The sequence below is a fragment of the Populus alba genome, chromosome 1, assembly GCF_005239225.2.
Source record: "Populus alba chromosome 1, ASM523922v2, whole genome shotgun sequence".
In the NCBI taxonomy this organism is placed as follows: domain Eukaryota; kingdom Viridiplantae; phylum Streptophyta; class Magnoliopsida; order Malpighiales; family Salicaceae; genus Populus; species Populus alba.
In genome coordinates, this window is record NC_133284.1 from 38,606,558 (window position 1) to 38,747,573 (window position 141,016).

General features: G+C 32.8%; 14 protein-coding genes across 26 annotated transcripts in view; 8 read left to right on the forward strand and 6 right to left on the reverse strand.

Moving 5' to 3' along the window:
• LOC118036889 (DNA (cytosine-5)-methyltransferase DRM2) overlaps window positions 1-7,343 on the forward strand; it is a 9,240-nt gene extending 1,897 nt beyond the window's left edge. The window contains exons 2-13 of one of the 5 annotated variants that reach the window (XM_035042738.2): window positions 1,376-1,462; window positions 1,688-1,731; window positions 1,935-2,072; window positions 2,994-3,102; window positions 3,222-3,268; window positions 3,419-3,518; window positions 3,599-3,645; window positions 4,327-4,440; window positions 4,855-4,954; window positions 5,465-5,553; window positions 5,747-6,469; window positions 6,679-7,343. In XM_035042738.2, coding sequence (XP_034898629.1) covers window positions 1,729-1,731; window positions 1,935-2,072; window positions 2,994-3,102; window positions 3,222-3,268; window positions 3,419-3,518; window positions 3,599-3,645; window positions 4,327-4,440; window positions 4,855-4,954; window positions 5,465-5,553; window positions 5,747-6,469; window positions 6,679-7,113 — 1,905 coding nt within the window. In that variant the 5' untranslated portion in view covers window positions 1,376-1,462; window positions 1,688-1,728 and the 3' untranslated portion in view covers window positions 7,114-7,343. Of the gene's footprint in view, window positions 1-1,375; window positions 1,463-1,687; window positions 1,732-1,934; window positions 2,073-2,993; window positions 3,138-3,221; window positions 3,269-3,418; window positions 3,519-3,598; window positions 3,646-4,326; window positions 4,441-4,854; window positions 4,955-5,464; window positions 5,554-5,746; window positions 6,470-6,678 lie in introns of those variants that run through there. The other 4 variants (XM_035042737.2, XM_035042741.2, XM_035042742.2 and 1 more) reach the window with 4 other exon arrangements.
• Window positions 7,344-12,554: 5,211 nt separating this feature from the next.
• On the forward strand, window positions 12,555-18,823 carry LOC118036947 (DEAD-box ATP-dependent RNA helicase 14). Its single transcript, XM_035042821.2, has 9 exons — window positions 12,555-12,694; window positions 12,948-13,284; window positions 13,456-13,599; window positions 14,190-14,258; window positions 14,791-15,060; window positions 15,249-15,599; window positions 15,776-16,053; window positions 17,130-17,510; window positions 17,928-18,823. Exons 2-9 carry the CDS (start codon window positions 12,961-12,963, stop codon window positions 18,502-18,504), a joined length of 2,394 nt encoding a protein of 797 aa, XP_034898712.1. The 5' UTR covers window positions 12,555-12,694; window positions 12,948-12,960; the 3' UTR covers window positions 18,505-18,823.
• A 2,297-nt stretch (window positions 18,824-21,120) lies between these two features.
• On the forward strand, window positions 21,121-23,707 carry LOC118036933 (transcription factor MYB98). Its single transcript, XM_035042799.2, has 3 exons — window positions 21,121-21,625; window positions 21,760-21,886; window positions 23,012-23,707. The coding sequence occupies exons 1-3, from the start codon at window positions 21,408-21,410 to the stop codon at window positions 23,573-23,575; spliced, it is 909 nt and encodes a 302-aa protein (XP_034898690.1). The 5' UTR covers window positions 21,121-21,407; the 3' UTR covers window positions 23,576-23,707.
• A 10,590-nt stretch (window positions 23,708-34,297) lies between these two features.
• On the reverse strand, window positions 34,298-37,902 carry LOC118036935 (phosphoenolpyruvate/phosphate translocator 2, chloroplastic). Its single transcript, XM_035042802.2, has 9 exons — window positions 37,137-37,902; window positions 36,582-36,704; window positions 36,355-36,507; window positions 35,836-35,921; window positions 35,621-35,705; window positions 35,358-35,477; window positions 35,169-35,246; window positions 34,744-34,873; window positions 34,298-34,580 (listed from the first exon to the last, which is right to left on the reverse strand). The coding sequence occupies exons 1-9, from the start codon at window positions 37,623-37,625 to the stop codon at window positions 34,498-34,500; spliced, it is 1,347 nt and encodes a 448-aa protein (XP_034898693.1). The 5' UTR covers window positions 37,626-37,902; the 3' UTR covers window positions 34,298-34,497.
• Window positions 37,903-41,522: 3,620 nt separating this feature from the next.
• Window positions 41,523-46,457, forward strand: LOC118036882 (uncharacterized). 7 transcript variants are annotated; one of them, XR_012171293.1, is made up of 10 exons: window positions 41,523-41,660; window positions 42,138-42,467; window positions 42,647-42,680; window positions 42,810-43,031; window positions 43,681-43,770; window positions 44,798-44,863; window positions 44,953-45,044; window positions 45,127-45,174; window positions 45,733-45,984; window positions 46,111-46,457. XR_012171293.1 is itself a non-coding variant. In XM_073412795.1 (9 exons), exons 2-8 carry the CDS (start codon window positions 42,139-42,141, stop codon window positions 45,145-45,147), a joined length of 876 nt encoding a protein of 291 aa, XP_073268896.1. In that variant the 5' UTR covers window positions 41,523-41,660; window position 42,138; the 3' UTR covers window positions 45,148-45,174; window positions 45,733-46,457. The 7 variants fall into 7 exon arrangements, 6 of the variants coding, with proteins under 6 accessions (XP_073268896.1, XP_034898614.1, XP_073268895.1 ...); XM_073412795.1 differs by having other exon boundaries at window positions 44,776-44,863; window positions 45,733-46,457; XM_035042723.2 differs by having other exon boundaries at window positions 45,733-46,457.
• Window positions 46,458-47,446: 989 nt separating this feature from the next.
• LOC118036883 (chaperone protein dnaJ C76, chloroplastic) lies at window positions 47,447-49,588 on the reverse strand. Of its 2 annotated transcripts, none has more exons than XM_035042727.2 (6): window positions 49,335-49,588; window positions 48,879-49,056; window positions 48,576-48,774; window positions 48,327-48,433; window positions 47,982-48,186; window positions 47,447-47,860 (listed from the first exon to the last, which is right to left on the reverse strand). In XM_035042727.2, the coding sequence occupies exons 1-6, from the start codon at window positions 49,427-49,429 to the stop codon at window positions 47,739-47,741; spliced, it is 906 nt and encodes a 301-aa protein (XP_034898618.1). In that variant the 5' UTR covers window positions 49,430-49,588; the 3' UTR covers window positions 47,447-47,738. The 2 variants fall into 2 exon arrangements, with proteins under 2 accessions (XP_034898618.1, XP_034898619.1); XM_035042728.2 differs by having other exon boundaries at window positions 48,879-49,050; window positions 49,335-49,583.
• A 2,638-nt stretch (window positions 49,589-52,226) lies between these two features.
• LOC118036884 (glutaredoxin) lies at window positions 52,227-53,646 on the reverse strand. Its single transcript, XM_035042729.2, has 4 exons — window positions 53,486-53,646; window positions 53,298-53,386; window positions 52,643-52,741; window positions 52,227-52,558 (listed from the first exon to the last, which is right to left on the reverse strand). The coding sequence occupies exons 1-4, from the start codon at window positions 53,539-53,541 to the stop codon at window positions 52,443-52,445; spliced, it is 360 nt and encodes a 119-aa protein (XP_034898620.1). The 5' UTR covers window positions 53,542-53,646; the 3' UTR covers window positions 52,227-52,442.
• A 2,317-nt stretch (window positions 53,647-55,963) lies between these two features.
• LOC118036894 (isocitrate dehydrogenase [NADP]) lies at window positions 55,964-62,331 on the reverse strand. The gene is given in 16 exon segments (XM_035042750.2): window positions 55,964-56,201; window positions 56,944-57,066; window positions 57,392-57,534; window positions 57,622-57,656; window positions 58,163-58,278; window positions 58,371-58,439; window positions 58,596-58,699; window positions 58,781-58,869; window positions 58,980-59,081; window positions 59,167-59,220; window positions 60,233-60,310; window positions 60,531-60,568; window positions 61,282-61,391; window positions 61,545-61,588; window positions 61,980-62,040; window positions 62,042-62,331. Coding segments are annotated over 16 exon segments (1,506 nt in total). The 5' UTR covers window positions 62,288-62,331; the 3' UTR covers window positions 55,964-56,107.
• Window positions 62,332-64,840: 2,509 nt separating this feature from the next.
• Window positions 64,841-75,887, forward strand: LOC118036891 (polyribonucleotide nucleotidyltransferase 2, mitochondrial). 2 transcript variants are annotated; one of them, XR_012168705.1, is made up of 17 exons: window positions 64,841-65,294; window positions 65,568-65,723; window positions 65,821-65,991; window positions 66,618-66,743; window positions 66,823-66,984; window positions 67,168-67,287; window positions 67,633-67,770; window positions 67,915-68,077; window positions 69,701-69,826; window positions 70,100-70,230; window positions 70,548-70,767; window positions 70,860-70,943; window positions 71,721-71,800; window positions 72,328-72,471; window positions 73,731-74,360; window positions 74,814-75,211; window positions 75,586-75,887. XR_012168705.1 is itself a non-coding variant. In XM_035042745.2 (16 exons), exons 1-16 carry the CDS (start codon window positions 64,953-64,955, stop codon window positions 74,916-74,918), a joined length of 2,898 nt encoding a protein of 965 aa, XP_034898636.1. In that variant the 5' UTR covers window positions 64,841-64,952; the 3' UTR covers window positions 74,919-75,529. The 2 variants fall into 2 exon arrangements, 1 of the variants encoding a protein (XP_034898636.1); XM_035042745.2 differs by lacking the exon at window positions 75,586-75,887 and having other exon boundaries at window positions 74,814-75,529.
• An 11,251-nt stretch (window positions 75,888-87,138) lies between these two features.
• LOC118036930 (cysteine-rich receptor-like protein kinase 42) lies at window positions 87,139-90,661 on the forward strand. The gene is made up of 6 exons (XM_035042794.2): window positions 87,139-88,153; window positions 88,602-88,715; window positions 88,848-89,198; window positions 89,401-89,635; window positions 89,723-89,867; window positions 90,029-90,661. The coding sequence occupies exons 1-6, from the start codon at window positions 87,367-87,369 to the stop codon at window positions 90,377-90,379; spliced, it is 1,983 nt and encodes a 660-aa protein (XP_034898685.1). The 5' UTR covers window positions 87,139-87,366; the 3' UTR covers window positions 90,380-90,661.
• Window positions 90,662-93,514: 2,853 nt separating this feature from the next.
• On the reverse strand, window positions 93,515-95,217 carry LOC118036934 (UDP-glycosyltransferase 90A1). The gene has a single exon (XM_035042800.2). It carries the CDS (start codon window positions 95,077-95,079, stop codon window positions 93,664-93,666), a length of 1,416 nt encoding a protein of 471 aa, XP_034898691.1. The 5' UTR covers window positions 95,080-95,217; the 3' UTR covers window positions 93,515-93,663.
• A 13,907-nt stretch (window positions 95,218-109,124) lies between these two features.
• Window positions 109,125-117,940, reverse strand: LOC118036931 (DExH-box ATP-dependent RNA helicase DExH17). Its single transcript, XM_035042795.2, has 28 exons — window positions 117,800-117,940; window positions 117,323-117,428; window positions 116,857-117,037; window positions 116,324-116,485; window positions 115,635-115,872; window positions 115,464-115,500; window positions 115,334-115,380; window positions 115,067-115,104; window positions 114,897-114,918; window positions 114,579-114,791; window positions 114,321-114,477; window positions 114,155-114,206; window positions 113,618-113,689; window positions 113,440-113,489; window positions 113,210-113,327; window positions 113,063-113,126; window positions 112,915-112,998; window positions 112,711-112,836; window positions 112,424-112,620; window positions 112,141-112,329; window positions 111,751-112,002; window positions 111,522-111,571; window positions 111,244-111,261; window positions 110,799-110,881; window positions 110,514-110,712; window positions 110,350-110,393; window positions 109,885-110,250; window positions 109,125-109,786 (listed from the first exon to the last, which is right to left on the reverse strand). The coding sequence occupies exons 2-28, from the start codon at window positions 117,388-117,390 to the stop codon at window positions 109,194-109,196; spliced, it is 3,720 nt and encodes a 1,239-aa protein (XP_034898686.1). The 5' UTR covers window positions 117,391-117,428; window positions 117,800-117,940; the 3' UTR covers window positions 109,125-109,193.
• A 3,139-nt stretch (window positions 117,941-121,079) lies between these two features.
• Window positions 121,080-127,254, forward strand: LOC118036893 (glycosyltransferase BC10). Its single transcript, XM_035042749.2, has 11 exons — window positions 121,080-121,553; window positions 121,644-121,757; window positions 122,055-122,155; window positions 122,361-122,432; window positions 123,730-123,811; window positions 123,952-124,032; window positions 124,482-124,520; window positions 124,638-124,703; window positions 125,439-125,588; window positions 126,756-126,884; window positions 126,979-127,254. The coding sequence occupies exons 1-11, from the start codon at window positions 121,281-121,283 to the stop codon at window positions 127,018-127,020; spliced, it is 1,149 nt and encodes a 382-aa protein (XP_034898640.1). The 5' UTR covers window positions 121,080-121,280; the 3' UTR covers window positions 127,021-127,254.
• Window positions 127,255-132,196: 4,942 nt separating this feature from the next.
• On the forward strand, window positions 132,197-137,538 carry LOC118036945 (uncharacterized). The gene is made up of 3 exons (XM_035042817.2): window positions 132,197-132,681; window positions 132,851-133,132; window positions 136,174-137,538. The coding sequence occupies exons 1-3, from the start codon at window positions 132,367-132,369 to the stop codon at window positions 137,227-137,229; spliced, it is 1,653 nt and encodes a 550-aa protein (XP_034898708.1). The 5' UTR covers window positions 132,197-132,366; the 3' UTR covers window positions 137,230-137,538.
• The last annotated feature ends 3,478 nt before the right edge of the window (window positions 137,539-141,016 follow it).

Here is a 141,016-nt window from a genome sequence, read left to right on the forward strand (position 1 = left end):
GCAGGGCAGATTTGAGTTTCTTTCCAGCAAGTGTTTTATGGTGATTGCTGCTTTCTTTTGTAAAATCTTGTTTTCATGCCACTATTCATCAATGGATGATAGTGCTTTAAAGTGCTTACATCTTTTCTTTTGCATTCTTTCATCACTAACCATGAAGGTTAGTTTAATGACTTGAAGTCTCGTACTGTATTCTGAAATCACCGGAGCATATAAATTACACATGATAGATCAATGGGGGAGGTGTTAGATTCCTTGATGATAACATGCCTAGGTGGAACCAGGAAACTGGTTGAATCTGGAGAGGTATGAGTTTATGCTCATTAACTAAATTTTGGTGTCATAGGGCCTGGAAAAATCAGCGATTTTAGGGTTTAAATAAAAGAAAAATGCATTTATGGTTTGTGAATTGAACTAGGGACAAATTTATGGATGTTTGAGGGATTAATCAGGATGCTGGAACAGTCAGTTGAATTCTGGGACAGCAACTTAGGATTGAAGATATAAAGAAGGGTGTCTGAGAAATACAGAGAGAAGAAAACCCAAACAATTAAGCTTTACTTAGGACTTACATCTGAGATGGATTCCATCACATACTCACAAATTCAATTGGTGAAATAACGCATTCTAGTTGATTGAAGGCTGTATAACATATTGATTTTCTAGTATTCCTAGTGCAATAGTTTCTTACATTCCTGCACAAGTAAACACTACTATTCTTATTCAGTGTGTGTTTTATGTGGTGCAAGGTGCTTTTCAATTGAAAATGCATCAAAATGAATTTTTTTCAGTTTTTTATTTTTATTTTTGATATAAACACATCAAAACCATCAAAAAGCATTAATTTGATTTTTTTAGGTGAAAACAAATTTGAAAAGCAGGTCCCCCCACAAAAACAAACACCCCCTTAGAAAATGGAAAGAATCTAAACTTCCAGCCATTTATCCAAGGGCTACCAAAATATACAAGAACTATAAATTTCTAGCAAATCTAGAAATCATGGAAATACCCTGTAAATCTGAAATTAAAAATTACCTTTGAGTTGTAGTTATTTGCATAACTGAATAAAAAATAAAAAAATCTACTCTGGTTTGGCTACATGATGTAGTTTGGCCTATTTTTTCTTTTTCCCTTAGTTGTTTGCACAATAGTTATTATTAATGGGTGCTGTTAATTCTTCGTTGGCGATCATACTTTCAATTCCTCTGTGCAAGTTTTAGGGTTCTTCAAATCTAGCAATGGCCTTTGATATATATATATATATATATATATATATTATCATTGCTTTGTTATTTATGTTTTGCTTGGTCCAATGAATGGTATAAAGGTACAAATCTTGTACTTCCAATCTTAAGGTTGTGTGTTTGATTCTTGGAAGCAGGCACTTCATGCAAAAACTGCTGAATGGTAGGACAATCTATAGATTCTCCTTTCCAGAACTCCACTTTGGTGGGACAATAATTTGGTAATGGCTTTTTGTAGTAATGCTTTGGATTAGGTATTTTACTCCTGTTTTAGTGCCCTCACTCACATAAAGTGGGAGCCACCATACTAACAGCCACCATAATAACCTATCCATGGGTCCCTCTTTTATCTGAGTAAGGGAGCAATACAATGGGAGTATGTTATGATTTCTCTTGCATTAATGGCTTGCATTCGTCTATAACTTTCGCGGTTATTTCTTTTACAGCTTAAAATCTTTGAATTGGGCCCAATTGTAGCTGTCAAAGAATGGTACCTTTTCTTTCCACATTCTATTTTTCATGTTAATATGTTTTATATTTTTCCTTTTCCTTGAATTGCTGATAATTTGTATTTCTTGATAACCCTTGTGTGTTTGACTAACGAATTTAAAAGTAAACAATAAATGTTTTCTCACCTAATCGAGTTTCATTTATGTTGGTTTTGTGCATGTATTTATTTATAAATTTGTGCAGGATGGTGATTCTTTATGTGGAGATAATGATGATTTCGACTGGGACAGCGAAGATGAAAAGGAAATTGAGAATTTTGCTTCATCTTCATCATCAAGTCTGAGACTTCCTCAAGTGGAAACTAGGTCGAGCTCTGCAGAGGTGAGTGGTTTTTATTTTTTGTTGGGATTTTTATTGTCATTTTCTGTTTTGTGTGAGTCAAAGGGGAAAATTACAATGAAGTTATAGCAATATAGAGAATTTTATTGTTGATTTCGAAAAATTGGTGCCATATGGGTAACAATATGTTTTTTTGCCATTGAAGAATTATTTGATGAGGCCACTGTTTCATTTATTGAATGTTCTTATGGATTGAATCTTGCTGGGATTAATTGTATAGTTGGTCCATGTACCCTTGACATTCCTTTAATGTGGCCTGCCTGTCTTCTCTTCTTATTTAGTTGGGCCCTCTACTCAAGAAAATTTCTTAATGTGGTCCCTTTGTCCAACTTCCATCCTATTTACCTTAATTCTTGACAAGTGTTCACTTTTATGACATGTTATTAAGAATTTTAGGTAAATTGGGAGGGCCCATATTCAAAAAATTTCTAGAGTAGGGGGACCACTTTCAGAATTTTTCTAGAGTTGAGGGACCAACTAAATAAAAATGGAGTAGCGGTGCCACATTAAGAAAATGTACAGTGACCAGATGTAAGATTAATCCTTAGCTGAATACTGGTTGAATGTTTAATGTTGCTTACATTTTTCATTTGCATGTATGGATTTCACACTCGTGCATGTTATAAGGAGATATAATCTGTTTTTTTTTTTTTTTTTTTTACATATATCTTACAAAATCTCAATTCCTACAAATTTCTGTTTTGTGTGGAGGATATGCTCTCTAAAAGTCATGCACCCGCTTTTTTATATATCTAGTTAGCCTCTCAGGTTTGCAATGATGTTACATGGAAATTGCTTGTGATTTTGAGGAACATTTGTATTTGTGTAAGAGTTTATTTGGTTTATATAGACAATATAGGTGCTCATTGCATAACTAACATGTAATTCCTTTGTTGCCTCAAGGCAAGCTCATCTGTAGGTTCAACTTCTGGTTCCAAAATGATCAATCATTTTGTAAAAATGGGGTTTCCTGAAAAAATGGTTGCCGAAGCAATTCAGGAAAACTGTAAAGGTTCTCTGCTGTTTCAATCTGAAATAAATATGCATGTTAGTATTATGTGTACACCTACATGTATACACACTTCTTTCCATCAAAGGCTTCTTTGTAATTCTGGTTAGTTACTTATTCAGGAGAGGAAGATGAAGATTCAATACTCGAAACTCTTCTTAAGTACTCGGTGACGCTCATCTTGAATTCTCAAAATTTCTTATCATTTATTCTAAATATATGCTGATTGCGAGTAGATCAGAAAGTGGGCATTTATTGCAGGCCGATACATTTTTTTTTTTGTTGATACTGACAATTGATTTCCATTTTCCTCTTGAAGACAAGTTCATCTGCAAGCTCGTCTGGCTCCAAATTATTTGATCGTTTTGTAGGGATGGGGTTTGCAGAGAAAATGGTTGCCAAAGCAATTCAGGAAAATGGTAAAGGTTTTTGACTTGCTTTGTCTACCCTTCAAATTTACCATTAAAAATCCAACAATATCTCGTTGCTATATTTTCAGGAGAGGGGGATGCAGATTCAGTTTTGGAAACTCTCCTCACATACGCAGTAAGATACTGTCAACCTATTCCAATAGCCAATTACCATGTTAACTCCACTTCAATTTTGTATTTTGGTTGAGATGACCCTGGCATTCACTTTACAATTGTCTTGTTGATGAGTTAAACTACAATGTCATGTTCCCAATATCTAGTACAAGCAAATCACAAGGGTGTTTTTTTCCTTGGACTCGAGAAATCACATTGTCACAAGGTGTATGTTATTAATTCTGTAGGCTATAGCTATATAAAAAATCAGTGCCTTTCAGCTATTTCTATTAAGATTTATTCAATGCTAACTATCTACCATGTGAATTTTATCTATACCCTGGCTTAAAAGTTTAAGAATCCCATGTGGCTGCCCTGTCAGTATATCAAAGCAGTGCTGTCTTAGGCATCAAGCTAGTATCCTCTACATATAATGAGCAAAGCAGTAATGGAATTATAAATATGTCAAGTTCACAGGTATCTCCAACTTTTGAGGAAGTGGTCTTATTAATGTGATTTGCTATTAGACCATTTACACGAACTTGATGGTCTCAATCAATGGTCTGTCACTCTCTACATGAGAGATATCACTAAGCAAATCTATGAACTATATGTGTTGATCACTCGAATCAACCCTGCCTCTTTTTGGCTGCTACCCTCTGTCATTTTGATCTTTGAATTTTTGGTTATCTATTTCATGCAGGCCATTGGAAAATCTCCTCAAGAACAGCCCAACAATGATTCTGATCATTGCTCCTCAGGACATGAAGGGAGCTTTCTGGATGATTTTTCAGATGTAGATAGTGCTGATGATGAGGTAGCTAATCTCTTTGGCTATGTAGAGTACTTTATTGATTATGATATATGGTTTTGATTTATATGCCATGTGTTATCATTTCCTAGCACTGCTTGTGTCTTTGCTGCAGAGATACGTGCAATCTGCAAATTTCTGAAGTTTTTTGGCTACAGATACATGCCTCTGTTACTCTGTATATATAATAGAATATTGAAATCTTGGTTATTGAAATTGTATGCTTGCATGCCCTTATGAACTCACATACACGACTGTGTATAAGTTTCTTTCAGGCTTATGAATAAATATTGTATTTTCTTTTTCTGTCAGACTTGTACACGACTGTGTATAAGTTTCTTTCAGGCTTATGAATAAACATTGTATTTTCTTTTTCTGTCAGACTTGTACTAGTTTGTGTTCTGATTGATTTATCTGCAGGTAATTACAAAGACTGTTTCTGACGAGGATAATAAATTAGCCTTTTTAAGAAGGATGGGTTACAAAGAGGCAGATGCTTCAATAGCCATAACTAGATGTGGTATGCTCTGTAAATTGTAGCAAATTTGTAATGGTTTGGCATGGTTCGCTGCATGACATATGGAAGTAATTGCTTTTGCTTCAAATTATTGTCAACGATAATGTTATGCTCCATGAAGAGCTTGCTGCATGACATATCGAAGTAATTGCTTTTGCTTCAAATCTTATTGTCAATGATAATTTTATGCTCCATGAAGAGCCACACTATGATCCTACATGCAGATTTTTCATATCTAGCTTGCTTATCCACCTTTTTTTTTTTTAATGTTACTTGATGCATCGGGTGGACAAGGTTTGAGTTTCTGTGGTCTACATCTAAGGATCTGATATTTTGATTTCTGTGTCATCTCAGTCTTTTTTTTCGGTTTGATCAGTACTTGTTGATGAGAGTATATGTGTGCTGCTTCTGTTTCTAGTTTTCTGCTATGGAACTTTTGGAGAACAGATGAATTTATGTCATGTTGTAAAATACCTGGGCCTAGTTGATGTGTGCCTCCGTCATATGTTGTAGGAACGGAAGCCACAATTTCAGAGCTGGCAGATTTCATTTGTGCAGCTCAAATTGCAAAGGCAGAGGATGCTTTCTTTGCTGAAGATGAGGTAGTTTTTTGCTCTTGTTGCAAAATTAAATACATTGTTCTTTAAATTATTGATATAGGTGTACTTTTTATGTATTTGTCCAATATGCATTTGTGGTTCATAAAAAACATCTAACATGCATTTTGTGTTCATTTTTATAATACTATGTTTACAAGGTCCATAATATCTCATTTTTTACCTCTTATTTTTGCAGAAAAAGCCTAAGCATTTGGACAAACAGAAGAAGAGGAGTTTTTTGGAGTCTGACATGTTGGAAAAGAAAAGGCAGAAGGGGTTGGAGAATGGAGATGATGAGGGAGTTCGGCTCCCAAATCCAATGGTTGGGTTTGGGGTGCCTACAGAACCAGGAATTGTTACTTGTAGAACACTTTCAGAGGCTGCCATTGGGCCCCCGTTCTTTTATTATGAAAATGTAGCACTGGCTCCAAAAGGGGTTTGGCAGACAATTTCAAGGTTTTTGTACGATGTGGAGCCAGAATTTGTGGATTCCAAGCACTTTTGTGCTGCTGCAAGGAAAAGGGGGTACGTTCACAATCTTCCCATTCATAACAGATTTCCTCTTCTTCCGCTTCCTCCACACACCATACATGAAGCTCTGCCCTTAACAAGGAAATGGTGGCCTGCATGGGATGAGAGAACAAAACTGAATTGCTTACAGACTTGCATTGCTAGTGCAAAGCTGACAGAGAAGATACGGAAGGCCCTTGAAGCCTATGAAGGGGAGCCCCCTTTGCATGTCCAGAAGTTTATATTGGATGAATGCCGGAAATGGAACCTGGTTTGGGTCGGAAGGAATAAGGTTGCTCCTCTTGAGGCTGATGAAGTTGAAATGCTTTTGGGATTTCCAAGGAACCACACCAGGGGAGGCGGTATAAGTAGGACTGACAGATACAAGTCACTAGGTAACTCATTCCAGGTGAGTTTCATGGCATTAATTGCATAATCCATGGCTGTGCATCAAATCATTTCTGACCTGTGATTCAATATTTGCATGAATTAATATTCTGCCACCAATTTCCTTCAGAAAGCTCATGTTTTTTCCTCTATATATTTCCTAAAATTTCATTTTAACTTTGCTTTTCTAGCTTTATGTTGCATTTTGCTCTCATGTTTTTACTCTTTCAGGTTGATACTGTTGCTTATCATCTGTCAAGTTTGAAAGACTTGTTCCCAAGAGGGATCAATGTTCTGTCTCTTTTCTCTGGAATTGGTGGTGCCGAAGTAGCTCTTCATCGGCTTGGTATTCGTTTGAAGAATGTGGTGTCGGTTGAGATCTCAAATGTGAATAGGAGTATCATGAGTTGCTGGTGGGAGCAAACAAATCAGACTGGGAATTTGATCCACATTGAAGATGTGCAACACCTAACTGCTGATAGGTTGGAGCATTTGATGACCATGTATGGCAGTTTTGATCTTGTTGTGGGGGGGAGTCCATGCAACAATCTGGCAGGTAGCAATCGCCATCACCGTGATGGACTTGAGGGCAAAGAATCTTCCCTCTTCTTTGATTACTGTCGTATCCTAGATGTGGTTAAGAGTTTAACATCTAGATACAGTTGAATTTCTGTAATAGAGCTATTTTTTCAGAATTTTTTTCCCATTTCCATTTTTATGTCAGTTTAATAATGATAGACCGCCTAACAATTTGTCAAAATTTATGTGCTTACAATGAGAAGAATATTAAAATTAGGAGCTTAAAGTTGTTCAGTGGGCCTCGTCTGACGAAGGTGCTGCCGGAATTCCTCTCATGCTGAGATTAATGAATCAGTCTTGATGGAAGGTTGCTCTTTTATCTCGAGGATAATGGTTGCTGGTAACTTTAGACCTACTTTAGTTGACTTGGTAGATCATGATTTCCAAATCAATAATGGAAGGTTGCTCTTCTGAACACTTTGCAGATGAGTCGCTGTAAGCAGTCAGCACATGATCTCTGGTGGAAAACTGTATCTTCATTGATTATGGTGGAATTAGACATTTCACGGCCACGTGCTGTGCTGCACGTTGTAGTAAGATTTTTCATCAAATATTTTAGAAACTTAAAAAAAAAGTTGTCCTGGCCGTGAGAAGTTTTAGTAGTGCTGTTAAATTTGAATGATTGTGAATATTTGAGATTATATATAATAATAATAATAATAATAATAATATAATATTAGTAAATACTTTTTTAAAATTTGATGTCTTGCCGGTGTCTAGGTGTTTTTTTTTTTTTTAATATATGAAAATAAAATTTATCAAAACAAATAAAATAAAGGTCATTAGAAAATTTTAAGTTTAACAGAAAAAAAAATGCCATTAAAAAATCTTAAAATTGAAATACAAAAAAACATTTGGGAAAACGCGACTTGTGATCTAGAAGCTAAGGCTCACGGGCTTCCCTTTTCCTTATTTTATTTTGTTTTTGTTAACATATAAAATAAACATCAAGATATCAATCATAAAAGAATACTAATTATTCACAACAAAACAAATAAAAAAAATTAAAATGCGATCGAGTGCCTAGTGAAATTAATCACATTGTAAAAAACATAATTATCCAAGAAAATTAAAAAGCAGTCGACCAATTAGGATTCCCAACCCATTAAGGAATCAATTAAGAGTATTTGATATTGAATACTCAATATCTCATTTCTCTAAATTAACAGTATAATTGTCTAGTGAAATTATATTATTAATTATGAATAAAGCTGAAATTTAGCCCAAATAATAATTCATTGAAAATCAACTATGAAAAAAAAAAAAAAAAAGGTTTGAAACATACATTGTTTCCTTTTTCACAATAGCAAGGCCTAACCTTACGAGGAAAGTACTAAAAAGAGAAATCTGCAATAGAAATAGAAAATTAAAACAGGCTAGAAAATTGAATTCAATACTTTGAATCTCTCATTTTAATGATCTCTATAACCAAAGCAATAATTATTGGTTATGTATTATATAAGGTAAAATGCTTACTGCTAGATAAAAACATTAACAATGTAGAAACTTTAGTATTTATCCTAGTATATACTAATGTACTAAAAATAAAAAGAAGGAAAGGCTGACATGTTGAAAATACCAAATGGTTGCAAGACTCACTGAAAACATCAACTTCAATAATTGGTTTCCTTTTGCACCATTTTGTTGGTTTGAAGTGGTAAGATAATTTATTTTGATCTTTTTTAGCTAGGGATCTATACACGAACAAAATTAAGTTTTAGATCAAAATGTATAATTTCAAACCAAATAGATCAAAATAGGATTTGAGAAAAAACTTAAGGTATCACGCCCTAAAAAAAGGATGAATGAATAATGATGGGTATAAAAAAAAGATATATTTTTCACCCACTTTCAATTCTACTCACCTTATTTTCATTTTTATAAACAATATAATCAAATCTTTTTCTTGTAAAGTCAAGCATCAATCCAATGTTGAATATTTTTAGCCCACGATAACCTATTAAGAACCACAGAGAAATAAATCATCAAGCTCAATTGTACGTGGAGGGATGAAATAAAAAAAACAAGGTTAGATAACTAGAATAGAAAAAAAAATTAAAGAAACAAAAAAAAAAAAGAATTACTGCTGCAATCCACAATTAACTATCTATGCTCCATCGTGGGTTTCCTAACCCATTGTGGCCTTGTTAAAAAAAAAAAAAAACAATGTTTCTAGATTAAAAAATATTTTTCAGGTAAAAATAATTTTTTCAAAGGAAAAACAGAGCTATCACAATTAAGTTTCCTATCAAAAATTGGCCAAAACCATCATTTTATAGTCAAAACCAAGTTTTTTGCATCAAAATTAGATTATTGAGGTCAAATATGTTATTTTACAATGAAAATCAGGTTTCTCATTAAAATTGGCCAATTTTATCATTTTATGATCAAAATCAAGTTTACCACGTCAAAATTGGTTTATTGATGTCAAACTTGTCTTTTTACAGTCACATCGGGTTTCCCATCAAAATTACCCAAAACCATTGTTTTGCAATCAAAATTGAATTTGCCACGTCTAAATTAGTAAAAAATTATTTATTAATGTCAATTTCATCATTTCAAGGTTAAAGTATTTTTTCTTAGAGTCAAAAAATATTTTTCGATGGTTAAGATTGTTTTCCCACTTATTTGAACTTTATCAAAATATATATGCTAAGTAAAAAATAGCTAGTGCACTAGATATAAATAATAATTACAACCCACGTGATGAGCTAGTGCGATAGGATATGATTAATCATGGTGCACTAGATATAAATAGCTAGTGCACCATTTGAGAGAGCTCATTTATTTTAGGTTTTAAAAGATTAGAGAAAATCTTGTAGAATTAATTCACCCTCCCCCTTTTTATGCTTTTTCTTCACTAAATTTAGGCTTTCAACAAAAGAGATTTGGGCCATTGAAAAAAAAGAAACAAAAAAAGGAAAGAGATCTGGTCATTTGATCTAAACATCTACTAAAACTCATGTTAATTCAGAAGCCTGATCTAAGCTTACGTATACCTAATAAAAACCCAAACAAATCATAGATCTCCATTCTAAATACCCACTAAATCTCAATTGTTGGTTCATAAACTTGATCCAAGCTCACCACATATCATGACCCAAACAAATCATAACTATAGATTCAATTTAAAACCATTGAGACATGGATTGTTAGATCAAATCAAAAAATATTTGAACCATCAAACCAAACAAGCTCATAAACGAACAACGACCCACACCACACCTGAGCTTAGCCCATGCCTCTTTCTTTCTTTTCACCAGTAGTGAAACAAGACACCATTTCTTCATTGTCCAACCACTATTCTCCTCACAACCACCTAAGAAAGAAACACCACCCCTCCCCAATCAAAACTTGCGGTGTCCCAGTCACCAATTCCACCATTAGTATCAAAAAAAGCCAAACAATTAAAGGGTATAGCCAAACTTTGTCATCACTGATTTCCCTCGTTGGTTGGCAATGAGATACATGATCACCATTGATGGACGAATAAGACTGAAGGCTTCTTATTGGACTGGTTAACACACCACCATCTTGTGGTTCATTATTGATAACCACCTGAAAACATATCTTTTCCTTATTGTATTTTTCTATATGCAATTTCTTTTATGCGATAATGTGTTACATGCTAGACACACATGCACACACATGTAAATAAAAACCATGAAGGAATGGTTGGTCGAGGATGATGATATTTTATGTGTAGTCAGGGTCTAATTCCACCAAGTTTGTCATTTAGCCTTGCAATAGGGTAAAAATAGAGAATTCCATCATTTATGTTTGATAATTGGAATCTTATATGCTTCTATCCAACACAATTCGCAAAAGCACTTAAGAAATGGAGTTAAGTCATAACTAGCGACAATAAGTCGAATCAAAAGTTAATATCTAATGCAAAAGTAAAAGTCTTACTGGGTTTGGCCATGCTTAATTTGAGTTTTAAACTATACTAGGTTGGAGTCAATTTTATATGACCCGATCGACTAAGCAAGTCAAAGTACGGCTCACTTAACTGAGCAAAAACCCGATTTTACTTCATTTTTTTCTTTAAGGCAACAACATTGTAACATTGATTCTTAAATACTGAGGTGATAACGTTTTTGGATCAACTCAAGTTAACTCGCCAAATACATAACTTGGTCGAGTCTAACAATTTTATTTTTTAAAATCATTTATTTATTTAACTACACAATAATAAAAATAGGTATACATAAGTAATCAAATGAATTTTTATTAAAAACACGTTGTAAAGGGTTGTTAAAAAAACACTTACAAATATAAAAATAAAGGCTATGATCTTAATAAAGAAAAAAAAAGTAAAACTTTTATGGCTGTAGACAAGCTAACATGTTTGGCCCAAAAAATAGGAGGCCATGTCTATTTCTTCTTCTTTTCTTTCTTTTTTTTTTTCCCTAACTTTTTTCTTTGTTTTTTGTTTTGTTTTTAAAAAAATAGACGATGTGTCATCTTCATTTTCAAATTTCAACCATCATATATTTGGTAAAAAAATTTAGTTGTGAGGTTTTCAATTCGGAAAACCATTTCCCAACCTATTTTGACCAAAAAAACCCAAAACACACCCTTTATACCTTAATAAACTAATATCTCAACCTAAAACACTTCTAAATTGGTCCAAAAATATAAAATTAAATCATTTTTTTTCTTTCTCAACTCTAATCTAATTTTTCTAACAAGATCAACATAAAAAACACCTTAATAGAACTTTTTTCATCGAATGAAACTAATCGACATCAAGAACTAGTTTTTTTTTGCTAGAATATGGATGACCAATGACTTTCTCTTACCTCTTTTGTTTTATGACAACTTCCTCTCTCATCTTCTAAAATAGGGACCTAAACTTTGAACAAACAAAGTTTTGGATTTGTTTTGGATCAAAATGTATAATTTTTTATTCAAAAAAATTAAAATGAAATTTAAGAAAAATTTCAAGACACATTTTGTAAAAAATGCATTGGATGAATAGTAAATGGGAAAAAAGGGCTGCATTTCTCAACCATTTTCAATTTTGGTCTCTCTGTGCCCTAATTTTTTATAAATAATAAAATCAAACTTTTTTATGCAAAATCAAGCATTAACTTAATGCCAACATGTTTTTTTTTTGTTTGGACACAATGACAACAAAATAAAATGAAAATAGAAATAAATCACTAAGTTTAAATTCTAAAAAGTAAAATATTGAAGGATGAAATATAAAAAAAAAACAAAAAAAAAAGAGTTAAAATTACAATCCATGATATTTACTCTATAATAAAGATTTCAGGAACAGTGGTTCATCAACACTGTATTTTTTTCTTAAAAGTTTAGTTTAATTTAATGTTTATTTTAATTAATTCACTCGTTTATTTATTTCATTAGTTTAGGAAAAAAGGAGAACAAAGGGACTAATGTCAAGGGTTCCAATCAAGAAGGACTAAGTTATAATGGTTTGAAAACTTAGAGACCAAGAATAATAATTTACTCCAAAATAAGTAATAATATCTGCTCCGCTTTGCTGCCATATTCTATAAATACACGCTCCGTGGTAGGCGCCTCCCTCTTTCCTCTCTCAACACTCCTCTCTCTAAAAAGCATCTAAAAACATTCAGAGAGGGTGGGAGAGAGAAAGAACCACAGCATTCCTCTTTTCTCTTTGCAACGACGCCGTTAGGTACTATTTTCTCTTCTATGGTCCAAAATTATTATTGTTTTTTTTTTTTTTTTTCTAATATCAGATCTGAATCTGTTTGATCTTAGAAAGTATAGAATCAAGAGTCTGTGTAACCTGTTTGATCGTTGAGAAAATACTTGTATTAATTAATTAGATCTGCCTTTTCATTTCTTTCTTTTTTCTGATTAATTTTTAAATTTTTTTTTAATTTATTTGTTTTACTCATTTAAGCTTATTGGGGTAATTATTTTAGGGTTTTGATTAAAATGGCCGCTACAGTGACTGCATCTTCCGCGGGTCCGCGGTATGCACCGGAGGACCCGACTCTCCCGAAACCATGGAGAGGTTTAGTTGATGGTAAAACCGGTTACCTTTATTTTTGGAATCCAGAGACCAATGTTACTCAGTATGAGAGGCCTACTCTGCCGAAGTCTGTTTCGTCACTACCCGTTACTTCATCTGTTCAAGTTCACCAGTCTTCTCATCGGGGGTACAGTCCCTCCGTTAAGGAAGATGATAGGTATGGAAGAGCCAACAATGCTGGATCAAAACCAGATGCTGTAACCAGGAGTATTAGCAGTAGTAGTCAGGTATGGTTGCCATCAAAGTTACGACAGGGTTGATATATGATTTCAAACAATAAAGAATGTGAATGTGTGGTAATATTGAATTGTCTGTTTAAGCTTTCCTGCATATAGATCCTCACCAAGATGTAATTTTGTTTTGCGGTTATCTGATGCGATGTCCTTAATTTTTCTTAGAGTGCAAGAGGTGCAGCAATTCAATCTGAGAATGTCCCAAATGGAACAGCCAATGGACTCTCTGCTCGGGTATATGGATCATCAGCTGGAGGAAGTGGTATGTCTGGAGAGGCTTATCGCCGCCGCCATGAAATAACTGTCACTGTGAGTTCATGGATTTCCTTGAATGAGTTTTGTTTTGGTGCTTCTTACACGTGGTGTGCTGTTTATGCATGGCATTTTTACCTGTCCATCTTATGAGACAGATTGTGAATCTTTGTTACTTTTTCTCGGAAATTTACGAATAAGTATGTTCTGAAGCACATTTGGAACTTCTTTTTATGCTAATATCTCTGATCAAGCAGCTTGTTAAATCTGAACATTGAGTTAATTTCAGATATTCTCCGTAGAACATTGCTGTGAGAATTTTGGATCAGAATTGTCATACTAATCGATTACCAGTAATGTTAGGGACCAGAACTTGCTGAATATTCCCTTTATTTGCTTAATCTATCTCTTTCTTCCCTGCTTCACTCCCCTATCACCGGACATGATTTTTTTTTGTGGACATTCTTATAGGAATGTTTGATGTTTGCATTTAAAATAGATTAGCCTATTTGCTACATAATTATTTTTGTGAAATTAATCTGTGAGAGCATGAGTGGTTTAGAACCTGCATGCAGTCCTTGTTTATATTAACTTTGTAGTGGATCATTAGATAAGATGTTAAAATTTTCCCTGATAACTATTCACAGGGTGATGAAGTGCCCCCACCTCTAACATCATTTGAAGCTACTGGCTTTCCTTCCGAGATTTTAAAAGAGGTATGCATTTCTAGTTCCTTATTCTCTCTGTGTGTAGAGAACCTGTGGCGTGGAGCTCTTGTAAGTTAGAAAAACCATGAAAAGTGTTTCTCATGCTAAGTTATGTGATTGATGGAGGTCCAATGTTGAGTTTCAGACTCGTTAATGCTTTTGCCCTCTGTACTTTTTGTCGCAGGTGCGATATTTGCTCCTGCGAGGAGCTAATGTCGTACGCTGTGCTGTCCTCCCTTTGGGGCCTTGCATATAATTTGGAGCGCCCTTATATGGTGGACCATTTTTTTGGGAGGGTTTTCTGAATCGCCCAAGTTCGTGGCTGGGACTGTCATTGGTGATGTTATAGTCTACCACTTGGTCCGAACGGAAGAAGAGGCCTCCTCCTGCTCCAGCTTGCATCAGCAAGCATTTGCCGACTGCATATGGGGGATGATGCTTCTTCTGCCATTCGCCACTCTATAAGTCCAAAGAAAATCGACCAGAATCTTGAAGCCAGTACCTCAGCTTATGGTCCTTGCTGGGTTTTTGCTTTTTCCAGGTACTCAATGCAGGGTTCTCTGCCCCAACTCCAATTCAGGCACAATCATGGCCGATCGCATTGCAAAGTAGAGATATAGTGGCCGTTGCCAAGACTGGTTCGGGTAAAACACTAGGTTACCTAATACCAGGCTTTATCCATCTCAAGCGCAGCTGTAATGACCCTCGACTGGGTCCAACAGTGCTGGTACTGTCACCAACAAGAGAACTGGCTACACAGATACAAGTTGAAGCTGTGAAGTTTGGAAAGTCATCAAGATTTTCCTGCACGGTATGCTATTCATGGTTTAATATGCATGTGTTATGTAGATCTGTTCACATGTATGTGTATTTTCTGGTCCAAAATTATTTGTTAATCTATTTATTAATATATTCTGAGCTTTTTTATTTATTTATTTATTTATTATTAATGCCTTTTTGTGATATTACTCATGTTTTCTATGATATGTTGTGTTTCAGTGCTTGTATGGAGGAGCGCCAAAGGGTCCCCAGTTAAAAGAACTAGACAGAGGAGCAGATATTGTGGTTGCCACTCCTGGTCGCTTGAATGACATTCTTGAAATGAGGAGAATTAGCCTCAGTCAAGTTTCTTACCTTGTACTAGATGAGGCTGATCGCATGTTGGACATGGGTTTTGAACCCCAGATACGAAAGATTGTAAAGGAAGTGCCTGCTCGTCGCCAGACCCTCATGTACACAGCAACTTGGCCAAAGGAAGTTAGAAAAATTGCAGCAGATCTTCTTGTCAATCCTGTTCAGGTTAATATCGGCAACGTAGATGAGCTTGTGGCAAACAAGTCAATCACACAGGTCTGAACTCTACTTTTTCTGTTCTGATGTAGCCCAAAGTAAATTTGGACTTTTAACAAATAGATTAGATGTTTTGTCCTTTTAAACTTCCTTGCATTTCAGTGTAACTTAAGAGCAAGAGTATATTCATAAGCATTTGTTTGGTTGAATAAACTGTATGTGTTATGCTCTTTCAGTATGTTGAATTATTGGCACCATTGGAAAAACATAGACGGTTAGAGCAGATATTGCGGTCACAAGAATCTGGATCAAAGATTATTATTTTTTGCTCAACCAAGAAGATGTGTGATCAACTTGCTCGCAACCTAACCCGCCAATTTGGAGCTGCTGCTATTCATGGTGACAAATCTCAGAGTGAGAGGGATTATGTTCTGAGTCAGTTCCGAACTGGGAGGTCTCCAATACTTGTAGCTACTGATGTAGCTGCTCGAGGACTAGACATTAAAGATATCAGGTTAGGGACTGTCCCTATATATATATATATAGCTAGAATGTTTGTATTGATTACACACTGTGGTCTTATTAATTGTTAAGTTATTTAGCTTCAGGGAAATTGTATACAATACAGTTATAATATCTTGATTCCTGAGCCTGGCTGCATGCTGTATTTCTTTGGGATGTCAGCAAATTTTGAAAAATTTACCTTTTCTTCTCTTAGGCTATGTTTATTTGAAAAACATTTTTAGTTTTCCATGTTTGGTGCAACTTAGGAAAACCAGTCAAAGGAATGTTTTCCAGAAATTGAAAAATTATGCTTTGTTTGGGGGAATTTGATTTCCCCTCTCCACAAAGGGAAAGTGTATCCTAAAGATTCAATAGCTTGAAGAACCTGCAAACAAATTGTATTAAAGTTATTATCATTAAAAAAGATAGTTTGTTATACCAATTTTATTATTCAAAAAAGGTAATATGAAGTTGATTTCCGGTTCATGCCAAATACTGGAAAACATTGTTTTCCCATAACATAGCCAAACATCATGGATGTTTTGTTTTCTCAGAATAATTTCCATGGAATTTGTTTCCAAAATCAGTTGGTTTTCTGGCAAACAAACTGAGCCTTAGTATTCCTGCATTGAATTAATCAGAAAGCAATGTAAGTTTTAATCAATATAACTGATAAATTTATGCAAAGATTTGTAGAACTTTCTGAAAGAAGTGTTTGGAAAGATTTTCATTAGACAAAGCTTTGGACATCTTTATTTGCATCGCTTACACTAACTAAATGAGAATTCTAGGAGTTTCAAGTCTTTATTTGGAAGCACATGTGTCTTCTGCATCCCATTGTGTGCCCTTTTGTGCAATGGCTGCCAGTTTTTTGCTCATGCAGAAGCTTTTTATATCTTGATTCCATCATTCTGTCATTTGGATTTTCAATGCCAACTAATGTTTGGATGATGAACTTAGAGGAATATGTTATGAGTTGTCCACACTTCATTGATACCATACATGCTTTTTCACATTTCCTGATTTTCTTGTCTGAGTTGACAAGATAAATTACTGTGGTAATAATTAGTTTTGAATTTGTTTCAGAGTGGTTATCAATTATGACTTCCCTACTGGAGTAGAAGATTATGTTCATAGGATTGGGAGAACTGGGAGGGCAGGGGCCACTGGAGTGGCCTACACATTCTTTGGTGACCAGGATGCAAAGCATGCTTCAGATCTCATCAAAGTTCTGGAAGGAGCAAATCAGCAGGTCCCTCCAGAGATACGAGATATGGCTTCACGTGGTGGTGGGGGGATGGGAAGGTTTAGACGTTGGGGCTCTGGCTCTGGTGGTCATGATGGGGGGCGTGGTGGACGCAGTGATTTTGGTTTTGGTGGAAGGGGTAGTTGGGGAATGTCCAACTCTGGTTCTAGCAGACCAGAAAGAGGTGGAGGCCGTGGAAATGACCATGAGTTGCGGGACAGGTACATTGGCTAATTTGAATTATTCATAACTTTAAATATCTTATTTTCATTTGGGCTACCTTGGAAGTATGAAGTGATTTTACAGAAATGGGAGCTTGTTGCATCCAGCACAGCATCTCTTTTATTTAAGTTATTCCATTGTACTAATAATGATTGTAACATTGTTTTTTTTTTTTTTTTGTTTCTTTTGCAGTAGCCTTATTTTTTTGTTTTATTTCAACTCCATGGCAATCTGTTTTTTGCATTTAGGTTCTTCATGGTTTTAATAAATGACCTTTGCGTTTTGCTATCATAAGAACTGTTTTATGTGCTTTATTTGGGTTAAAGTTGAATTTGTGAAGATGCAAATGAATTCTTGCTATTACTGCTGTTCCTAGTGTTGTAACGGTAGGAAATGCCTCTGATACTTGTGGACAGGTATGATCGGGGATACGGTGACGGGCATGATAAAGGCCACAATCACAATCGGAGCCCTGACAAGGGATCAGGTTGGGGTGATCGCAGTAAAAGTTGGAACCGTGATAAAAGCCGTAGTCGGAGCCCGGACAGGCATGATAGGGCTCCACCAGTGCGCAGTTTTCACCAGGCAATGATGGAAAAGGGTCGGGCATCCATCCCTGTTCAAACCCAGCACGAGAGGTCTCGGTCACCTATTGCTGGTGGTGGTGGTAGCAGTTTTCACAAGGCAATAATGGAAAGGGGTCGGGCATCGCCACCACGTCAAGTCCACCGTGAGAGGTCTCGATCCCCTTATCATGGTAGTGGTGGGAGTTTCCACAAGGAAATGATCGAACAAAGTCGGTCATCCTCTTACCATGCCCAGCAGGAGCGGGGGAGATCGCCAAGCAGTGGACATGATAGAGGATTTAATGCTGGGCCTCGTTCTTATGTTGGAGAAGAAGAGGAGGAGGGAATGATTCCAGCCGATGAAGATGGCATGATACCTCCGGATGATAATGGCATGTTTCGAGGAGCAGTGGAAAAACGCCACTGATCTCCTTGATGATGGTTTTGCTGATAGTAGATGCGGTCTGTTTTTTTTTGTACGGTTCCTTTTGGTGCAGCCTCCGAGGGCAGGGGAGTCGTAGCCATGACAAGGGGAATAAAGGTGGGTAGTTGATTTTTGGTGGATGTGCCCCTTAATTCTGAACAATGAAAAACTTTAACCGGAAGTCCCTTTCTCAGAGATTCTGCTTAAATGTATGTAACATAACAAGCTATGAATTTTATAACGTATTTTCTGTATAACTCTGCAACCACAATCCTTTTAGTTAATCTTCCTGAGCGTTTGGTGGAAGCTATTTGAACAGTAATCCTTGATTTATGTGTTTCAGTGCTCGTAATTTCGTTTATGTGCCTGGCTGGGAATGATCAGAATCATTATTAATTGCTGGGTTTCGAAAATGAAACTCATTTGAGAAAATCATCTCAGATCATGCTCGTGGATGTCCATTACATGAATTGTGTGTAAATTAGATGAATTGTGCATAAGTGGATGTTTATTAGTTGAGTTGTATGTAAGTTGATTCGGATATTTTATATAAATAAAAAAAACTATCTAGGTTTATGCTCGTGGATGTTTATTAGATCAGGTGTGTGGTGGGTGTAGGCTAATTAAAACACTTAATGTAAATAATAATAATAAAAAATTATCTTAGTTCATGCTTGCAGATGTTCATTAGTTGAGGTGGTGAGACGTGTGTAAGTGAATATTTATTAGTTCAGGTGTATTTAAGCTGATTTGGATATTTTATTTAAATAAAAAAAAAAATCTCTTAACTCACTTAGATGTGTCCAACGAAAAAAAAAATCATAATTGTATTTGTTCATTGAAAAAAAATCATAGTTCTTTCAAGGGCCGAGATTGGTTTATCTCAACGGATCCTTTTTCAAACAAATTTAAGAAGAGCACAAGGCATTGAAAGCTAAACTTAAATGCCTTTGAAGGGCTAGAGGTAATAAAAATGTTAATTAACAGTTGCAAGATTACTAGTCTTCTTGAGCAGGAGTCAACATAGAGTGATAAATTAAGCTAAAACTTAGGGCATTAACCACAGAAAACTAAAATAGTTATATGCTTTTACATGACCAAAGATTAGGCTCACCTTTAATAAGACAATTAATGGAGAGTGATTCCAATAGAAGCTAACTAGGAAAGGCATTAATAAGTATTCGGTTACAGAAGGAGGGAGGTGCTTTTTGTTCTCGCCTCCCAACAAAATAGTTTTTTCATTCAATTAATTTTTTAAAAATATATTAAAATAATATTTATTTTTTATTTTTTAAAAATTATATTTTAATTACACTAATATATTAAAACGATTGGAAAACATAAAATAAAATTTAACTTACAATAAAAAAAAATTCAATTTTTTTTAAATACAAATACAAAATGACTTACCAACGTATCAAAAGATTATATATGAGATGTAACTAATCATGTAAAGAAAGGTCGAGTAAACTCAGTCCCTTCTTCGCCCAGCAACTCTAAGCAGCAAAATATCAAGTAATATTAAAAAATACAATGCCTCTAACTTGATCATTTCCAATTAGCAATTATTAACTCTCTTTTTTAATTACTAAGATAATATCCATTATTATTTGTAAAGAATACAACTCAATTGATTAAACTTTAGATTTGTTTCTTAGAAGTCACCAGTTTGAGTTTCACAAACCTCAAGACTACTAGAGGCTTACATGATCATTAACTTCAGGATTCGTGGAATTAGTCGAGATACATACAAGCTGACTTGAATACTCATATTAATAATAATAATAAAAAAAAATAGCATTTAAGGCAAGAATTGTTAGCGAAAAATAAAATAAATAAAATTAATGGCCAAAGGATCGTCCACGCCAAATAGATGGCAAGTGCACTCACTAACTTACCATCAGGGCAAGGCCTTAAACCTCATACCAAATTGTAAGCTAATGAAATCATACATGCATGCATGCATACATACATACGTGTGTGTTCAGACAATTGATGAATTGAACTATGATTTATTTACTTGTAAAATTATATAAACTATATTTTAAAAGAAACGAAAAGGCCTTACATGGATGCCACGTGTCCTTCAAAGGATTTTCCTAGAGATACAAACCTTATCAAGACATGGTGATTATCAATATTGCAAAACAAAATAAAACAACAAATAATTTCACAAAATAAAATAAATAAAATGATAAATTTCACCGATTGCAATAGAAAAAGAGAGAGCTAAACAGTCACTAACAAGAAGCAATATTAACCCTTGAATGTAGTATCATCAAAGGCTAGAAATCAGCCAAGTGTACACCAACCCTCTCTCAGCTCACCAATAAAGCCCCTAGAAATCAACAGTAAACCAGCCTCCCTTCCTAGCTACTGCTCCCTCCCTCTCTCTCTCTCTCTCTCTCTCTCTCTCTCTCTCTCTCTCGTTTATATTCTCTCTGAGCCCTGGCTACCCTCTCTACTGCGTGGAGCTTAATACAATGCTGAGAGATGAATTTCCTTTCCTTTCAAGCCTTCTCTCTGAATACAACTTGAATCCAGAGGGAACTAATGACTTTTCCCTTGAAGAGGCTCTCTCTTCCATGGGCCTTTTTTACAATTTTCACCATCTTGGTTATGGCCACCCCACCAATATCACTCCCCCCTATCTTGATCTTGATCATTTTACCATTGAAGGCTCCTCGCAGAATCCGTTTTCTGGAATTTCAGGAACATACATCGACCCGGCTCGCCTTGATTCCTTGGCAAGTGGCTTCTCTAGTCATGATCTCAATGCTTATGCACCCACAGTACCTTTGTTGCCTGCAGGTTGTGGAGATAGGCTATTGCATGGCTTACAAAGAGGACCAGTTCGGGATCATGATTATCAGAAAATATCTGGAGCTCGCTCGAATCAAAAGGAGATGAAGGAGCAACGCGGGTTTGAAGAAATCGGACGGACGAGGATCGCTAACAATGGGGTATCCACAGATGAGGCATCATGTGTGAGCACTGAAGATTCTAAGCATCACAAGCAAGTTAATCATCATAGGAAGGCCAAGAAGTTGCTACCGGAAAAGGACTCCAAGGTTCATAAGAAATCTCAAGTTATCAAAGGCCAATGGACTCCTCAAGAAGACAGGTAGATAGGATTCTCACTTTCTCTTGCTGTTTCTTTTCATTGCTTATGAATTAGGGTTCTTGCACATGCATGTCTGCTACGTGTTATCAGTACTTGAGCTAGAAGGAACTGACTTTGTGAATCTCTAATGGTAGACTATTAGTGCAATCGGTGAAGCAGTATGGAATAAAGAAATGGTCTCAGATTGCAAAGATGCTGGAGGGCAGAGTAGGGAAGCAGTGTAGAGAGAGATGGCATAACCATTTGAGGCCAGACATCAAGGTTTCTCCTCCCTTTCCATCCATTTTCTCCTCTCTTATCTCTTGGTAGTTATAGATATAAATATATTACCTTCCTTATACATGGCCAATTAATAGCAATATAAATACATTTATGCACATACTAAATTCACATAGTATATAAATACTTTTCTTATAGATAAAACGCTGAATTTACCTTCGATTTTATAGAATTATAGAGAAAAAAGTTGTTATATTAATAAAATACAATCTCTCCATCTTGCTTTAAGGTCCTTGTTGATATAGCATACAATTTCAAATTTGGTTCGCTATTAAAGTTGTGAGTCTTGTGACAACGCATTGACATGCATAGTAACTGAGTGTCATGAGTTGTCACACATAATAACTCGTCGAGGCAAATCTTACATCAAGGATAATGAGTAATGCTACTGTTACTTTTTTTTTTTTTTTAAAAATGTTGAAATTACCTTCCATTTTTGGAGAAATAATGAGAAAAAAGGTGGTATATTTATGAAAGACAATTCTAACGTTTTGTTTTAAGTATCTTGCCACCGACATCCCACGAGAATAAATCATAAAATCTCATTTTTGGTCTACTAAGGAAGTAGAGACAACGCATCGACATGCATGATGACTGAGCGTCAAGCTGGATTAGAACTTACTGTAACAAATCTTATCTGGAGGATAACGAGTGATGCTCTTGCCACCCTTAAAAAAAAACATATATGTTAAAACCATCTTAAATTCTAAAGAATTACATAAAAAAAAAAGTGGTATATTAATAGAGAAATGATGCGTGATATAGCTCCGGTTTTAGTCTTCAAAAAATAGAACATATCTGTAATTAAGAAAATTATTATGAAATCTCAACTTTAGATGACTACCATCACATGCATGGTACTTGCTTTGATTTCTCCATTTGAATATATGTTTGTAGCTATAACCCTAGCTTGGTTCTGTGCATTTGGTCGATTACATGTATGTGGTCATGCTTGTGCTTGAATGAAGCTCTATGATTTTAATTGCTATCTGGACAGAAAGGCATAAACATTCCTTCAAATACTTGGCATTGCTTTGTCTTCCTTCTAAGCACCACAATATGCATAATAGTAATATCATATCAATATATCATTCATCCAACATGCAGAAAGATGCATGGAGTGAGGAAGAGGATGAGCTACTAATCAATGCCCACAAAGAGATTGGAAATAGATGGGCCGAGATTGCCAAGAGATTACCTGGAAGGACAGAGAACACCATAAAGAATCACTGGAATGCGACCAAGAGAAGGCAATTTTCAAGGCGTGAATCTGGAAAGGACCTGGATTCTAAAAGCACCCTCTTGCAAAGCTACATTATGATGGTGACTTCATCCTCATCAACTCAAGAAAATAACGAGGAAGAGAAAACTGAGGACGTTAATTCCAATTCACCTAACCAAAACGAGAGCCCAGGTTCATCCTCGACAGATTTGGAAATCCCAGATGGACATGGCCATAACAACGAGGCATCCCAGTTATCTTTTGACACAAACTTGTTTAATGATAGTTACGGGTTTATGTCCTTCCTGGAAGAGATGCCTTGCAGCTGCGTGGTTGATGAGAGCAATATGGAGTTTGAGATGTCGGGATTGCATAGTTTGATGAAGGGTGCTGAGGTGAAGAAGGAGATGGATTTGCTAGAGATGATCACCCAAGGAATTAGTCACTAAGCTTTTCTTCCAATTGCTGTCAGCTGCATGCAGAGAGACTCTTCTTCATGGTCATGAGGGTGTAATTAAGTAGTGGGCTTCATTTCTTTTTTCCAGTGGAATGCTTTCAATGTTTGTTTTCTTCCTTGCACCAGCAATGCTTTTCCCCAACTTTTTTGGAATTAGGAAAGTCCATGGACTAATTTGTAGTGGATATATGTGTTCTTATAGATATATATTTCCTTTAGGTCATTTCAGAAAGTTAACAAGCTTCAAATTCGTGGAATATACATGCTAAAAGTCTAGAAAGAATAAGAGAATATTGTAGAAGAATGGCTCAACCTTTAACAGTTGATTCTATGTATTTATAGCTATTATACAAAGCCCTGTAAATCTGCAATTAGTTATACATAACATATCACTTGTCTACTTTACAGCCTAAACGTTAGCTAACAAATATATTCAAAAGCCTTGATTGTAGCTATGCAATCTGTTACAATAGCTGTTGATATCTTGTATTGTATCATGCCCCCGCAAGTTGATGGGGAGGATGCCACAACAACTTGTCACGAAAGAAACAAAATGTAGCCGAGGTTAATCCTTTGGTAAAGAGATCAGCAAGTTGATTCGTTGAGCGAACAAAGGAGACTTGAAGGAAACCATTTGAGATAAGTTCACGTATAAAATGATAAGAAAGCTCAACGTGTTTTGTGCGGGCATGGAAAACAAGATTGTGAGCCAATTGAGTAGCACCCATGTTGTCGGAGTAGAGATTGCAAGGCAGGGAAGTGGGAAAACCAATGTCACGAAGAACATAAGAAATCCACAAGAGATCTGCAGAAGCATGAGTAAGAGCTTTATATTCGGATTCGGTACTAGAGAGGGCAACTGTTAATTGTTTCTTGGCACTTCAGGAGATTAAATGAGAGCCAAGAAAAACACAATGGCCCATGGTTGAGCGACGAGTATCAGGACACCCCGCCCAATCAGCATCGACAAAGCAGGATAAAGTGGGAGACGAGGTGGCAGAGAAGCAGATACCAGAACCAATTGTACCCTTCAGGTATCTTAAAATTCGTTTAACAGCTTGGAGATGAGCATCACGTGGAGAGTGCATGAATTGGCAGACTTGTTGAACAGAATAAGATATATCCGGTCGTGTAAACGTGAGGTATTGTAGAGCTCCCACAAGACGACGATATTCATGAGGATCAGATAATAAAAGGCCATCAGACATGGAAAGTTTGCGTCCAGAGACGACAGGAGTAGATTGAGGCTTACAATCAAGCATGCTGGCAGACTTAAGTATAGACAACAGATACTTAGTTTGCGTGAGTCGAAGATGAGTGAGAGCACGATGGACTTCAAGACCAAGGAAATAATGAAGGTCACTAAGATCTTTCATATGGAAGCGTTGAGAGAGCTTAGTGACAAAGCGATCAATAAGAAAATCTGTTGAACCCATAATAATAATATCGTCAATGTATACAAGCAGCAGCATGGTACCAGTAGATGCATGATACATAAAAAGAGAATGATCAGCTTTGCTAGATTTAAAGCCAAGAGAAAGTAAGGCAGTACTAAAACTTTGGAACCACACACGCGGTGCTTGACGTAAACCATAAATGGAACGGTGAAGTTTGCAGACATGGTTAGGAAAAGAAAAGTGAATAAAACCAGGAGGTTGAGACATAAAAACCTCTTCAGTCAAAGCACCATGCAGAAAAGCCTTTTTAACGTCAAGTTGCCGAATACGCTAGTGACGAGAGAGACCAATTGACAGAAGAAGACGAACTGTTGTAGCTTTAGCAACTGGACTGAAAGTGTTTGTAAAATCAACACCCTGCTCTTGATTGAAGCCTTTAGCGACTAGACGCGCTTTATAGCGTTCAATGGAACCATTAGCACGCTCTTTGATTTTGTAAACCCAACGACAGCCCACAACGTTCATAGAGGATGTACGAGGCACTAAGGACCATGTCTGATTATCAAGGAGTGCACGATACTCATCTGTTATGGCAGATATCCAATGTGAATCAAGGCTGGCAGTTTTGAAAGATGAAGGTTCGCGAGGGATGGAGGAGGTAAGAGGGTGTTTGGGAGTGTGGTTGCTGTTGCTTTTCAAAGTGCTTTTCACTTAGAAAAGCATGCCAATAATATTTTTTTATTTTTTAAAAATCATTTTTGAGATCAGCACATCAAAATGATTTGAAAACATCAAAAACATATTACTTCCAAGCTAAAAAAAAAAAAAAAATTCAAATTTTATGAAAAGCGCTTTTCAAACGCAATCCCAAACAGCCCCTAAGTAGTGCAACATACTTTTGAGGTAGTGGATAGTTACTGGCACAAAGAGCACGAGGCTTACTGATGCCAGACTTTGCACAAGTAATCATAGGATGGTCGTTGGAAATCAGCGGAGCTGAGGCAGATGCAAGCAATGGGATTGCAGACTGATCGAGTGTAGCACAAATGGTGGAAGTAGTGAGTGGCAAACTAACAGTAGGTGAGGAAGATTGAGTTGCAGGAGATGAAGAGTGTGCTCGTGTGGCCGTAAGGGATGCATCAGGATGATGAGTTGGTGACGAGGAGTGACTGAGTAAGGCTGGTTCAAAGGCTACAGCCAAAGGTAGTAGTGGGGCAGTAATAGGAGAAGAGACATTAGTGGGAGTAGCAGAAGGCAGTCCATAAGGAAATTCATTTTCATTGAATACTACATGTCGAGAGATGAATATACGACCAGTGGAAGAGTCTAAGCAGCGATAACCTTTATGAATATTGCTATACCCAATGAAAACACAACGACGTGTTTTAGGGGTAAGCTTGTCTTGACCATAGTCACCAAGAAAAGGGTAACAAGAACAACCAAAAGTGCGGAGTAAACTGTAGTCTGGACGAGTACCGAATAGAGCCTTATAAGGTGATCGTCTAGAAAGAACTGGAGTTGGCAGTCTATTAATGAGGAATACAGCAATAGAGAAAGCTTCAAGCCAAAGATGGCGTGGTAATAATGCCTGATGTAGAAGAGACAAACCAATCTCACGAATATGACGATGCTTTCGTTCAGCGATACCGTTTTGTTGAGAAGTATGAGTGCAAGAAACGCGTAGAGAAATGCCATTGGCATCCAGAAATGAACGAAAAGCTCCTTCAACTAGTTCTTTAGCACCATCACACTGAAATAGTTTTAAACGATGATTAAATCGATTTTCACCCATGTTTTTAAAATTGGTGAAACAGGCAAGACTATCGGAGCGACGCTTCATAGGATAAAGCCAACAGTATCTGCTATAATCATCAATAAAAATAATGTAATATCAATAGCCAGATGTAGTAACCGTAGGAGAAGGACCCCAAATATCACAATGAACCAATTCCAAGACATGAGTAGAAATTCTGCTGGATAAATGAAATGGTAAATGTTTGCTTTTCCCAGCTTGACAAGCATCACAAAATATCATAGAAGAAAGTTTATCAGAATTACAAATTAATTTATCTGTAAGTAATTGTTGTAGAATTTGTGAACCAGGATGTCCAAGCCGGCGGTGCCATGTGGAACAGGAAGCAACCTTAGCCGTGTGAGCAACAAAGGTTGCATTATTGCAGGAAAAGTTGCGAAGAGAAGCTGAAAGTGCATGAGCTGGAATTGGATAGAGATTGTCTTTAATTGGCCCCTTCAAAAGTATCACCCCGGTTGCCAAATCCTTTATAACATATCCCCATGGAAAACAAGCAAACACACAGTTGTTATCTTTGGTGAGTTTAGCGATGGAGACAAGATTTTCCTTTAATTGTGGAACCACTAGAATATCATTCAAAGAAAGTGAATTGTTGCCCAGATTGATTGAAGAGTTACCAATATGTGAAATACGGAGAGAGTCACCATTACCAACATACACACCTGAAGAGCCATTGAAAGGAAGAGGCTGTTGCACTAAGTCAGCATGAGATGCCATATGACTTGTGGCTCCTGTATCGCCAAGCCAGAGAGGCAATACACAATCAGGAGAAGGCTCTGCTGGTGATGGAGAATCAGAGATATGAATACCAGCAAATGGAGTAGATAAATTGTCAGTGTTTGAATCAGGACGAATATAACGATAATTGCAATTGGATGTAGAATGACCCTCCTGTTTGCATATTTGACAGCGACCACGATAACGTGATTTGCCAAATTGAGAACGATTCCCAGCATTGTTTCCAGTATTGAATCGAGGTTTACCATGATACAGATTGTTACTGAAAGACTTGTTAGAGAAATCAGCAGAGGGTGGAGAGGGATGAGTAGGATACTGACCAAGTATGCTCGCAGATGAATTACCAAAATGCTGTGAAAAAGGACCTTGTTTTGGTCAATGTGGACGACGAAAATTACCATGATTATTGCGGAAGGATTGATGATGTTGCTGGGCAGTCAAAGCATGATGATCAAGTGAAGCCAACGGTGGAGTTGCACGTCCACGAATACGTTCAAGTTCTTGTTCATGAACAAGAAGTCGTGCACGAAGCTCTGTGAAGGAGATTGGAGTATGACGATTGGCTATGCCTTGAGCAAAGGGTTGATACTCTAGTGTATGAGGAAGACCACGCAGGGTTCTTTTAACTAGTTCACTGTCTGGAATAGATTGATTGATAGCAGCAAGTTGATCTGCTATACCTTTAATTTTGGCAAGATAAGCTTCAATGGACAGATCATTTTTGTATGTATCAAGAAGAGTGTCATGCAAAATATCAGCACGAGATAGAGTCTGTTGATGAAAGAGAGTTTCAAGGGTGTCCCAAACATCTTTGGCGACATTTTTACTTAGGACCTCCGCACAAGCGGTTGAAGACAGCGTATTCTTAATGCCTCCTACAACAAGCTGATCTATCTTGAACCAGCGAGCATATTCTGGATTTGGAGAGGAAGTGCCATCAATAAGGATGGTCTTTGAAGGAGACGGCTCAGTGCCATCAATATGACCATAAAGGTCATTGCAGATGAGGAGAGGAGTGATTTGGTCACGCCAAAGTAAATAGTTATCAGCATTGAGATGAGTAGAAAAATTGTTTGTTAACTCAGCAAGAGAAATAGGAAGACTGGAGGAGACAACAGAGACAGAGGAAGAAGATGTAGGAGTCATTGTTTGAGAAGAAAATTTGAATACGCAGCCGCTCTGATACCAAGAAAGAATAAGAGAATATTGTAGAAGAATGGCTCAACCTTTAACAGTTGATTCTATGTATTTATAGCTATTATACAAAGCCCTGTAAATATGCAATTAGTTATAGATAACATATCACTTGTCTACTTTATAGCCTAAACGTTAGCTAACAAATATATTCAAAAGCCTTGATTGTAGCTATGCAATCTGTTATAATAGTTGTTGATATCTTGTATTGTATCAAGTCTAAAAACCATCAGTGTAAAAAGAAGCATTCTCTCTTCACATGCATGGATAAGGATAGAGAACAAGTATGCGAATTGATTCATGTCAAGACATTTCATTTTATTTGGACACTTCAAGAAGGCGGCCATACATTATACCATGGAGGTAATGGCTGACAGTTTAACAAATCCCTCATGAAATCTAAATTTCTCAAGTTATGCGACTAGGGGAGCCAGCCCTCCTAACTAAAAAAAATAGTAGGTTTGGCCCCAGAGATATTGTTTGTTATTTGTCTCTATATAACTACAAGCTATATAACTAAAAGATTTTACACGAGGGACCTCTTAAGAAATTCCATATATCCAATAATCTTATTTTTAGATATGTTTAAAATATTAATACTAGATATGATTTACAAATATAAAACCATGTTATTAAACATCATTAGCATGCAAGGTGAATTCCATGACATTCTCTCTTCTTCTCCGCGTGCAGGTATAGCTTCTCCTCTCTTCTTCTTTTCTCTTCTCATTTTTTTTAATTAATATATTTTATAAATTTGTTTTTTCTTTTCTCTTCTCAACTTTACTCCAATTATATTAAGATAAGATTTTTATTTTTATTTTTTTTGTGTTGCATTGAAGAGTTACTAGTGACATCGAGATATAATTTAATTTTGTGTTTCTAGAACCTTAAGATTTATATTTTAATTTGGAATTCGCCTAATGGTCTTAAATATATAGGAGCATCCATATTCTGATGACTTTATTCAAACATAAGATAGGTTTAACCTACAATTTTTAGATTTATTATAATCAACAAGGTTTTCAAAACCTACCTAGTCATCCAATCAAAAAAGAAAGAGGGTCAAGGGTTACACATTCTATTAGAGCAAAGCATGGCTTCAATCCAAATAAAATAAGTGAATAGTTTAATATTTCAAATACATGAAAAAAAAAAAAACATAATATACACACACTAACAGACTTAAGATGGTAGTCACTATTCATTTTCTTTTTAATGAATTACGAGAGTTTTATAAATTAGCTGTTATAGCCAATAAAAAACATGACTTGTTTAACATAGAACAAAAAATAAATTATGAAATTAATAAAAAAAACATACTTACAAAGAAATATCTTTAATCATAATCATACTTTTAAAGTCTCTAAATAAAGGTTATAACCATGCAACTAAATTAGCTTATTTAAGAACTCCTTGGCTAAATGATCCGCAACATGACTTTTGTCTCTATGAACATACTTAAAAATCACAAAAGGAGAAAAATGCATGTAGTGAGAATATCATGGAATTCGCCTTGCATGCACCATGACCTCATGATGTTTTCTCCTTTAATCTAAGTAATACTATTATAAGGATTAAACTCCATATAGTCCATTAATCTGAAAAAACATAGATGCAATCAGTACTCAAAAGCAGTGCCTTATGAATTGTCATGATCTCATTTTCACTAGAGTTCATATTACTTGTAGAGCAAGAAGAAATACAAAGAAATTATCTTCATGATCTCTTAAAACTCTTAGAATTGATCCACCAATTCTTGATGGTCCTAGATTGCCATTTGCAGACGCATCATCATTCCATTTCAGCATACTTGTAAAAGAAGGTATCCAAGATGAGTTGCTTCTTATTTTGTCTAATAATATAAGAAGACCATTTGATGAATATAGTAAATCTAACCCACTATAGCAGAAACTCCCATAATTATATTTCACTCAAATTATAACCCGATGGAAAAAAAAAGGAAATAATACAAATCATCTCAATCTCTTTCTTTCTCATTAAAAATAGGATTATTTTGAGCATTCTAGACTAACCAAACTATAACAGGGAAGAACACCAAACTTTTTTTTTTTTTTGCATAAATCCAACTACTACGCCGGCCATTCCATAATAAGAACAAATCATCTAAAGACTATCCACTATTTTCCTCACTAATCTACCAACAACCAAGATCATAACATTCAAATCATATCATAATATAGTACAATATGATTAATAGTTTCTACATCTTTTATACAAAATGGGTAAACTCATTGCCTTATAACATTAATCTTCGAAGTAGAAAGTCTTTTAAAGATAATTTATTAAAGATAGCAAGTTATACATGAATATCTACCTTTAGTGGAGCACAATAATACCATATATCTAAAAAAAAATGGTTTTTTCCCTTGGTAAAATAATTGACTAAAAAAAGTGTAACACTTTACCGAAAAAATCTCTTTGGGTCTGGTCTTCAATATCCCTTTCTATCATTAACATTTTGGCTTAAAGAGACCACTGATAGCAATTGCAATAATTCCTCTTCCTTTACCTTTTCCTAGTCCCATAGTCTTCTCTTTCATGATAAGGATCGTGTCTAATTGTTGTCATTCCAAGCCCCGTATATGAAATCTTAGCATTTGGATTTCCACAAACTACATAAAGACTAGGAATGCCAAGCATGAGAGTAGAATCACCAAAATATTTTGAACTCCAAAATAAAATATGATTCTCATTTCTTATAACCATTGATATTTTATTTTGAAGTCCAAAAAAAAAAAAAAATCTTTCATACCATCGATGGTTGTACAAACACCACTTCAAATAGCTAAAAGAGTTCTTGAGAATTTTAGAACTAGCCCACTATTTTTATATTGATATGTCATATCTATAAAATCCCTCCAAGCTATTATGACATCATTATTAAACCACCATGACCATTTAAATAACGATACTTTATTCTTTTTACCAATATAGATTGCACTCCCAAACCCCCTCTACCTTTTAGCCTAGTAAGAAAATTTCTAACTACCATACTAACTTTTTGTGTACTCACTTCTCCACTCATAATAATATTATTTGCATGAATTCAATCTTCTTTGTTAATCTAAAATAATTTTAAATAATGACATATAATAGAATGGAAGGTTAGACAGCACAAACTTTAATAAATTAATAAAGCTTTCAACCTATTAAAAGAATCTTGCCTTTCCAAGATGTAAAATAAGATTTAATCTTATCCAGAAATGGTTTTCAAGTGAAACATAGCCTGAAATTAGCTCCTAGTGGAAGACATAAGTATTTTATGGGTAAACAACTTGACTTACATCTCAAAGATTCAACCACTCTTTTGGTATAGTACAAATCAACATTAACTTGATTCAAAAATTTTATGAAAGTTAATTTTCAAACCTTATCATAGATGAAACCAATTAAGAATTATTTTAATATTCTTAAGAACTTCCATATCATTTGGACAACATCTCACTTTATCCTTAGTATATTGAAGTAGAGTTACTTGTTGAGAAGAAATATGAACTCCTGAATATAGTCTGCTTGCCATTTCTTGACTAAACAAAATAACTAATCCTCTAACAAAATTCTGATGTTTTGAAAATGAAAGAGAATAGGAAAAGGCAACAAAGCCCTTGAAGGCTTAGAAGTAGGTATAAATGAATAAGGGGTATTGTGGTATTTGAATAAAACTTGATAAATATAATTAAAAAAAAGAAAGGAAAAAGGGATATGAAAATTGAGGGTAAGTGACGGTAGGAGATAAGAAAAGGGAAAGAAGAAGAAGAGAAAAGAGAAAAAGATAAAGGAAGGAGAAGAGAGTTAGAGAAATTAGTATAAAGGTAAGATTTAGGCTTTGATATGCATAAATATGCTTTCTTTTAGCTTTAAATTTTTGTTTTGTTGAATATTAGGGTTTTGAGATTTTGTTTTGGGTTGATTGATGAATTGATTTGAATGTTATGGATAATTAGTTATTTAGTTGATTTTGAAAGATTTTAGGTAAAAATGATGATTTTGAGTTATGATTTGTTTAAATGGTGAATTTAAGTTTGAAATTTTGATATAATAGTAGGTGATTTATGGAAATTCTGGGTTTGAAGTTGAAGATGAAGAAGTTTCAGTTTGGTCCCTCAATTTGTGAAAATTACAGTTTAGTCCCCAAACTTTAAGAAAATTATAGATTGGTCCTTGAAGCATAATTTGAGATTCTGGACAGAATTGAAGATGAATTATGGGTAAAATTCCAGTATAGATATGAATGTATAACACTTTCAATTTGATCCTTCAATTTGATAAAATTACAATTTGACTCTAAAAATTTGATAAAATTCCAGAATGAATTGGATCATGCTTCTTGATTATATGTGTGTGTGTGTGTTGACTATTATCCTTGTTATGATAAAGCATGATCAATTGTTGAATCTGAATTCTTGATATAAACCAATATATATTTTGAATTAATTTGTAAATTAATAGCTCCTAATTTTATTGATGTCTTGAGTTGAGCCTTGAGATATGAACATGTCTATTTGAGTATGATTATGAACCTATGGTATGCCAGTTAGAATACACATGCTAACAGGGTAGTGTTAGTCTTTGTGCACATCGTATCTGAAACCCTAGTTGGTCAGAGGAGCCACCAACCTATGTGGACTGATCATCCCACAATACAGAGCCTCATGCTTATTGCATTTTGATTTTCTGACGAGCTTTACCTTATGATATTCTTCTTATGGCCTATTTGAGAAACCTTCCTATAAGAACCTAAAGCCATAATTGTGCAAATATTCCTCATTGTTGTATTACCTCGTGTGTGTATTGAACGTTATCTACTCACTGAGTTGTTGAACTTACCCTCTCATTATTTATCTTTTCAGGCTTATAACTAGTTAGCAGGTCAAAACCTGCTTTTTTTGTTGTAAATTGTACATTTTTTTATATTTAGTTAGTGCTCCATAACTATGAATGTGTATTAACTCTTGTAGTGAGACGAGCAAATTATACTATGAAGTTAGTTTTGTTGTTACTGTTGCATTGAACTCTGATTGAGTTATCTAACTGATAAATTTGTATGTGAATTTGGGTTCATATAAGTATGGAATCTTGAAGGAGAACCTTGTCTATATGCCGATCATGGATTCGAGAATCAGGTTATAACAAACATTGTTAAACAGAAATGGTGATATAGGTCCCTTGCTGAATTCTCTTATGCATTAGAAACTCATTAAATGATAAGTCATTGATGAGAACATAAAGATTAGCTATTGAAATACCTTTTTGAATCCAGTAAATCTATTTACCTTCAAAACCCATAGAACCCATGATTTCACATATGAAATCCTAAGACATTAACTTTTGAAAAATCACTTTTAAGAGAAAGCCTTGAACATGATGCTTTCACATACTACCTGTAATTTTTATTAGCCATCAAAAAACTGTTAAGAATCTTCCTTTCTAAAATGATAGTCGATTTACTATCACTAATCAAGTCATCAATGAAATATTTAATTCTCGAGGATAGGATCTTGGCAATGATCTTGTATATCCCATTCACAAGATTAATAGGCCTAAAATCTATATATGAACTCATTAATACATTTAACCTTTGGAACTAATGTGATGTATGATTTATTAATTCCTTAAAACATCCTGCTAGTTTTTTTTTTTAAATTTCAAAACCAGCAAAAAAATCTCATCTCCAATAAGTGACCATGTCTTTTTATTGAAATTACTACTTAACTACACGAAGCCATGGATGATTTTTCCAAAGGAAAATCATGCAGCCTTTGGCTTTGTCTTCGACTTCACCCGCTTTGCTCTTGAGTACAAGAAGACTCCAGCAAGGGCCATAGCAGTTCCTGCAGTTAATCAAATCACCAGCAGGTCCATGAATTAAGAAACAAGAAATATCTTCAAATAGTTTACTTACTATGGAATGTGAAGGAGGGATACTCTATCATGCTATATAGCGCATTGTAGTTTAAAGGACTTCTCTCCTTGAACCAAGAAAGAAAAACTTACCAATGGAGTTTATGGGCGACACAGGAGTTTGAAAGAACATGACTGATGAGACTATGACCACCACACGCTTCACGCTATTTCCAACAGCATGTGTGACAGGATCTACCATCTGTAATATCATGTAGGAGACCTGCAAGTAAATCAAATAAGAATAATCAATGGCATATGCAGTTCCGTCGTCACTTTGGAGCTGATTCAGCCCGGATTGCGGTGAGGCTACTGTAGCATAATCTATGACAGGATTTACCTCTGCTTGCTATTAGCAGATAGATTTTATTGGTTAAGGGTTGATTACCATATTTTTCATTTCTTCTGTTAAACAGCTACAATTCCTATATATAGTTATTCATTCCTGAGCAGTGGCTGGGATGTTGAGAGTTATGAAGCTATGATAAATAATGGATACAAAGCAGTAAGAACATCACTTGTTGATAAGAGTGGAAGCAGAATCCGGCGAGAAGAGATCTTATGCATAGCTCTTTAACGTTCAACCCTTGGTTTGCCTGAAACATGAAGAAAAGAAAACATCATGCATCTTGCCAGTGGCTTTTGAAGAATCAAACTATGATAGTTTGGAGTCCAGGTTGACTAAGAACTAGATGTATACTACTCACAGCAGACTGCAGGTATGATGGAGTAAACTTAAAGCCTTCCATGAAAATAGCAGCAGGAACCAGCAGGATAAAAGAAATGATGGTTATGACAGAGAAGAGATTGACGTTGTCCAAAGTTTCCTATCAAGAACAAGGTGCTGCTGGTTACGGGCCAAATCAAATTGACCATAATAAACAATTCAAGTACTAGCAGAATTACTAGTACAAGATCAGAGAAATTAGGTTTGAAATTCTTATTCCTGCGAAGACCTCCCGCCTCTTACCTCTTTGTTGACCATCAACTTTTTGCTAAATACATTTCGTGACTGGTTAGTCACATTGGAAGCCATTGCACTACAGAAACCGATCCTGTTCATGTCAAAATAGCTAATCATACTCAAAAGCAGGTAAAACATGGCCTCGAAGATCATTTATTTTAGACAAATCTAATGCAATGAGTCCTTAGTTCACCCAAAAATATATAAAGTTACTTTCTTACCAATTAAAAGAGACCTCAGTTAATGATGCCAAGCCCACTCCACCTACTAGTGGCACAAGGGAGGAAAGTACCCAGAAAGCAGGCGTCTGTTCCCAGAGTGAGAAAACTAATCATTTTGTCTTACAAAATAGACTTTATAACTGTGTTGTTGTATGAAAAACAAAAAATGAAGATAATAGCACGAACAAAGGCAGCTTAAAACCTTTAGGGACAGCATATATAATCTGAGTTTCAACTGGGGAATTACTACCTCTACAGTTTCATTAATACGTATGAACTACAATTGAATGAATATCTACAGCCTTACACTTTTTTGAATTTGGACGCCTATTATTCTTATGGTATTGGCAAACGAGCATTAATCTACAATTTGGGTTCCTAAACAAGGAGTTTTACAGCAGCATTATAGCCCCAACGAAAATGTTTTCGAAGTTCTGCTAGACACACCTGCAACAGTACTTGTTACATCCCAAAGATCTACAGTGGTAAGATTGTGAAATTCTGATCACAAATCCTTACCTCACCAAGAAACAATGCAGCAAATAACACTGTGAAAAAGGGTTCCAAAGCTTTGATTGTATGAGTGAAGGAGACAGCAACCTTTCCCAGACTAACATTAGTAAGAAGGTTACCAAATGTGTGTGCTACAGCCAAAGGTAGGATTGCTAAAATCTGCGAAGAGAACGCGATAAGTGACAAAATAAACAGAAGCAAAATTGATTCTCCAGTCCGATACCAGCAAGTACCTGTGGACGAGTAAGCTTTGGTCTGTTGCAGAGATTTAGTGCCCACATTATGATGATCATCACAGTCCCACAGCCAAATTGGAAAGCTGTAATTGTTGCTGGAAATGGATACACCTTCAGAACCTACAACAAAGAATAGAAAACAGATTCTTTCACTCTTCTCAAATACTGGAATGGAGATGAAAGGAAAACTAGAAATATTCACTTTCCATACATTTGCTGCATATATTATTATATTTATGTCTTGTTCATTTCCTGAAGAAGAATATCTCTATACTGACTAAATAGTTAATTATGAGTGATGAACCATTAAAAAATCATAATTTCGCTTCCTTAGTATCCGGTTTTGTAGTTTGAGAGCACAGCTTTTCTTTTGTAGAATTATATCAGATGATAGCACGGTGAGATAGAAAAGACGAAGCGTCACCACTTAATCAGAAAGACATAACCAAAACCATACAAGATATGTAAACATCAAAAAATAAAAACAAGAATGACAAATCAATTTCACGAGGTGAAATGAAATGGCATACAGAGAGAGATGTGTAAATGAACCTGCTTGTTAAAGATGTTGAAGTAGATATTCAAAAGATACCAAATTCCAAACATAGCACCTAGCTGCATTGTCCTAGCCGCATCACTTGATTTCTCAAATTCACCAGTACTGTCAGGAACTGAGGCAGCCCGGACCTTGATACTGCCATATCCATGATTTCGACAGATAAATGCAGAGATCCGAGTATTGCAACTCAAACAAGAGCCTGACAGGGAGGTTCTTCGACGAGAGAAGCCATGGCAGCAAATAGTATCAAGCGGTTTAAAAGAAGGGAGGTTAATACATGGGCTAAATCCGGGGCTGGAGTGACCATATAAAGGTTTTTGTGGTCTAAGAACTGGGGTTGAAAGAGACAGAGGTAATGCTGTGCTCAGCATTTTGGAGTGGAAGAACAAGAGAGAAAAGGAGAGGCAGGGATTCTTAAGCGTTGCATGAATAGTACAAAGCCTTGGTTTTGTTCTTGGCACCTTGTTTAATAGCAGTTGCATTTCAAGTTTTTACTGGAAAGTGAAGTTCTAGGAACTAGCCATTGTTCAACGAATCCTTCAATTTGTAGCTAGTTATCTTAGCTAAAACTGTGACCATCCCATCAGAGTTGATTAACAGATAAAGAAGTTAATCAATATTTATACTAAAGTAACACCCCCATCTGCCAGCTACTTGAAGAAATGGATTGGCTAGCCGAAAGAAAAAGATCTAGAATTGGATAATAGCTTTTACAGATAGCATGTACTGACGGGCTGCTGTTACTGTCGGGCGAATCAGTGATGGGAACTCAGAGGTTGACTTAAAGAGAAGATTTATTTATTAATGGCGGATTATTGTGGTTAGTCATTTTATAATTTTAATGGTGGTAAGCAAGAGTTTCGAAATGAATGGACGATACGAATTTCAAGTTTCACAAGTAGGAAACTTGCTGAGTCAAACTTGTGGCTTGCAGTGCTCCTTTTTGAGACTGGCAACTATCATGGACAACGATCATGGACCACCAGCCTTGGACAAGTTTGACATCCCACAGTCGATTTCCGGGAACTTTACTCCGACGTAGATCATCATTCTTCACAATGCAGGGCTCCTTAATCTTCCTCTTCTTCGGGAAAAAAAAGAAAGGAAAACTTGGATTAAATTGATAAGTTACAGCTAGATGCCATACTTAATTGAATCAAGTGGCATTTGCATCCCCCACGAGAGTGGATGATTTTATTATAATAATGTGATATTTAGTTGTATTATTATATTTATGTAAATATATATTTATTATTAATAAAAATTTAATTTATTTTTAATATTCATATAATATTATATTAGTAAATATAGAGTAAAGATAAAATTCATGGGATAAAATACTTTGCAGATAAAATTCATGGGATAAAATTACAAAGTTGTTATAATTATAAGGTTTCTATTGCATCAAAGCATTGTTCCTAAAATATTATTGATTGATACTCAAATACTGGGCATTCATTAGAGCCATAAAAACTAGTATATATTATGCTCTTTTCTTTGTGAAAAAAAAAAAATAGTTGTTTTCATAAGCCAATGTAAGTGTTTATCATAAGACATGTACACTGAATTGCCTCGCATGAGAATTCCATGTAGAGTGATCACCTTTATCTATGGAAAGACTCACGTGAGAATTGTATAAGTGATCCTTAGACTTGAATCACTAAATTATCTTGTATACAGGATGCTATGTTTTGATCATATTACATGTTATCTTAACAGAGCTAATGAAATGACAAACATTGGATGTAACATGAACTATATAAAGGTACTTGATCAATCAAGAGATGATTTATCATCCTATATGAATTAGGAAAAAAAAAATTATGTTTATTCTCAAATAGTATTAACCGGGAAATCATTAACTAAGATGGAATGAGATTTGAAAAGAGTTTCAAATCTTATTTAAACGATCAATGGCTATTATATAGATAACAAACATGATTTAATATTACAGACATGCTTCATACTTAGATGTTAAATCGAAACATCATTAATGAAAATGATATTAATTACATTAAGAAACAAGTCACTGAAAGGTTAAATTAAACTACTAATAATTTTTCTAATATTTGAAGGATCATGACACGTTGCTAGAGGATACACATGATCTTCAAATATAAATTAATTAATTATTTAATTGATAATAAATTAAATTATTAAATTTATTTAATTCTATTTAATTAGAATTTATATTTGGATCAACATATTAGGAACGTAATGGGTCACACATATTAAAAACTATTAGTTAGAAATTAAATTGAGATGATTTAATTAAATATGACTTTATTAAAATATATTTTAAAAATTTAAGATTAAAAATATAATTAATACAAGGATTATATTTCTAGACCTAGAAAAATCAAGTAAGGACTTAATTGAGTTAATTTCTAAAATTGTCCTAAATTAATATATGAATATTATTCAAAGAAGAAATTGATATTTTTCTAATTTATAGGGCTTTCAAATTTCTCTATAAATAGTAAATTATGCCTTTTATTTTATAAAAAACTATCTATTAGATAAAAAAAATTACAAAAATATAGAATTAAAGCTAACATTCTAGGCATAATAATCCATCTTTTTGAAATAGAAATATAGGATATTTTTCAAGAGTGGTTCGTGTGAATTATCATTTGAAGCTAGACAATTTGATAGCTTTTAATTTATCTTTATTGTATTTTTTTTTTTATTTTTTTTGCCTTGTCTGTTTTCCTAAGACCTCTTTTTTGTGTTTTTTCGTCTATGTATTTATATTTTCTAAAAAAACAATTTAGAAAGATCTTAATATTGTTTTCTACTTAAATAAGGATTTTTATGGTAATTTTCTCAATTTTACTTGTACCCCCATTTATGTTTCTTTTCCTCGCGTGTCTAATCTTCTATTATATGATTCGGTCATTTTTCATCTTAATTATTTTTTTCTTTGCCCATCACTTCACTCTTAAAAACATTTTTATATATAAAAACTTGTACAAATTGAAAAACAAAGTGAAAATAATTATAAAATGATGATAAAGTAACTAAATCACATCAAAAGACCTTTTTTAAAAAAAATATATATATTCTTAGAAATACATAGAAAAATATAGATTATGATATAGCATTTAAATGATATTGTGTACACAAATAATTCTCCCGAACAATTATGTGTTATTGTAAGTATTATAATTTTATTTCAATTTATTACACATTATATTATTTAATTATTTTATAGGATTTTTTGTCATGCTAATCAAGCTAAGGTCATTTCTCGTTAATTAATTTGTATAATAGAGAGTCATTTCTCATTCATGCTTAGAGTAGACATTTTTATTATTTTCCTATAACTTTATCATACTTCATACCGAGTGTAAATTAATTTTTCTCTTGAGACAAATTTTTATTGGGTTAATGCTTTCTAGCATTCCTTGTACTCTTAGTTTATTATTTAAAAGAAATTGCTACTATTTGTTTTTTAATCTTAATATCAATTCTATATGTTATATTTTATGATTATTACAATCCTTTCATAAGTTGATATTAAGCTCTGTTTGTTTTTGCATTTTAAAAATATTTTTGAAAAAATTTAAATTTTTTTTTTTTTATTTACTTCAAATTAATATATTTTTGGTGTTTTTAAATCATTGTAATATGATAATGTCAAAAATAATTTTTTTTAAATATTATTTTAATATATTTTTTTAAAAAAATATTTTAAAAAATATTCGAAATTAGATTTTCAAATAGCCCTTATATGTTGACATATAAAATTGACAAGAGTTAAGTTTTCAATAATATATATTTTGGTTCTAAAGATTTCTTAAAAATTATTTTGGTCCTTATATGTTATTTTTCTTATGAATAAGTCCTTTTCATCATATTTACACTAATTATAATTTAGTTCCTACACAAATATGTTTTTTGAAAAAATCCCAATATGTCAAATCTTAAACTTGGTAAAATTAATGAAAATTAATAAATATTATCATAACATTGAAATTAAATTTACATTGAAACATGATTTTGAATATAGTTAGCATAACTTAAAAAATTAAAAAATAAATTTAATAGGTTTCTGAATCTGAGTGGAACCCTTTTAAGATCTGGGCCCGACAATTGAAAATAAATTCATGTCTTACTCACTCAATTTTTTTCTATTTTTTGAAAAAATAAAAAAACAAGATTAATTGCAAAATAACACGAAGTAATTGGACAGAGAGAGGACCATTTTATAAATAAAGTTAAAGATACAGGAACTATAGATAAAATGGAAAGTACTACTTATGTAGTTTAGGTAAACTAGAGGGACTAAGTTAGAATATTTGGGAGGGACTGGGTTGAGAAAAAAACAAAATGGGAGCACTGTGACCGAGGGAAACTCAGTGGCTACTGTCTGCTTGACTATAAATGTCTGCTGTGCTGTTATATATTCTTTCTCTCTCTGCCTCCGGGACTTTGCTTACACGCAGTCTCTTGTTGGATCCCCAAGCAAAACCAAACTGCTTCACGTTTCTTTCTTTTCTGTCAATATATTAATTGTACGTACATTATCGTATCATGTATTGACCCTGCTTTTCTTCTAGTTCATAAAGCATTCTTTTTTCTCGCTCTGCAAGCACCCTTCTCTTTTGCTTTTCACACTTTTGTCATCTGGGGTTGCTTGAATTGGTTATGTGTGTGTACATAAGTTTTTAATTTATTTTTTTTCATTGATTTGTTGTGGACTTCTTACTCTTCTAGTAATTGATTTATAATTATAGCACCAACTCCTAAGTTAATAAAATGAGGAGCCTTGATTACTAGTTTTGAGTAAACAATGAGCTTCATCTTAGTTTATGTTTCCATTAGGAGAGAAAGTAATCCATGTGCTTTGATGATGCAATAACACACAATTCATTTATTAATGATGTTGAAATAATTAGAAATCAAGCATGCATTGTGTGAAATTATCAATTGATTAATGACCAGGAATTGGATTGATGGGGTAACTAACAGTGTGGTCATTCCTTTATCAGAATGCAGCAGCTAATGGTTACTTCCGACACAACCACCCTGAGTTACTGGTTGAACTGGAGGGTCTTGCTTTGTGCAATCTGGGTATTTACGCCTATGGTTGTAGCATTCTTCCCTATACGGAAATATGAATGTTTGGGATCATGCAAAGGAAAAACTCAGAAAGAGGTAGCTCATTCGTTGTGCGGCAATCAACCGTGGAGACCATGTCTTAATCAAATTCACCCTATTTGGTTGTTGGCTTATCGACTTCTTTCCTTCTCTTTGCTTTTGGCGATCCTCATTGCCAAAGTTTCTCGTAATGGATTCGTCATGTTTTATTACTATACCCAGTAAGCTCAATCAGAGAGTGAGAGATAGCTTTTCCTAATGGACTCAAAGGACCTTGACCTTGTTTTGGTTACGTTTTGGAAATTGATGTTTTAAGTACCTGTTTCTCATTTCTTTCTTTTTGCTAGATGTGCTCTTGAATTTTAACTTGGCTGTTTGAATGTTTTGGGGTGCTTAACAGGTGGACTTTCACTTCTGTTACCATTTATTTTGGGGTATGTGTTTGATTTTGCTTTCTTTATATGCTTCTGTTCAGTACCTCCAAATTTTGACCAAATTCATAATAACACCAATCTTTAATTGGTGCCATGTACGTATTATGATCTTGGCATTTTCTTTTTTAGTTTGGATCACTGCTCTCCATTTATGGATGTTACCTGTATCACAAAACTGGATTTTTTGAATCTCATGTCGGGAGAGACACTGAGCAAGGGTATTACATGCCTCTACCTCATGGGGACAGGGCAAATGTACTGGAAAAAAGAAAATCCTCAGAACCCCCAGAGGAAATTCATTCTTCTCAAGCTGCAAGCATTTGTTGTTATCTTTTTCAGGTTATATTCCAGGTACATTTCTTTGTACTATCAAGTAGTTTTAGTGATACAGAGAAGGGCTATAATAAACAAGCTTCATGTCATGTTTCCTTGGTTGGCTACTAGCCTCTAGTTTGTGAATTAAACCTTTTGATCTCTTTCCATGAATCCAAGTTGCTGTTGTTCAGTTGTTCTTTTTAGTTGGTATCTGTATGTTTTACAGATGGTCTTATATTATTTTCTCCACGGCTTTATTCTTTTACTTTTCTTCTTCTTTATCTTGCCTTTGTCCAGGTATGCAAGTTTAGCTGGAAAAAAAATATAATCTGTGAAAAAATGAATTTTTAATAAATCTTGCAGTTTATCCTTGGCAGGGTTTTGATAAACCTTATCTCATACATGTTCCGAGATCTTTCATATTGGTGGGCACAAATTGACTCTTTCAGGGTTCTGATTTCCTGATCTGGAACTTTAAATTTTAGACTCAAGGTTTAGTATTAATACAGCTATTGGGCATAGATGCTTTTGATACTTTACTTGTCTTCTCTTCAAAATTTTCCTCTTAGATTTTTTTTTTTAAATTATAGAAAACACTTTGAGGCATGTCATGAGAATATTATAGCTTCATGCAGTGCAGTTGTTTGTTATCTAATTAGTTTTCTGTTTGATCTCTAATAAACAGATGACTGCTGGTGCAGTGATGCTTACTGATTCTATTTATTGGATCATTATTTTTCCGTTTCTTACCATCAGAGATTACTCACTGGATTTTGTAAGTTGTGTGTGTTTTAGATGAGCTCTGGACCTGCATTTTCTTTGCTCTTTATTTCGTAGTTCTGTCTGTTAGTTCACTTCATTTAGAACTTATAGATATATACTTTTCTTGCCACCTTACATTATGATTTGTTGCTTTCAGTTCTTGGCAGCATTATGATTTATGTTGAATCTGGATAAATCATTTTGCATCTATTCTTGTATTTAGCAAATCAAGAAACTGCTGGTCCTTGATTGCTTCCAGACAGATTGATACAAGATAGATTTCCTTTTTATTTGATATATTATATGCAAATCCAATAGCTGATGTTATTCTAATATCATTTGCAGATCTCTTATCACATTTTTAGGCCTCTTTACAAGCTAGCTGCCTTCCGTTTTTATTGATTGTTGAGATAGATAAATATTGTAGGATTATGGTTAGCAAATAAAGAGACACACTTGGGTTAAATGCACTTGGCTATGTGTTGCTTGATTGCATGGGTTATTAAACACTCCTATTCTTATTTCCTTTTCCTATCTGTGCTTGTTGCGTAGAGGTTGCTAATTAGGCTGGCTTAGTTTGGCAACCTCTGTCTTTACTTTGGTTCTTCCTCATGGTAGGCCTGTACATGAATACAATAAGGTCTTTGATGCTAAGAGGAAAAGCTTCATGCTTGCTCCCTAAAATACCTTCATCCCAAGAAATTATTACTCTTAGAGTCGTACTCCCCCATCTCATATAAGCATGTGAACCATCACAAAAATTATCCTGGTCACATGTAGACGAGGCCTCAACTTATACACAATCTAGTTGACTTGACTATAATTACCATTGTTAGGTCTTTTCTTTTATGGAGAAGTAAATTGGACATGCATGGTGTTACATCATTTGTAATGCTTCGTGGTTATGGTGAATCAGCTTCTAATCAACACTTTTTTATGTTGTTGTTTCTGCTGCTGCTGCTGCTGTCTGTCAATATGTTGTTCACTGTGCTGCTTGTGCTCCTCTATATCTGAAAAGTCCATGTTTTTCTTCATGTCAGTTAACAGTGAATATGCATACACTCAATGCTGTCTTACTTCTTGGGGACACAGCTTTGAATTGCTTGGTAAATTAATATTGTGTCCTTCCCTCCACCCTCTTTTCAATATTTCCCTTTGAAATAATCATTGATTAGCTCTACTTGCTCATTTTCAGCCATTCCCTTGGTTTCGGGTTTCTTACTTCGTTCTGTGGACTGGTTTTTTTGTCATTTTCCAGTGGATTGTGCATGCTTGTGTATCAATTTGGTAATTTATGTTTCTCTTGTTTCTTTAACATTTTTGTTCGTATTTGTTTCACTCATCAATAGTGGTCTTCTGTTTGCTTCAGGTGGCCATACCCATTTCTTGACTTGTCCTCTTCATATGCCCCATTATGGTTTGTTCCTAGGACATCTCATTACTGTTCTGCTATGATAGATTTTATCCAATGTATTCCTTGCAAAGTTTTCAGCTTAATTTTCCCTATAAAATAACTCTTAGATATACTTGAAAGAAAAAGATGATATCCATGTCTTGATGCATTCACATGTTGGTGGTTTCAAGGAGTTATCCTTCTGCAGTGATCTACACCCCTCCTATGTCATAATTGCTTCTTCTTCGTTTTTGAAACTGAAGATATTAGTAGTTCTAGTTTTCCTTGTATCTCGTCCAAGGTTCATATAATAAATATGGATTTTTGTATTACAAGTTTGAGCAAATTATATTTAGTTAATTCTGATATAAAATTTAGAAAGTTTCAAATATCATAGTCCAGTATACTATTTCTAAGCTAGTTGTGCACCCTATGACTTCCTTTTCTGCTGAAGGCCACTCTTATCAGAACTTCTTTTCTTCCTTTTATTGTCTCCTCTGCCTGGTTGAATTAAGAAAACATGCCTGAGCTTCAAAGTACAAGTGTATCTGATTCCTTTCTGTTTGTGCTATGGATGTACAGGTACTTACTCGTGGCAATGATGCATATACCAAGCTATGGCCTCTTCATGTTATTTATCAAAATAAAGCATAACCTGTTGACAAAATGGTTCCCTCAGTCCTATAGCTGTTAAAATAAAACAGCACTCTCTGTCCAAATTCCTCCCTCTCCATATCATTGTCGTTACACACTGTTTTGTCCTAACTTCAAGTCCAGATGCCTTCATCCCGTCTTCATCTGGTGTGGCTGAATCTGAATTCTTGATCCTTGGAGGTATTATTTCATAAGAAAACAATAAAATGCTTGTTCAAATGCGGCAGGCTTTCTTGTGTTTTTCTGTTTCTTGTCTTTTTTTTTTCTCCATTCAAATTTTCTACCTTCACTTGGATTGGAATCAAGGCAGGAACACGGCATATTTTAGACCACAATGGATCTAAGACATTCTGCAGAATTTTCACAGAAGCAGCATTGTACTCACTTTGACAGAAAATGGTAAACGCAAGGACAGGTTGGGTAATAGTACTAGTATTTATGTGTAGGTGTGAATGTAAACTCGTTAATTGTAACCATTTCATGCACAAGAACGTCAAATGTTTCCAACACTGAAGTGATCCCTGGAACTTGTACTTTGATTTTCTGTTCTATACTTTTGATGGAAATTATGCCAGCAGATGACCTTTGGTGGAAACAAGGCTCTGGTGGCAGATAATTAACCGGGTCAATTTCTCACTGATTAATTTGCACAAGCAGGCTGCTAATGGCAATGGTAAGTTCCTTTGTGTGTACATGCATGAAGATTTTATTTAATGAACCATCTCGATTGATTGCATCCATGGAGATTGTATTGGATGACTCCCGGCCATATCACCAGAGTCAGATCCATTATCCAGTGGAATTTGGCCTAAATTTGAGTCTTAAGTTGTTTTGTTGTGGTTTGCATTTGGATTGTTGAGGGAATAACTCTAGTTAAATTTGTTGCTGTTGGTATTTGTGCATTTATCAAATAACGTTTGCTGTTTATACATTTATCAAAAGTTAAAGGTGTCTTGTTTACTCGTCATTTTATTAGGATCTAAATACTTGCCCAATAGTTTCTGTACTTTATTAGGATCAGTTAATTCATCTAAATTCAAAAACAAATCTTATTTTCTTTTTAAGATTATAGCTTGAGTGTATTTCGTTGATTGACATTTGGAATTAGAAAATGAACTGCAGATGACATTGCAAAAAAAAGAGAGAATTTTTACTTATTTAGTGATAGAAGTAGAACAATTCAAGCATGTTTGGCATTGCGGTTGAACAGATGTCTTACTTATTTAGTGATAGATGATGTTTAGCATCATCTGGGATTACAAGGGCTGAAAACCATCAAGGGATAGTCTTGTACAAGATCCAAGAATATCCATGCAGTCATCGTGGCTACAAGGACGATCGAGGAAATGGGGTGCCACAGCAAGGTGAGGAAGAGAAGAAACAAGATGATGATAACATAGTTCATGCGAAAATACCCAGCATTCATTTTGATTCTGCGACCGTATTCTATAAACGTGGTGGGAAGACAGAGAGATTATGGTTGGATCATTTCTTTCCATGATCTTGTTGTAGCTAGGGTTGATGAGATCCTACCCTTTATATTTGAAATAGTTTGCGAGTCTGATGATGGGTGTGCTTCTGTTGGGATGGTTCCGTATTTAATCATGTTTTCAGTAATCCACACAGAGAGAAAGAGGTTGCAGAGGAAATGCCTAGAAGGAAGTATATATGACACAATGATTAGAGAGACATAGAGGTTGTTTTGACTGCAGATAGCAACAATCCCTCATTCCAGGAGGACACCTGAACTGCATCTTTTACTACTTGATTCACCATCTAAAATTACAAATTTCAAACTAAAAAAATTCATGTGCAGTGTTTTTTTTTTTTTTTTTTTCCTCCCTTTTTTGACTTCCGAAACATCTTAAAGGTGTATGCAAAGAAGCATAACTAAGAAAGTTCCATATTTCTGAAGTGCTTCCAAATGAACTATTTTAACCAAAAATTTCATTCAATGAATCCCAGATTTTTGAGAAGCTCTCCATCTTGATTTTCAAGCTAGCATTGGCACGAGCCTCGGCTTGAGCAGGGGTTTCTTCCTCTACAGTAGTTCGCACTGCAATTTCCATGAACCTTGTTTAGTACAAATCATTTAGCAGAAAGAATTTGAAGGTGAAATCATCTTGATGGTCGCAATTGTTCCTTTCAATTGTAGAAGCGATATGGCTTGCGCTTACCATTGCTGTGATTATGTTCAGCCTGCTGTCTCAACTGCTTGCTCAATGTCTTTGCTGCCATGAAAACATTAGCAGGTCTTTCCCAGCCTTGCCCAAATAAACCATAACCTTGCTTTAGTTGTGGTTGAATTAGGAACTCAAGAAGTGCCAATTCTTCCTTATCCACCCAGTGGATGCAGTTCACAGGACATGATTCAACTGATACCTGCAAGTCAACTTCCTCATCATTTCCTTAACTCACTTACACGCATAGTACTGACACAATAGCTGTGACAGGGAACACAGAACGTATCATGTTGTTAAAACTGTCTTATGGTCTCCTTGACAAGATCACGCTTTATTTACCTCTATTTTTTGGTCGTCATCTCCATATTGAGTTTTTACTCGTGCGCATCCCATTGATTCATCCAGGATGAATGTGTTGCTAGCATGGTGCACACATTCTCTGCACCCTGTAGAGTAGACTATTTTGATTTAGAAGCTGATCACATGCAGAACAAAAAATAGAAAAAGACAAAAAAAACCAAGTGAAGATTACTAGCTAATTAGTTGTGTTTCATGCATTTGTAAGTGCGTTGAGGCTGTAAGATTGACCTATGCATGCATTTTCATCAACAAACAGAGCTTGGGGTCTCAATGGCCCTTTCCATGAGCTGGAACCCATGACATTAACATAGTTGTTTTTCCCAATCTGCACTGTCATATGACCAATGGAAGCATCATACTTTGTCCTGAGATCATCTGTCATCAGGACATTATAGGCTTCATTCAGCATCAGAGCGTACTCATGGCCCTAAAGAGAGATTCAAAACGGGTTCATTAGGATGGAAGAATCATATTTTGCTAATACTGGTGGTGCTAGTAATTTAGAAATTAGTAATGGCTCATTGAAAGCACCTTATGTCCAGCAATATCAGGGTGATATTGCTTTTGTAACTTCCTATAAGCCTCTTTAATTTTCTGGGTACTGGAATCAACTGAAACTCCCAGCAACTCATAGTAATTCTTCTTTGTTCTTGCACTCCCTTCCCTTCTTCTATCACAACATCTGACTCTGGAGCATTTGTGCCTACATCTTGAAATCAAACGTAGTTACGTTTACTAAATCTGTGACCAAGCTCCGTTTTCATCCAAACTAGAAAACATCATGTTTAAGAGAGAAAAAAGCGACTTGCTGACTTGGTAGAGGGCTTCAGATGATGTACAGACAAAACAAAAGCAAGTTGTTTTGCTGTTGTTTTGCTTAGGAAACAAAGTATCAGTTTCATTGGTAACAGATGCTTGATTATTATTATTTTTTTAAAAATAGAATCATCATCATTATCGACACTTTGCAGGAGATCAAAGAAGTACCTTGAGATGGTTGTGGAAGGATTGAAGTAGCTGGCGTGAATTTGGAAAGCTTTTGGCATTGAAAGATGATCAATTGGGAGTAGAGAAACTGACATATCTTCCACTGCTTCTCTAGTTTCTTATCGATATGATACGATAATAAAATGGTGGCCAGATTCTGAAGCTATGGATAAGGAAACATTGAAGAATCCTTCCTTCCTAGTTCAGATATTTCTTTCTTTTAAGTGGGACACCACACACCACTCCCACTTCAGAAAAGAAGAAGGATATTTTCCTAGTTAAGTTTGAGTTTGACATAACACCAATCACAATTATCCATTTCAGCAAAAAGAAGGTGCAAGGTACCCACAATAAGAATCTTGAAGAAGCTAGTCGAATGTCCATTTCCATTGTAGACTAATACGTAAATAAGAACAAGAACCAGCCCAAGTCCAGAAATGAATGGATGGTAGCACTCCACATATTAGAACACATATTAGCAATAGATTGCTGAAAAATATATATAGTACGTGTTAGCTTCTATAGAAGAGGCTTCGACATTTTCTGCTTGGTGAAATGACGTTGAAGAAACTTGCGAGCTCAACCATAACTAGAGACTTGTCGATGCGTTTTAGCCATCAATACGAGTTTCATCAAGCAGCATGCGGAAGTATCAGCCAAGGTGGTGTACATTACTGATATGGCAAAACGGGTGCTGGGATTTCAGTGGAAATTATGGGTATGTAGATGGAGGGAAAGAACAGGTGGAAAGATGGAAAAGAGAAGAAAATCACTATCTTAGAAATTACAGTTTGGAATCGTTCACAACTCAGTAGAATCCACCAAAGAGATATAAAACTAAAAACAAGTTAGTAATCTGTACTTTGACTTTCATCCATTCTTTATATATTCTTCAAAATATGCATTTTAAAGTATGAAAGCTTAGGGTACAGAACCTCTTCACCCGTTAGGAAATGCCCTGACAGTATTTTGTTGACATGGTCGTTCATTTCCTAAGCTTGAACTCTTCACCTAAATGTAATCTTTGACTTTGATGTTGTAAATATTGTTACGAGAGACAATTTGCTGCAATTTCACCAGCGCTTGTGAGTTTCAATTTGTTTCTTGTGATGCCTGTGTGGCTCCTGCGTCAATTACTTATGCAAGCATTTGTGTTCTTAGCTATTTTGTTATCCTGGTAATGTATAGAGGTCATCTCTTTCTTCCCTCGAGTTCTGTTTTTTATCAGCTGAAACAGAAGCCCACGAATTGGCTGCCACTGACACAAGTGCTGCTACTCGCTGCCATTTGCAAGAGCTTGATGATTTCCAAAAGCCATCCTGCACGTTTTCATAATTTTGAGTTGTTTTGTTAAGGTATCTATCTTGCAGAAATCATGTTATTACTGTTATTATAGTAAAATAAAATTAAAAATTAAAACAGAAGGGTGTTTCCTTGTGCATCACACTTCTCACGCATACATAACACTGTTCATTTGCCCTATTCGTGAGGCGTGCTTTTTTACACTATGATCCCTAAAGTTTTCTAATTTTACATCCAGGTCATACAACTTTATTTATTTATTTATTTATTACATTTCACGAAAATGGAGTTTTAAGTAAAAAGAATTTTGGCAAAAATTCATAATTAAAAAAAGACTACTTTGTCATCAAACTAATATTATAATTTTATCATAAAAAAAAAAAAAAAAAAAAAAAACTAAAACCATTACAGTAATATTTCATCCATCATTTTGTTTAGAGTATAAAATCAACTCTAATTTAACGAGTGTTGATCATCTTCATCAACATAAATACCATAAAATTGAAGAATGTTTTTATGCCATAACTCATTATAACATGCGCTGTCAGTGATGACTTTCACATGCCCCAGCTGGCAACATGGCTGCCTTTGCGGAACATTAATATGTTTCTATTGTGATTTCAAGGAATGCCAGATGCTGCTTGATGATCATCATACGGTAACAAAAGTTCGTATGATTGTTGCTGGGCGGATACTTTTCCTTCCAGGTAAGCAGTTATCCTCCCCATTGCCACACCCTAAGCTCTTCTCTTTTTTTTATTATTATTAATATGAATGTCCAGATCAATTTGCGTGTATCTCGACTAATTTTACAGGCTTTAAAATTAACAACTATATAAACTTTTAATGGCAATGACCTGAGAAAACTCAAACTCATGGGTCGTCACCATTAAAAAATAAATTCAATACATGACTAACTGAAATATTTCTTAAAATAAATTTAAAACCTCACCACTTGGGCTCTTAGATTTCTTCTCCTCTTTTCACTCTTGCACTGTTTATGTGTTATTTGATTGGGATTTGTTAGGAGGGTCACCAAATTCGCCAGTCCAGTGTAACTTTAGGATCCAATACGTCGCAACATCTTGTTCACTGCTAAAACATCGAGACCTAAAAGCCATCTTCCTTTGTCTGCGTAGCCAGGAACTCAAGAAGTGCAGTCAATAAAGCTTGTTTTAATGAATTGGCTCCGGCACTCGTATTGATGTGCTTTTCGACTCTTGGAAACGACTTCATGTGGCTGGTGTAAATTTAAAAAAACCAAGGCAGGGCAGGCGCAGATGGATTGATCACTGATCAGGGATAACCTGTTGAGCTTTTCTGTCTCAAAGGGTTCGGTTATTATGCTGGTTGCACCACCATTACGGTGGCAGAATAGTGGCCTAACAAAGTAGGATCGCTTTAGCTTGGATTAGTTGTTGAGGCAGTTAAAGGTAGAGTCAGATATCTTCCGAAGAAAGCAGTGAGGATTTTAGCATTATGGCTGCTATAAACCTGAATCTTAACATGGTTTCTAATTTCTACTAGTCGAGGGTAACAATCTCGATTCATCTCCAGTAAAAGAGAATTGACTAGCATTTCACGCAAGAGTGAGTGTAATAGTCATGGTAAATCCCAGCTAAAGACAGCTGATATTTCATAATCGATACATAGCTTAGCTTATAGATTCCACAGCAAACAGAAATGTAGAAGGAATAAAAACCTACGAGTCATTATAGAACGCAAAGACACTTGCTCAAGGGTTAAAAGACATGAACTTAAACCAAACGCAACGGTTAATTATTACAAGACATAACTGAACCTCCTTTAAGCAGAAGCAGAAGCAGAAACAGAAGCTGAAGCAGAAGCAGAAGCAGGGGCAACAGCTCCAGCATCAGCAAGCAGAGGAACCAGCTTTCCTTCCTGGTGCATGCCTGTGGTTTCTGGAAACAGTAAAAGGAGTCCCCCGGTGAATAATAGAGTAAACAAATAACAACAGAATATAGAGAAAGAATAGGAAGGCATACTGTCACAGCCGCCGATGTGGTTGCCGCCGATGAAAACATTCGGCACGGTGCGTTGTCCAGTCCACTCAAGCAACGCTGATTGTATATCACTTCCATCCTCTTAAGAACACAAAGAGCATGCATGGACCATAATCAATTAATCAAATCCCTGATTAACAGCACATATATTCACCACCCTTTCAAGGGAATACAAACGTATATTCAACCTTTTGAAAATATTCAAAAAGACAAACAAGAACGTGAGACACGCAAAAATTCACACATAGGCATAGCATATGATCATATATTTCAGAACAATAGGTTTGATTGATTGATTGGATATGGATCTCATCATCATAACAATAGTAGCAAGACCATATATTTCATGATTGATTGGATCCCATCCACCCCATCTCTTATGATTGAATCCATATGCCTTCTTTCTTAAAACTATTTAGGGGCAAGAAGATTCTATTCTAAATGGCAAGACTGCCTCTATCAATTCTACGAAAACCCTCCGTTTCCTTAACCGATGGAATGTTAAGATGAATATGACCGAATCACAATTTCTTTTAAATAAATTTAATAAACAGAAAAACAGAACAAAAATCAAAGTAATTTCCAAAAGTATTAATCATTTTGTCGAGAGCATGGGCGTGTGTATGGGAAAACTCACTCTCGGTATCCAATTCCACAGCAGTGTATTTGGCTCCTAATTGATTCAGAAGCTCCTTCACTTTGACGCAAAATGGACAGTATGTCTTGCTGCGAGCAAAGTTTTTCAAAAGAAATGAATATTACACAAATTAATTAATCTAAAACGAAATATAAATAGATCCGTATGATATCTAATAGAAAGAAAACCTGAAAACCACCACGGAATTGGTGGATACCAGCTCCTTCGCCTTGTTCATTGCCATTCTCTCTCTCACACAATTTCTTTTCTTAACCCTAAATTCCAAGTAAGATTCCGAACTTTCTCTGTGCCATACCGTCTCTCAATATAAAGGCTGAAGCGTGCAAGTATAATCCAGTGATGGAAGGACCACTGGACCGCATATATTACTTTTGTGTTGTGGGCCATTAATTTATAACCAGAAAATCAATTTTAATTAGTCATCTTCCGTGAACATGGCCGATAAATGGAGTCCATCCCATAATCTAATATTATATATCAATCAATAAAAACTAAAATAGTGGCCGGGTCAACGATGCTGATAGCCACTGCCAACCCAATATCTCCCTCTTCCGATGAAAGAATCTGGGCGTCAATGAAAATTAATTTCTTTAAAAAATGATTATAAAAATGCATTGTTCACATCACTTGATATATTTAAAAAGAATTAACAAATTTTATTACATTCATAATTCCACGTATTAAACATGTCGTGTTGGTATCCATAAGCTAAATTGCCCACGCCCCAGTTAATATACATGCAAGATCTTCATATTTAAGAAGTTATCAACTATTCAAGCATTAACCTCAAGAACCAGACGATGATTAAGGTTCATTTGGATGCGAAAGGGCAAACTTTTTTTGAGTTTTGCTTCCTCCCTAGTTTTAATTGTTTTCGTTTCAAATCTCAGTCAATACTGACCTAAAATTAATTTTATTATAGAATTAAAAAAATTATTCAAACAATTTTAGACCCACTTGTATAAGATTTTCTACGCTCTATTGACTGCCATAATATTTCAACATTCTCCGCTTCAATTCTTTAAACTTAATAGACTTGCTTCCTCCGATCGTCTCTCTCGAGGACAAAACTTCTCCAGAAATGTTATCCGCAGAGTGTCAGACAAGAAATTTGAAAAAAGGACTTCAAATTAGGGTTTAAAACATTGTCGGCATCGCATGGATAAGTTCCATTTGGCAACTTGAAACAAAAAAGGTCTTCTTTCTCCATTTGATGTCATGTTATAATGACTGGAATCTTGGTCCACGTGTTCGGCCAAATTTTAATTCAAGTCTTTTAATATAGCTTTCACACCGGCACCAAGTCTGTCGCTTACCTCAACATTTATGATTTAACAACCAAATTGGGCATTGGGATAGCCATCTATTCGAAGACTAGATAATCGAGGGCAAGGCAAAGTTTCCCAGAGGACTCTATTCGTGAGAAGGGCAGGGAAAAAATAATATATTAGGAAGCAAGTACTTTTAGATCGTTAGCCCTATGTTATTTTTGCTTGTTAGCATGATTTGTATTTTTATTTTGTTAAAATAAGGCTATATATTATATATATATATATATATATATATATATATTATATTGTGATTAGAAAACACAACATTTAATGTTGCATAACATTTTAAGTAAGTTGTGAAATGAGCTGCATCTCAAATACATACCAAAACGATTTTCAAATTTAACATTGTTTAGAAACATAACATTTCAAATAAATTATGAAATGGATTACACAAGTTATGATGAAGAGAGAAAGAACTAAAATGGATAACGACAAATTTAAGCTTTGTTAAGAAATACAACATTTCAAATAAATTATAAAATAAGCTGCAAAATTAATGAAAAGAAGAAAAGGGAAAGAAAAAGACTTCAAATACACACTAAAACTTCAATTATAATAACACTACTATTATCATTAAAAAGATCTCATAAAATAAACACATTAATATCAAGATCATTGATAGTGATTATAATGAACTACATTTGTCGTCAAATATAAGTAAGCCACCTATTATCTCTAAAAAAAGTGTAACAAACTTTCATTAATAACATTTCTACTTAGTAAGATATTTTTTATGATAGTAGTAATATTGTAATCATAGCTTCATTGTGCATTCAAAATCTTTCCTTTTTTGTTTTTTTTTTTTTTCTCCTCATCATGTACAAATTATGTTTTTTCACCAATTTTTTTTACAAATTGTATTATTTTGCCAATTTTCTTTTAAAAAAAAGTGCTAAATTTCAAAGAAAAAATCCCAAGTTTTATAGATGGCTTGGAATCTCACAAGTGCTCATTCTGTGAAAATCTCAAAGATTTTCAACCCCGCCCTCTTTCAGATTTTCAAGAAATCGCATCTCAATCAACATCCAAGCTCGATAATGGTTTTTTTCTTGGAGAAACTTGGGTAGCAGATGCAGTTCTTTGATGCCTAGACATCAATACATGGAGCACAAACATGGCACTGGTCTTACGCAGATAATACCCTCTCTGTTTGTTTTCTTTGGGGGAAAAAATCACTTAATAACCTAAATTGGATATGGATCTAACATTGCGCATATTCCTCTGGGATCAATAAAATGAACACTGCATAACATTAAGAGTTTGCAGTGAGACATTCATGTCATCAAACCCCAAGGGGAAAACTTCCAGAGATAAATTAAAATTGACCCTTTATGTAATGCTGTGAAAATTGCATCTACTATGATGATCAAAACAATTAAAAGAGTATGTGGTATATGCAAATTTTATCTCAATCCTCAGAATCTCATATTACCACCACATGATAACACTCTCCGCTTAGACAACAGCTGGCTCCTGAAGCTTTGTTTCTAGATTTCGTGCAACGGCGTCGATAAACTCTTCAGTATTAAGATAAAATTCCCTTGATACCCTGAATGCATCAACAGTATCTCAGTAACTATGAGTATATCTTTCTTAACAAGGCATGAAAAAATCATCATACTAAAAGTTTTGAAGGGGAAAATGCTCAATATAATGTTTAAAAGACTGGAGGCCACTTGTTCTGACTGATTCAATTACAACCACTCCAGCACTGGAACCATACGGTGTACTTTTACATGAAATCACCAACTCTCTTTTTTTTTTTTTTTTTCAGATTTAAACATGTGAAGTAGAGAGCTCCTAAAAGTGGAAGTGAAAGCAAGGAAAGAAAGCCTCTTGGTACCATTTCTTGGATGAAAGAGGAGTTGGATGGGTCGGAATAAATTAACTTATCAACTGGCTTCAGAAGTCAAAATCCAGTCATGAAGGTTTACATACTAAGTGAAATTCCAGAAAAAGATTCAACAGAATCACCCTACATGGTCATGTATCTAATAATAAGAAGTGAATTACTGATACATGTTCTATAGAAGTTTTAAAACCATTCATTTTGTTTTTGAAGGTTTACATGAACCTGAGCCAAATCCTTCACCCGCATCATCAGAAACATTCGTTCTCCACAGTATGTATCAGTAATTCACTTCTTATTATTAGGTACATGACCAAGTAGGGTGATTCTGTTGAATCTTTACTAGAATTTCCAAAAATTGAACTTACAGAGATGAACAAAAATGACCCAACCAATAAATTATGTGGTCAAGAACATGATATAAAAACACATTACCACTTACCTTGGGCCATGGGTCAAAATGGCAAGATCCTTGGTCATTTCTCCTGCCTCCACAGTTCCAATGCATGAAGCCTCCAACTTGAGAACAAAATCAAGCAACCTTTCATTGTTATCCAGCTTGGCCCTAAGAGAGAAAGGACATGAATTAAAGAAAAATAAAAAAGCATAGACTCATTCATTCCTTTGTCTAGTGGTGAAGTTAATTAACAACAGTTTGAAAAATACTACAACTTTTTTAAAGAAATGAAGCTGCTTTAATGAAGCTTATAAAGAGCATATCACAGTTCACCAAAAAAAAAAAACATACAGCCAGAGACAGAACACACAAATTCTAAACTTGGATGAGGTTATGAAGAGGAATCAGCAATAGGAATAATATACAAGATGAAATCAAAATTGTGATAATTTATCTGTTTCATTTTTGGTTAATTAGATAAAGCAAACAATACCTATGCTCTAAACCCCGTGTCCATGCAAATATTGAAGCAATACTATTTGTGCTGGTTTCCTGTCCCTTTTGATAAAACCGGAAATGCCGGGTTACAGTCCCATGAGCTGCCTCAGCTTCCAGTGTCTTTCCATCAGAAGATAACTGTACATTTTGAAGTTATAAAATTTTGTAACTACTTAATAAAGAAAAAGTCAGCATTGAGGTTGACACCAGTAATTGAATACAAACCAATACAGAGGTCATGAGGCCTAGTGAGCCAAATCCTGCCCAAAAGAAACCAAATTTAGACTGGTTTAAATAGAAAAATTGCATACTGAGAATGAATTCTTCAGATCATTCACACCAACAAAGTTGTCATTTATCAGTTCACTAAGTTACTTGGTATATCTCTTCAAGAACCGTATAAATATTATCTTCAATAAAAGAGGACTGCAACAGAAAAAACTGAAACAGAGTTGGTCAATTGCTATCAACCATGGCATTTCAACCCAAAAAACTGTAATGATGAAAATAAATATATTTTAGATTAAATTTCTGCGCAAAGCAAGACTGGTTTAATCTACATCAAAAATAAAAAGTTTAAAACATGATTTTGCCAAGCAATTAAAAAAATTACTGATTAGAAAAAGGCTCCCTCAGAAAAACTCCATTTGCAAAGATACTGGTGGAAAAAATAGCCAGAATACAACAGTGTCCTCAGCATTCAGATAAAGGAACAAGAACCATATTGATGTGTGTAAGTCCAAAAGGTTGGAACAAGTTACAGCACCTTGAGCAAGTAAATCACTTAGAACATCTCCATCATAGTTTTTGCAAGCCCAGACATACCCCCCCTCACTTTTTAATGCATAAGCTACCATGTCATCAATTAGCCGATGCTCATACCTGAAATACAAAAAGTCTTTGAATCAACCATTTTTAATAACAGTGATAAAAGAGAAACAGAGAGTCATCCCGCACAATTGATAGAAGCATACCATATTGAATTTTCTTCAAACTTCTGCTTCCACTTTTCTTCATATACCTCCTGGAATATGTCCTTAAACCTGTGAAATACTATATCAGTGAACAGTTTTTTGGATTTATTTCGATTGAAAATTGGAGCATTAATTGATGAATCGATAAAGGTCAAGGTTCAAAGACATTTGTTGCATCACCAAAAGAAAAGGATTGGAAAGAAGTTCATTACAAGAAGTAATTACCTGCCATCATATTTCTTCAGAATAGTGTTTTTGGTGCTCAAGTAAAGAGGCCACTTCTTTGCAAATGCCAATGACATTGATGACTCCGCAAAATTTCGAATAGACTGGCCAATCACATAAAGATTAAGAAAATAACTGATGTAGGGCAATCAACATATTTGAGAATAAACACATGGAGAAGCAACCTCATCAACATTATACATTGCAAGAGCTATGCCTGGGCCTTTGAAATTATAAACATCAAGCTCCACTGGGACTTCACCATCTTCTGGGACTGGTTATAGGAAGAGAAATTTGGTAAGCAACAATGGTAGCTCAGAAGAATAGAGATTCTCTAAGTAGTTACTTGTATATGCAGCAATGTTGAAACTGAAATCAGCTCACCAAAAACCATTTTAAGCTTTCCTGGCCCTGGAATGATTGTATCTGTGGCACGATATTGATCACCAAAGGCATGCCTACCAATGCATATGGGTTTCTTCCAACCTGTAGATCAAATCTATAAGCACTAAATGGTGTCTCGCGATATTTATTAGGTATGCAAGCTTTACATTAGGAGAAAAAACATTACCAGGAACAATTCTTGGAATGTTTCGACAGAGGATAGGTTCACGGAAAACAGTACCTACACAACAGAAAACATAAAAAAAAAAAAAAAAAAGATGAGTCTAAGATAAATATGTCCCGAGAGAAGCTAAACAATATAACTTCAATGTTCCAACAATATCAAGATAACCCAGGGCCAGGAAAGGCAAACTATGTGTACTTCATAGACCACATCTATACAACACAAACAATGAGATGCAAGAATTGTCAATGCTCAAACAAACACCTCACAGCTTCAATATTCTCCATCTCATTCAATCATCCTTGTTATACTCAAATTGAATTATAGAATGCCAGCCAAATTACTAACAAAGCCTGCTAGAGATTGTGAAAAATCAGAAAAGTTTTTAGACTTCCAGTAAATATTTCAACATGTTTCATTCCAATCCTCTACATCCTAGGATGTTTATGAGAAAAAAAATTAAAGAAAAAGGAGAAACGTTATTTGTAGATTATAAATAATTTAATAAGCTTTAAAAGGTTTTTTTTTTTAATTATTATCTACAAAAGAAAACAAATCAGTAGCAAAACAGCTGCCCAAAAGAAGGGAGAACAGCCAGATGAGAGATTCATGGTCCTCAGGAAATCTTATACCTATCGTGCATTATTTAAATATACATAATTTAAAATAGAAATTATACCACCAAGGGCTCAAGGTCATGAGCAACTTCAATCTAAGATATAGGTGATGTAGCATGTTTATATCTAGTTGATTTTCAAATTAAACTCCTGAAACAAGCAATAAAATCTAGAATTATCAAATAAAAATAATAGGAAAACAATAATCCTAGAAATCTTGCTTCATTTACTATCAATAGGCTATGGATGGCTCACTGTTATAGAATGTTTATAATGGTGATGAAAACTTGAATTTGTATTCATATTATTCTCAAGCAGAAGAAAATAGGACAGTTGGCTGTTTTACCAATTGCTTCACATGCAACCATACATAAATCAAAACCAAGCTGTTTGCATTAAAGGCATGAAATATTTCATAAAGTATGGGAGAACCAAATTTATCAAATACAGACCATTTAAGATGTTTCTAATGGTGCCATTAGGACTCCTCCACATAGACTTCAGGCCAAATTCTTTAACTCTAGCCTCATCTGCAGAGAATGGAAACCTCAAAACCATATGCAAGCTAAATAAACCATAATAAATAGAGTTGTCATAAAGTAAAGTAAACCAATTAACATGCACTAAGAAGACTTTATCAGTGTTTGAATCAACTGTTGCAATCAACATAGTAAGCAAGTTCTGGAAACTATGTTTCCCAGCAGTCATAAATGAAGCCAAAAAAGCAGGAAAGAGACCATAATGACCAACCAGGAGTTATTGTAGCACACTTAACAGCAACATTGTACCTGCAATGCACAAACCACGAGAATAACAACATGTTCCAGCAGAGTTTATGATATTCCAAGCTTTTAAAACTATTCAGTATAATCATGTGAGCATGTGTATGTGTCAAGACCTCTTTATGCCCCCGCCTTTTATTTTGCCTTAAGTTACAAGCTTCTGTGCACATTCAGTGAATCTTTTTGCAGGAAAAATTATATGCTATTTTGAAGAAATTACTAGACCAAGAAGACGACAAACCCTCAATATAGGAGTCATTAAGATATCAAACCAAGAGGAAAGATCTTACTAGCATTCAATTGCAGTTATTATGCCCTATCAGGAGAACGGCAGTATCTTATGTCATGACTGTTGCCCACTCTCTCTATATCCATTATGGAAAAATGAATCTTTCAGTCAAAAGGGAAAAAAAAAAAGAAAAAAAAAACAAACGAAATGAAAAGGAGATACATAACCAAAAATGCTCCAGCAACTAGGACACTCTCTTCTTATATCTCCAGAATCGAATGCACACAATGTGTAAATGTAAAATTCTTACCGCATACAGTTCAAGATAGTTCTACCAATACTAATGCCTAATTATTTACAACTGATGGTAGCACAATTAGTTCAAATTTCAAAGTGTAAACCGCCGCATGTTCTTAGCAGAAAAGGCTACGCAAAGAGTAAGAAGGAATACAATTCCATAAAATTAAGGTCGTTAAATAAGAAAACTTACTCGAGAGCCGCAAGAGCACTTTCTACAGTGACCTTATCATCAGTAGCATCACGATTCAATATACCCAAATCAAAATACTTGATATCCAAATCCAGATAAGGATATATAAGCTGTACCCACCAGGAAAATAAAAATCCCCATTACTACTAATCACTCAATTCCTGATAGTAAGGCAGCCTTAATCCCAAATAGATTGGACCCGAAACAAAATGAAGCAAAAAAAATAATATAAAAAATAGATGAAAATAAGCATACAAACAGACCTTGTCTTTTATCATTTTCCAAATTATCCTCGCCATTTCATCACCTAGAAGTTGAAAAAAAAAAAAAAAAAAAAAGGAAAAACAACACAAAATTAAGAAACAATGCGTAATAAAAAAATTATCAAGGAAAATAAACTGATAAAAAAAAGGCTCTGATTCGAAAACAAAATCCACGAATTTCAAAGTTAAAAAATAAATTAAGAATAACACAACACAATCGACGCATTAAAAAGACAAAAATAAGGGTTTAAGGGGGGTCTTTTAGTTTATCTTGGTTACTGTCCAGGATAGGTACGATAAGATAAATATAATAATAGAAACTGCAAATCAATTTCAGTAATCGAAACCAAAACAGGAAAAAAAAAACATTAATAACCGAAAAATATGCAAGAAGAGAGTAAGGGTTTAAGGGAGTCTTTTATTTATTTTGGTTACCGTCCATTTCAACGATGGGATTTTGAACTTGAACCCGATCAAAGCCACTTGAAGAAGAAGAAGAAGAAACATCGAAGCGAAAGGGCGCGAGTGAAGTGAGAAGCAGGAGAAGAAAAGGTGACACGATTCTTGACAGAAGCACCCCCTGATATTCCATTTCCGTGATTCCGAGAAATGGAAGAGAAATGGAAGAAGTTAGGGTTTCTTCTTATCGTGTTAGCAGCAGCGGCAACTCCCGGCATCGCACCTGGTTTGATTGTTATTATTATATTCTTAGCAGCAGCACCGCTACTACTGACTCTTTGCATTCGACTCCTGTTATTGAATGGAATATGACACCACCCTCTTTGCGCTTTCTGTTCTTCTGTCTTTAGTAGTTTCCGTTTTTCTCCCTCTCTATCCTTTTTTTTTTTTCCTTAATGTTTTTAAATGAATAAATTAAAAGGTATCCTTTATAGTTTATTTAGTTTTTTTATTCATTTTTATCTATTAACACTAAAAGAAAGTGAGTTTTTTTTATGATATTTTATTATTCATATAAAATAGTAAAGAAACTTAATATTTTTTTTTCAATTAATTTATAATAAATTCAAGTTACAACTAAGTTAATCGAGGTTTATGTGACAACCTAAATATTACAGGTTAAATAACCAAAAATATGAAGGACGACATCTTATTTATCACTAAAAAAAAGGGATAACAAAAAAAGTGAAAGCAGCACTAGGTGATGGGCCTGGCCCTTGGTGCCTTTACTTTTTCTTTCTTTTTTTTATTGTTTTTTATATTCCAAAAATAATTTATTGAATTTACTTAATCTTCAATTTTAACATCATTTTTAAATATTATTATAAATTTATATTTATATTTACATTTTACTAAAAAAATAATTATTATGTATTTGATTTTAAAATAAAAATGCTACTAATAAATGGTTTGTGAAATTTCTCAGTTATTTATTATTAAAATATTTTAATAAATTTAAAATATGATTTTATCACATTTATAATTTTGTTAGTTTTCTATCAAATGAAATATAAACATATTATTTCAATAGATTTTTTAAAAAAACTTACTTTAACAATCATAATTATGTAAAATATAAACAATGCTTATAGTTAAAAATATTGGGTTGTCTAAGATAAATAAAAGATATGTTGATAGAAAATTTTCTTTATAAAAAAAATTAAACAATTATATGTTTTGATTTAATGACAATATCTAATAATTTCATAAGATCTGAAAAAATTATTTAAATTTTAAAAAAAATGAGTTCCTCCATGACAATAGCATAAGCAACTAGTATGTTCTATTATAATTAGGGCTTTTTATTGTTATAAGATAAAAAAAAAAATAGATGATGAGAAAAAAAAGATCTTTTATAATAAAATAATATTAAATTAGGTATAATCATTTTAGTTAAAAAGTAAATAAATAATTTTTAAAATGAAAAGACTAATTAATTTGTTTCTTAAGACTATTAAGAGTAATTCATATTTATTCTTTTTAGTTTTATCTGGATTTGGACTAATTTATATATTTATGCTACGTGACGGTGGACCATAAATTTTTTAAAACATGAAAAAGAAAAACTCAGATTTCAAAGAATTTTTTAATATTTTTTTAATATTGTTATTAAACTTGAAGATACAATTCCATCAAAATATTTTTTTTTATTAATATATTTTTTATTTATCTTAGCAAATATAAGGTTTTTAATTAGAATCATTGTTTTTGTTATAAAATATATTTTATTATTATCAAAGAAAGATAATAAAAAATATTGAAATAGTATATTCAAAATTGATGCGAGATTAAAAGCTATAAAAATCATAAATAAAATAAAATCATGTTCAATTTTTTTTAAAAAAAATTGAAGAATAAAAAAACAATTTGAATAGAATCTTCATGAACAATTTACTATTAGTATTGTTATTTTCATATTGATTACATAATAATTAAAAAAAATAAACTAAAAAATTATAACTGTAATTAAAAAACTATTCTCAAATTGAAGAGTAAGTAGATTTATTCGGGTAGCAACAAAAAAAACAAAGAAAGAAGAAAGGTAAAAATGAAAAGACATAAAAGTTCAATGAGAAGGGTTTTCGGATTTTGAATATACATTTATTTTATCAACTCTCACAAATTAAATCTATCTACATTTTATCCACGTGTTCAAAGTAAAAAAAAATATATCTAGTTTTTTATGTTATAATTCTCTTATTACAAGAAGAACACTGTTAATTTCTCCATCCACAAAATCTCATAACCTTTCTTTTCAAATTCAACAATAAAAATTGAATAAATCTACTTACTGGGGTTACGAACGGCTACCAAGAGGCAACACACAAAGGGTATGAACATCTCTTATTTACTGGCGTGTGCTCTGCACATATTAATCACTTTTTTTTTTTAATTATAAAAAAATTAAAATACCCTTGACCCTGCAGGATAATTTTTCCAAATCCAAGATTAAAAAACCTAAAGTACACCTTGACCTTAGACAAAAAAAATTAACCCCGGAGATTATATGATAATTACATTATACAAAAATATAAAAAACCAAAAACACCTCTCAAACATTAGTTGTGTATTTTTTCAAGGGTATAGAAGTAATTATACTATACAATAAATATATTAAAATATGATTTTATCTCGAAGTGTGTATGTTTATTTTATTTTATTTTTTTTTGTTATCGAAGGACTTATAATTGTTTTAGTTTTATTTGTAATTATATAAGATTCATGTAATTTTTATATTTCTTTACACTATCTACTTTGGCACCGATTTTTTTTATTCTACAGTGTAGCCATCCACCCAAACTCAACCAACTTAACCTACACCGCAAAACACCCAATGAAAACCGTAAAACCCTTCATGACATTTTCATTAGGAACATTTCCGAACCCCCTTAAACCCTAAAATAAAACCTCTCTCTGTTTCTCTCACACAGTCAATCAGATTTCACTAAAATGCCGTCGATAATGGCAGCAAGTAGATCAAATCCTCTTCTAAACTCGCTCCCTCGCTTCCTCACATGGCGATCCTTAGGGTTCCGCACCATTTGTAGTGGCCGTCTCGGCTTCGCTCCCTCCGATCCTGACCCGGAACCACCCGTTTCCACCGCCGGTACCAAGTTCCTTGAGACCTTTAGAGAAGAATTCGAGATCGGTTCGCGCTTAATCACTTTTGAAACTGGAAAAATTGCTCGATTCGCTAATGGCTCTGTCGTTTTGGGGATGGAAGAGACTAAAGTGCTTTCTACTGTCACTTCTTCTAAAGGCGATTCTGTTCGCGATTTTTTGCCTCTCACAGTATGTTATTATTTTTTAATCGGTTATTTTCCTTTTTGTTAATTACCATGTTTAAAACAAACAATGATTTGTTATTGGTTTTCAGAAGATAATGCTCTTTTATTGGCTACTAGAATTCATATGAAATGAAAATGGTTTCCTTTCTATAGCCTGCGTTAACTGGAATTTCTTGAAAAAAAAAAAAGAAGAGGAAAAACAAAGAAAATAGAAACCGTAAATGATACCAACTGGCCCTAAATGATGCCGCTGTTCTCATTATTATTTGTTTGAAAGGTTGATTATCAAGAAAAGCAATTTGCTCAAGGTGTGATTCCTAGTACTTACCTGCGAAGAGAGGGTGCACCGAAAGAACGCGAACTTTTATGTGGTCGGCTTATTGATCGACCTATAAGACCACTCTTTCCTGCTGGATTTTACCATGAGGTTCAGGTATGCTGTTAATATTTTGCCTGCCCTTCACTTTTGGTAACTTCTGACTCCCTTTTTATTCTTTGATGTCTACTGATAAATATTGATTTCTTTGTAGGTTATGGCAAGTGTTCTTTCTTCAGATGGGAGACGTGATCCAGATGTAATGGCAGCTAATGCAACGTCTGCCGCTCTTATGCTGTCTGACATTCCTTGGGGTGGTCCCATTGGAGTGATTCGCGTAGGAAGAATTTGCGGACAGTTTGTTGTTAATCCAACCATGGATGAGGTGATACTCCATGTGGATTGCTTTACTTATTTTTTTATTCAGAACAATGCCCTGATCAATATTTTGGTGTAGGTTTAGGTAATGAGATCAGTTCTTTTAGTTTCTTGTGATTTGTTGGATGCTTATCATGAAGGCATATGGTTGCATAGTTCTTATGCGTATTGAAATTCTGTGATTTTTGCACTTAGTTCTTGAAACTGTATCCTATTTAATCCTCTCTTTTTTTGGGTTCATTCTTTTGTTCTTTCCTGTCTTCAAATACTATGAGCCTGTGAATCTAGTAATAAGATAGCAACTTTTGTGAGACCTGAAACTTATAGGACCATAGCTACTATAGCAAATCATACTGGTTTAGTTCATTTTAGCAGAGCAAATTCTTCCACAATCAGTTACAAACATATCTTTCGCTTGTGATCTGAAGAGTTTGGTATTCATTGCTGGTCTATACTTAACTCTTTTTTAACTCACATGCTTGACTCTGAAAACAAGCTTTCCTGGCCTATGATGAAATTGCTTCAAGTAGTTATATACCTTGAAAATATCTAGAACTAGCCAGTACATGAATATTGTCTTCTGTCATGCAAGTATATCATTCCATCTGATTGGTACTCATTGGGTCTATGCAGCTTAGCTTAAGTGATCTGAACTTAGTATATGCCTGTACAAAGGACAAAACTCTAATGATAGATGTGCAAGCTGGTGGGATCTCAGAGAAAGATCTAGAAGCTGGGTTAAGACTGGCACATCCAGAGGTGAGCAGTTAAACTTTTTATATTTTCCACTATATTTCTGTTTATGAATTGGATTGTTATGCTTGACTCTGATTATCAGGCAGTGAAGTATCTTGAACCTCAAATCAGACTAGCCGCGAAAGCTGGGAAGCATAAGAAGGATTACAAACTATCTTTGGTGTCAGATAGAACATTGGAAAAAGTTCGAAACTTGACAGAAGCAAAGATTGAAGCTGTCTTTACAGATCCTTCGTATGGTAAGGTGCGTGAAAATCTGATATCAACGAGTTATCCTGCAGTTTAAGTTCTTTGTACATGTGTGTTGAGCATGCTGTGTTTGCTTGTGTGCATGTAAGTGTGTAAGATACGAACATAGTGATTACACTATATACTATATTTCTCTATGATTTCAGGTTTTATATCATACTTATTTTTACTTGTTCAGTTTGAGCGTGGAGAAGCCTTAGACAATATTGCACAGGAAGTAAAAAGAACCCTTGAAGAAGAATGTGATACAGAAAGCGTAACAGTTCTTTCGAAGGTTGTAGACAGAGTACGAAAGGGGGTAAGCTGTGCACACAAATAGTAGTCTAATGGTTCACTGTTTAGTTTTTCATTAATATTTTATTGCAAATTTACAGGTGGTTACTAAAATTTATTCAATTTCCTTTTCCTATTCTGATTAGGATGAGCAATGGACTGGTACCAATGAACCTTTTTTTCTCACTTCAGTAACTGATAATTTTATCAAAGTGTATAGGGCTGGCCTGCATGGTTTCCTGTGGAATTAACACCACGTTTGAGAAAAAAGCCAATTCTTTTCCAGTCATATTAGCTGTTTGCATTTATTCTTATTTTGCCAGTTGGATTGCTCAGGGTTCACAGTTCTCAAATCATGTAAAAATATCAGGTTGTCCGCAACAGGATTCTTGCAGAGGGATTTAGAGTTGATGGGAGACACCTTGATGAAGTGAGGCCATTGTATTGTGAAGCAGGTTATTTACCTAATTTGCATGGATCTTCACTTTTTTCTCGTGGAGATACCCAGGTTAGCCTGCTTTTTTCTTTTGCCTGTATTTGATGACATACAGTGCTGAAATGTTTGATCAAGAAATATAAGCACAGAATCAAGGATAATGCTATGTTTTGTTGAGAGTATTTTTGACTCTAGGGTATATTTGATAATCTCTAGGTTCTTTGTACTGTCACTCTTGGTGCACCTAGGGATGCTCAACGTTTGGATTCCTTGGTCGGACCCCCAACAAAGCGTTTCATGCTTCATTATAGTTTCCCTCCATTTTCAATTAATGAAGTTGGCAAAAGAGTTGGTCTGAACAGACGTGAAGTTGGTCATGGTAAACCCAATTTGACTTTCATAATACTATGTCATATGAGTGAAATAATGAATAGTACAAAAGCTTGTTTATTTCAAGTTGACCTTCTGAGACTTCAGATAATATTTTTCACAGCTTGAGTTAATTCAAATTTGGCAGTTTAATTTAAAAATTTGTCAAACTTCATATAATTATGATGGAGCTTTAGTTTTTCTACAACATGTATTTCCTATTTTTTGGTGTTGTTTTGGAAGTTTCATAGAGCAAGCAAGTCCATATTCCATTCAGCTTATTCTGTGTGCTTATTTGAGAATATAGAATTGGCTTTTATCTGTTTATTAAAGTGCAGTTAGTCTGAAATGGTGCTCGTGTTACCTTCCAAACACTGATGAAAGACAGGTAGGTTTTTAACTTATCCTAAAAAATATGGTTGGAGCTGATGTGTAGCTTAACAACAATCAACCACTGTGTACACTATAAGTAATCTGTTCAAGAATTGGCCTTACTGTATTTGTGTTCCAATCTTGTTTGTATATGATTCTAAAATAGTAGCAAGGTAGTACTTGGAAATAAATAAATTACAGAACCAACCTAGAAGTATGACATACGCAGGCTGTCTGATCTTGTTTATGACACTAATAATAGAATTGTATTCATTTGTTTTGGGGGTTTAAATTTTTTATATGCTGATGAATGGATGATTTAAAATTATTTCCATCCATCCGTCCGTCCGTCCGTATGTATGTATGTATATGTGTGTGTGTGTGTGTGTGTGTGTGTCTACCTCTTACATAATGTTTGGGAGACTAGAAAATGAGTGAAAAGGACATGGGGAGAGGACAATGCTTTTTTTCTTGCTTGGGAACTTGAGGGAGAGAAACATTGGCCGGGGGGGAGGGGGTTTCCAATGCGCCTTTACCTTTTTTCATATGAGAAGTTATAGACTTGCAATTTTTCTTAACAAGTGTTACATTAATTTGATGTAAATGGTACAAAAGTATTTTATCTTCCACTTTCTTTGCTCCAAAAAAGAATAAATCATAACTTTATTTCCCTCCATTTTCATTCCAGCCAAAGTCCAAAAAAAAAGTGGAGGAAATGCTAGTCTCCTTACCTCATTTTATCCCATGTTTACACCCCTCTCCCCCTCCTTTTCTTTGTTGTTCATTTTTATTCCAAACATAGAATTAGAGATTTTTACTGTATTTCTATAGCAGGTTGTAATTAATTTCACTTGACAAAGAAGAAAGATCGAAACATTCTTGATGGGTAAGATAAAGAGCCCTTAGAGCTTAGTACCTTGCTGACCTGCTGGTGCCATTTTTCCTCATTAGTTGATGCTTGAATGCATATAATTATTATTCTCAACTCCTGTGGTTGCAAAATATAGTATAACTATGTGTGGAAAAATATTTAGCTTATGGTCTTCGTTCTTTTTAGAATTCTTAGAAAATAGTCATTGAGAATTATTAGCTCCAAATGACCAAGCACTAAATGATTCAGCACAGTGACCTATTTTTTCTTGGCCTTGATTGTGTTAGAACTTTGATAACCTTGCTCTGCAATTGATGGTTACTAAAGTACCTATGCATCTAAATGATTTTCTAACCCATATTTTGTGCATGCTGTCTTCATCATTTCTAGGAACTCTTGCAGAGAAAGCCTTGCTTGCTGTTTTGCCTCCCGAGGATGATTTTCCATATACAGTTCGCATCAATTCAGAAGTAATGGCATCTGATGGTTCAACTTCAATGGCGACTGTTTGTGGAGGTTCCCTTCTCAACTTACAACTATAATAGCTCATTGTTTTCCCTTTGTTTGCTTTTTGTGCATATTATCTGCCTAAAAAGTTGGATTGAACTTTCTTGTGATTACCATAGGATAAGTTGACTAGGCTGTGAGGAATTTTGGTACAAGTTCTAAAAAACTTGACAACTTTAGTTTGTGTCATATGACTATATAAATCTATGCGGGTCTATTCATTTATGCCTTTTGTTAATAGCTAGCATGACATATGTTTCTTTTTCTCCTCCAACCAAATAGGCAGTATGGCCATGATGGATGCTGGCATCCCATTGCAAGAACATGTTGCTGGTGTTTCAGTGGGTCTTGTTAGTGAAGTTGATCCATCAACTGGTGAAATTAAGGACTATCGTATAGTGACTGATATTTTGGTGAGATTCTTACTTGGTTTGTTTGCATTATTGTATTGTGGATTGTAGTATATTCTTTTACATGTTGGTAACTTTTTAATTTCAATGCTGAAGGTCATTGCAAGCTGTTAGGATTTTTTGCTTGTTATTTTCTTCCTTAGTATTGGTTTGGAAGCTTCTCTATTTAACTAATGTCAATCTTATCTGCTGCTATTATTAAGCAATCATTTGGACTTGTACGAGAGTTTCTTTATTTTACATGTTATCTGTTTTCAGCTTTTGAAAGTCCTTCCAAACTTTTGCTCAGTTTCTTTTTTATTGGATTTGGGTTCTTCAAGGGCCTGGAAGATCATTTAGGGGACATGGACTTCAAAATTGCTGGAACACGTAAGGGAGTTACTGCAGTTCAGTTGGATATAAAACCTGCTGGAATTCCTTTAGATATCATTTGTGAGTGTTTAGAGCCAGCTCTTAAAGGGCGTCTTCAAATCCTTGCCCGCATGGATCAAGAGATTAGTGCACCACGCACTCAGGATCATAGAAATTCTCCTCGATTGGGTTGGTTTTTCAACATCCTCTATGCATGTTTTTTATCTTGTGCTGATTATATTCATTTTCTACCTGCTCAAAAGTTTTCATCCATGATGCAGCTACCTTAAAGTTCAGCAATGATGCTCTTCGTCGCTTGATTGGGCCTCTAGGTGTTCTTAAGAGAAAAATTGAAGAGGATACAGGTTCAATTCAAACTTGACAATGCTATGTGTGGCATTATATAAATTATTATAGCTCCATTCAATTGATAGGGTCTTTTGGCACTGAATTGTGATTTGACTATTAATGCTTTACCATTTGACTATTGTTTGATACTTCTCCATAATATCTGATAATAGATGGCATATTGAGAAGAAATAATGCCTGCATATGATGCATTTTAATAACCTAGCATTTCTACTCTGTCTTGCCTTTCAGGTTGTTCGTATAAATTAGTATGAAATTCATCAATTCAAACTTTAGTATTTAGGACACTTCCATGAAAGTATATTCCATATTCAAGTCTTGGTCAATCATCCCACTTCCTACTTGCTTTCCTTATTCCCATATGACTTGTTAGAACATTTCAATTTTTTTGGGGTTTTATTTTAAGACTTTCTCTTTAGTAGTTCATTCCTCTAATAATATGTACAAGTGGAACATGGTTCACTTTAAGTTCGGGACAGGAATATTAGTGTGTGTGTTTTTTAAACATATAGGCACTGTAAGGTAGGGATGAGTTATCAATGACAATTTACAAACATGTTACAAGTATTTCAGACTTCTGGATTATACAATTTTTTTTCCAAGGGAAACCAATCCATTTCATAATTTTTTTATGCTTGCCAGTCTGTGGTAACCTAATGCAATAATTTTTAGAATATTCCATGTAAATTTTAGAAAATTTCAACTACTATGATTGGATATCAATTTGATGTTGACTATATTACAATTTTTGTGTGCATTATTGCATAATCTAGGTGCACGGATGTCTGTAAGCGACGAAACACTTACTATACTTGCCAAGAATCAGACTGTACTGGAAAGAGTGCAAGAGAAGGTTTTGTTTCTCTTTTGTGTTCTGTTCAGCCATTTATATCTTTCCTTATTTTGATTGAGATCTGCTTCTCTTGAGCAGTGCAGAACATTGAAAAACTTGAATTTTCACGTCACTAGCACAGTTATTATTTTTAATTATTCATACCATGCCTCAGAACTTTGCTGCCTATTTCTCAAGCTTTGGAACTATTAACAGAAAGAAATCCACAGTCACTCCAGGAGCTTTTTCATGCTAATTTGAATGCAAGGGAACCAAGTGCTTCAAGGGTTTTAATCTGAATCCTTGATATTGTCAAATTGCTCCCCCCACCCCAGAAAAAAAAGAATTATAGATTTTAGATAAATGTCTGTCTCTCTTTTCATGTTTTAGAAATAAAATGCAATATTCTCTGGGATAGCAGTTTTACCCTCTCCATGCCATAAGTTTCACGTGGCAATATATCCATATTCAATGGTTTAATGAGTGGTGATTGGGAGATCTATTGCTTGTTACAAGTTGCATGACTGCTTCTACATTTTTCTCCTCAGATTGATTTTATAATCGGCCGTGAAATTGAAGTTGGTGGGATTTACAAAGGCATCATTTCTTCAATAAAGGAATATGGTGCTTTCGTGGAGTTTAATGGTGGCCAGCAAGGTCTGCTACATGTTTCTGAATTATCACATGAACCGGTATGAAATAGCATGGTGACATAATGTAAATTGGAGCTCTCTTAATTGCCTTCTCTTCATTTTCTGCCTGGCTGCGCAATTTATTTGGGTCCAATATTCTGTTGCTTAAATGCCCAGTAGTGGGACATGTTATAGAAATGCATAGATCTCTGGCAATCTTATGCAATTTATGTTCTGTTCTTAAAATGGCACGATCTCTTCATCCTTGGGATGAATTTAATTGAAGATTATCAAAGCATATTTCTTTTATTTTAAACTTGAGTTTGTTTGAGTCCCAGAGACTCAAATTTACCAGCATAGGAAGTTAATTGGACCTTATACTTGAAAGTGCCAATTTCAGGGTGTTTATGATTAGCTGAGGTCATCTTCAATGAACTTTGTCCTTGTTGAATGATCAAATACGGTCTTGAGTCTGTTGTGTCTTTGTTAAGCATTGTCCTTTGCTAGTACAAATTAAAAGGTTTTATATTTTTTTAATATATCTTGCAGTGCTTCTTTTATTTTTCCTTTTGCCTTCTGGGTTTGGATAGAATATGACACTGTCATATGACAATTAAAGCTGGCAATTATTCATGGAGCTAAAAGGCCTTGGGAGTGAATACTAGCAAAAAACACGGGAGTGCCATGAAATGAAAAAAAAATATAAATAAATTAAATCTACCACCTTGGAGAAAAGAGCAGTTTAGTTGTAGGAGTGGGAAGGCCTTGCTGTTTTGGTGGGCAAGATGCAAGTTGGCAAGCAGCCTGACCTGTTTCATGTTTTGCAAAGAGGCCATTGGTCGTACCAACTATCATTTGATTGTTAAGTTTTGGAGCACCATGCTTTAAGTAATTGCTGAGGGACAAAATTTTCAGCAGAATCTGTTACCTGGATAATGACAGTTGCATTCAATTATCTGAAAGAGGATAAAAATTATTGAAAAAGAAAGAAAGATGGACAACCAATTAACGGAGGGGAATTGGCTACCAAGTCGTTATGGATTTTTGACGCCTTATTCGAAACATTTTGTTTTCATGGTTTGGTTATGTTTTGCTTTTCAGTTGTGATATAACTCTTTGGTGCATTAGATTTATGTTTTGAAACAAAATGTGATTGGAATTAAAGAATGTCCTATCTGTTGAAATTTATGCTCAAAACTCTGCTGCTATTGATACCTTCAGAATTCAGATTTCTCCCCTAAGGGCTTATGAATGGATTAACGTTCTTACGCTTCTATGTTAAGTTCTACATATGGTTTTACATCTTTTCCCCTCATCAGGTCTCCAAGATTTCAGATGTCATATCTGTTGGGCAGCAGCTTTCCTTGATGTGCATAGGGCAGGATGTACGTGGCAACATCAAATTATCCCTTAAAGCAACTTTACCCCAGTTGAAATCTAAGAAAAATAATGTTACTGAGGAACCTGTTCCTGTTATTAAAGAAGCACCTAAAGTTTGGACCTCAGTTGGGAATTTGCCTAATGAACAAGAAGAGCAGAAAATTACAGATGCTGAGTTGATGTTAAGTAGGAGCACTGTAAAGCCTTCAACTTCCTCAAATCCTGGTTTTCTGATTCGAAGTGCTGCAGAGTGTGACGAGGAGGACAAAACTGTCAGTTTGAATCAGGGTTCTAAGAGCAATTCTAAAACTTTACGGGCTACGAAACGGGATCGCAAGCAAAAAACAAAGGTGCCTGAAAGTGATGATTCTGATGCATCAATCTATAGTTCTGGTCACTCTTCACATACTGTCGATCATTTGAATGACGAGGATGCCAAAGTGGTGTCACCTTTGAGTGCAAAAAGCCTGAGACTTGGAATGAAGATTGCTGCCAAGGTTTATCAAATTCGTGCACTTGGGTTAGTCCTTGATTTGGGTAATGGAGTTCGTGGAATGTATCGGTTTGAGGTACGCATTGACAATGATTTTGAATTGGCATGTATTTCTTGAACAATATTTTGCGTTTCTTATCTTTTTTATTTGCTGCCACTGTATAGTAATCATTTTTGAGAACCAAAAATTATTTGTTTGTTCATGATTAAGTTTATTGGTTGACAGCCTACAGAATACAAAAACAATCTTAGTAAATTCATTCATTCATTTATAGTGAAAGGTTTCCAGTCTTTTTAAAGCATTGACAACTTTTTTATTGTAAAAATCTGATTTTAAATTAGGGGCACCTTTTCTAGGCGATGATTGGTTTTGTGTTTTGGTCTTTTGTTTTGTTGATTTAAGGGATGTCTTATTCTTGAATAAAATAAAAATCTGAAATTCAAATGACATTTCTTTTTTCTCTCCCTCCATTTTCTGCTTGGCTTTTCTTTGGTCCGTGAAAATCACCATCTTTGCATCTCCATGCAGACCAATGGAAAGAGGGACTTTGAGATTGGTGATGAGTTGCTAGTCAAGTGTACAAGCTTTTCTAGCAAGGGACTTCCAGTTATGTCCTTGGTGGATGATCAGTGATGCTCATTGACTATCCACTGTCTTAACATAGATGGTAACCAGCAGACGCCGAACTGCAAGAAGCTCTTGTATCTACCAGGAGCTGGACGTCAAACTGGTGATAGAAATTTTGACTGAAGTTGCACATGATTGAGTTGTATTTATGTTCAATAATGCAGATGGATCTTCGGTTTGAGCAGCATTCTCACTTGACAAAACTATGCCCCCCCTTTTTCTTCTTCTTTTTGTTACAAGGAGACTCCAACCTTGAGTGTAGTGCGGAATGGGATGACAGCATGCCGGTTAAACTACAGGTGAACAGCAAGTGCAGTGTTATTTAAATGCGTGATAAATGGTTATTTTGGCCGTGAAATTTTTGTTTAGCTAGGGTTAGCTAGATATCTCTGATTATAATCTCGTTTTATGAAGTTGGTATCTATAATAGTTAAGAGAACAGGTAGTGGCCTTCTGTTAGAAAGGTGAGGACAATGTAATTCTAGTATATTAATTTTGCTCAAAGTTTTTAAGCAAATTGAGTGCTGGAATAGCTCTAGGGTTTGCCTATTTCATCTTATCTTGACATGATGAAGTTGGAAGAACATTTGAAATCATTCTCTCCGTTTTATTTTTTTTCCAGCTCTCTACTTGGATATTTGAAAATTTTAATATGTGAAATCGCTGTTATTAGGCTTGAAAGCCAGTGGAAGTTTTTGGCCTTCTTCCAAGGAAGAGGAGTCGAGCAGTCAAAGCCCCTCGGTGCGCGCGCTCGTGGGTGGTAAATGTTTTTATGCATGTCATGAACTAGCAATTACGGTAAGGGATGCACATAAATGTATGCAATTAAGCTAATAACAAGAATGAGTTAGGATGATAACAAGATCAATTAGCTAAACAATGACACCTGTAGTTTCATTGGAAGGTCTAAACATCGTTTTCTTTTCACTCGTAAATACAATTGTAATAATCAAATCCATATTCCCTTTCTCAAAAGCTTTTTTCTATTTTTATTTTTTAAAATTTACTTATTTCATTAAAGATGATATTTTGTTGTTATGGGTTGTGAAATAATTTTTCAAAATGTTTTTTTATTTGAAAATGTATTGAAATAATGTTTTTTATTTCTTAAAAAATATTTTTGATATTAACATGTTAAAAAAATTTAAAAAAACTAAATAAATAATTAGAAGTAAATTTTTTAATTTTTTTTAAATTAATGTTTTCAACTCAATAACAAAAGAGTTTGATGATTAATTAAACAAATCAAATTTCATCATTAGTTTAAACTTTATTATTTTTATGAAAAAGCTTGAATAATTTACTACTCTACTTAGAATGTTCATGGACATGAAATATAACTTTATAATTATTATTTAAAAGAATATTAGTAAAATACAATACTTCATTATATCTTGAGTGCAAATTAACTACAAAATACGCACCTTAGATGAGATTTTAACATTCAAATTAAGGTTTATATACAATATTAAGATAAAATATTAATTTTTTTTTAAATATTGTATTCGTATATTCATATTCATATTCATAGTTATTTGATTTTTTTTTTTAATAAGCTTGAGTTTGATAAAAATAAAATAATAAACCAAGTTTAAACACTCTTTGTAGTTCAATGTAATATTCAATTCAAGCTCGGCTCGAACTCAATATTGTTCTTATGGACAAATCTCAAATATCATGAAACTTGACTTGATGAACCACAGCTCGACTCAGCTCATTTACAAACCTATCTGTATGTGCTGCAGATTTTTTTTAAGTATTGTTTGATTATTTTGAATGGCTGCCAACGTGGGTTTTAGATATTTTAATTATTTTATGGTTCAGAAATCAGGATATTAAATCACCAGTGACGATAGCCACAAATGACAAAGGATTAGGTAATATGTTAACAGAAGGTGGTTTTGGTATTCCGTACAAAACATGACACAACAAATGGGATTGGACTGGACTGGATAATAGATGAGATTGGAATAAACACATTTTTTTTTTTTGGTGTGTAATGGAGAGGATAATGGTAGATGAAGCTCTTGCAAAAGTTTATTCTGGTCCCTGATTTCTTTTAAAAAACATTTTAATTCCTATTTTATTTTTATGATATTTTAGTCCTTATTTAAACTTTCTTCGGCCGTCTAGTTTTCTTGGTATATTTATTACCCAATAGTACTTGAATCATAAAACTTCTTGCAATTAAATGCTTATATGTAAAAATTCATTTTAATAAAATGTAGGTAAACTTGGTCAAACTTTAGCCAACCGAATTATAAAATAAATAAGTAATAAATAGATAATGAATAATAGAAAAAAATTAAGAAATAATGATTTTGTCCATAATACTGGATAAGCTTGTTTTACTACAATAAGTTTATATCTTAGATAATTTTGGATAAGAAAAGGATTAATCCTTGGTTTGTCCAATGCTACACTAACTACTACAATTTTTTCCATCATTTCAAGACACGTTTCAAACAATGCACAACTTGTACTTTGAAATTGAGTTCCAAACTTTGTTTCATAAAAAAATTAAAAATATATTGTTTATTTTTTTTTATATTTTTTATTGTTTTGATATCAAAAACAATTTTTTAAAACAAAAAGAATATGATTTTAATATAATTCAGAGTAAAAAATACTTTAAAAAACAATTAAACAACACTTTAATTTGTCTCTTGCATGCAAAACAAATTCTCGGTCTACATGCAAGAGCTGAATTTGTGGTGGGGGCGGGGGGCATAAGAGATAAGTAGATTATTTGTCATGGAAGGAGAGGTTAGCTAGTCTTGTTGTCAGCTGGTGGTGGGGCTGCGGGTGGAGATGCCAATGATTGGTGCTAGTGTTGGCTGTTGGAAGAAAGTTCGTGGCGGTGAGGAAGAAGTTTGTAATGGCTACTCTTGACGCGAGGGTGGCCTATTGGTAGTCGAGTGGGTGGCTTATGGCGAAGCTGTTGATGGAGAGGTTGGTGTCGAGGTTATCGTGGCTAAGCATAGTTTTGAAACCCAGCCCAACCCGACGGGTCTACCCGGGACCGGGCTGCCCTGGAGCCAGAACCGGGCCGAGTTGAAGAAAAAATGAAGGAAGGAAAAACTCAGTGTGACCCGACAAGACCCGGCCGCAAACCCGTTGACTTTTATTTTTTTTTTTTTTTTACTAAAACGACGTCGTTTTGATTTTTTCAAAAAAACATTTATTTGACCCGGTCAAAACTCGGAACCCGAGCCTTAGACCAGGCCGGGTCTTAAAACTATGTGGCTAAGGACACGATAGAAAGAGAGTGAATAATAATGGCGGAAAAAACTCAGGAGAAGACTGGTTTTTTGCCAACTTTTGCCTTTGCTTTTTTGATGCACAAGGCTTGAAATTCATCCCTATTTATAGAGGGTGGAAGAGAAACATTATTTTTACTGGTGTAAAATCTTGGCCCTTGATTCAGTCCGGAAGGATCACAATCGTTAGCTTAAAGTGGTCATCATGAACTGTCAAATTTGATAATTGAAAGCTGTCTGAGTTCGCCTTTTAAGTCGGTGCTATAACCACTGTGGTGTTAATCGGCCACAAAGAACTATATTGGGGTGTGGTCAAGTATCATACCATCAAGTTGGTGTATGGTTGTTAGGTTTTGGTTGATAGATGAAACATTAAATACTCTGAAAAGATAATCATCTTAGCAGTATATTCGGGTGAAAAAGGAAGAAGATAATGAACAATAACTAGACAATGTATTGTCAAGTCTTTTTTTACTATTTGGCTAAAAAAACAATGTTGTTTTGGTCAAAATGCGTTGTTTCATTTTAATGAAACAATTTAGTTTTGGCTAAAGTTTAATTTGGTTTTCTGACTTTTAATTTCTTTCAATCGCAACTCTAATTAACTTTATTTAATTTTATGTAATTTTATCCCTACCAAACTTCAATATCAACCCTGAATTCTAGCGTCCTTTTCTTATTAGTTCTTGGTCTTGGATTTATGCAGATTAACTGTCAATTGACCATTAAACTTTCATTTTTCTTCAATTGCACCCCTGATTTCAATTAATTGACTGTAAATTTCTTCAATTTAGCTCTTAAATAACCTTGAAACTTTTATTTTCTTGTGATTTTACTCATGATTTGAACCAATTGAATTTGTAAAAAAAATTTGGTTCTATAACATTTCAATATTCTCAATTAAGCTTAAATTGGGCTTCCAAACTTAATTTTTCACCAATTAAGTCCTTAAAAAAATTAATTTTACCCATTTAAAATATAATTAAGTCCTTGCATTTAGTTAAATCCTTTAATTTGACCCAAATTAACTCTTAAACATAATTTAACTTTAATTTGGCTAATGATTAAATCAAATTGGCATATTAAAAATTTAAGTATGCCTCTAAACTTAATTTTTATATAGATTCATCTAATAATTATTTAGTATAACCCTTGTCATCTAATTTTACTTAATTTTTATATATATCCTTTATTTTTTCCTTTATTTTTGAATTTTAATTTTTTTAAAAAAAAGATAAATTTAAAGAAATAATCCATAAATAAGTTATGACAGAAGACACCGAGCTCTCGAGGCTTTGCATAGAGCTATGAGACTTCAAATGGCATATCTGCCTATGGGATGGCTGGTTGCTGGAGGATCTAGGACCATGATTTGTGTTCCAATTGTCTGTCAGAGGCAGTTTCATCTGCCTTGTCTTGCCTTCCATCTATGGAGGCTCGTGTGCTTAATGCCTGCTGCTTTCTACGCTAATCTGATACCTCATTTGCCAATGATTCTGATTGTGAATATTCCAAAGGTATTTATTCCACATGATTGTTGTTATGGTCAGCTTCATTAGCAATTGCATTGGTGTTTGTGTGGCTAAAACTTACCTATAGAAGAAAGATCCGTCGAAAACATTCGAAAGGTACAGTGCCTGAGAGGAAGAAAAACAATCATGATTTCCACCCTTTATTTTCTATTTCTCTTTGATAAGATCAAAACCCCTCGGCAGAACCAATCAGAGGAGGCAATGTTTATATGATATGACACTGAACATATTGAAGTAAATAAATAACTTTTCCTCCTTCATTTTGATTGTTAATCTTCAAAGGGACAGCGGACTTGTTCTTGACACAGCAACTGAAGGTTTCAATGAAGCTCATAAGCTAGGTTTTGGAGGGATTGGTGAACTATTTTACTTAAATCCTCATTTTGTTATCGTTTATATCTATATATTCCATGAATTTCTAGTTAAATGCGGGTGATTGATCTGAAATGTTCACCAGGGAACCTTACCAGATGGTAGAGAAATCGCAATAAAGATACTAATTATCAGAAGAAAGTTTCGAATTCAAGAGATTTGAAATGAAATGGATATTATCGGTAGAGCACAACACAAGAACTTGGCTCGATTCCTCGATCGTTTGCTGCTTCACCAACATAGAAAGAAGCCCGGATGTTATTCGGTAAGCTAGAGAAGCTCAAGCAAATTTTTCTCCATGTAATTTAATTTGTACTGTAATGAACACAACCAATCTATCTTGTTCATAGACATGTTTTTAAGATTGGATTTATGTTTAACATGAAGAGGAGAATCACTTCTTGGCATCAAAAACTAATATAATTACGGGAAAATCCATGACTCGAATAAACTAAACACAGGCATTGGTTGCTCTTTGTTCATTGAAAGTTGATAATTGGCCATTTTAGCTTTTTTCTAAACAATCTGAATGTTTTTCTTCTAAACATAGCCATTGCTGGAACAGTACTGTAAACATATTCAATTATCAATCTCTAATGTTTCTATTTAACCATTGCTTCTCATTATGACTGCTGTTATTAATGTCCCGTATAAAATTATTACTACACAAAACACTTTGAGAGATTTCCTGGGTTTTTTCATACTAGATGAATTGTAACATGCAAAACAAAGTCTCTTGTATGTTTTAAGGGATCCAATTAATTTAATTTTAAAAGATAAAATCATAAAAAATATTAGGAAAAAAAAACTCAATTTGTGGTATTAATTGGGTATAAATATGAAAAAAAAACCCGATGTGCGAGTATCCATCTTCATCCTTAATTAGCTTCTTTAATCAAGTTTCTCTCCAATGGAGACTTAAATAGATTGCCTATATCTAAATTAGCATTAAAAAACATATTTTTCTATTTTTTTAATGAACAATTCATGCTCTAAATAATAATATGATTAATATACTCATTTATTCATCAAGTTATAAATTAAATCATAAACTCGGATAAACCTCTTAAACTTTGACTAAATCTCTAAAACTTGTAACCCGTAAATTCTTGAACTCGAGTTGCATCAAAAAGCTTAATTCCCAACTAATTTAATTTTGAAGATGAAATCATGAAAAAAAATCAATTTAAAAAAATTACAAAAGAAAATAAAATAAAATAAATGAGGATCAAATTTGATTATAAAAAACTCATGGAGAATGAAATTGTAAAAAAAAAAAATTAAAAAACAATCTAAAAATGATTCAAAACAAAACAAATAGCAATAAAAAATAAAAAACTTGAACCACATTTAAAAGATTAAGAAATGAAATGGGTGAAATTGAAAAAATATTTGTAATTTTATGACACAAACAAAAAAAACAAACAACTTTGGGCATAGACCCTACTGAGAAAAAAAAAGTTGATATATGGACAAACCTAAAAGAAATATGAGAAACCACAACAAAAAAAATAATTAAAAAAATCATATAGAAGATAAATAAAGAAAAAAAACAAATCCTAATTACTAATGATACAAATTTTTGAATAATAAAATTGAAAAATATTAGCTTAAAAAAAATCCAAGAAAATCCAGACAAACCTTTTAAGCTTGGGCAAAGGTCTCAAACTCGTAACCCATTAAATCCCAGACTTGGACTGAATCAAAAAAGTTTAATTCCCAAACATTAAATATTGATTAGCTATAATAAATCTAACAAAGAACAAGAAATAAAAAGACTCAAGAAAACCTAGGTTATTTTCAAAATGAGTGAAAAATTATAGAGAAAACAAACAAATAAAAATAAATTCAAAACTTTATCTCAAATAAAACAAATAACAATTAAAAAAAATAAGAACTAAATTCAAAAGATAAAATAAAGGGGGATTGAATAAAAAAAAAATCTAATCTTATAAATTGTTTAAAAAATCATTTTAAATATTGAAGGATGGAATCGAAAGAAATTATCAATTTAAAGAATTAACCAAAACAATTCGAATAAACAATGATAAGCAAAAAGACCTAAGATAACCAGGTCATTTTCAAGACCAACAAGAAAATCACAAAAAACAAAAGGCAAAAAAAAAAAAAAATCTAATCTCCAATCAAATAAATATTAAAAGATAAAAAAAATTAAAAAAATAAAAAACTTGGCTTAGACAAAGGCAACCAAAACAAGGATAAACATCCTAAATCTGGTCAAATTTTTTAAAACATTATAACCTAAGAGTTTATTACGAATAGCAAAAACTTGATAGAAAATCAAAAGAATTATGAATAGATTTAACATGAAAAAAAAACTAAAAGAGGGTGAAATCATAAAAAAAAAAATCAATTTAAAAAATAATTTTAAATAAAAGAAGTAGCAATCAAAAGAAAAATGATCAAATTTGAAAGATAAAAAAATTGAAAAGGATGAAATTAAAAATATATACTAATTTTATAAATTATTCAATATAAAAAAGTTACAATAAAAAAAAAAAAAAAAAAAAAAAAAAAACATAAGAAGACTTAACAAATTAAAGGGTTCTTTGAGGGGTTAATATGAAAATCTCGAAACATGCAGCCGTTGTTTCTGAACTGCGTGGATGCATAGCCACAGCTTTATTACACGAACAGTTCGGTCTCTAATTGTATTTCAAGACTTTTTTAAAGTAAAATATTGGATGGAGATAGAAGAAGAAAGTTAGTTACATGAATTTCACACAATTCGGCATTTATTGGGTTTGCCAACTAAACGACACCGCTTAGTTCTTTGACTTTGGGACCCAAGTATAATTCTCATCGTTCCTGTTAATAGAATGTTGTCTATTCTTACTAGTTTTTTCCTCGTGCCGTGGGGAAGTTTCAATTTTTTTTTAAAAAAAAAATCATGAATCAATCTTTTTTTTATTCACAGATATGAAAAATCTAAAAAAAAAAAATTTAAAAGATTATATAGAAAAAAATTACAATAAAAAAATATTTTATTCTCATTCCATATCAATGAGAAAGCCATTTTAATTTTTTTTTCTAAAAATCAAATTGAATATAAAAATTAACTTTACTGATTTTGATTGATATTGTTAGCGGGAAACGCCACCTGAGTTGAAGCACTTTCTCCAAGATGAATTTATTGAAACTTAGATTGATTATTAATTTTGAAGGAAATCAACTACTTTCTTTCTCGTTCTCTTTTTATTGATGCCTATCTCTACTCTCAAATTCTAGAGACTAGAATATAAAACAAATAAAATTTAGAATTAAAATATAAAATCCTCAAAACAAAAAGATCAAAACTACAAAAAGAAAAATATCATCGACTAAACTATATTTTTTCACTCCCGTTAACAATATAAAAATGGCTATTTTTTCAAGAGTTAAATTTGATTTTTGTTGTTTCAATTATTTTAATTTTTTTTTTGATTCGAGGAAACCCCACTTTCTGAAAAGCGCACTTTGTGGACCCAGGTGAGTGAGTAAAACCCCTGCTGTTCCAGGCTCTTACAAGAGGTGCACGTCCTGACTCGAACTCGAGACCTGCTATGCAGATCTCAAGCCCTTTGCCACCACGTTACGTTCCTCGGGGACAATTTAACTCAATTTTTTAACATGAATAAATATGAAGAATTAAGAAATTAAAGTGTTCTTTAAAGGGTTAATATAAAAATCTAAATAAGGAAGAAGAAGAAATGGTAGAGAACCACTAATAATGTTTTTGTTTTTTAGGTAATTTTTGTGGTTGTGGTTTTAAAAAAGTATGGTTAGGTGTTGTTAGTTGTATTTAGATACATGTTTGGTAAAAATTATGATTGAGGTTTATGTGTAGTAAAAAATATGTATAAAATATTTGGTAATTGTGTGGTTTTGATTGTTTTTCAAAGTGTTTTTTACTTGAAAATGCATTAAAATAATGTATTTTTATTTTTTAAAAAATTATTTTCAGTATCAGCGCATTAAAATAATCTAAAACGCAAAAAAATATATATATATTAATTTGGAGTCAAGAAAAAAATAAAAAGTTATTAAATTTTTTTCAAAAGAGCTTTTAAAACTAAAAAACAAACAATGTCTTATGAAACATAATAAAAAAAATATGTAAAAACTACTTCATACAAATTATATTTGAAACTCAAATTTTTAGTAAATCACACTATATAAAATATAAATTTTACCGTTATCAAATACTTTAATGCATTTTTTACGCCGCAAATATAAATTTTAGTGCAAAACAAACACACCCGAATTTTGAAACAGGCAGCCGTTTTTTCTGAACTGCGTGGATGGATACCCACAGCTTTATTACACGTACAGTTCTGTCTCTGATTGTATTTCTATTTATGAACCTCTGTAGCTTTGACAACTAATTTGGCAGTTTGCCAACTAAACGACACCGCTTAGCTCTTTGACTTTGGGACCTCAGTATAATTCTCTTCGTTCCTGTTAAGAAAATGTTGTGTATTCTTACTAGTTTTTTCCCCGTGGGGAAGCTTCTAAATTATTATTTTTTTTCTTTTATAATGAATGCTGATATTTACAAGAAAGACAACTATTTAATTTTTTTTAAAAAAAATATTTCATCAAGTGAATCTTTATTTCTTTATTATTAGTAATTTTATTTTGCTTTTAAAAAACACGTTTTTTTATTAGTAACTTTTTGAATAAAAATCTAAACCATTCAAATTAACAAAAAAAAAAATTATTTATTCGAGCAAATCTTCATTTCCTTTTCAGAATTTTTTTTTTCCTTGATGATTTTCTCTATTCTTATTTAACAACTATTTCGTACCACACTAAGTGGGTGTATGTTTACGCGGTAGCTTTTGCTTTTAAAGCTAACCGCGTAAATCAAGTGTTTGGTAACGTAAGAAAAACTGTTTTTTATTTGGTGGGTCCATAATTTTTTCCATCAAACCATAGTTTTGCAAAAACAGCTGGGAGCTGCTTCTCTCCCGCTGCTTCTCTTTATTTACTTGTGCACTGTTCGTAACAGTGCCTATTGCAGGTAATGACAGGTGAATTAAATTTACCTTGACACTGTTGTGCCTAGGTGAATTTAATTCACTTATAATGCGAGAAGCATTAACCTGTCACTGTTGAATTTTTTCACTATTCACGCAAGCATAATTCATTGGACCGGTAAAAAAATTTTAATTTTTTTAAAATTATGTTTTACTTAAAAAAAAAAATATTTAATAACACTACATAAATTAAAAGAATATTGCATGATGACGTAATATTTGTTGAATTTGATCACAATTCTAATTTTATTTCTGATGATATTTTACCTGATTTTGTTGCACGCTCAAAAAACCATGGAACCTATAGTCCTTATCGGATAAGTTTTGTACGTAATGGAATTATAAATAGTTTAATGGAATAATAAATAATATTTTATATAAAGTATTATTTATTTCATGATGTAATAGGAGTAATTAATTCTACAATATTTAAATTTAAAATCATCAATATTAATATATATTTTAAAATTATTTTATAACCTCAATTTGAAAAGCATTTTTTTAACCAAAACCACAGTTTTAACCAAACCCTATTTTTTCAAACCAACCTCAACTAAAAGTACTTTTTATAAAACAACTTTTTTCAAACCACAACCACAAAAGCTACCGCAATACCAAACACACTCTAAGAATTGCGGGGTAAGGGTGTCCATATATATAGAAAAGAAAAATATCATCAATTAAACTATAGCCGATGATGTTTTTTTTTTAAAAATCTATTATAATTTAAAAAGCAAGTTTCATTAAAAAAAAAAAATTAAAAAGCATGTCTTAATATTTTCTATGTAATTAAAGAAAAAATAATTAATATGAGAAACTTTTGTAAGAAATCTATAATGAAAAATAACAAAACATTATCATGGTCAAAAACTTTATTTTTATAATCACAAATTTAAAAAAAATTGTTAAATTATGTTCATAAATAATAATTAAATAAATGATTACTAATATCATGAAAAAGCTATAATCTTAAAGGCAAAATTGAATGGCATTTAACAAATTAACTATAGTCAGAGGAGTGAAAAAAAAAAAAAACCGAGGGAATAAACAAAGATGCGCGATGAAACATCTGTCTTTCTAAGTAAATAATAATAATAAGAAAGTTGTGTACATAGTTATTTTTTTATTAATATAAATATTTAAATCAACTTACATATATCTCAATAATCTCATAAACTATTATTACAAAAAAAAAAAAAATGTGAACATATTAATTCGATGGGATCATTATACATGGAAAGTGAAGGAGAAATGGTAGTCAAAATATGGGTGGTCCTACCAGGTGGTGCACAATGACAATTAATAAATGCTATTCAACGAATAAGCGCGTGCCAGGCAGGCAGGTGGATAGAAACACCTCTCCCAAGAAAGAACACGTGGACACCTGCCCCTTCCGTCTTTGTCCACAAATTTCAACTACCCTCTCCTAAGTCCTATCTCTTTCCGTGGGTAACAACCACCAATATTGGTTGCGGTCATGCTCAATTGCTCATCCACGCTGATTACTCTTTTTCTCTAAGTATTAAAATAATATTTTTTATTTTTTAAAAATTATTTTTAATATTAATACATCAAAATAATCTTAAAAAACCAAAATATATTTAGTTTTAAAAAATTAATTATTTAAAAAAAAAAATTAAAACACAAAAATAAATAAATATAAATCACTGAATCTATCTAAAGTTAAGAAAAACTTCAAGAGTGAGGTAAAATTTTAACTGATACAATTCAATTATCATTTTAATTATTTTTTTTTAAAAGAGAGATAATAACTAATCATTCTAATTAATTAAAATCAATATCCAACATGAATGTTTTGAATCCAAATAATATAGAATGGTGGGTCCGAATACAAATATTTATCAAGTGATACCGAGAAAGGGTTCAGAAATTTGAAAAAGATGACTATTCAAGATCAATTTTGCATTAAAAAAAAAAAAACAAGAATTTGCATGAAATAAAATATAAATATTATGAAAAGTTTTTTTAAAAAAAGAAAACAACACGCTGACTGGTCAAGACATCGATTTAACCCTTGAGATTACCATATGTTTGCAAACTATGAAAAAGAGGTTCATCCCCAAGACAAGTCTTCCGCGAAAGCTGGAGGAGAAACAGAGCAGGAGATAGTGGGCAATGTATGTATATAGAACAGGAGGAAAGCCAGGAAGAAACATGTTATAAACAAGACAGAAGCCAGTTTAGTACCAGCTCTTTCCTTTTGCTTTAACTCAAGATTTAAAGCAGAGACATGATCTCCCTCCATCTTCCTCCAAAACTAATTACTATAAATCTTCAAAGCTGGCTCTTCTTGTCCCTCTTCTACGCAGCCAGCTTCCTCTTCTCCCTCTCGATCTCTGATCCTAGGATAACACAATCTGGTATCTACTGTGGAAACTCAAAATCTACCTTTCTTATCCCAACTTTTATTAAAGAGATGGGAGCTCTCTCTCGAGTAATAACCACCAGCCATTTTGCCACTAACAATCCCAACCACTCTTCTACTCTCACTTTTTATGCATTAGCCCAATGCCACCAAGATCTCTCCCAAACCGACTGCCTTCTTTGCTATGCTGCTTCTCGCACCAAGCTCCCTCGCTGCCTCCCTTCCCTCTCCGGCCGCATCTATCTTGATGGCTGCTTCTTGCGTTATGACAACTACAGCTTCTATCAAGAATCTGTTTCTTCTTCTTTTGATACCTTCAAGTGTGGTAATGAATATCTTGATGTTGACGACGACGACGACAAGCACCTCAAGTTTCTTACACGGGTTGGCTATGCTGTTGGTAACGTAACGATTCAAGCTGTGGAGAATAGTGGGTTTGCAGTCGTCAACGTTGACGGCATTTACGCGTTGGCTCAGTGTTGGGAAAGTGTTGGCAGAGAAGGGTGTAGAGGGTGCTTGGAGATGGCCGCGAAGGCGGCGAGAGGGTGCGTGCCCAAGAAGGAAGGGAGAGGAATGAATGCTGGCTGTTACTTGAGGTACTCGACCGACAAGTTTTACAATAATGGGGGAGGAGATGAAAGGAATGCTCATGGTAACTTCTTACATCAGTATTTTGCAACTGTTTCTTTGTTATGGTTTGTGGGTTGTGTTGATATGCTTGCGGTTTTTTTTTTCTTTTCTTTCTGCCCTAATTAATGATATGATCAACGAGAGAGAATACAGGGGAAATGAAGGGAAGGCATGGATTTTGGAGTAGTTTCAGTGTTCTTCAACCGAACTCCATATCCAACTTAATTGGAATATTGGAATTAAGCTCAATTAAGGCGTCAAGGATTAATCTAGTCTTGATCTTGGGTATCAAGCAATATACATGTACATGTCAGATTCAAAATTCTATTTATTCTGGAATCAATTGCTTTCTCGGAAAACGATCTTTAATAATAACTTTTCTTTCTTTTCTGTCGTGATTTTTGTGAGGTGCATCTATTTATGGGCTATACCATCTGACTGCTTTGCATGTCTGTTTTGCTGTTTTCCAGGTTTTTCTGGCCCTGGAATCGCCATTGCTGTAGTTTTAGCAGCTGCCGCATGTCTCATGCTTTCCATCTTTGCAGCTTATGCCAGCTATGTAAGATTGTTGAAGGCAAAACGAGGTAATTACTGTAGTCTCAAGATTTCAAAGTCAACTCCAAGCTCATCGGGAGCTGTGATATTTTTAAAGCAGCGGTGGCCTAAAACGTAAGTGATGTCCTGATTTGTTGTGTTTCTCCTCACATTTTTCCTAGAACGCAACAATCTCGGCAAGGTTCCGTTCTCTTTCAACAAATCGAGTTTGAACTTCAAATACGAGATCTTGGAGAAGGCAACAGATTTTTTCAGCCCATCAAGGAAACTAGGGCAAGGAGGAGCTGGTTCTGTATTCATCGGGACTCTTCCAAATGGAGAAACTGTTGCTGTGAAGAGATTGATTTTCAACACCAGGCAATGGGTGGACGAGTTCTTCAACGAAGTCAATTTGATCAGTGGAATTCAGCACAAGAATCTCGTGAAGCTGCTGGGTTGCAGCATTGAAGGCCCTGAGAGCCTGCTGGTTTATGAGTATGTTCGGAACAAGAGCCTCGATCAGTTCCTTTTTGGTAATTGTAACCCCTTCACCTCAATTCTTACGGAGCCAGACTTTTATTTGTTCATCAATCTCCTTCATACTTGAAGTGAGACTGTACTTCAAATATCATCTCTTGAATTACAGTACATCTACTTGAAGTAACTAAAAATGAAGGGGCCAGCTCACATGAACTAGTAGAATTCGCAGGATGGCTGACTTTTATTCTTATGCAGACAAGACTAGAAGTGGGACTCTAAATTGGAAGCAGCGTTTTGAGATAATTCTTGGAACAGCAGAAGGGCTTGCATATCTCCATGGAGGTTCTCAAGTGAGAATTATACACAGAGACATAAAGAGCAGCAATGTCCTTCTTGATGATAATCTCACTCCAAAGATTGCAGACTTTGGACTTGTTCGGTGTTTTGGAGCTGATAAATCGCATCTTAGCACTGGCATTGCAGGGACAATGTGGGTCCTCGCTGCTTTTACTTGTTTGTTTTATTTCCTTTCATTTAACCAGCAGCTGTCTGAAACATGTTCTAATTACTGATGCAGAGGCTACATGGCTCCTGAGTATCTCATCCGTGGACAACTCACCGATAAAGCAGATGTTTATAGTTTTGGAGTCCTGGTTCTTGAGATTTTAGGTGGCAAGAGGTGCAATGCCTTCGTGGAGAACTCTGGATCCCTCCTCCAAACAGTATGATATCCATCTTAATTTTGTGTGTAAATATAGCCCATCATTTTTTGCCCAGGAAAAAATGCATCCAATTAGTCCATTTTAATTAGACCACCTAGGCTTGATATCCATCTTGATTTTCTGATGTGGGAGCATTTTGTTTTTTCACCTTTGGGCCTCAGGTATGGAGGCTTTACAGATCAAACAGGCTGGTTGATGCAGTTGACCCTTGCCTCCGAGATGAATTCCCTACTGGAGAGGCAACATGCGTGCTTCAAATTGGGCTGCTTTGCACCCAAGCTTCAGCAGCCTTAAGACCATCAATGGCACAAGTAGTTCATTTCTTGACCAACAATGATTGCGAGATTCCTCCTCCAAATCAACCTCCTTATATGAATACTTCACTACTGGAGACTGAGAATTCGTGGAGGTCTTATAGCATAAACAGTTTGGTGTCAAAGGGGCCAACAGAGGTTGAAGCTTCCTCCACTTCCATGGAGTCCTCAAGTATTCATAGTTCAGAGGCCAAATAGGAAGTGAGGAATCTAATGCATGAGAAGCTAGGTTTCCAAGGAAAATCCCAAGAATTTCTCACACACTAGCTTGAAGCATCATTACTTCGGTTTTCCCGTTTTCCATGTCTTTCATAAGACTCGGCGTTAAAAATCCTGACCTGACGGTTTATCGCCGATTTCAAATCAATTAAAAGCTCAGGTTAGCAGCTGAAGATGAACAATGTATATTTTGCTTTATACTTAAGAGTAAAAAAGGCAAGGAAACTGTTTCTTAATACATTCTCGTTTTATTTTTCGGAATGTGATTTTTTAAATCAGATCTCAATAGGAGAATAACTCTATAAATAATAAATAGGTTGAATTAGAGGTATATTTGGTAGATAGAAGTAATATAAATGAATTTGACATAATATGAAGACTATATAAATTATGAATTTGTAGTAGATGAGTATGAAAAAGCCTATTTATGAATTTGTGTAATTGTGGTTATTTTTTAAAGTATTTTTTACTTATAAATATATTAAAATTATTTTATATATTTTTAAAAATTATTTTTAATATTAGCATATCAAAATGATTTTAAAAAAAAAACTAAAAAATATTAATTTAAAGAAAAAATAAATAAATAAAAAATTTAAAATTAAATTTTTTAAAAAATATTTTTGAAATGTAAAAATAAACATGGTTTCATCAATCTTGAAAGGGTTAAAATCTGATCCAAATATTTTTTTTCTTACAAGTAATTATATACAAGATTGATAAATTGATGCATAATAATAATAATAATATGAAAGTATGATATAAAGGCAAAAGAAAAAAAATTGTGTAATTATAAATAATGAAGAGGATTGAACTTGAGAGCTGTTTGAAAAAATAATTGTGGTTGTTTTTTAAAGTGTTTTTTATGTTGAAATACAACTAAATAATATTTTTTTATTTTTTAAAAATTATTTTTGAGATTAATGATTAATGATTAATGTATTAAAATGATTTAAAAAAATATTAAAAAATAATTTTTTTATATAAATACAAGTTGATCGCGTTTTTAAAAGCTCGGTAGAGAGACTGTAGAAGGCATCGCCTTCTTTGCTCTTCCAAATCAAGAAGGGTGGTTGATAATTTCTTTCTTTCAAAAAGTCGTGCCAGTTAACTAGTTATGTACACGTGGCCATACATTTGTCGCCACCTCATTAAATGCCATAATTTTCTGAAGTTGATTTGTTGAGGTGTCTATGGTTGTCTTCTCTTGGGACGGATTGAAAATTCAACGTGGCCTTTTCTTGTAATCTCCCTTCCAATCTCGAATCGAAGATCGCTATCTCCTTTACATTACTTTACTCTTTTCTTTTCTTTTTTATTATTATTATAGAAAAATAGATAATACAATATAATTATAAAAAATAAATTAAATTTGATCGAAGACATGGTAAAACAAATTGTCATGGGTAATGAGTCTTATCAACAAAAGTAGGAAATGAAAAACACGTTAGATGTGGACTCATTTATATTGTTTATTAAAATAGTGAAGGGATGTTTTTGTCTTTTATAAAAATAATTAATTGTCTTATTACTTAGGGTGTTTGAGTTTTTTTTTATATAAGATTAAAGGATTGATTTGAGGTATAGGTGTTTTTTAATTTTTTTTAATTTTAGGCACAATAAAATAAATCTAAATCAAGACTTCTAAAGCTAACAATAAAGGGTATTACATCTTTTCAGTTTTTAATACATAGTAAAATAATGAATTTACTATTAAAAAAAATAAAATTAAAACATGCCTCTGGAGGCCTTTTGATCTTTCCATTATAGTGTTTTGTTATTTAGTAATTTCATGAAGGGCAATTTGACTTTGGTTTTATATAGAATAAATGTTGTTAAATGAAAAACATGTAAGAACTTGTGTCATATAATGTTGTTTGCATTAGAGGTGTCTGCATTTCAAGTGGCGTGTATCTAGTGACCAAAAATGTTTTTTCATCTTGTCATTAGAAGTACAATTGTGTTTTTTTCTTATTGTGCAACACGTGTTGTTTCGTAATGGTGGAGTGGCTTGTCGCTGGTGGAAGTTTTCTTTTCTCTCCTCCTTTAAAAGTACAACTTGATCTCTTTTTATTGTTGATATTTTAACTTTACGAGTTTCTTTTCTTTTGATTTTTAATTTATGTTCTTTGTCTTTTGTATAAATTTTATTTGTTTTTAGTTTCATCATTCAATCTCAATTTCTAATTTATTGTTTTTTCCAATTTCATCTTTATTGTTTTAACTTTTTTTTTCCTTTTGTGAAATTCATTTTTATTTTTAATTTCATCTTTCAATATAAAAATGTATTTGTATTTGTTATTTCAATTTGATCCTCATTCTTTTTATTTGTTTTTAGATCCTTTGGTTAAATTGATTTTTCTTTTTAATTTCACCCTTCATTCAAAGATCAAATTTATTTTGTATTTCAATTTTGATCCTCATTCTTTTAATTTCTATTTTTTTTTATATATATCCTTTTGTATAATTGAAATTCTTTTTTCAATTTCATCATTTAATATTTGATTGATTGAAAATCGAGTTTTATGATTTTTTCAAATAAGATGCTTTCAGTTTAATGACCATAGTTACGAGTTTTGAAAAGTTAATGAAATTAATATTGTTTTTTATATAAAAAAAAGGCTTTGTTATTTTCATCATTTTTTTTTATCGAGTTATTTGATCTCATAACTTAAACCGTGCGAGTTTGGTGGATAACTCGGGTTGACTTAACCCTTATAAACAAGATTACATGATTGTCATGCTAACTTAGATTGACTCAAACCAATTTTTTAGGTCATTGGTTTTACTCAGTTTTGTCATTTTGTATTTAATTAGTTGGGAATTAAGCTATATTGTTTATTCCCTTTAAAAAAATAGTTTTTTTCTCATCGTTATCCTAGTATTTTTAATTTGAACTATATGTTTTTTATTATTTAATTAAAATAAAATCAATATATTTAATTTTAGAACCCGAGTCCCCAATTTATCTTTCTTCTTTAAAATGCATTTATGGTATACTAGCATCATTTTTGTGGAAAAAAAAAAAAGAAAAAGTATATATCACTGCTGGTGTGCATGAAGGGATCTTTTGTAAATCCCTTTGGAATCAAATATGATCAGTTTTTCTCGATCAAATGTAAAGTCATCTTTAGAATGTGAACAGATGAATACCTTGTTATCGTTCCAACTGGCGAAAAAAAAAACATAAAAACAAGAAAAGGAACAGAGACGCCTAATTAATGCTTCATAAATGCCATGAATTGGATGCAATGCAACTCTTCTCACGGATTCCTTGGATTGCACAAGGCATCCACCAACTCGTCTAAATTGCGCCGGGAAGATCCGCTTCCCTCCTCCATAGCTTTTTTGGCAATCTCCCCGTACTCCTCCGCATTCTTCCTCACCACTTTGCCTGTCTCTCCTTCCATCAACTCCTTTACCATCTTCTTTAAACCCTCCCACCTCACAAATCCTCCCACCGATCCATTACATGTCTCTACTCTCAACCCTACTTTTATCTCCTCCACCACCATTCGTGCATTCAAAGGCTGATCAGCCGTCATGGGCCATGCTAGAATCGGCACTCCTGCACATATGCTTTCCAGCACCGAGTTCCATCCACAGTGACTCAGAAAGCCATTCACACTTTGGTGTGTCAATATCTCTCTTTGATCTACCCACTCTCTCACTATAATTCCTCCATCCCCGATACTCTCTTCGAGTTCAGACTCGTCACCAAATTCTGGATCTTTGGCTTTCATCACCCACAAGAAATTTACCTTAGACTTCTTTAACCCAATAGCTATTTCTTTGAGTTGTTGTGGTGAGATATCTACCTGAGACCCAAACGCTACATATAGGACGGACCTTCCTTGCTCGAGCTTTTGATCTAGCCACTTAATCCAAGTGGGTTTCTTGCTCGGTTCATGTTCTACCCGCGGTGCATCAGCCAGACATAGGGGTCCAACAAACCAGGCCGTGTTTCCATTCTCTTTGTTCCAGTAATCAGCGAACGTTGCCTCGAGCTCGTAGAAGCTATTAATGATGGTACCGTAACTGTTACCTGCTGCTGTGATTGTCGCTATGATGAACTCAAAGTGAGGACCGCTTGGTTCAGGGTCCCTAAAAGTTGAATCAAAATCATTTCTGGTGACTTTAATCCATGGAAACTGAGGCAGCGTGATTAGCTCATCATCTGACTCAGGACCAAACAGAAGTCTATGCTCAACCACAGCTTTGCACAGACATGAGGAGTAAATGGACATGCCAAAAGAAACCAATCTTGGAAAACCAAACTTGATTGCAGAATCTAAAGTCCACCATAAGAAGCCGTCTGATACCATGAAGTTGACGCGAGGAAGAGTTTCGATAGCTTTTTCAAAGTCGGGTTGCATTAGCTTGGTGGAAAGGGCAAATGGACCAAAGAGAGACATGGAAGGGAGTTTATCGGTGCTTTCAACACCGGCAGGGATTTGAGGGACATTTTGTGGGAATGGTAGATCAATGATAAAGGCAGTGGTATCGGAAAGAGAATTAGCTATGAAACTGTGGTTTCCAGAAGTGGTGAACACAGTAACGATGAAATTCGGACGGCGGAGGAGCAGGCGGGCTAGGTGGAGGAGTGGGATAGTGTGGCCTTTTGACATGAAAGGGAATAAAACTACGTGATACTTAGAATCACTAGAACTTGCGTCCATGAGTCTTTTGCTAACTCACAACATTCACAAAGCTAACAAATCTAAGCGTTAAAATTGTAAATATAATATACTTGTAGTTCATCGAGATAATAATTTATAGAGAAAGGTCTTTGCTCTTCCCGCACCTGCGCGTCGGAAATATCATATGAGGGCATCTTAATTGTCTTTTGAAAATGCGGTGTAAATTTTATTTGTTTAAAATAATTTTTTTTTTTTGGATATAAATTGTTTTGATATATTGATGTTAAGAATTATTTAAAAAAAAAAAATTTATTTTGATGTATTTTCCAGTAAAATAACTTTGAACTGTCACCACCACCACAGTATCCAAACAAGCCCTTAGCATAACACCAGAACGTCGACTGTACTCCACGGTGAATTATTTTTTTTTATTTTTTTATAAAAAATTATGCACACATATAATTAAATAAATTAAGAATATAGATCAAATAAAAAAAAAATCATTAATGACATCTAAAAACAAAACTTGAAAAACTAAAAAATAGATGTAGATGAAGATATTTAATTTTAAAAAATAGTACATTTACTTGATCATGTTTGCAACCTATTCAAACAATAATAGAATTAGACAAACATATTAAATTGATTAAATAAAAAAAAATAACATGTAAGGCTACACATATTAAAAATATCATCTAAAAATAAATATTTTTTTTTTTTTAAAAAAAAAACATAGCTTATCTATATAAAAGATAAAAATAAAATCATAGATGAACAAGAAAAACTTAAAAAAAATTAAACACGTAACCAAAATATCAATATTATTTAAAAGACTCTTTAAACAAAATAAAAGAGAGAAAGGGTATTAATATAAATATAATTATTTTAAAAAAAAAACATCATTTCAAATAAAAAAAATTAGAGGAAAAAAAGGTCAGGTGCTACTGGGTTTAACAAGCCATGCCAACCTAACTGGCCTATATCATTAGGGCCCATATGTGGGCCTACCAAGGCAGGCTTGTGGGACCGCCTCCCCCTTTTTAATTTGTGTTTGGGGCGAATAACATGGCATCCATCTTTTTTTTTAAAAATAGCAATAGTTGACATGTCGCTTGTTTTGCCTAGATTTCGGCCATTATGGTGCTTGAAAAATTAGGGCCTATGTTTTTTTACCCAAAACATGTTATTTAACCTGTTTTGACCCAAAATACCTATAAAAGAACCTAATAAAACAAGAAAAACCTATTCATGGTCTAAAAAAGCTACCTAAAAAACCAAACTCGTCTCGAAACCAAAAATCAACCCCAACTCAGATCTGTTTATTCATGAACTTTTAAGGTACAAAAACACCTAATATAAACTTCTCTTATCAAATGGAACAATTATACAAATATCCTTTATTTTAGTGGTTTAAATAGGTGTGAACAACATACTTTTCTCTTTACCACATGAATCTAATGACCCTTTTCTCTTTCCTTTCTCAACTAGGAATAAAAAAAATAACAAACTAAACCTTTATACCAAAATGGAATTGAAAAAGGGACCAAAATTATATAATTTGCGTGATTATTTAAGTTGGAGGACCAAAATGAATTTTTTAAAAACTTATGGGATGCCACCCATGTTTGTCGTGTTTTTTTCATTTTAGTCCCCCCTCTTATAATCTCACCCTCTCAAAAATTTGAAACCAATTGCTCCTTAAATAAGACTTAATCACTCAAAAACAAAGTTTGAGGACTAAATTGAGAAAAATAAATAAATTTGCATAGTGAAAATTCCATGTGTTTTAGAGTATAGTATAATAAATAACAATTTACTTGTTATGAATCAAATCATTTTTTTAATATAAAAAATATTTACATATTGCTAATGTTTTTTTTAATAAAAAGATATTTAAAAGATTATTTGATATGATACAATTAATTTAACAAGTCTAAAAATAATTCGAATAACAAATAAAAATATATTTTTTTGAAAAAAATTTCAATATGATATTTAAAAGAAATATTGAGATAATAACTTATTGAATCGACTTAGCAACGTGAGTTAATCTATTACATCTACGATCCGGGTCAAAAGGCTATAATAACTCTAGAAATATTAAATCAAAATAAATTATGAAACTAAATTCTTAATTAACCAAAATTTAAAGAATGAAATTGAAAAGGAATATAAAAAAAAAGTGATAAAAAAAAAAATCTTAAGTTAATCTAGGTTAACTTGCAACCTCAGTCATGAAATTACAATAACCTCATACAAAGCAAATAAGAAAAAAATTATGAAGTTTAATTTTCTCTTAACCTAATATTGAAAGATATAATTGAAAAATAATTAATTAAAAAAAGAACAAAAAAACCATAGTTAACTGAGTTAACTGGTCAAACTCATAACCTAGATTATGAAACTAAAATAACCCTATAAAAAAATTAATATAAATTATAAAGTTAAATCCCCAACAAAGTTATTGTTGAAGGATGAAATTTAAAAAAAAAAAAAAAAAAAAAAAAACCAAAGCATTATTCTATTTAAGAGGTTTCTACGGAGGTAATTACCTTGTTTTTAGTTATTTTAATTTTCAAAATTGAAAAAAAAAATATGCATTGAATAAATCTTTAAACTATATTTATTTATTTATTAAATGTGTATAAGAGCTTGACTATAAATTTAATTAAAAAAGGCTTTAAATATAATAATCTTAGAATACGTAATCTTAATAGGTTTCTTTAATTAATTATTTATTTTTATAAAGTAAGGGGTATTTATAGGGCTAAAAATCAAACAATTCATTAGGCACAACTTTCAAAATCTTTTTCCCCATTTGAATCGGATAGATCATTGTTGGAACCAATTATATAGTTTTAAAGTTGTTGGAAAAATTCTGGAATTTCTAGAAATTAACTAGACCATTTTACCAAAATAATCAGGCTGTTTAAAAAAATGAAAAACTACTTTATTAAATTAGCTAGACTAATTTAACTATTGAAATTTTCCTCTTTTTTTGTGTGTGATTTGGCGTTTCTTGTTTTTTTTATGTTCTTTTGTGTTGGTTTATGTTTTGTATGTGTGGAAATTAGTTTCTAAACAAATTGAATATTATTTGGCAAACTCTCATTACAAGATTTTGATTTTTAAAGTTGAAAACTATTATTGCATCAAATTTCTTGTTTGAACTTCATGTATGACCTTGATTATTTGATGATTTCATTGAATCATTTTATTCTCTTTAAATCTGTCTAACTTATCACATCACAAAGCTTGTTCTTTATGTTCTTTATACAAATGAAAGTAATATATATTTTCATATTCATTAAGTAGATTTGCTTACAATACCTCTTATGTATTCCTAGACCTTGTATTTAATTATCATTTAACTTAAGCACTAAAACATCTTTCATACAAGCATGTTTTTTAACATATGATTATTACATCATTCCATAATATAAAGATCCATGTATGGTATCATAAACTTTAAGCATATATGATAAAACAAGTTAAATTTTGAGTATAAAACAAGTTATGTATAACTCTTACAAAATACTACTTAACCACTTAGTTGGATATTGGTAATGAACTTTTAGTGTGATCAAATGAACAAAACACAAGAAATCATTTGATAAGTTAATGAAAATGATGCTTTCTATTTTAAAAAGAATTAAGTAATAAATTGAAAGTCTAAAATAGCTCATAATAGAGGGATGAATTAGGGCTTAAATGAGAGTTTCATACTTTAAAAACTTAAATCTTTAACACCAAATTTTAGCAACAATAATCAATATTCAAGGCACAAATAAAATGAGATAGAGAGCAAAGAGAGACACCAATTATAAATGATTTGAACAAGTATCTACTCTACCCATTGAACCTATGTTCAAGTTTTTATTATCAACTCATAATTTTTTTAACGAGTAAAATTTTACTGATACACGAAATTTTTTTATAGGATCAAAATTAAAAAAACCTCTCTCATAATGTTTTTCAAGTATTAAGATCTAAACCTTCCAATGACTCACAACCAACATTTATTATCAACTCAAGTGCTACATACACTTTCATAATAGGTATTCTCTCACAAGGATTCTCACACTTTACAACAAAGAGGATATTATAATAAATAGATCTGAAGTCTTTATAATGTTATCTAGATAAAGAATGTAAAATTGTGATTTGATGCAAAAAAAAAGTTTAAAGTTTTGAGAATATCATAAAAATAATAAAAGCTATTTAGATAAGAGAATTTGTAAGCATCAAGGGTTGTAAAATTTAAGATTGTAAGGTTTTATTTGCATGAATTGAAAAAAATATACGTGTAGGCAAAATAACAACACATGGCCATTACTCCTACAAGGAGAAATGGAATACAATATTTTAAACTTTCAGAGAGTTTTGCCATTTTGGAAGAAAAGGAGTTGCTGCAAAAGTTTGAGTAAAAAGTAATTTAACCACTTAAAACAAGTTAGCTATCGAGAGTAAAATAAATCAAGTAAAACTCTTCCAAACTTACAAGTTTACCACTTTAGCTAAAACTAAATGGAAAGTACAGGTACCCATGTCATAAAGACTTTTAGCTAGGAATGAATAATAAGCTTTTTGATAATAAAAAAATGCAAGAGCTCATTTGATAAAGTTCATGTTCTCCATATAAAAAGAATTTTTGGATAAAAGAACTTTTAATGAGGTATATTTCACAATGTATTAATTTTGGTATAAAATAGTTTTTGAATGGTAAATTTAACAATGAAAAATATTTTATTTAAAAATTATTTTGGTAAAGCCAAATTAATTCATATAAAGATTTGGTTAAATGAAAATAAGCTTGGGCATTTTCAAGTCATGTTTGCATCCAAGGAGTTCCGTATTGTTTTGATTTGATATAGAAAAATTCTTACGTCATTAAAACCTTTGACATATATATTAAATTCACTAATTATTGTTATAATCAAAATTATTAATCCATAGGTGCTAATGATCTTTGAAAAAGAGTAACACCTCATTTACTCTTTCATCGTTTCTCTTTTGATAAAAATTATTTTCGATAATTTTTACAATTCATTAAAAAACTTGATTTGAATTCTTCATTGACATAACCTTAAATGTACATTTCAAAACTTTATGCATATTTTAAATTTCTTGCACAAGATAACATTAATAACACCAAATAATATATCTACAATCACGAAATTTACTTATTCATATAAAATCATTACTCTAAACAAAACATAACTATAGTATTCTTTTAGCATATCAATGGAACAAATAAATTTATAAACTCAATCTTTTATGCTTGTTTCATATTAATTAAGTCATTGATATAAAACATAGATATAAAAATATATTTAGACATCGCTAATTATATATTTTTATTATAATAAAAAACATAAATAATTGGTGTACATCCAGACTAGCAACATATGCATACACATTATAATCTATTATTTCTATATTCTTGAAAATAACAAAATATCTTTTTTATTGAAAAATGAAATTATATATTTGATGTCTGAATTTTTCAAGTTTTTCTATTCTAGTATGCTTATTTATTTTGATTATTTGAGGAGGGAATTTTTAATTATTTTCTAATTGAGCTTTGTTGTTAAATTTTGTCAAATATAATAAGGTGGGTGTTACGTTGACACTTGGCATCTTAATGTATTTTTCCACTTATCTACAAAAATTATGTACATGGAAAAAACCATTATAAAATAAGAATCTAGAAAACATTTCATTTACTTGTGTTTTTATTTTATTACCTAGTCAATAATGATCCACAATTAAAGGAAAACATCAACAACTAACACCACCATAATCTTTAGATTTACCGATGGAATTTTCCTTCGGTATTTGTACTATCATTCTGTTGGTAATTAATTTACCAAAGAAATCACCGACAGAAATGCTCCATCAGTAAATCTTTCATTGGTAATTTTTTTTCCCGTCAGTAATAAAAAATATTATTACAGATGGATTTACTAACGGAAAAGACGCTCTAAAAAGAATTATCCGCTTCATTTTGTCGGTATTTCCCTCGGAAAAATACCATATGCAATTTCGTCGGTAATTATTTAAAAATATTTTTAAAAAAATTCATTTTACAAAACTATATAAAAAAATTAAATTAATATAAATCAACACTCTAAAAATACTCAAAACGCTTGGGAAAAAAAAGAAGAAAATCATAAGAAAAACAAATCCTACAACAATATTCATTCAATTATTAAGAACAAAAACAATTAAAAATAAAATAAAATAACAAATATAGTGAAAAAAAACATGAAAAAAGAAGAAAAAAGAAAAGCATTGCCTTAATGTGGTTGCAAGTGAAGCTAAGAAGAGAAAAAAACAATTCGTAAAGTATATTAATTTTAAAAAAAAAATTAAGAAAACAGAAGAAAAGAGAAGAATACATACTAGAGCATGGAGGAGAAGAGAAGAAAAAGAAATGGATATTTATATTTTTAGATATGGGAAAGAAGAAGAACAGTGGAGCCCCGTCTATTGTGAAATTATGGATTCTTGACTTTTTATTGAGGCGTTTTACCGACGGATAATTAAATATTAATATTTTTAATCATTCCATCGATGATTCTATCTATAATATTTAATTTAAATTTTCAATTTAATCAAAAATATTAAAAAAACCGTCAAATATCATCGACGACTTTTTAATCCACCGATGATTCCGTCTGTAATATTTAATTTAAAATTTTAATTTAATCAAATATTTTCAGAAAATCGCCAAATAACACCGATGACTTTTCAATTCGTCAGTGATTTTATCTGTGAAAAATAGTAATTAACGGTGCAATTGGGAAGTGAATAGTTCCAGAGCTCTCTGAAAAATACCGATAAAAGTTTTCGTTGGTAATTTCTTTTGTAATTAACATGATGAACAATGTTTACAGTTTACCAATGAATTTACCGATGAAATTTATTATGTTGATAATTCCGTTGGTAAAAATGGCACGTTATTGTTTTTTTTTTTTTTGCTTTTTTTTAATAATTTTTTTCCCACTATAATTCTCTCGGTAAATATCATCGGTAATTTACCAATGAAAATATTCTCTTGGTATTTTTGTTTGTATTTATCGATTTTCTGGTAGTGTAATAACTAATTGATTCTAATAAAAATACCTTGTTGTTAAATCTTTATTAAATATAGACATTCAAATAGCCATGATTAAGAATACATGCCCTAAAAATAGAAAATTAAGAATAAAATATTCAATCAGAAATAAAATGAACAAGACATGTTTACTTTGCAAATCGTGTGTGTGTGTGTGTGTGTGAATTTAATGATTATATCAGTATATATTTAATGAAATCTAATAGAAACACTTAGGTAGAAAATATTAAAAAGCTCACATGCATACTCAGATTAGAGAAATAAAATAAGAGAAATTTAAATATAAAAAAAATTAAAGAGATTAATACACCTTAACTTAAGTTAAAATAGCTCGAATTTTCATTAGGGTATTTCAATTATTTTTATTTTATCTATTAATTTGACATATTTTATTTCATATTTTGAAAATAAAACTCATCTTTTCGAAAATACTGGATCTTCCAATCCTGTGGTGGTGATTATTAAACTAAGAACTATTGATTTTTGCAAGAAAAAAAATGGCCACCCAAAGAAAAGTGTGGCTGGACCACTGGTTAGATTCCTCAAGATATTTTAATCATTTTTATTTTTTCTATTATTATGATATATTCTATTTCATATTTTGAAGAAACAAAATCATCTATTCAAAATATTAGAACTTCCAATCTTGTGGTGATGATTATTAAAATAAGACCACGCAAAGAAAGTGTGGTTGGATTCCTCGCGTTTGTTTGACGTTTGATGGAGGAAGCGCTTTCAATTCTGGTCGAGCTGGGCAGACAACCAAAAGAATTGCTCCATGAGTGGGTGTGCTTGTCATTGAATTTTATTTAGATTAATATTGGGTATTCGGGTTAGTTTGTATATATTTTAATTAATTAAGTTTCATATGACTTGATTTTGTAGATTTGAACTATTGTAATTTTTAAAAAACAAACACAGAAGCCTGACCAATTAAGTTATATCCTTCAGGATTCCTTGTCGTTGAATCTTTTTGCTATATAATAATAGTTGTTTAATGTATTTTTTTAAAAATAGATTAAAATAATTTTTTTTAATTTTAATATTAACACATCAAAATAATAAAAAAAAATTAACTTGAAATAAAAAAATAAAAAAATTATTATTATTTTTTTTAAAATTAAAAAATTAAAAACAAAAAGAGTGATCGAAGTGAAAGCCGGTTGGATTTTCCAGGCCATTATCTTCTTCTTCTTCTTTTTGACACAGCAAGCGTTGTCGCATTTTGTTCCACACAGCTGAGATGCTTAGCTCTAAGACCTGTCCGAAGGCTAAAATCCATAATCTATTTGATGACATAAAGTGTTGTGGATTCCAAATTCACCATTACTTTTGTGGGATCTATAAATGATTTCTTTCAAACCCTTGAAATTCTATCATTTAATAAATTTCGCTTAACAATTACGTAGTTCATTTAAGTTTTTTTAAAAAAAATCAAAGTTTTAAAACCTAGATTGGCCTGGCAGGTCAACCTAGGCCTGGAAATCAGTTTGGATAGGAGATAAAAACCGTTTGGAAATTGACCCGACAAAACCCGATCGACCCAGGACCTGGTCCACCTGGTCAAACCCGGCTGATTTATATATCATCATTCCTCCAGCTCTTTCTTTCTTCAAGATCTCTTGCTATCTTTTGATCTTTCATTCAACCATCTTTCTTCATCAATAGTCCCATAGTTGTCCAACTCCAGTGATAGCCTTGTTGATTTTGACCTATCTGCCGACCAGTTACAAGGTTCTATTCCAGATGCTTTCAGAAAAATGACTTCTCTCACGAATCTTCATCTTGCCGATAATCAACTTGAAGGTGGAATTCCAAGATCCTTTGGAGGAATGTGTAGCTTACGTGAGCTAGATCTGTCCTCCAACAACCTCAGTGGACCCCTTCCACTAAGGTTGCTGTTTTGAGATGACATAATAGTTGTGGTTGTGAAGGTAGGCATTGCTCTTGTATTTTGTAATCTCTTCTACGCCTTTGAGAAGGAACTTTGAATCCCAAAATTGAGGAGGTGATGGTGGGCTTGTGGTGGCTGTGGAGGTGGTTTGTAAAAGCGAGATAGGGATTTGTGTGTACTATGTTACGAGGGTGATTGTGCTAATTTTATAAGGACAAGCAATGTTTGGTTTTAGATCTGTCAAACATGAGTGGCAAGCAGGGTTGTTCTCTATAAACTTTTCTTTCTTTCAACGACGCTTATTATTATTATTAGTCCAAGGGCAAGCAACATGAACCAGTAATTGACCGGTATAATGATCGGTTCACGGGTTTTGAGTTGATATGCCGACCTGGTAGTTGACCCGGTATAATGATCGGGTCACGGGCTTGGGCTTTTGGGTCGACTACCGAATTGGGTTTAAAAAACTTTGAAAAAAAATACTATTAATATCAAAGTATTTTTTAGATCCTTGGACACATTTTGAATCTAAAACCAAACTTTCCCTCAAGAATTTTAGGGTTTTAGTTTCCTCTGCGAGGCTGTTTGTTTTAGTAGCATGGTTATGTTGTTCGAAAAAACTTTGAATATTTTTTTAATTATTTTAATATGATGATATTAAAAATAAATTTTAATAAATAAATAAATATTATTTAAAAATATTTTTAAGTAAAATATATTTTAAAAAATATCATCATCAGATTTGAAATCACTATTAGGTAACTAATGGAAGATTTCATCGTAAGATTTCTCTTTGTAAACACTTATACATTCATTATTAAAAAATATTCATTATAGCATTACAGTCAAAACCAAGTAGGATAATTAAAATAATAGAACAAGTGAAAGATTAAATAAATACAAGCAGAGTACTAAAGTAAGGTCAAAAGGATACAACAAATGATGAAATGAGAAAAATGATTAACTAACAACCAGAAAATTATAATTTAAAGGAAAGAATAAAAACAAATAAATAAATTGGGCAAGTGAAAAGTTAGAGTTGCATAATAAGAGATTATAGTTAGGTTAAAGCAACGGTTATTTCCATAAGAAATAGAGTGTAAACTATATTAATGTCTCGCACAACTTTGTGAGTCAGATTAATTTTTATTTGAAACTACAAAAAAAAAAAAAAAGGTTTAGGAGACAGTTATATTTAAAAAAAATAATAATAATAAAGTTAAACCTTGATTAATTTAATAATATGATATTAAAAAAAAAAGTTCAAGAGATAGTAGCATTTTTTAAAAAGTTAAAAAAATTAATAATCAAGTTAAACCTTGAATTAATTTGATAATATGATAAAAACAAATGAGATAGTAGCACCAGTAACAACAACAACAACAAATAAATTAAAAATAATATTGCACAAGGCAAAGCTATAGTAACTTGCAAAATTCATGACTTGACATATGAGATCAGAATAACTCTATAGAAAGATAGTCCCAACAAAAATCAAAAGTTAAAAAGTACCTGAAAAAAGAAAAAGATATAAGCTAGCCCAATCCTTTAAACCCGTGACCTAGAAGGTTAATGAAACCCTGATCAACAAAAACAAATATCAATTAAAAAATAATAAGGACCAAATCTAACATAAAATAAAATGAACTAAAATATTAAGGGATTCAATTGAAAAAATTGTCCAATTAAGATAATGATATAAAATATTGAGGGATGTAATTGAAAATGTAGTTTAATTAAGAGAGTAATTTTTTTAAAGTGAAATAAAAAGAATGGGGATCAAATCTAAAAGTTCAAAAAAAGCAAAGGAGGATTAAATTGAAAGTAAATTCCAATTCTATGGATAATCTAAAAAAAAAGTAGAAACAAAAAGAACAAGGACCAAATCTAAAAAATAAATAAATTGAAGAGCTACTTTAAAAAAAAAATACAGGGGTTGGCTCTGTAACAAAGAAAAAAAGATAAAAGAAGGAAGGAAAAATAAAAACAAAAACTAGAGCAAAACCTGATATATTCTGGCCACACGTGTTGTTCAAGAATACAGGCAATGCCGTGAGGATTAAAATGCCGTTGTGGAAGTTGAATTTGGCCGTTGGATGAATCTGTACATGTTTTCTAAAAACTTCGGGAGAACTCACACGTGTCTGCGTGAATGCCATTTAGGATGCCCTTCCATCAGCTTATAGGGCACTTCTGGGCATCCAAAGATGCCCTTCTGTCGTATTGTTGGAACTGTTGACCTTCCCTCATCCTTTTAGTATGACACGTGTATCTGGTTGTTGTCTAGTTTATTGTCGGTGAATCTTTATTTATTTGTTTTCTTTTCTTTCTCTTCTTCTAAAATTGTAACCTAACTCTCTTAGTTGTTGGTATTTCAACTTCAATCTTTATTCTTATGATTTTTTTTTATTGGCCTTTTTGTAGAAGTTTTATTTTTATTCAATTTCATTCTTTAATTCCAATTTACCAAATATTATATTCTCAAATTTGATCCTCATTCTTTGAATTTCTAATTTTTTACCTTGGCCTTTTGGTAAAAATTTTATTGGTTTTCAATTTAATCCTTCAATTCAAATTGATAGTATCATATATTCTGATTTGGTCCTAATTTTTTTTATTTCTTAGCCTTTTTGTAAGATTTATTATTCTTTTCGATTTCACCCTTCAATCAAAATATTGTTTTTATTTTTTATGTCAATTTCGACCCTCATTCTTTGGATTTTTTAGGTCCTTTTACTAAATTAACTTTTCTTTTCAATTTCACCCTTCAATTAAAAAAAATTTATTTTGTATATTTATTTTGATCCTCATTCTATAGTTGCTATTGTTTTTAATCCTTTTGTATAATTGAAATTCAATTTCATCCTTCATGTCTATCCTCAATAGAAACAATTAATGGAAAGAGATTAAAAGATAAAAATAAAAAAAGTTAGGCATTAATAAATGGGCCCCACATGTCTATCCTTAATAATAATAAAAAAAAAATTGGCTCATATTTTTTTTTTACCTTAGAAATTGATGACACTTCGACTGCTTCTATTTTTTTTTTTTAATTTAGTAGGTAGCATGTCACCTATAGCGGTAAGTGACTTGATGCCTATGAGGTTGCTACCTAAAATTTAGCCACCACTATAGTGGCTAAAAATCAGGTAGGGGCTTTTTTTTTTACTTAAAAATAAAAATTTCAACTCAATTTTATCTAAAACATCACAGAAAAGAAATCATAAAACCCTCCATAAATCACCCACCAGACCCAAAACAACCTAAAACCACTCAAAAAAATCAAAATCATTTGAATCAAGAAAATCTAAATGGAATTTGATATATTTTATAAATATATTTATAGAAAAAAAACTATCATCATTGAACTCTTTTCATCAAATAAAACATGTTGACATAAAAAATGCGGAGTTACTTTACTGAAAAGTGATCATTCATCAATTTTTCTCTTTTATTTATTGTTTTTAAGCTACTTCTTCTTTTTCTCTCGAACTTAAAGACTAAAATGTTAAGAAAAATAAAATTTTAGACTAAAATAAAATTGAAAAAACTAAAAAGACTGCAGAGTAAGAAAGAAAAAGTAAGTGGACTGAACAAAAAATTTCCTAGAGATTTTGAGATTTCCTAGAGATTTTGAGATTGACCATGGGATTTTTCCTTGTTTTACACTTTAGTCCTTTGTTTTTGAATTTTTTCTTTCCTTAAAAAATTTGAATAAATTGGTCATTAATTTGGATATAGAAGGTTTTAATAATAAAAAAAAGGTTTTAGGATGAAAATAATAAAATAAATAAATAAAAAATCCTTTGGCTATTGTGATTGCTATAATATTTTATTTAGGGCATTCTACTATATATTGTAATTAGCATCTTTTTTTTCTTTTTTCTTTTTTATCAACCTCAGTTTTTTAGGACTCTGTTCACTGACAAAATCAAATGGAGATTGAATAATTGCCATTGGAACGATTTTCTTAGTCCAATTATATGGAATGACTTGCATGTTCTAATGAAATGGATGAACTCTTATGAAGAAAGCTCAAAGGTTTTTATGATAAAGATGACCCATGTTCAGTAACAAAATAAAAAAATATATATAAAAAAGGAGGAGATTAGAGATGCAAATTTAGCAAAGTTGGTCTTTATTTATTTATTATATACAAAATATATAATACCTGCAATATCAAGTAGTTTTTTCTGTTGTCCATATAATTGAGGAATTGCTAAAATAACATTTTATAATATTTTAAAGAAAATACATTATTATAGTGTGTCAAATTAGATACCTTAAGTTTTGAGCATGACTAGTTCTAATAAAGTGAGTGACTATGACATATATCTGCCATGACTCGCAGTCGTTTAATAGAGATAGATTATGCAATATCTTTTCAATCTTCTCTCTCCATCAGTCCCCAGCCCCGCACATGATGGTTTTGGTATGAAGTCCAATGCCAGCAGATTACGGGTGAGGCTGGTGGATTATTCAATTGCTTGAATTTCTTATTTTATTTGTGTTTATTGCGCCAATCAATGAGGGAAAGGTGGAAGGTTACCACATGGTTATTTGGTGGTTTCTGTCGGTAAAGACAGTAGATAGTCAATGACTATTAATAATTCAATCTATAATATTTCAATTTAAAAACTATAAAATTAATTCATACTTATATTTTATAATCATTTTATTTTCAAAATCATTTAAAAACACAATTTTAATTAAATACTTTTAAATTATTTTTTTATTCAACATTAATTTCAACCATAGTTTTAACCAAATATATATTTTATAAAACTAATTATAATTAAAAGCATTTTTTCTAAATCATAATTATAAAAACTACTGCAATAAACACATTTAGATGTATGATACGAATTTGATCAGAATTAAGTTGGAGAAAGGTATGTTTTTTTTATAATATTTTCAATTTGGAATTATTTTAGTAAATTAAAGGAGTTTCTTTTTGCTTATTTTTTATAATTTAAACTTCATTTGTAATTCAAATCAATATTATTAAAAAGGATATCAAATACGAGAAGAATTCATTTAAAAATCAAATTCAATTACAAGAATTCCAAATAGCATGTTAAAAAAAAACACTCGTCCAGCGTGCCAAGATTTTTAACAGGTATTCATACTGCACTTGAATCAGAGAAATGAAAAGACACTCGTAAACCCAAGAAATGAGTCGACTTCCCTATTCTTACCAGCCATTTCCAATGAGCAGCAGTGTCTTTTGGATCCGTTTGGAGAAGACTGCTTCTTCCTGCCATACGCCGTGGAGTTTCTCGAGCCTGCTAGCCGCGTATTATGTTTTATCATAGAAATGTCAAAAGGTAACATTTCGATACAAGAAGGATCGGTGTTGATGCATGAGACTTTCGGAGGAGCGCTCGAACCTCCGCGCTCTCCATGGGGACTCCGAGAAAATGTATCATCTTTAACCCTTGATCCTGGCTCTGTACTGTGTGCATCTATGCCTCTCCTGGTTTCCGAATCTGAAATGATTATGGTTTCTCCGGTAGATCTATCAGTGTTCACCTCTTTCAAAACTTGTGAAGCAGCAATGCAAACGTCAGGTTGATTCTCAAACGAGTATGGATTTGTCCCAGCTACAGAGTCAAACTGCATGGTTCTTGACAACGCTGGAAAATACTGGGCTTTTTTCCTTATGTGATCAAATATCGTATCTTTTGTTGGACCATTGAGCCCACTTGTTTCAGATTTAGAAGGAAGCCCACCTTGAATAATGAAAGCAAATCACTGAGAAGAGGAAAAGGGATGATTAAAAAGGAAAAATAAAAGAATATTAAACACTATTATCTGGTCAAAGGTGCACCTGAATCATCCACAAGGTCTACAACAAACCTTCCGGGGCTAGTGTGATGCTTCGGAGTCCTAAGCTTGTAGCTATCATGTCCATGCCGTTCTCTCTCTCCTTGTTCTGAAGTCACATTGAGAAAAGCTAGTGAGATTTTGCTTCCTTCTGTCTCTTCCGTAGCATTCGGTGCGCTATCAAGTTCAATGGCCTTGTCACGACGACGTTTTCTTGTGAGGAGCATGGCCTCTGATGATGGAGAACAAACATTGCTTGAAGTAGTCAAGAGAGGGAAGCTCTTGGCCTTTTCACGTATGTGCTCAAATATCGTTTGTTCAGATATGATTTTACAACTGTCATTTTGGATTTCAAAACCAGGCTCGCCTTCTGTATTTCAAGGTAGAAATTGTCAGTGAAAATCAGAAGAGATAGTCACGTAAATGCAAAAAAAAATAATAAAAATAATTAATAGTCTGCAAGCTATACCATCTCCCAATTCCAAATCCTCATCAATGAGTTTGAAACTTGGCCTGGGATAGAGAAACCATATGGTTTAGTAATGCAGAATAAACATGGACAAAGAAACATGCAAGAAGTTCCATGGTATCAAATAGATGGAAAGAAGCCTTTATATTGGAAAAACTACTTGCATTGAATTGTTTATTGTTTTGGATTTTGTCAAATTGGAAGGCATTCCAGCTGGACCATAAGATGTCGTTTCACTTTCGTCTTCTATGACACAAACATCCCCAGGTGGAGGAAACAGGGAAGGCTGCTTGCATCTGTTTTTGTTTGTTTCTGGATTGCTTTCCTTCATCAACACAAGTTTTTGGTGGAAATCAAGACCAACTGCATGAACAATAAAACTCTCCAAATTAACTCTGTAGTCAACTAAGTAAAAAAACAAAAGAATGACATGTCAAAATTGCGATTACTGTATTCTTCAAAAATAAGATTAGCCTTCAAAGTCAGCTTTTTCTGTTGCGGGATTGACAGGAGAATTGCTGCACTATAGGGGCTGCAGTGAAAGACAAACGATCTAAGCTTCTAATAGTACAACAAGTTGACTAAACACTCCCTTTGAGCACTGAAGTAACTTTTCCCAAAAATTAGCGATATGCTTTAATTAGTGTTGTGGCCTTCTCATTCTTCCGGAGGGAGGTAGTTTTATAGTAAATGTTATTGCAGCTTTGCAAAGTTTAAAGATCATTTCTGCTCATAACAATATTTGTAATTAAATAGCAGTGAAGGAATTATAATTTTTTTTTCCTCTCAAATGTAATGTTCAAAAACATTTGAAAGGAGCCTGCTTAATACATTTGCTTAGACTACATTAATGAATATCAATATGAAAGGAGCCTGCAGTTTAAATCCGCGTACCTTGAGAACTCATCCACTCTGCAGCAACCAATTGGGACAAAGCAAGCATGCAGGTGACAACGTGCTCATGAAAAAGCAAGCATATGATGAGGGATTGCTAAGCTATAAGATTAGAAGAATCGATTCTGCAAAGAACATTTAGCTTCTCCAGACTAAAATAGAGGAACACGTGATTTTTTAAAGCAGCTGTTTAGGAGATATCAATGTTGGTATTGTGCTTGAATGACGCGGTAATATCCAATTACTGAATCTACATATATATGAAAAGAACACATTACCTTATTTTCTCATGGAAGTGAACCAGGTTATCTTCTTCTGTACCGACAATCTGAACCCAAAAAAAAAAAATTATATATATATAGTGTTAATGTTACTTTCTTCTGACCTCACAATCAGGAAGACAAACAATTCTCAGCTGTGCTTCTTTTTTTATTATCATTGCAGTGCAATTGGCACCGCTTCCATTAGGTTTAAAGAAAATGAAGCATATACATTCTGGAAACATACCATATCAGCATAATGTCGTTTAGATGACTGGAGTGGTTGTGATAGCCTAGTCAATGTCACAACAAACTTAGACGTGCCTCGCCTATGGCACTCATTTTCCTCAATACTCATACTGACTTTCGGAGGTAATGATAGGAGAGAGTCCTTGATGTGGTTCCCAAAGGGGAATTTACGGCCAGTGAGAATCTCTATTCTCCTTGGATCAGCTTCAGCTAGCGTGTCAAATGATTTAATTCCCATTGAATGTAGAGCCTGAAGGCAGTAATATGGAGGGACAGCAAAAATTTAACATACAAGGGAATTAGAAATAGGAATTTTTTTTTTTTTTTTTTAATCAATTTCACCAAAAGGTGATGACACGAGCCTCCAAATTGCAGTAAAGTAAATAACCTTAGCAGTCACCATTCCAATGCCAGGTAATTGCTTCAGCAAGTATGGACTATCATCCCAGAGTTTCTGATATAATGATTTTGCTAGAAGGGTTGAGTTGATGGCTCCTTTGTAATTCCTTTTGAAAATAAAATACTCTTTCATGCACCTTGCAATTCTACACCCATTCGAACATATAGAATTCATGTCCTGGTTACAACCACCAGAGTATAGTCTCATCAGTAAAGCTTCCAGCTTAAGATAATACAGCAAAAACCTTTTAAATGACTGAGAGAAAAGAAACCTGGGTTAGGGATAAATCATGAACAGAAGGATCCCCAGTCAAGCAGTCATTTGCCAAAACAAATATCTTCTCCTCTCTAGTTTGAATACGCTTTTTCCGTTTCTGCTTATCCCCATTGATGTGAAACCGAATTCGACAATCTTTATCAATGTTGATATCATTCAGAAGCTTTTTCTCATTGCGTCTGAGTTGTATCCCTTCATTTTCAACATAAGTAAATGTATCATTCTAATGTTAACTATTCGAAGTTGGGGTAGGAAAAACAGCTATTGGACAAGTATACATACATGCAATTTCCTCGGCATGGCATATAACATTAAGTGCATCTTCCAAGCTGCAGTTTTCTGGGGTCTGCATGACATGCTTCATTGTGTTGAATTTCAAATAGTACCTGGTCATCAACCGTCCGGGCTCTGAAGGATCAAAAATGAAAAATTAGGAATTCAATTGTAAAAAAAAGTGAAATATCTGGCTACATGAATTTAAAGTACCTAGTGGCTTCAGTAGAAAACCATCCTTGTCAGTCCAGATCATTTGGTGGTGTGATAACTCGTTAACTTTCTGAACAGTAATCTCTGGCATGGAATTGCATAGTTAAGAGAGGGAGGGGGCGAATCAACCAGTACCTAAGAACAGTACCTTGCATTTGCTTTTCTATGCGGTCTCTAGAAATTCCTTGCTTAACAGCATAATGCTCAGGGTTCTGAAAATTCATGGAAGTTTCAAATCTGTTAAATGGCAAAGACTGCCCACGTGCTATTTTTTATGAGGCCCAGAAATGCATGCCTTTTTTATCCTAACGTACAAGTACGAGCACTTCATCCATTCAATTGCCCGTGCAATATCAGAAACAGTCAACTGTACTATCTCTGCAGTCAAGTGCTCCGTCACGCATGAAAGCAATCTCCAGGAACAAGAAAAGTTAGTAACCTAATAGAAGAATGCATGATTTTTATAGTCTGCAACACTGGTCAGAGAAACAGATCCAGTATGATATTAAAAAGTTATAAACTTACTGTGATTCCACCATTTCACATCCACTCAAGATATTTTCATACAAATGAACCTGAGGTAATAATCAGAACAGAAGGAAAATTCAGACAGGACAGACAATTTTCACATCAACTAGTGGAAAATTCAATAATAAAGAGCACCAAGCATGCAAAAGAGAGAGAATAAAAAGTATTGGATTACTGTTTCTCTTCTTGTCATGATTATAACCATCCCTGTATCATCAAATGGTGGCCGGCCTGCCCTCCCACACATCTGCATGATACCTTAAAATTTTAGTTGATGGATTTACAAAACGCAATTTGTTTTCCTCATAAAGGAGTCAGGCATGGTTAATATGACTGAATGAGTATCTGATCCACAACATATCTTATTTTTTATGACATTTTACCTTCTCACATGTTAGAATTGACAAGAGTATCTTTCCGGTAAGTATCATTTGAAATCAAAAGAGAAAGGCATCATTGGCCACTTTAGATCTTCCCAGTTCATATAGAGTTTGGGTTCACAAATGTCTACAAACAATAATTATAGACTTAAATCACAGAATTTTTACACTATACAATTTCTACCATAAAGAGTTAAAATCACAGAGGAATCCAACCAGTAATCCCCAGGGGGTATATCCATCCAATGGACAACTTTGTGTGTGTAATTGATGCCTGAGCAGAAAGTAAAATCATAGACTAGTGTTAGGATGTATCTAAAGAAGTTACATACCTGTAGTATCATGGAACGATCATATTCCATATAAAGACCTTTTTCCTTGTTGCTGTCACAAAATACAAGTTTTTGATGAATCAAAGTACAAAAAGAGATATTATATCTCTTGATCTCTTAATTTATACTAGAAGATGAGGATTTCTAGTAAATCTTCTTGACTTACAAGTGTTGTGTTGATTTTATGACTACTGTATGTGCTGGTAAGTTGATTCCATGAGCAAGGGTGTTTGTGGTGCACAGAATTTTAATATCACCCTTAAGAAACAGACCCTCAATAAGGCTCCGATCTTTCAGGCAAAGCCCACCATTGTGATAACCAACTGCAAGCATGCCACTTGTTAAATAAAATTACAGTGTTCAAGACCATCTTAAAGAATCATGATATTGGGGTACATTATAACTGAACAGACTAGCCCCATACCACCATATAGGATATAAGACTGCAGTTGTTTGTCGCTGCATGAAAGTGAAGCTTCCCTTAGCCTTTCCTGCTGTTCTTTGTCTTTAATAAAAGGATTCGAATAACCAAAGGTCATTGCTGTCTGAGATAGTTTCAATGCTGCTTCCTGTGCCCCTTTCCTTGTCGAGCAAAATACCAGAGCAGATTTCCCTCTTGAATAGTGCATCAGAATATCTGAATATCACTTATAAGCACAGGTGTCAGTGGTGATCTCTTTGAGACGAAAAACACAAACTTAAATGAACACTTAATAAAATTTGTGAAAATGTTTCCACTTACCAAAAATATAGTTTTGAAGGCGCTGGATATAAGAGAAAAACAATCCATCAGAAAGATGAGAGAAAATTTCCCAGAATTTTTTGCATTTTCATTTTCAAATCCATTATAATATCAAAAGTAATAAAAATTTTAAATTGGCCAGAACTTCAGTCCAATGAGTATGCAGCCACCTTTTCAAATAGAAAATCATTTTTTGCGGGAGCATAGCCTGCAGAAGGACATCACAGTAATGATGAGAATACAGTATAATAATGCTATATGTGATTGATTGTTCGTCCTCCATTATTAAATCTACAAAATCCTATGCAACTAAAATGGTGAAATGAGAAATTTAAACCATCCTATTATAATGTATATCTTAGCCATGTGATCATGAGAGAAAGTATGCTGACATGATTGATGAGAAACAAAATTCGAAATGAGACATTCAAGCATACCAAAAACTTTGGTTGTCAACTTTACAGGCCTCATTTCTTCTCCGAACCTGCCAAGGCATTAGAAAGCTAGTTGAAATAAACATATTCTTAATGGAAGAATAATAGTTGACATGGAATAGTGTAAAGGTACCTTTTGATACCTTGGACTGGAACATTAAGCCACTCAGCTGTAATCATCATATACCATAAGTAAATTGTTAAATGAATCAACAGTTGTTTTGTTCTTAATGTCTGTAGATAAATACTAATGGAACTCATTTTAACTCTTTGACAAACAACAACAATACAGTGTTAGATATACCAAGATCCTCGATATTTGGAATTGTTGCTGAAACTGCTAAAAAACGAACACAAGATAGAGGACTTGATTTCATTTCAGGTTTGTGAGCAAGCATCTTTATTCTACTAACAATTGCCTCTAAAGCAGCTCCACGAGGATCATTCAGTAGGTGAACTTCATCAATAAGAAGCAGGCCAATGTCACTGAAAAAGCTCAAGCCACCATCCTTTATGCGATACCGAGTGACAGAATCAAATTTCTATATAAAGGAATAGAAAATGCATTCAATCATTTTCCAAAGGTATTGATCAAATAAAACCAGTACAGGGGAATTCAAAAGAAAACGAAAAAGAAATAACTTGAATGCAATATGTATTTTAAGAAATTTCAGAAACGTGTACACATGGACAGTGAGCAGAGGCCAAATGAGGAAAAACAGCGCAATGGTTCTAGATGGTGCTGAATATGAAAATGGTAACACAAACTGCTGAATCAAAGAATTTTCAATGAGAACATGAAGGCTTGAAGTAGGCGGCCAAAGCCAAACAATTATAGCAAGGCATTCTTCATTTGAGGCCAGCATATGCATGCATGCAAGCATCTGTGTGTGCATATCTGCAGTTTTGTATGGTATTTACTTGCATGCTGCTTTTTTTTTCTTTCTTGAAATAATGGTGGAATGGCAGCTCTTCATATCATTGCATACTGACCTCAGGAGTAGTTAGAATAATGTCTGCTTCTTGTATAGTCCTTGTGTTGTAGAATTCATTGTCACCAGTCAGCTCCAGGCAATTTATCCCCAGTGATCCAAACTTTTGAGTCCAATCACGGAGTTTTTCTTGAACTAAAGCCTTAGATGGGGCTATGTAGATCTTCATATGACATGAAAAGAAGGAAACAAGTGGTAACTAATGAACCAGGGAGAAAAGCATGGACAACCCTCTTGATAAAGAAAAGCATGGAAACACCGAGTCTAGGATAATGAACGAGGAAAGTAAGCATATATTATATCCTCTTGATAAAAAACAGGGAACCACTTTCCCGGTTAGAATGAAACCACACTTTAAACAGAGGAATAGGAAAAATCAAAGGTGATACTACAGAAATAGTGATGCGGAGTAGTCATTGTTTCCAGTGACTATATATAAAATTCAGGATCATGAAATCATTTGTCTAGTGTATTTATTGAATTTCGAAATGGAGTCATTGAACCTTATTTTTGTCATTTTATTTGGATACTTACTGTTTTTAGCATTCCTTTGACATGCACAAACCTCCCTTCAGAGACAAACCTTGACAGAAGCCTCAGTACGCACAGTTCAAAGAGCACTGTTTTACCACTACCGGTTGGTGCTGAGATCACCATGTTTACATCTGAATGGTAGCAGACAGGGAAACATTCACTTTGCAATGAATTAAAATACCTGCACGTATAAGAAATAAAAACAGAATATCTGTAATTGATTCCTCTTCCATTTGTCTCGCAACAGAAATAATGGAGTAACAATATCAATACGCGGCAACTACTTAGGTCATTTTACACCAGCAATATCAGAAGTTGCAATTCCGTACTAATCACATGATTTTCGTTCAACTGATCGATTCCATCAGTAGCATTTTCATCTAGAAACTGATAAAACTAAGGCCAACAAAAAACAAGCTGTAAGGATTGGCAACCTGCAACTAACCTAAATCAATAAGATTGGTACCTGAAGCTAAAAATCGAACGAAAGGGCGGTGGCAGATCTGACACGGACTTGAGAGTATACGAATCCATTATCGAACAACTAGTCCTTTCCTTGGTGATCCTAATTTCTGGAAAAAAATCAAAAGAAAAAAAAACAACTCGTGAATTGGTAGCAAATACATAACTCTAGATCAATCAATTAGAAACAAATTGAAAGTAAAGAAACAATATTGAATTTATGTTAATACCGAGAAGCATAGCTAGAATGAATTGAATGGGAATATCAATTACTAATCATTTGATTTATCCTCATCAATTCACCGATGGATCACTGCATATCGATCCATCTATCTATAAATCGATTTGAATGAAAATTACTCGAAAGAGAAGTCACAGTGGAAAGCAGATCAGTGAAATAATTTTCAAAGTTTGTAGCAAATCACATTAACTACTCTGATAACGCAAATTTACATGCAAAGAAGAAGGAGGAGAGAGTTACAAGGAGAGATCTGGAGACGCAGTGGCAGGGCGATAGAGAAATGAAAGCTTTCGATTAGGTTTTTGCAGAGCTATAATTAAAGAGTGATGAACTAGGCAATATTTATACTGACTTCAAGAGCTTTTTGGCGGGAGAGAGGGAGCAGTCACCTCACGCACGCCAGATGCATTTCAGTCAGGTTGAGCGTATGTATAATTTTTTAAAAATAAAATAAAAATTTTTTAATATATTTTTGAATAAAAATAATAAAACACCTTTAATCCGTAAATGGCTTCGTGCACAATTTTATTTTTAAAAAAAAATCTCACTTTCTTAATTTATGGGGTTGATGCATGACTTTGATATGATATCAATTTTTTTATTTTCGATTTGAAGAATATTCTCGTGCATTTTAAGTATCATTTAAAAGTTAAATATTTTTGTAGATAATTTTAAAAGTATATTTTCAGATTAATTTGATTTGATGTATTTTAATAATTTATCTCGTTGATAATTTAATTCTAGAATTTCAAGGAAAGAAGCTAACCTCTTTGGGTAGTAGGTCAATCCCTTAAAGATATATGTAATGAATTCTATAAACACTATAATAATAATAATAATCAATAACGAAATTTTAGTTTTCAAAAACTTAAAATATAAACCTAACATGATAGTAATCTGTGTAGTGTTATCAGCATATACAAAGTTTATACAAAAATTGTGAATATTTTATAATTTATCAATATTTTATTATAATAATTAATATGTAAATTAGCTTATAGGTTAGATAGTTGACCCGAGATAAAGTTTTTTTAATATATATAAAAAAAAGCATAACGAAAATTTTAATTATTAATTCAAAATTTGAGGTATATGTTTACTAAAATAGATTAAAAATTATATTCATAAAAAAATGATAAAAAGATATTTTAATATTAAATAAAAATTAAGCCGTAAAATTGAGAATAGACACAAATAAATATATCTGATTATGTGATATAGAGAACCTTCTAATTTTTATAATGTGATTATATAATGCTAATAGTTTTTATAAGAAGAGCAATAATTTAAATTTCATGAAGCTAGTAAAAAATCGTAATTTTCTTATCAATATCTTTGATATAAACAAAAAAAATGCTAACAATTTTTTATATCATTTATTTAATAAAAAAGCAAAAGGAGTTTAAAAGACACACAAAACAAATCATGAAAATTTAAAGTAAGGATAAAAACATATCTCTGTCTCATGTTTCACAAAAATATTTATTTCTTAGATAACATTCCATTAATATTTCAAAAGCAAGTTTTAACACGTGTATTAAAACATATAAAAATAATACAATGTTTGTGTATTATCGCGGGAAAATTTTTGAAAGTACTATAAAATCCAACTTTGTTAGTGGATGTTTGTTTATGCGGTAGCTTCTGCTTTTAAAGCTAACCGCGTAAATTAAGTGTTTGGTAAAATAAAAAAAGTAGTTTTTTATTTGGTAGGCCCCATAATTTTTTCCATCAAACAGGGGTTTTGCAAAAGCAGCTAGGAGATGCTTCTCTCCAGCTGCTTCTCTTTATTTACCTGGGCACTGTTCATAACAGTGCCCATGCTAGGTGAATTTTTTTCACTATTCATATTAGCAGAATTCATTGGACCACGTCCGACCGGGTTAAAAAAAAATTTAATTTTTTTAAAATTATGTTTTACTCAAAAAACTAATGTTTAATATTATTTAATAACACTACATAAATTAAAAGAACATCACATGATGATGTAACATTTGTGGAATTCGATCACAATTGTAATTTTTTTTCTGATAATATTTTACCTGATTTTGTTGCACGCTCAAAACACCATGGAACCTATAGCCCTTATCAAATGAATTTTGTACGTAATGGAATTATAAATAGATTAATGGAATAATAAATAATATTTTATATAAAATATTATTTATTTCATGATGTAATAGAAGTAATTAATTCTACAATATTTAAATTTAAAATCATCAATATTAATATATATTTTTTTAAAATTATTTTATAACCTCAATTTCAAAAGCATTCTTAACCAAACACATTAAACTATTTTTTTTTCAACCTTAATTTCAACCACAGTTTTAACCAAATACCTATTTTTCCAAACTAAACTCAATTAAAAGTACTTTTTATAAAACAACTTTTTTCAAACCATAACCACAACAGCTACCGCAATACTAAACACACTCTTAGTCAATCTTGAAACCTCTTGACCTGAATCTTTATCTAGCTCAAATTTCAAATTAAATCATATGGTTTTTTTTATATATAATATGATTTGGTCGGCTTGACAAGTTAAAAAGCAATGCAGAATATTAATAAAAAAAATATGGTTTCATTTAAAAAATTCAAGACAACTTTTTTTTTTATAAATATTGAGGTAACGACATATTAGATCGATCCGAGTCAACCCGTCAAATCAAATTGCAGACTTGACCAAGTTCAATAAATTTGCTTTTTTAAAAAACTACCCCATTCATTTATTTAGAAGGAAAAAAGAAGAAGAAAAGAAAATGAACGACTGCTTGGAACAAAACCCATATTATAAGGTGTCTTCAAAATATAATCATTGCCCTAGCAACCGAATTGGCTGGTTGTTATGCTTCTCTTAAAATAAAATAAAAGTATTGCCCTAACAACCGAGTTAGTTTGTTATGCTTCTCAAAAAAATAAAAAAATAAAAAATAAAATTATTGCCCCAACAACCGAGTTAATTAAATTAAAATTGTTATTAATTTGTTTTGGCTTTGATTAATTTATATTTTCTTTATAATTGAATAATTTTGTAATTAACTACATAAATAAATAGAGGAAAACCTAATTTGGTCCTAAGCTTAGATGCTCATTCTCAAATAAGTCTCAAATCTATAAAACTTATCAATTAGATGCCAAACATCCCAAAGACTTCTTTAAATTAATCCATTTTAGTGCATAAATAAGCACAGTAGGCTGAGAATGTTAATGTTTTTTTTTTTTCAAATTGAAATAATTTATTAGGACTTTAAATATACATACAAGACTTAAACCATGAATAGAAATTGACAAAAGGACACTAGTGAGAAATGCAGGAAATATATGGGATCTAATGATTAAAATTTAAAATATCGGGATGTAATTGAAAAATAGTATATAAATTAGGGACTAAACTGAAGTTTCTGACAGAAATTAATGAAATTGATGGGCAAAAGCGATTCCTAATCCTAAATCGCACGCTATCCTTGGCCGCTTCGGAAGGAACCGAACCGAAAGAAATCAATAGTTGGCACTTAACAGTCAGTGCAGCAACTAGAAAACAGAAGGAAAGGGCTTTGCCAAGCCAAGTCAAGTCACTCTCATTTCAACTCACCCTTCCTCTCCAGTCTCATATTTCTTTCTTTTTTAAAAAAAAAAACCTATTCCATTCAATGGATCTAATTCAAAATTAGAGCATTTTGATCCTGAGATGGTGGATTGATTGATAGAGAGGAGAGAAATGAAGCAGAGAAAAGCGACGCATCAGAAATCTGTTTACAGTTATAATAAATGGAAGAAGAGGAAGATATTTGTGATGCTATCATTGTTATCATTGCTAGGATTTTGCCTTGTTTTGACTCATAATTCTACCACTACAAATACAACAACAAGTAGAATCCTGACGCTCGCATCTTTGCGCTCTCATTTCATTGTTCAAAAGCCTAAAATTGCCTTTCTCTTTATAGCTCGAAATCGTCTACCTCTTGATATGCTTTGGGATGCTTTCTTTAAGGTATTTTGAATTTCTTTACTTGCTCAAAAGAATTGTTTTAACTTTTAATATCGGTCAGGTTTTTAATATTTTTTTTAATTATTTTTGCAGGGTCAGGAATCTAGATTTTCCATTTTTGTTCACTCAAGGCCTGGGTTTCTGTTCAACAAGGCAAATACGAGATCTGAATATTTCTTTAATCGTCAAGTTAATGACAGTATACAGGTTTCTTTCCATGCCATTCGACCTCACATTTTTAAATTGATTTTTTTTTCCTTGCAAATTTGCTGCTGCTTTGTATCAACCAACTACACATAACACACAAAATTCAACAATAGGCTCCTTGTTGCACGAGCTTGAAAATAATTTGCGTGCATGTTTGCGGATGTGTGCGCGTTGAAGTAGTTGAAAGTCTCATGTCATTTTCGGTGAATTTTGTTAATTTAGCTGGATTTATTCATGTTGGATTAATTCATTTTGAGACTCACACTGATCTTTTCATGCTATTGATGTCAAAACCAGGTGGATTGGGGTGAAGCATCGATGATCGAGGCTGAGCGCATATTGCTTAGACATGCACTTGTGGATCCACTGAATGAACGCTTTGTTTTTCTTTCGGACAGGTGAGGCTGAGACTAATGCCAACAGCGGTTTCATGATTTTTACTTGGGTTGCAATTTCCAGCAAAAATATTGCTATCTCTTAAATATACAAGGGATTCTGTTTTGTTTAACTAAGGGCTTTTGGTATCGAGAAATCGATTCAAATCTTTTATTTATTATATATTTTACTACCTAACCATATCTCAGTTACCTGATCTCTTCTCAGCTGCATACCTCTCTACAACTTCAGCTACACATACGACTATATTATGTCCACATCAACTAGTTTTGTAGACAGGTTAGTGGCTGTGCCCCCTTTTTTTTTTTGTATACTTTTGATGCTCTGCAACTGAAATTAATATTAGTAGAGGTTATATTTTATAAATATTGTTCTGGTGTCATATATATGAAGAGATAATGTTTCTTTTTTGCATCTGGTGATTTAAAAATTTCGTGTCGTTTATGTCTTTCTGAAAAACTTTACTAGAGTTAAGTATTTTGTTGATTCAGAGATGACTTCATATTCTACATCTACCCAAATATCGTTTTGTTGAATTGTAATATAAAGGATATCAAGAATACTAGTTAGCATTGAACTGCCAATTAGCAGTGTCAGGTATGCAATACAGCATAATGTTAGCATTGAACCAAAGAAGTTTTTTTCTTAAAGAATCCTACACTAAAATATACCTGTCTTGATTTTAGCCTGAAATTTTTAACTTTTTGACCTGTTTAGCTGAGGAGTTGGCAAATTAAAATAAATCAAACCCTGGTTACTATTCATTGCTGAGTATGTTTATTATTTCCGAAGACCACAAATTTATATCTCATGTAGTCAATGGACTGTAAAGGAGATGTTGTAGCTCACAGCTGAGCATCTGCTTCTTTTAGCATTTTACCATTTTAATATAGAGGCTATGTCTTATACTTTCTGACAACGGCAACTGAGGTGTTGTTATCCATTTCCCCCATCATCAATTTAGTTCAGTTGTGCACACAGTTGTCTTCTGTGCTTTAAAAGGTAAGAAACCCTTCTCTAGCATACAAACAGGGGACATGCTTTCTGGAGTGTGTGTAAATGGTGAGGCTTGTCAGTTCTCCAGTTCAACCATACAGATTTAATAGTTTGTGATCTTCTTCTGCCTCTCTCTTCCCATAGACTACTGAAATGACAAGATAAAATGGTATTTTGAGGTCCTCATAGACATCAATTCACCACCCTTGTTCGCACCTATATTTACAAGGTTCCTTTCTGTATATATCTTTTATTAACCATGACTTTAGATTTTTAAAAATCTTCAAGTGTTTCTACATGAAACCTAACAGCGAATGTAGTTTTGTTAGCAGGTAATCATGCATTGGAAAATTGTAACATGGATATTAAATTTTGAGCATTGGTCTTATAAAAAACATTTGTAATAGTAGCTGACATCCTAATTGACTTTGTTTTTTTTAGATTACAATAAGTTTTTTTGATTTCTTTTCATTAGATGAAGTGGCCTCGATACTATTAGTACATTTTGAATTGGAAACTTCTAATATCTGTAGTTTATGAATTGGATAATTTTAATGAGCAATTTGAATGGTGGATGCAGCTTTGCTGATACAAAAGAAGGTCGCTACAATCCGAAAATGGCTCCACTTGTTCCTGTTTATAACTGGAGGAAAGGATCTCAGGTAATGGGTCATTTTCAAGGCATGATTGCTTCTTGAGGTTTACATAGACATAAATGCAAACAAATATGAGTTGTTTAACATCATCCATCAAGCAAGCTGTGGACTCTCCAATTCTTGTATTTTGCCTTTTCTTTTTGCAGTGGGTAGTTCTGACCAGAAAGCATGCAGAAGTTGTAGTGAATGACACTACTGTCTTTCCTATGTTTCAACAGCATTGCAAGGTAATGATGCTTTGTGGCCTTTTTGTTCTCGAGAGGCAGCTTTTGTACATGATTGGTGCTTAAGTTAGTGTTACTACATTACTTGTGTGTTACTGGAGAAAGAACAAAAGTTGGCAGCTGTTTAATTTCATTGTACGGATGGCTTGATTTAATAATGATTCCTTGCCAATATGAACATGGATGAATATTCTTTGGTGGCATTTTAGAAACTCAACATGAACTATAATATTAAATTTAACTGTTTACAAGGAAGAAATAGCATGGAAAAGAAATGGGCTGGTTATCTAAGATCTAAGTGCTTACAACTTTTGAGATACCATTAAAAAATATTTTTTTACTTGTTTGGTTATTTTCTCAAAATTAGCACTTCGATTTTAAGGTTTCTTATTTGTTGGATAACATTGTAATTTTCACTTGATTTATGTTGATGATGCATGAAAATGTTGCAGCGAAGATCACTACCTGAGTTTTGGCGGGATCACCCCATTGTAAGTAATCTCCATTACTCTGTTTCTATCTCAAATTAAAACTCAAGCACCATTATCTTGATGTTTATCTGCTTTTAAGAGATAAAGCCTTAAAGTAGTTTGAATTCTGATGTGCAGCCAGCTGATACATCCATTGAGCATAATTGCATTCCTGATGAACATTATGTCCAGACATTACTGGCTGTAAGATTCATTCTTACCCATCTCTACAGAGCCTTATTATGGACCAAAAACAAGAAAAAAGAAACAAAAAAATTGGCTTGATTGGATACACAAGTGGCAGGAAGCCTTCCACTAGTTAATTATCATTGATAATCTCATTACAAGAAAACCATAGCCCCAAACTTATCTCTATTTTTTTCTTGTGGCCTTTTTTTTTTGCATATAAATTATTTAAGATAGCTTTTATTGATTGATTGGCTGTAGTTTTAATCTACCAGTCAAGGCTAGCTCCATTCCAGGGAACTTTTTTATTGTATGTTTAAATCTAAAATTTTTCAGCATTGATCTTCTGAAAATAGTTACTGGAGTGAACTTTAGAGAAAATCATTCAGTGCCTGATAATTACTATAAATCTAAAGTTTTTCCAGCATTGATCTCCAGAAAATAGCTGCTGGAGTGAGCTTTCGAAATAAAATAGCCAGTTCCCAATAAATACTGTGAATTTTATGCTTGCAAATTTGATGGCTTTAATTTTTTTCAAGACACCTATATATAAAAAGACCTTGTGTCAGAAAAATGGGCAACGACTTCTTGAATAGTAGCACATGCACTAAGAAGGTCCTGGCATCCTATTCCTGAAACTGCATGGTCCAATAATAAACAGAAGGGGTACGTTGAAGGTTTAGGTTTAGTTAGAACCCCCCCCCCTCCCCACCTCTCGACACAATTCTTACCTTTTTGTTTTTCAAAATTCAGCGAGAGGGCCTTGAAGGAGAAATAACACGAAGATCACTGACACATAGTTCATGGGATCTTTCATCTTCTAAAGACCCTGAACGCCGTGGATGGCATCCTGTTACCTATAAGTTTTCTGACGCTACTCCCACTCTCATACAATCTATTAAGGTATGTTCTATTATATATTTTTTTGTACATAAAGTTAAGAATACATATGCTCTGTAATTCTTGTCATATTTTTCTGTTTTTCTCATAAATTTCTTGTCAAGTCAAAAAGAGATTATGGTGATTCACTAGTGATGTACTCTATCTCTGATTCAGATCATGTTTTGAACTAAATTTTAACATCAAATATACCACTAAACTATTGGGGTATTATCATATTTCTAGTAAAACTATTTTTTGTACTAATTTTACTACTAAGCTAGTTTTCACTTCTCAATTAAGGAATTCTATTAGAATCACTGACAGAAAATGTTTAGTTGCCTATAAAATGACAACTTAAAAAAACAAAAACAGTACAAAATTATTTTATATGGAAATATGGACCGGACAGAAAGCCTTAAAAATGGATGGGAGTCCGAAATTGAGAATTTCTGAAAGTTTGAGACTAAAATTAATATAAAAAATTATTTGATGGTATTTTTTAGGTTTGCCCAATTTTAAATACCCCAGATAGAATTCAACTCCATAAGAAAATTGTATGAATTAGGGCTATCCAGCACATGAATATACCAGTTTTAGTTCATATGATGAAGGAACTAAGATTTACTCTTCTCCATTGTCTGTGCCACGGCCAGCATGATCTTCATTATCATGCAGTCTTCACTGTTGTGTTTACTGTACCATCCTCTTTCTGATTTCAGCTTAATCACTGATTCAGCAATATGTATTCATTTGTGGATCCTTCAAAAAAACTTGACATACACTATCCAAATAAATCCTTTTGCTTTGTTTCCTTTCTGGATTCGCATCAAGAAGTTCCGAATGTTAATGTCCAGGGATAAACTACAAATATTGATGTCAGGCAAATTACCTGCCTTGCTGATTTAGTTTCAAGGAAAAGTAAATATACTATTAAACCTCAATACACGGAATGCACTTCTTTTCTGTATTCAGTATTTTTTTCATGTTAACATGTGAATTGAAAGGATTTCAAACATAAAATTCATTCCATGTTCCAACCTTTTGATTTGAGTATAATTTTACACAAGACAAATATTATTCAAGGTGCAAGGCTAGAGCTGGTGTGATTGTTTTTGCAGAATATTAATTGGTATTATTTGGTTATAAAATCGAGGGAGGAAAATTTTTGAGTATCCATGAATTTTGCAGGATACTGACAATATTTATTATGAGACGGAATACCGAAGAGAATGGTGCAGCAGCAAAGGGAAACCATCCAGGTGTTTTCTTTTTGCTAGAAAATTCACTCGTCCAGCTGCTTTCCGCCTTCTTAATATGGTAAGTTTCAAATTTCCCACATTTTATTCTGTGATAAAATATTGACAGCAAATCCCATTTATTTATTTGGTTTTTCATGTTCTCTGTTGGGCAGTCTGTGCTGGGAGCTTTACGTAAAGCAACAAATAAGTCATGATTCCTGAATATGGTGGAAATGAATAGCTTCTGTAGGTATATAGATTAGATAAGACCGGTTAGTCGCTTAGTCATTTTTATGCAAGGGAAAACGTAAGGGAGGGGGAGCTGTAAATTAGAGGGAAAAAGGGAAATATTCCCTTAAAAAAGATATTACAAAAACAAACTCCAATACGTATGGTGTATATTTTCTCCTTTTGTTTTCATATTCATAAATAAAGAATAAAATGTCGTATTTGCTTTGTTGTGTATGAATTTATTTCTATAATTCTGAGGATTTTTTACGGAAAGTTTTAACTGAGTGGCAATTCTGATGAAGGGGTTAATAAGAAAGTAGTTATTTTTTTCTTAAGATCAGTCGAAAAAATAAAGAAACAAACCACGAGATTTATTAAATAAAAGAAAATTAAATCTCCTGGGTGTTTTACTATGACGCCTTTATTGTGATCTTTTTTACAAAGCACTATGGAATTAGCTTTCAATAGTGGTTTTTTTTTTTTTACCTGGATCACATCCATGCATGTGCTGTTTGTAGTGTTTCTTAGATGGTCTTTTATATTAGTTCATTCTTGAGAATTAAAGGTTTGGACTTGATTTAATAAGATAAAGTTTGAGTTTGTAGTATAAAGATATAATTAAAAGAAAAATGATAAAACTAAAAAAAATGATTATTTTTTAGATAGAAAAAAAATGCACGGTGGCTCAACTTATCTAAAATATTGTTGTGGAATGGGAAAACAAAAGGCATATTAATAAGATAAAAGGAGTTTTAATTAAAGAAATATCTTTTTCTATCCTGACTTCCTCTGATTTTTATATTTTTTTAAAAATAATTTGTTGGAACAAGCTCTCTTATTAGCCTACTTTTTTCTATAATAATTTTGTTTTTCTATGTGCTTTATTTGATAAAAAAGCAATTAGAATAAATATAAAAATAAATAAAAATTGGATGAAGTCGGGATGAAAAAAGATATTTTTTTAATTAAAACTCTTTTACCTTAAAAAATAACTTACATGATTTTAACCTAGAAAATCGAGAGAGAAAAAGAGGAAAGAAATCATAATAGATATATGGTATTATAGGAATGAATTATTTCTTAAGTAACAGCTCAATCCATTAACTTCTTGATAATTTTTGTTTGATTGGGTTAATTGATCACGGATTTTAATTATTTTTTTTAATGATTGTATTGATATTATTATCACTATTAAGTTTCTATTTTCAATAATATTATAATCTATTTGAAAAATTCTGCAAAGTTCATGATTTAACTAAAAAAATTGATTTTGTTTTTGTTTAAAATATATTTTTTTAAAATATTTTCAGATTGTTTTGATGTGCTGATATTAAAAATAATATTTTTAAAAATAAAAAAAAATTATTTTGATGCATTTCTAAATAAAAAACATTTTAAACTGTTTATTATTATCACAATCATAAACATAACTTAAATAAAGAAATAAATAGTATTTGATATAAAATTATGGTGGAAAAAAAAACTTTTAGCTAAGAATTTTTGTTAGAAAATAAAGTGTAGGGACCACAACAAGATATTTTAAAAAAAATCCAAGAAATAAATTAATATACATGAATAAAAATATCATGTCAGAACTTTACCCGTATTAATTTCCTATGGTGTTAGCACACCATCTGACGATGAAAAATGTAATGTACTAAAAAGAAAAAAAAAAAAAAAAAAAAACAAAGAGACCTTTTAAGCACAGAACAAAGACTAGAGGATGTAGAAATGTATTAATCCGTAAAACATTGGGTGAAGATTTTTAACTTTTCTTTGCAAACTTTAGTGAATTCAATTCAATTAGAATAAATTGGTATACATTATAAGATAACACCAATTAAGAAATTAAATAAATTTTTTTTATAAATAAGAAAAATATTTTTTTAAAATAAATTTTTCTAAAGTGTTTTAGGAATGAAAAAAATTAAGAAATTAAAAAATTCTGTAAAGTTTAAGAAATTAAAAAAATAAGGGTTTTTTTTTAAAAAAGAAAAAAAGCTTTTGAAGATTCGTAAGGAATAAAAAAAAACTGAAACGCTCAGATATTTTTTTTGAAAGATATTCAGTAATTGAAACTTTTGAAATATTGAAAAAATAATCAGCGTTTAAGAATTAAAGAAAGATGTTTAGAAAATAATAACTTAAATAAAAATATTGAAAATTCTTAACCACTAATTATCAATTTAAAAATATTAAGAAATAAAACAATTAATGCACATTTGGGGAAAAAAATTAGTATTCTCTAAATTTTTAAAATGTATTTTTCTTAAAAAAATATATTTTTCATTCCATAAACATTTTTGAAAATATTTATGATTAAGTAGATCAAGATTAATATCAAACATTTAGATTTAAACCTACACACTCTTTCTAGTAAGTACGCTGTGAACAACAAGATCATGGAGATATGCTCTCTAACTACTATAGTAATGTTAGAGTAAGTAACAAATTAATTTTTATAATTTTTATAGAATGAATTACATAGTTATTTTAGTTTTGTAAATTAATTAATTAGTTTTTTTATTCGAATTGTCATACCCAATTTTCAGTCCCCAAGAGTTATCTCAAATGTTTTTAAGAATATTTTTTAAAAAAAATCCAAAAAAATAAAAAAAAAATTAAAAACATATTTTGAGCCATTAAAATAAAAATTCAATTAAAAATAAAAAAAATTTAAAAACATAAGAATTGAAAGAACTGGGATCAAAATAAAAAAAAAATGATGACAAAGTTTAGAAGTCTAATTAATTCAATTAGGGCCTAATTGAAGAGGAAATTTTGAATTAAGGTAAAATTTGGCTAAACTTGCAAGATAAGGACCAAAATGAAAGAGAAGGAAAAGTTTGGAGTTCCAATTAATTCAATCATGAACTTAATTGAAGAAAACAAATTAAAATTTGAAGTTAATTTGATCAAAATTAGAAGAATTAAAGGATCAATGACCAAATTGAAAGAGTCGCTGAAATTTAAGGATCCAATTGATTCAATCAGGGTCTCAATGAAAGAGGAAAATCAAGATTTGGAGTTGATTTGACCAAAATTGCATAAATTATAAATCAAAGGATTGAAGTGCAAAAAACACCAATATTAAAGGACAATTTAAATGTCATTAGAGGCTTAATTGAAAGAATTATTATAAAATCAACCTAGATTGGCTGAATATAAATAAATTAAAAAAAGAATAATAAGACTGAAGAGAAGAAAAATAAAAAGAAAAATCAAGATTTGGAGTTGCTTTGACCAAAATTGTATAAATTATAAATTCAAGGATTGAAGTGCAAAAGATGCCAATATTAAAAGACAATTTAAATGTCATTAAAGGTTTAATTGAAAAAATTCTTAGAAAATCAACCTAAATGGGCGGAATACAAATGAATTAAAAAAAAAAAAGACTGAAAAGAAGAAAATTAAAGAGAAAAATCAAGATTTGGAGTTGCTTTGACCAAAATTGCATAAATTATAAATCTAAGGATTGAAGTACAAAAGATGCCAATATTAAAGGATACTTTTAATGTCATTAAAGGTTTAATTGAAAGAATTCTTAGAAAAGCAACGTAAAGTGCAAAAGACGCCAATATTAAAGGACAATTTAAATGTCATTAGAGGCTTAATTGAAGGAATTCTCAGAAAATAAACCTTAATTGGCTGAATATAAATGAATTAAAAAAAGAATAATAAGACTGAAGAGAAGAAAATTAAAGAGAAAAATCAAGATTTGGAGTTGCTTGGACCAAAATTGCATAAATTATAAATCCAAGGATTGAAGTGCAAAAGACACCAATATTAAAGGACAATTTAAGTTTAATTAAAGGTTTAATTGAAAGAATTCTTAGAAAAGAAACGTAAAGTGCAAAAGATGCCAATATTAAAGGACAATTTAAATGTCATTAGAGGCTTAATTGAAAGAATTTTTAGAAAATAAACCTAAATTGATTAAATATAAATGAATTAAAAAAAGAATAATATGACCGAAGAGAAGAAAATTAAAGAGAAAAATCAAGATTTGGAGTTGCTTTGACCAAAATTGCATAAATTATAAATTCAAGGATTGAAGTGCAAAAGACGCCAATATTAAAGGACAATTTAAATGTCATTAAATGCTTAATTGAAAGAATTCTTAGAAAATCAACATAAAGTGGCTGAATATGAATGAATTAAAAAGAGAATAATAAAACTAAAGTGAAGAAAATTAAAGAGAAAAATCAAGATTGGAAGTTGATTTGACCAAAATTGCATAAATTATAAATCCAAGGATTGAAGTGCAAAAGACATCGCTATTAAAGGACAATTTAAATGTCATTAGAGGCTTAATTGAAAGAATTCTTAGAAAATCAACATAAATTAGCTGAAAATGAATGTATTAAAAAAAGAATAATAAGACTGAACAAAAAAAATGGTGAGAAAAAAATGGTGCCCCCCGACCATCATAACCACTACCACCACTTGGTAATTTCGATTGAATATCTTAAAAACTATTTTATCCAAATACTAACTTTTTTTAGCTGTTATAAAAGAGGTCATATATAAGTGTGTTTGTTTTTGTGGTAAATGTTGTGTTTGTGGTTTGAAAAAAAATAAGTTTTAAAAAAGTATGGTTAGCTGAGGTTAGTTGGATTTAAATACGTGTTTGGTAAAAATTATAGTTGAAGTTTATGAGCAGCAAAAAATATGTATAAAATATTTGGTATTTGTGTGATTGCGGTTATTTTTGAAAGTGTTTTTTACTTGAAAATACATTAAAATAATGTATTTTTATTTTTTAAAAATTATTTTTGATATTAGAGCATTAAAATAATCTAAAAACACTAAAAATATATTAGTTTAACGTAAATAAAAAAATCACCAATTTTTAAATTTTTTCAAAAGTATTTTTGAAACTAAAAAAAACAGTGTTTTACAAAATTCAATTAAAAAAATATATAAAAACTGTTTAACAGAAATTATATTTTAAACTTAATTTTTTAGTAATCCCACGCTATAAAATACAATTACTAAATACCTTGGTGTGTTTTTTTGTAACACAAACAAGAGCAGCAAACACAGCCTAATAAAGATATGGGTCCAAGTCCGTGATCATTAATAAAAAGCAAAAAAGCAGAAAGCCCATAACAGCCTATAGCAGCAGCCCAAACCCCACAGCTCTCGAAACAAGAAGAAGAAAGATGATGATGAGAATTGAGAAGAAGAGTCCAGACGAAGGAAACTAAGTGCGAATTGGTATTTCATTCACAGGCAGCACCCACCCAAAACAAAAATTAGAACTTCAAGTTCATAGATACATCCCTTGCCTTGTTTCGCATCTTCTCCATAAACTATACTCCGATGAGATGAATTCTTCGCAGTTTATGGACAAACAAATAATGGATTTGACTTCTTCATCATCAACAACTCAATCGCTGGCCCTGAGTTCTTCTCCAAAAATAATCAATAGCAGCAGCAAAGACTTCATTGATCTAATGAATCATCCTCCACCTCCTCCTCCACAAGATGATTCACAATCTCATATTAATAATAATGATCTCGATGATGGAATTAAGAGGGAAGAGATCGTTGCTAGCTATGATTTCCAGCCTATTCGCCCTGTCTTCGATCCAGCCGCCGCTGAATCTAACTCTATTTCCTCATCCGCCTCTCCTCTCAGAGTAAGCCTCCGTCTGCTCTTAGGGTTTTTTACTGCTGTTTGGTTGCTTAGGATTTTAGTTTTTGGTTTTTTGAGGGATTGGGAATTTTTCTAAAAATAAAATAAAATTAGGTTTCTTCAGATCAGCTTTCTTTTCACATGGTGTTGCTATTTTCTGTCTGTTGTCCCAGAATTATGGTTCTCTGGACTCAATGGAACCAGCGAAAGTCGTTATGGAAAAGGATCGGAGTGTTTTTGATGCTGCTTCGATTATATCTGAAATTGATAGAACAATGAACAAGTTCTCTGATAATTTGCTGCATGCTTTAGAAGGTGTTAGTGCTCGACTAACACAGTTGGAGAGCAGAACCAGACACCTCGAGAATTCTGTAGATGATTTGAAACTGTCTGTTGGGAACAATCATGAGAGCACTCAAGGGAATATGAGACACCTCCACAACATTCTCAGGGAGGTACCTACCTTCTTCCTCTTCCCTTTAATGTGCTTTTTTATTTATTTATTAAGCATCGTCTATGATCGTTAGTCGATATCAAACTCACTTTTGTCATAGATTTAGGGGATGAATATATAGGATGGGTGATGCTTTTTGAAACCCACAACCCACTTCACTCAACACTGTTAACATCTCTCCTCCTAGAGATCTGTTGTTTTTAATCGATAGCTCTTAATGTTTTTTCAAACTGAGATGCGGTATTGAGTTTCTTAGAACAAGAAGATCGTTTATACTTATTAGTTTCTGATAAAAAAAAATGGGGAGTTAAACAGGAGTTAGTAAGAAGCCTGGTGGTTTCTTTTGAAACTGTCTCTTCCCTCCTTTTCCTGTGAGAGTCAGGACTTTGACCAGGATTGGGTATATACAAGCTAGGTTACTGAATCAGCAAATCAATGTAGATGATATGCTAAAGAAATGAAAGGGGAAAACTATACGCTTGTATATCCAACTTCCTTTCCTTGAACTCTCATTGGAGCTCCTAGATTTCAATCAGGATAAGTGATTAAGAATTCTGGTCAAAATACAGTAAATGACCATCAAATCTACTCAGTAGCATCCCTTTTCATGGTAACAACAGACAATCTTCTGATACAAGCATTGAATGTATTTTGGACGAAATTGCTCTTAATTTGCCTTGGGCTCTTAATTATTCAAAGAACAATAATCCATATGAGCTTGGTGCTCACCCTCATATTTTGGTTACCTAGAGACAACTTTTGGTTAAGATTTAGGTTCTTAAAATTTGGGATATTAATATGATAGGATGAATAGTATTGATAGTGTCACAAGGACTCTGGTTCTCCACCTGTGCAATTTCCATGGTGAGCAAACCACTGAGATCATTAAACAGAGAGCAGATGCATTTTAGTGGAACTTCTGCATATGACCTATGTTTTTACATGGATGAAATTGCTTTTTGTATTTTTCCTCAAGTTCTCGAGGAAGCATGTGGTTCTGCTCTCCAGAACCATGTAATGTTTAATTGTGGAGAATTTTCATTTGTTCTGGAAAACAATTTCAGAAATACAGAAAACAGCATTTTTATCAATTACTTTCTTCTTGGAAATGGTTATACTTTTTGGATCGCATATCATGCATCTTTTTCATATATTGTTTTAAAAACAATCCAAACCAAGTCTGTGCTTTCTGTTTTAGAAAGTTATTAGTTAATGACTCACTTTCTTAGAGAAATGATTTTAGTATCAATGAAATTGGAAATTATTTTCAGAAAGTCGACACAGGCCTTGCCATATTGTTTCTTTTTTGGGTCCAGTTATTAGAGTTTGATGTATAAAAATAATTAAGTATTCAGGGGTGTGGCAGAATATGCTACTGCTAAATATATAATGGCCAAATCACCAAAATATGTCAAATAGTATCCAACATAAATAGCTTAAACTCTTCTTATGGGATTACTGATCCAATCGTTGCATAGATTTTGAGATATCTAGCTGTAAAATTATTATAGTGCTCCAGCAATCTATCTTGTGTACTGTAACTTCAGTGTTTCTTGCTACATTTTTTTCCAAATGATCTTATATTATAAGAATAGGTTCTCATGCTCTTGCATGAATGAATTATCCATGATTTTTAAAATATTTACCACATGTTCCGTTGTGAGTGTATAAGAACTTGGTATGAGAACCTTCTCTTAAAACATAGCATTGTTCCTGTTTTATTTTTCTTCTCTAATAAAAAAGGGTCTCAACTCTTTCACCTTACCTTATCTGTCATGAATTAAACCTCACCAGCTATTCACCCAACAGGCTATGCTGAAGTAGCTGGAGGTTCTTAGACACTTTATTCTATTAGAAAAATTCTTAATCCTTAAGGGAAAATCCAAAACATTTAGCTATAAACTTTTGCTATCTTCCTTAGTTAATTACTTGACAAGGGTGCCACTTTTGAGTTGAAATTATTTTAGCTGTAAATAATCTATTATGTTTAAGAGAACTCTTTGTATATAATCTTCACATAAATTTTTTTCGAAGAGTTCTGAGTGGACTCCTTCCCCTCCGACACTTTCTGTTTTGCCACTACAAAATAAAAATAATACTGAAGGTATACAACTGCACATCATTTTTTTTTTCCTTTTTATAAAAAAAAACCCAACCTCTTTAATCATTTTTTATTGACTCTGACTAAGTAGAAACCCACGGTCTCATTCACTAGCACCTAGAGGCTTCTAGCCCTTCACAATGTAATATCTGATGGTTAACAGTTTCGGTTTTTGCATGAATTAAACGATTGGCCTGACTAATATTTTACCTCTTTTTTGATATTAGCTACTGTCAAAATCTTTGCCTAAGCTGCTATCTATGCCAAAAAAAAAAAAAAAAAAAAACAAAAACACTGTCACAGTCAGACACTTTGTGAGGCATTCTGCCTTCAGGTTACTAGAATTTACATCAAAACCTACTATAAGATTTAATGGTGAACTTTCCACCCTTTGGTTTCGTTTGGTACAAAATTTGTGTCAACTCATTGAAGGTAAATCGTGACTGGAGAAAATGAGAAAATTGATTTAACATATTATTGATGACAAGAAAGAGAAATAAATTATTTAAGTGTACTTTTCTAGATAAAATGGAGGGGAGAGGAAGTAAAAAAGTGTTAAAGTTGGAGTTAAAAATTATCTCCATCCATCCATGCCCCACTCTTGCGCCTTTTTTGGGGGTAATTGTTACCCACCCATAATATTGTTTTTTCCAAACACATAATTATCACGCAGGTAATTTTTAAGGCCATTATCCTCTTACCAAATATCTCCGAATTGAGGCAAGCTTGTAATACTTCTCTCATTAGCCTTCATACTGTGAAACAATTCCAAGAATTGATGAGTGGAGTTTTATCATTAAATTTCATTAAATGTTGGAAATTTTCTCAAATTCTCTAAGGCAGTTTTCCATGTTCTATGTAGAATTCTGTTCATAAATGGATAATTGCTTTATTGATCACCATGTTGTGTGTGATTAATGTTTCCCGTCAATCATTGCCAGGTGCAAACAGGTGTACAGGTTTTAAAGGACAAGCAGGAAATGCTGGAGTCTCAGCTGCAGCTTACTAAGTTGCAAGTGTCAAAGGCAGATCAGCAACAATTGGAAACTCAATCCACTGGGCAAATGGAAGCAGCGCAGCAAGGAGCATCTGCTCCTCAATCTCACCAACTTCCTCCCCTCACTTTTCCTCAATCAGTCCCTTCTGTCCCTTTTCCGCCTTCTGTCCCTCCTCCTATTCCCCAGCAGAATCTGTTACCTCCAGCTCCAATTTCAAATCAGTTTCCACAGAACCAGATTCCTCCCGTCCCTCCGCAAGACCCTTACTATTCTCCACCCGGTCAACCTCAAGAACCACCAAATCCCCAATATCAGGTACCATCATCCCAGCAGCTGCAGCCTTCTCCTGCAGCACCACCACTAAACCAACCATATCATGCACCTCAACCACAGTATTCCCAGCCTCCTCAGCCTCATCAACCTCAACCTCCACTTGCTCGCCATCCTGAAGAGACTCCTTTCATCCCCCATCAGAGCTACCCACCCAGCCTTCGCCCGCTTTCTACTCAGCCACCAAGTGGGGCGCCTCCTCAGCCATATTATGGATCTCCTTCCAATATGTATGAACCACCAACTAGTAGACCCGGTTCAGGGTTTTCTGCTGGATACGGGCCACCTTCTGGGTCTACTGAACCATATCCTTATGGTGGATCACCTTCTCAGTATGGTAGCAGCCCCACAATGAAACAGCAGCAACCTGTCATGCCTCAGAGTGGTGGAAGTGGATTTCCCCAGCTTCCAACTGCTCGGATGTTACCACAGGCATTGCCTACCGCTTCTGGGATTGGTAGTGGGCCAGGCTCTTCTGGAACTGGAAACAGGGTTCCCCTTGATGACGTGGTTGACAAAGTGACGAGCATGGGATTTCCAAGGGAACATGTCGAAGCTACAGTGCGAAAGCTGACAGAGAATGGCCAGTCAGTTGACCTGAATATAGTATTGGATAAGCTTATGAATGATGGAGATGTGCAGCCACAGAGAGGATGGTTTGGCCGGTAGCCTCGTTTTGCTTCCTACTCATGTATAGAATTGTCAGTTGCTTTGATTATATACCTGGACAACCGGGGGATTTGTCCTGGGCTTCTTTGCTTTCCATCTTACCCCCCCCCCTGGTTGGTTGTTTTGAAGTCTGATTCATTCTTGCGTGTCTAGCTCTGATTTGTGACTAGCCTCTTTTTATCTCGGTTGTATAATTTGTGTGGCTAGTCAAGTTTTTCTTTCGTTGAGATCATACTGTCCAAACCTTTAACTTTATATTTTTTTGAGAATGAGTACCTCAATTTTCAATATTGGGTTGAACTTTTCTCCGACTATTTCTATTATAAATTGGGTGTTAAAAACGTCCCAAAACTTTAAGGAAGCTTCCCCTCCCCCCCTCCAAAACTTGTATTTTCCCTTCTAAATGTAAGGAAACTAGTACTAAAAGTTTTCAAGTGAAAAAAGTAAAACTTGTGGAAATTGATATGAAATGATTTGATTTACTTTACAGTTTAAAATATTAATCTGGATGATCTGTAAAAAATATAATTTGATTAAAAAAAAATTAAAAATAATATTTTTTTAAAAATTAAGATAATAATATATTAAATTGATTTGAGTCAACTTTATTAATATTTCAAATCCATGATTCGAGTTATGAAACTATTATTTTTTTTAATCTTATTTTTCAACATATTTAAGTCAATGTGTTAAATTCATAACCTAGGTCAATGAGACTGAGATAACCTGATAAAAAAAAAAATAAAAAAACCGACATGATTTAACTCGAGTTAACATGCTAAATTCACAACTATAATCTTGAGACTTAGATAATCCAATAAAAAGCAAATCAAAATAAATTATGAAGTTTAATTCTTCATTAACCATGTCATCCAATATTGAATGATGAAATTTGTAAAAAAATTAAAAAAAATGCATAAAAAATGAGTCAAGTCAACCCGAGTTAACCCGTTAAACACTATTTATAGGTCATGAGACCAAGATAACCTAATAAAAATAAATCATGAAGCCTAATTCTTAAGCAAACATAATATTAATTGATGAGATGGGGGGTGGGGGTTCTAAAAGGAAAAGAAACTTAGTCAACTAAGTTAACTCGCCAAACTTGTAAACCAAATAAAAAACAAATCTAATATTGAAGGACTCATGAACAAGGTCATGAAACCGAGATAATCTCTTAGAAAATTTAACCAAAGTTAAAGTGCCAAAACCCAAGAACCTGAGCATGATACCAAGATATCCTTATAGAAATCAAATAAAAATAGATTATGAAGCTCTCAATTCTCAACCTATCCAATGTTAAATGAAGAAATTGAAACAATTCCGATTAGAAAAAAGAACAAAAAAATAACCCGAATAAACTCGGATTAACCCATTAAACACCATTCTCGAGTAATGAAGCCAGAATAATCTAATAGAAAACAAATAAAACAAATTATGAATCTTAATTTTTAATCAACCCAATATAAAAGAATGAAATTAAAGAAAAAAATAATTAAAAAAAAAACTGAGTCAACTAGGTTAACCTACTAAACCTAAAATTCATGTGATGAGAATAAGATAACCTAATAAAAAAACAAATATAATATTAAGTGATGATTTAAAAAAAACATTTATTAAAAAAAATCAAAATTTAAAAAAAAAACATTGATTTTTTTTTAAAATCCCTCCTCTTTTAGGGCTTTTTTTTTTTTTGATATGAAAACATGGTAAAATGAAGAGAGGTAAATTAGAAATCAAAGGCTGATGCTTAAATGATCTAAAGTTAAGTTATATTTCATAGGGTTATTTGCTAGCCAGCTAAACTTTTTATAATATGTAATATGGTGAATAGAACATTATTATTTTTCACTCAGAAAATCTTGGCAATCAAAATGTCAAAAAGGTGTAAAAATTAGAAAATAAGTTGTAATCTAATTTTATAGTTATTATATAACATAATTAGTCTTTAAAGGTTTTTGAGTAAGAGATTAGTTATGCTAAAGAGAAGATGACAAACCTTAAAATATCTTATCTAAAATAAACTATATTGTTATTTGGTTTTATGATAAAAATATTTATTATACATACAATCTAATATTTTACCTATATTAAATACTTATATTTATTTGAAGGTAAAAATTTCTAGGATAATAATGTGAGATAGAGGCTTGATAATGATGCTCAATCCTCACTTTTAGATTATGAGATGAGATTGAAATAATATCAAATAGAGCTCGAGTTTTCAATTATTTACATTCATTATCGAATTTATATTAACCCACCATAAATTAATTATTTCATCAAGTATAATCACTATAAATATTTCCACCAATTCAATTAATATAAACATCATAATTAAATGTGAAAATAAAATCATGAATATATTGTTAATTTATACAAAACAATATCAACATATGTTTTCAATTCGAGATTTAACAAACAAATCTCAAATTATTTTAAAAAAAAATAAATCACATATTAGGATTTATAATTGACCTTTATTAGTTGTTGGATTTGGTTGGAAATGGACCAGAAAAGCAAGAACAATGAGAAACAATATTGAAAAATAATATTGACTTGCATTGTTTGTGCACCAAATGATAGTTTTGCTTGTGAGACTTTGTTGCATGTGTCGGCAAGGTAGTGAGGCATGTGGACCACTTTGTCGTGTGCACAACTTCTCTTTCTTGTTGATATCACCGCCACTAGAGCAAGGAGATAGGAGGCTGAAAGTTGCTCTTATTGTTGATATATATATTTTTTGTGTTGTCTTTCTATAACTTTGGGAGGCTAAGTATTTTTGTGTTTTTGTTGTTCCCTTGTCTTTTTTTATTGCTTGCTTAGGTTTTTCTTTGCAAGAGTATCACTTTTCAATCTCGGCGTATATTTTTTTTCTGTCTAAATGTTTCTTATTTATATTGTCTAGGATCTTTTGCAAAAAAAAAAAATAAAAAATAAACTAAACTGAAAATATAATGCTAGGTAATTTAGATTATTTCCTTATTGGTCATGGATTTATAATTAATTAAATTTCTCTTCTTAATATAAACCATCTATTTCCTATAATTTTTCCCATTCTATTTGATTCTTTAGTTTTTTTTTTCTTTTTTTTTTTCCACAATCTTCCTTATTATTTGTAGTCCTTTGTTCTCTCTTTCTTCTTAGCATTCCCACAACTTTTTTCTTTCTTTTCTTTTTTCTCTTTATATTTTTATATTGTCATCATAATTAAATTAAATACTTACAATTAAATTGAACTTGAAAATATAATTTTTAAAACATAAAGAAAAATTGGGTGTAAAAAACAAGTTATGACATCTGCCCTTTCTTTACGATACTTACAACACAAAGTCATTGTAATTTTTTTTTTTTTTTAGTTTGTATAGTAAGTTTGTAAGAAAAAAATTACACTAAAAATATTTTTTTTATAATAAAACACTCTCGTTGAGTGGAGATTACCCTTAAAAAACATAAAAGCAAAACAAATCTCATAAGAGAGGTGATTGTATTCAAAATAAGTCTAATCGAGACTGATAACCCTTAAAATAATTAAAAACCAAGATAAGTCTCATTGAGAGATGATTACACTAAACACAATTTAAAATAAAAACAAGTCTCATCAAGAGGTGATTATCCTTAAAAAAATATAAAAAAGCAAAACAGGTCTTATGGAAAGGTAACTACGCTCAAAATAATCAAAACAAGTCTTATCAAGAGATAACTACCCTCAAATCATTTATAATATCAAAACAAATCTCATCAATAAGTGAAAACCTATAAAATATCTAAAAACTAGTGATTACCA

Coding starts and splice junctions, on each gene's coding strand:
- LOC118036930 (XM_035042794.2), top strand. CDS start 87,367: ATGATCTCCCTCCATCTTCCTCCAAAACTAATTACTATAAATCTTCAA. Junction 88,154..88,601: donor AGATGAAAGGAATGCTCATG/GTAACTTCTTAC, acceptor GCTGTTTTCCAG/GTTTTTCTGGCCCTGGAATC. Junction 89,868..90,028: donor CTGGATCCCTCCTCCAAACA/GTATGATATCCA, acceptor TTTGGGCCTCAG/GTATGGAGGCTTTACAGATC.
- LOC118036883 (XM_035042727.2), bottom strand. CDS start 49,429: ATGTCAGTTTCTCTACTCCCAATTGATCATCTTTCAATGCCAAAAGCT. Junction 49,057..49,334: donor CCTTCCACAACCATCTCAAG/GTACTTCTTTGA, acceptor TTTGATTTCAAG/ATGTAGGCACAAATGCTCCA. Junction 48,187..48,326: donor ATGACGACCAAAAAATAGAG/GTAAATAAAGCG, acceptor GTTGACTTGCAG/GTATCAGTTGAATCATGTCC.
- LOC118036933 (XM_035042799.2), top strand. CDS start 21,408: ATGAAGGAGCAACGCGGGTTTGAAGAAATCGGACGGACGAGGATCGCT. Junction 21,626..21,759: donor TGGACTCCTCAAGAAGACAG/GTAGATAGGATT, acceptor CTCTAATGGTAG/ACTATTAGTGCAATCGGTGA. Junction 21,887..23,011: donor ATTTGAGGCCAGACATCAAG/GTTTCTCCTCCC, acceptor TCCAACATGCAG/AAAGATGCATGGAGTGAGGA.
- LOC118036891 (XM_035042745.2), top strand. CDS start 64,953: ATGCCGTCGATAATGGCAGCAAGTAGATCAAATCCTCTTCTAAACTCG. Junction 65,992..66,617: donor TTAATCCAACCATGGATGAG/GTGATACTCCAT, acceptor GGGTCTATGCAG/CTTAGCTTAAGTGATCTGAA. Junction 66,985..67,167: donor CAGATCCTTCGTATGGTAAG/GTGCGTGAAAAT, acceptor TTACTTGTTCAG/TTTGAGCGTGGAGAAGCCTT.
- LOC118036884 (XM_035042729.2), bottom strand. CDS start 53,541: ATGGCAATGAACAAGGCGAAGGAGCTGGTATCCACCAATTCCGTGGTG. Junction 53,387..53,485: donor AATTCCGTGGTGGTTTTCAG/GTTTTCTTTCTA, acceptor CTTTGCTCGCAG/CAAGACATACTGTCCATTTT. Junction 52,559..52,642: donor CCACATCGGCGGCTGTGACA/GTATGCCTTCCT, acceptor TACTGTTTCCAG/AAACCACAGGCATGCACCAG.
- LOC118036931 (XM_035042795.2), bottom strand. CDS start 117,390: ATGGATTCGTATACTCTCAAGTCCGTGTCAGATCTGCCACCGCCCTTT. Junction 115,381..115,463: donor CCAGTCCAAGGTATCAAAAG/GTACCTTTACAC, acceptor ATGCCTTGGCAG/GTTCGGAGAAGAAATGAGGC. Junction 110,251..110,349: donor GGATTTGGAATTGGGAGATG/GTATAGCTTGCA, acceptor CTTGAAATACAG/AAGGCGAGCCTGGTTTTGAA.
- LOC118036893 (XM_035042749.2), top strand. CDS start 121,281: ATGAAGCAGAGAAAAGCGACGCATCAGAAATCTGTTTACAGTTATAAT. Junction 121,758..122,054: donor AAGTTAATGACAGTATACAG/GTTTCTTTCCAT, acceptor TGTCAAAACCAG/GTGGATTGGGGTGAAGCATC. Junction 126,885..126,978: donor CTTTCCGCCTTCTTAATATG/GTAAGTTTCAAA, acceptor TCTGTTGGGCAG/TCTGTGCTGGGAGCTTTACG.
- LOC118036934 (XM_035042800.2), bottom strand. CDS start 95,079: ATGGACGCAAGTTCTAGTGATTCTAAGTATCACGTAGTTTTATTCCCT.
- LOC118036947 (XM_035042821.2), top strand. CDS start 12,961: ATGGCCGCTACAGTGACTGCATCTTCCGCGGGTCCGCGGTATGCACCG. Junction 15,600..15,775: donor CAAACAAGTCAATCACACAG/GTCTGAACTCTA, acceptor ATGCTCTTTCAG/TATGTTGAATTATTGGCACC. Junction 16,054..17,129: donor CTAGACATTAAAGATATCAG/GTTAGGGACTGT, acceptor AATTTGTTTCAG/AGTGGTTATCAATTATGACT.
- LOC118036935 (XM_035042802.2), bottom strand. CDS start 37,625: ATGCAACTGCTATTAAACAAGGTGCCAAGAACAAAACCAAGGCTTTGT. Junction 35,706..35,835: donor ACTGAGGTCTCTTTTAATTG/GTAAGAAAGTAA, acceptor TGACATGAACAG/GATCGGTTTCTGTAGTGCAA. Junction 35,247..35,357: donor CATCATACCTGCAGTCTGCT/GTGAGTAGTATA, acceptor TTCATGTTTCAG/GCAAACCAAGGGTTGAACGT.
- LOC118036945 (XM_035042817.2), top strand. CDS start 132,367: ATGAATTCTTCGCAGTTTATGGACAAACAAATAATGGATTTGACTTCT. Junction 132,682..132,850: donor CATCCGCCTCTCCTCTCAGA/GTAAGCCTCCGT, acceptor CTGTTGTCCCAG/AATTATGGTTCTCTGGACTC. Junction 133,133..136,173: donor TCCACAACATTCTCAGGGAG/GTACCTACCTTC, acceptor AATCATTGCCAG/GTGCAAACAGGTGTACAGGT.
- LOC118036882 (XM_035042723.2), top strand. CDS start 42,139: ATGCAGCAGCTAATGGTTACTTCCGACACAACCACCCTGAGTTACTGG. Junction 42,681..42,809: donor CTGTTACCATTTATTTTGGG/GTATGTGTTTGA, acceptor TTTCTTTTTTAG/TTTGGATCACTGCTCTCCAT. Junction 44,864..44,952: donor ACACAGCTTTGAATTGCTTG/GTAAATTAATAT, acceptor GCTCATTTTCAG/CCATTCCCTTGGTTTCGGGT.